At 33.0% G+C, this 144,179-nt stretch overlaps 1 protein-coding gene across 1 annotated transcript; it reads left to right on the top strand.

Moving 5' to 3' along the window:
- The first annotated feature begins 43,741 nt into the window (after positions 1-43,741).
- On the top strand, positions 43,742-102,558 carry LOC127736941 (QRFP-like peptide receptor). Its single transcript, XM_052247504.1, has 3 exons — positions 43,742-44,139; positions 98,393-98,783; positions 101,665-102,558. The coding sequence occupies exons 1-3, from the start codon at positions 43,742-43,744 to the stop codon at positions 102,373-102,375; spliced, it is 1,500 nt and encodes a 499-aa protein (XP_052103464.1). The 3' UTR covers positions 102,376-102,558.
- The last annotated feature ends 41,621 nt before the right edge of the window (positions 102,559-144,179 follow it).

Here is a 144,179-nt window from a genome sequence, read left to right as displayed (position 1 = left end):
TTAAAAGTGTTTATTGTTTATCTATGATTCTTGTATAAATATTTTGATTTTTTTTTTATTCTTTTGCATATATACATGTATTATGGGGCGCAGCGCCAATATTATGTTGATTACAATTGCTTTTTCACTTTCTTCTGATACAGGAAATGTACTTCGAAATTCAACAACCAAAATTTAATCTCGCGTAGTCCCACTAGATGGGATGACGATAGTTTCAATTATTCCGTTTTTGTTTTCGTACTAAAAATCGTTTACACAAAGTCATGTTACTTTTAGATAGATTGGTTGATATTTCTGTAAAGCCTTTTGTGATCTGTCCATGGAATGTATTTTTGAGAAATTTCTTTGCAAAAAGATGTTACAATTTTGACATCATTTTGCTATTGTAGATTAACAAAAAAGTGATCTCAACAAAACAATTTGTTTTTGTATTTGTAAGAGTCGAGTTTTTTGTAAAACCTTGAAGCAACAGATGAGAAAATCAGATATGAAACATATTTCTATCACGCTAACAATTGAATTGATTATCTCCTCTCCAGTATAACCAAATTTTGTTGATTGCATCCCATTTATATATAAAATACTCCCAAGTTGTGGACATCAAATCACGTACAGCTTCCTTTACAATTATTGTATATTATCCACATATTGCTTTTAAAACAGGAGCTCTTTCTAAATATTTATTTCTAGTATCTTAAATTCTCTAAAGATTGTATATGTTAGTTTCTCAATCAATTGTGCGAATTAAAAATGACTAGACAATTCGTTTTTCAAGTTTCTGACAATGTCCATTAAAATATCAATTTTTTAGATTTTTTTTACATAATTACCTTTTACTCACAACTGTAATAAATTGCATTATTGGTCGTCATTTCTTTTTTTTTTTCTTTTTAACAGTTGAGTTGGATTTTAGGGTTTAAAACACAATTGAAATAGATACAAATTTTGCAGACAACGAACAAACGTTAATATCAAAACCAAATTATATGAAAAGATTTTTTTTTTTAAATATGATGTAAATTTCTAATAAAAGCGTTTATTTTTGGATTTTTCCTCAATTAATTTTATATATTAAAAAAAAAGCAATTTAAAGAAATTTTACATTCATTATTACTTGTTTGACACTTTTATTATTGAATATCATGAGATTTGATGCTTCTACAGATGACGGGATGACATTAGTTTTAGTCCACTAAACAGTTCCACCTAGTAAGTTGTGTTTTAATTTTCTAAAAATAAAACCAATGTAGTACCGATAAAAATCTTACTCAGGAATTTAAATGATATACTTTCAGAATAAACTAATAGTATTCATAGAATGCTTATAGTTACTGAAGGCAAGCTCAAAGAACTCAACCTGTTGATATAAGAAATCGGGGCGTCCTTCACTCTATACAATATGTCAAGCTCTGGGCCGTCCTACACTCTATACAATATGTCAGGCTCTGGGCCAACCTACACTCTATACAATATGTCAGGCTCTGGGCCATCCTACACTCTATACAATATGTCAGGCTCTGGGCCGTCCTACACTCTATACAATATGTCAAGCTGTGGGCCGTCCTACACTCTATACAATATGGCAAGCTCTGGGCCGACCTACACTCTATACAATATGTCAAGCTCTGGGCCGTCCTACACTCTATACAATATGTCAAGCTCTGGGCCGTCCTACACTCTATACAATATGTCAAGCTCTGGGCCGACCTACACTCTATACAATATGTCAAGCTCTGGGCCGTCCTACACTCTATACAATATGTCAAGCTCTGGGCCGTCCTACACTCTATACAATACGTCAAGCTCTGGGCCGTCCTACACTCTATACAATATGTCAAGCTCTGGGCCGACCTACACTCTATACAATATGTCAAGCTCTGGGCCGTCCTACACTCTATACAATATGTCAAGCTCTGGGCCGTCCTACACTCTATACAATACGTCAAGCTCTGGGCCGTCCTACACTCTATACAATATGTCAAGCTCTGGGCCGTCCTACACTCTATACAATATGTCAAGCTCTGGGCCGTCCTACACTCTATACAATATGTCAAGCTCTAAATCGTCCCTTGTCCGTGTCTAAAAATATGACGTAGTATGTTAAATAGAGAATATTTACAATCAAATCAAATTGTGTGGTTGGTTTTATTCGTGTTAACAGGGTTCCCACTCTTTTTGTAGCAAAAAGAATTACTGATTTTCTCAAAGACATTCATCTATTTTCTAGAGTGAAATCAGAAGACATAGATAAAGAAACTTTAAGCATCTCAGTTACTTTTGATTTTAAAACTTTTGGACGAGTCTCTCTACACAGATATTATTACGCAGTACAGATTGATTGAACCTTGAGCTAGTGGTGAGTTTGGAACCGTCGTCAAGCAACTAACTAACAAATTGTCTGCTTTATTTATATATTGCGTATCTCTAAAAGAGCACCCTAGCAACACCTGTCCGGGAAGGGAGTCTCAATGCATAGTGGCCAAGGATAAAGGGATGATTTTTAATTAATGTGCCGTTAATGCTGTGTTCTAATGGTTAATGCATAATGAATTCAAATAAATCATTGAATTACAAATATTAACCTATGCATAAACTGTATTTTTGTCACAATCAATCCCCCCCCCCTCCAACAATGAGCAAAACCCATATCATACAGTAAGCTATAAAAGGCTCCGAAATGACAAAATGTTTCTTACAAATACTTTATTAATAATAAATGATAATTAATAATACATTTATTTATCAAAGTGTCACATATTGATTGTCATAAAACATCTGCAACATTTGTAATATTTACACATAAAACAATCAATATACAGTCATAAAAATCTGACTTATGAGACAGTATAAAACTTTATAAAATAATTATCTAAGTTAAAACAGCTAAACATTGCTTCTTATATCTGTAAAATTGTAAAAAAAAAGAAAGTTATAAAAAAAATCCAAATATATAAAAAAAAAAATTGATTATGGTTGACATATTGAAATAGACGTATAACAAGCTTTTAAATTATTGTCTGTAAATAAAAATTTCTCCTGACAAAAATATTTGCGTTTAATAACAATTATAGATTCTAAATAAAATATATACTATGAAAATAACTTTCTGCAAATAAAAAAATTATATAAATATGTTGGATATTTGAAAAGTTCATGATTTTTATAAATTTTTCATCCATATTAACTTAAAGGTTGTTAAAGTGATCAATATATTTAGAACATTCGGAAAATAAATTATAACGTAAGTCACCATAAAGTTCGCATTCAAGAAGGACAATTTTTAATGTTTTTCATTTTCTACATAACCAAGGTTGCAAAAAACACAGTCTTTCTTCTACCGGGATAGGCGGCCTGGAGTACCTGCCAATCTCTTAGGCCAAGGGTACTGCACCGGACCGAAACAGAGACATAGTACGTCTTTCAGGCCTGGTCATATTTATGCGAACATACGGTTCAGTTTTTTCATTATCTTTAAACATGTGAAACAGTCTATATGTGCGTTTCTTATTTCCATTGTATATATTGCGCCGATCATTAAAAGTTCTCTGTGCCATTCTGTATTGTCGAGTTCTACCAATTTTCAATAACAGTTTTTGTGGAAAACGACATGTCGTATACAATATCTTAGAAAGTTTAAACTATTCACAATTTTGTCAACTTCAAAAGCCCCAACTTTGTTCCTCCTAGATGTCCATTTTAATATTCTATAAGATATTATATTTGTACCACTTTCATTAAACTACCCAGAGCACGGCTAGCTGCATCAGCTAATTCATTTGCGTTTTTCGTAAATGTTAAATGTTCAACCATCCAAACACCAACAGTCTCTGTCGAAATTATTACAATAACAAATCATCTTAGACTGAAACTATTTTTGCATATACAAATAAATTAATAATCTTTATTTCAAGAGTGTATTTATTAGCCAATAGTAACCTTCCTGTGGAAATGTACTAGTAATTTATTTGTGAACACCTCACTTAAATTTACTTATCATCAAAAGTCAGTTATAGTTCATTTTTGTGATATGTTTTACATTCTGTTTCCCAGGAAAGATACGGACGAGGTAAAATAACAAGATTGATTAAAACATAATGTTTATTATCATTATAGAACAATTGATCTACTTTTTCAATATTTTGATTTAAACATTAGCTGACATAAGAAAAAAATCTGTAGTCGGTATACTGTCTTACTTACACTAGTACGATATAATTTTGACGAAAGACCAAATTGCTGTTACACCTATAGTTAGACAAAGACGCATGTCTTCATTAAATACACTCTTGTTCATTAAACAAACAACCATCCTTCAATATTGATAATGGGATATTAAATGCACCATGAATCCTTCTTGGTGTGGGTCACAAATAATTCAACACAGAAGTTAACGACGTTTTTATATGTCTGGAACAATTTATAAGGTGTAATAATTTTATTTAATGTTAGTAACATCTATAGAATAGATACTTGAACCCTTGTCCAGAACACTTGAATATCTTTAAACTGTAATACAGTATAAAATCGTGGAAAACAAATCGCTGGTTGAGCAATTAAAAGTTGTAGCCTCAAATAAATAATATGTTAATTTCATCATGAAAATAAAAGTTATATAGAACAAAGGATTACATTCGCTTCTCGTTATATTACATATAGCTAACGAAGGCATCCAACTGATCTGACGGTAAGTTATTTCAGTATTCATAATTTCATTTAAAAATGTCTTGGGTGTTTTTTTAATTTTTGTTCATATATATGTTTCGGAGTTAAGCGTTGCATCCATTTTCGTTGAACTAGCATACATTATTGTTTATGGGCCAGCTGAAGCCCGCCTCCGTGTTTTCGCTGTGTTGAAGACCCATTGCTGGCCTTGGTCTGTTTTCTGCGCTTTGGTCGGGTTGTTGTCTGTTTGACACATTCCTCGTTTCCATTCTCAATTTTATCGACAATATTGTTATAGTTTTCTTATAGTCTCATTTGTATATTGTTATTGTATTAATTAATGGGTGTTTTCATAATGGCCATGTTATATGTCCAAGGTGTGTTATAAGTGTCGAGGATGTCTGTAATAGCACGAGGCAACGCCGAGGGACATTACAGCCTCCGAGGCCATTATAAATGACCGCGGACAAATAACAGTGTCAATTTGAAAACACTCATTTCTTAAATCTTTAATAAACCAAACCGTCAATGTGTAATATTTAACCAAGACAAATCAGGTTTTTTTTGGATGAATTGTATTATATAATAATACCAAATGCAACATCAAAAAGAAACTTTTAAAGTGATGTGATGGAATAACATGTAAATGTAAATATAGTTTTATTGTTGTCCTATTCAAGTCAATTAATGGCATACAAAATATAAGATTTCATTCTGGATTTTTAAACTCAAAATTGAATAAATTGATAGACATCATGGAATGTATTATGTAATTATTCACTTGACAACTGGGTCAAATAAGATAAGTCGGGATTCTTGGGAACTTTCAATTTCTTGATGTTTCTTTTCCCCAGAAATACAAATGTATATTTGATAACAACTGTAAATCCGTAATAGCCCTGATTATTCATAATGGCCCTGATTATTCATAATAACCCTGTTTTTTCATAATGGCCCTGTTTTTGCATAATGACCCTGTTTATTCACAATAGCCCTGTTTATTCATAATGACCCTTTTATAGTCTGTAGTGGACCAGTTTTGCTTTTATTAATAAAGGGGCAGTTTGATACATAATGCACTAAACTGGTTAAATAAAGTTACATTAAAACGTTAATACGTTAAAACGTTAATCGTGTTACTCCGTTTTTAGTTTTCTATATTGTGTTTTGTATACTGTTGTTGTCTTTTTGTTTTCTTCTTTTTTTGCCATGACGTTGTCAGTTTATTTTCGACTTGTGCGTTTGAATGTCCCTTTTGTATCTTTCGCCTCTCTATTAATCCCTCAAATTTGGTAAACGAGTTTATTTTGACTTGTTGGTGTTTTACATCGTTCAAATAGCAATGATCATACTGGAAATGATTTCTGCCAGTAAAACCAAGATCAGGGTTCTCGTTATTCAGCATTAAGAGATTAACAGTAAACTTATGCTGAAATGGTCAAAAGCTTTTACTGGTAACATAAGACAATACGTAAATCTTGTTTATTGACATAAATGATGTGGACATTCGCGTTCTTTGATGTAGTTAAAGTGTATTGAAAGCAAACATTCCTATAGATTCTCTACAATATTACTAAAAATCATTAGCAAATTAATTTGACAGGTGTTTGCAACCATTCAAAAGGGAAGAACGTTTTTAACAACCAAGTTTAACAATTTATAAGTTTTGTTTTGTATTTCGATGACCCAGACCGATCACCCAAAAAAAGTCTCCAAGGACAAACTTTGTCTGAGAAAGTTTCAACCATAGTTTCAGTGCAACCATGCTTATGATGCTACAAAACGTTTGAATTATACATTTTTATACATTTTTATACATTTTTCTCCCAAACGTTTGGTCTCTAGCTTATTTATACTTTGCCTATATGTACTGAGAATTTAAACGATTCAATTAATTCAGGCCCATTTCGACTATAAAAAAAACACTGGTTCTCCGAGCTCTTAAAGTCGCAAAAAGCACCCGTTTAAAAAAAGTCCTTTCATCAAATCATTATACCACCATATTATGTAATACATGTGAGTACATTTGTTTATTTAAATAAAGGTAACAGTAGTATACCGCTATTCGAAATTCATAAATCGATTGAGAAAAAAACAAATCCCGGTTACAAACTAAAACTGAGAGAAACACATCAAATATAAGAGGAGAACAACGACACAACAGAAACACAACACTAAAATGCAACACACACAGAAACGAACTATAATATAACAATGGCCATTTTCCTGACTTGGTACAAGACATTTTAAGAAAAAATGGTGGGTTGAACCTGGTTTTGTGGCTAGCCAAACCTCCCGCTTTTATGGCAATGTTAAATATAACATTAAAATGACAAGATTTATTTACATGACAGGAATACAATACAAATAAAGGGAGAACATACAGGACAGAGACACACACAAATAATAGCTATCAAAAGGTACCAGGCTTATAATTTAATACGCCAGACGCGCGTTTCGTCTACATAAGACCCATCAGTGACGCTCAGATAAAAAAAGTTCGAAAGCCAAAACAAGTACAAAGTTGAAGAGCATTGAGGACATAAAAGTTCCAAAAAGTTGTGCCAAATACGGCTTAGGTTATATGCCTGGATAAGAAAATCCTTAGTATTTAGAATAATTCATACTTTTGCAAACATTAAATTTATAAAAATGACTATATAATAGATATACATGTTAACACCGAAGTTACTGATATAACATGTATCAATAACAATGAAAATTACAATACTTATTAATTATATACAATTGTGGAAGTAATTAGATAATTAATTGTATTATTAAGCTATGTCGGTATTTCTTCTAAATCAAACTGTAAACCAAATACATCGTATAAATTTAGTTGACCCAAATTAAAATCTTATAAATGAACTGGGTGATTAATTATCTTTACCGTAACACTCTAATAGAATAGAAAAAAAATAAGATTTACAACTACAAACGATAAGACATTTGACAAAATCCGATGAGAATAACAAATATAACATCAAAACTAAATACATGGATTTGTATGGAACGCCATAGCTGTCTTATGTGTCTTTTTTTTTTGCTTTTCTATTACACGAAGGTGCTTTTCTATTATACGATGGTGGTTTTCTATTATACGAAGGTGCTTTTCTATTATACGAAGGTGCTTTTCTATTATACGATGGTGGTTTTCTATTATACGAAGGTGCTTTTCTATTATACGATGGTGGTTTTCTATTATACGAAGGTGCTTTTCTATTATACGAAGGTGCTTTTCTATTATACGAAGGTGATTTTCTATTATACGATGGTGGTTTTCTATTATACGAAGGTGGTTTTCTATTAAAAGATGGTGCTTTTCTATTATACGATGGTGCTTTTGTATTATACGAAGGTGGTTTTCTATTATACGATGGTGCTTTTTTATTACAATAAGGTGCTTTTTTATTATGTGATGGTGGTTCCCGTGATTAACCGGAAGTGTGGAGTTTATTTGAAAAAAGGGACGGACCAATTGCTAATGAAATATGAAAAAAAAATTAAATCATGAAAATCAATTAAGTCTTTAAAAGATTTTAGGGATTATTATATTTGAAATAAAAAAAATAATTAAACATAAATGATTTATATAAGTGAATTTATCAATATACCGGAATTCTACCACCTACTAAACCGGCATTGTTTTAGACGATATATACTGAAAAATGGCGGGATCTACGAGCATGAGAAAATATTAGAATAGTTAAAGTTACAGAACTTGAACGAAACGTTTGAATTGGAGAGAATTGAGATTGACATTTTTTTTAGTCTGACAGAGCAGCAGCTGATTAGGTTGGGTGTAACCACTATTGGGGATAGGATAAGACTGGAAGAAAAGGTGAAACAAGTACAAAGAAGTAATATTAATGAGAACGAACCAACTGTAGAAACTCTAGCAAGTGACATAAGATCACAAAGAAACATCCTCTTCGGAAGAAACGGAGGTGACCGTGGTCGTGGTCGAAAAAGGTCCAGAACTCCAAACAATATAAATGATAACAAACGCGAAAAAGGTTCGAGAACTTGGACCGTTACTGTTGTCCGTATGCCTGACAAAGATGCAACCAATGCCCCAACCCTGAGACTACGTGTTATAGTAGTCTCAGCCCAACCACACACCAAAAAGAGGTCAACTTTAAAGCAGGTTTGGGTGAAAAAAGAATCTGCTTTTCACTGGATGACAATTAACGAATCTACAGTTATGGATAAAATATCATCAGACATTGTTCCTGCAAGTACAAGTGACAATGCCAATGGAAAGACATATTTAGGTTTTCCTCAATTAAAAACTTCTGGAGGTTTCCATGGTTTCTCATTTCCATGGAGATTATTTGGCCCCGCTCCTAAGTCATGGTCTATTGACTTAAACTTTTGCTTAGTTTTCATGCATTAGTTTGTGATTAGGTTGGTTTATCGGGAACCACTAGTGGTAGGTCAATGATATTTGGTATGCAGTTGTCATAACATTTGTACACCTCATTACCACAAAGATTATTTGACCTTGCCCCCTCAGTTATGGTTTATTGACTTTGAAATTTTGCTTAGTTTACATGTAGTAGTTTGTGTTTAAGTTTGTTTAAAGGGAATTATGATAAGTCAATGGTATTTGGTATTAGCATTGGCACATCTCATTTCCATGGAGATTGTTTAGCCATGTACCTTCAGTCATGGTTCATTGACTTTGAATATTTGCAAAACTTGCATGTTAAAGTCTTGCTATTTTAATTTCAACATATGCATTATAAAAATTACCAAAAAGGGAGACATATCTCTATGATAACAGTTTATTTACTTTAGTAAACCTGACTGGAGGAATTTCAGTAGAAAAAAATCTATTTAATTTGAATTTTCTGTGTTTGATATCTTCATACCATGACTCTAAGTTTAAAAAGGTATCTGCGGGGGGGGGGGGACATGCCCTCCAGACCCTCTTAGAAAATTTCTCGCAAAATTTAGCTCAAGTTCAAGATAGGTGATACTCCTATATAGCCAAATTTAATCACTGGAAAGCATTTTCGCAAATATTAGCATTGATTTCATTACATTAAAAATGCTTTTAATCCAAGTCCAATAGTAAAAAAAGTACATTCAGCTACATACTAGTACCTCGGACAGTTTCGAAAAGTACATGTTCGCTAAAGCTTGCCGACACATTTTTTTAAAATCAATGGACTTGTGTACTCCCGCAATACTTGTGACACAGTAAAACCTGTCTAAACCGAACCGATTACAGTTAGTTGAAGTAGAGACATATAAAACAAGAGATTGGAAACTCTGAATATTATACAATAGAAAATTGAAGAGGTTTCGGTCTGGAACATTTTATGACAAAATGAAGTTTTCATATTATCATGACAATATTTTGAAACTTACTAAATAACAAAGTATTGAGTGGCATGTGTGTATTTTTGATACTTCTTTTACAACTTCTGTGATCGGTATATTTAGATATCTTGTTAAGTTTTTGAAAAATTAAGGAATATTTCTGAAAACTTAACTACTTTCTTTCTTTATATATATGACTCTTATACATGTTATATTCTTATCAAAGCATGTGGCTGCGATATTTCTCGAGATTTCACAAAGTTGCTTATCTCTAGTATTATATGTCTCTGGTTGAAGTACTTTTTAATTTGGCAAATTGTAAGACCAATGACGTAATATTCAGGACACAATTAATGATTTTCAGTTCAAACACAAACATTTAAATATAAATTTTGTTCATTATCCGCCAAACTCTTTTAATGCATGTAAAAGTCACAGTTACATAAGTTTTCATTTAAAGCATTACCGAAGAATTTCATTTAGCTGAACAATGTAGCCAACCTTTATATATAAAAAATAAAGATAAAACAGGGAATGGCAATAATTCGATATAAAACATCAAACAGCACCAACATCACCAATCAAGCCATCAAAATAGAGACATACAGCGACAACACAAAAAGGAAAATGTACAGAAGGTAGAGAGAAGTCCCGACTTGGTACAGGCACTCTTGCAAAACTTGGCAGAGTGGTGGGGTTGGACCATGTTTATGGGTACACTAACCTTGCCCCTCAATCTACTCGACTTCCTATCAAGATTCGAAAGACGCGCAGCAAAAAGACTTGCACAATACAATTGCCAACTCAGCGTCCATATAAGTTAGAAAAATTGGTTATAATAAATACTAAAATACATGTAGTTAGAGGATATACAAATCTGTACATTGTACATGTACTACCTCTACACAAAATGATACAGTTACATATAACCAATATACCACTTTAAAGCTTGAAGTTGTTGAAAAGTCATGGGGTTTTATAAGATTAAGTATATAAAGAAGTTATGCAGTTATCCATTTACGTTCAAGATATGAAGGCAATTTAGTAAATTACAAATAAGTTTTAATAACCAGTTTAGTTATTTCTTTCAATGACTTCCAAACATTCAAGATAATAATCTATTCCAAAGTTAGTACTGCTTCTTATCAATTGTCGAGTTAAATCCAGCCTGCATTGATCACTTATCATGTGTGCAAGGGGTCCAAATATTGGTCTCTCGCCCTCTTCTACATCATTTTGATCCACATAGCCTTCAATTCCACAATTTTGCAAATTTGCTTCTCCTTCGGTAATTCCTACGGCATTTTGAAGTTGACCTGAAGTCCACAAGCTAAATGGAGATGACTTAACAGTGCGTAGTCTATGAACAGCCCATGCCTCTGCCCAAAATTGCAGCTTCCTGTTTATTTCGTCCTTGAAAGCAAAGTGGAGAGCAGCTAAGTTTGTCAGTTTTAGTGGGTCTAGATAACCTTCATCTTCCATGAAATAAAATAAGTTGTAAAAGTAACTAAGCACACCTTCATACACATCTCTCCATAGTCTCAATCCGTTGATTATGAGTGCTTTTTCCCGTTACCATACTGTTTGGGCCTTTTTGAATCAACATGTAGTTTGCCACAGAAACATTTTCCAATCCTTTGTCAGACCTAACTTTATTGGGTATCCCATACTTTGCAACCCCGGAGAAGAAACAATCTAAAACTGTTCTTGATGTGTTGTTGTCGGTACATTTTAAAAATGTTATCAATCGACTAAACTCGTCAATGCCACCTACAATAACAAATCTCCACCGGACAAATTTATGATTTGTATCTATGTGCCAGAGGTGATTTGGATCCATTACATTGTAAACACGCCTATGAAGCCTACCAGTACGTCTCGCCTGTACACCGGCGGTATCTAATCGATGCATACACTCCCTCAGTCTCCATCTCTGTACTCTTATGCCTTTTAATAGAAGCATCTGTTGCAATAGCGTTTCGCCACACAATGGAAACTCTTTCATTATTTGTCCAAGTGTCAAGTCTAAATCACTGTCATCAATTTGAGTAAAATTCATTTTGCTTAATCCGAACTGTGACATTCTTCGGTAAATGGTGCTTTCAGACACGGACAACAATTTAGAAATGTCGGATATTTTAAATCCATTTTCCAGAACATTTTTTAGAACAGAATTTGGGATATCAAATTTCGGAGGGCCGCATTCAGAGTTTATTTTATTAGGGGCAGACGTTCCATATTTTACACATTCAGTTCTTAACTTCATCATATCTGCCCTACTAGATACACCTAATATTTCCATTTCATTTTCATGTCTGGAGTGATTTTCTCTCTCTCAAAGTTTGGAAATGCTTACTGCAAGTTTAATTTCTGTAAAACGTTTAACATTTTAGTATTCACAGCCATGGCCGACATGTTGGTTCGGTGAAATTCAAATACACGCCACGCTTCCGGTTAATCACGGGAACCACCATCACATAATAAAAAAGCACCTTATTATAATAAAAAAACACCATCGTATTATAGAAAAGCACCTTCGTATAATACAAAAGCACCATCGTATAATAGAAAAGCACCATCGTATAATAGAAAAGCACCTTCGTATAATAGAAAACCACCTTCGTATAATAGAAAACCACCATCGTATAATAGAAACGCACCTTCGTATAATAGAAAAGCACATTCGTATAATAGAAAAGCACCTTCGTATGATAGAAAACCACCATCGTATAATAGAAAAGCACCTTCGTATAATAGAAAACCACCATCGTATAATAGAAAAACACCTCCGTATAATAGAAAACCACCATCGTATAATAGAAAACCACCATCGTATAATAGAAAAGCACCTTCGTATAATAGAAAAGCAATAAAAAAGACACATAAGACAGCTATGGCGTTCCATAGATTTGGGATAGAAAAATACCGTGACACGTCTTATAGCAATGCGAATTCACACTCAGCAAAACAGTCACAATCGGGAATAAGTCATCAGACGACGTAATGGCAAACCACAATCTAACACGTGGTAAAAATGTCCTTTGTTAGTTTGGACAAAGACACATCGTATGAATCAACCAAACTTATCATTTGAGATGACTGTTAAAATCATATGCAATGAGTTTCTTGAAATTATAATATTAAAGAAATTTATTGAACCAATGCATGTATATATACTAAAATAAGTCCTGTATACACGATTTATTACATTTATTACGAATCCATAATATATAATCGACAAAAAATATTTCATTCAGTGAAAACTTACCCTACCAATAAACTTTCGTGTTGTTTTGACGAAGTTTACCGATTGTGACCGCAATAAACAATCAACACAGAACCATGGAGCACGTGAAAAATAAGTGAGATGATAGACATGCAATAGAGCGACGTTTATTTTTTATTTGTTATATTTTCCAAGCGTTTCTATTTGTTAATTAAACTGTGTCATAACAGTTGTTAAATGATTTGGATTTGTTTTGTGTTTTCGTTCAGAGTCAATCAAAACTATCTAACTTCCATGTTTGTTTACCTTTTCTTTCATCATGGTTTTCATATGAACTTGCGCTGTGCGGTTGCCGAAATACCAACGAAAGGTTTCGTGGCTAAGGTCACTACATGTGGAAAAACTATCGGCGAATTAGAGTACGGGAAGACAATATTTCAGTAGCAGATAAAGGATTTTTTTAAAGATAGTCCATGTACACGTATTTTATAGTAAAACTTAGCCTTTCCAGTATATAAAACATATTCAACATTTGTTATGTAATACTTGAAGTATCATATAACCTTAAGTCTATTTATTATTCAAGTTACACCAAACTTTTGTTTCTTCATATAAGCAACCCGTTCCGAATATGCATGAAAAATTGCCATTGGACGTTAAGCAAGCAACAATCCCCTAGTTATTTAAAAACATATTCATTCAAGTTTTCTTAAGAGATGAGAACATTTCTCTTCCGCATTTTGACATCATGACAAGAACATCATAAAGCAATTTAAAGGTAATGGTAGATTACGATGAAAAATAATGCATTTGAACTGAAATCGTATTTATTAAGACGTATGTAGCTTATAGGAAATAATTCTTTCATTAAGCTTATGCTTTTACTAAAACATAAACAAGTTCTATCAGGATATTGGCATATTCTCGTCTTTAAATGTTTCATGTTTCATGTCTTAAAAGCCAGACATAATATAATATTTTTAGTTTAAACAAATGGACATATTGACACTGTTTGACCACAATCACTTGAAAGTAGTAACATAATTTTACCAAAGTTATAGTTTGCAATAAAACGGATGAACGTCGTCATACGGAATAAATTTTATAATTGATTGAACTATTTTACCATATTTAATGTATATTGTAAATTAAAAAGCAAATTATCCTATATTTTACTATTTCATTTACACCCAAATGATAATTTACTTTTTCATTTCCACCCAAACGATCACAGATGTCATATTTGTTAACCTTGGTATGTATCAACGTCTAATATCTTATTGTTTTTCTCTCATTTATTGGTTTTATTTTGAACACTACCGACGCTTTGTTAATTGGCTTTTCGGGTTGATGCATTAACTAGAATGATTTTATATAAAGGATAAATATTGAAATCCTATAAATCTGGTAAATAAATATCGATAAAAACCTTATAAATCACATAGTGATACCAGAAAATGTAGGATAAAAAAATAAACAACACGCATGCACCAGTTCTATAACTTAGTTCAAGACCTACTGAAGACAGAAAGTGTTAACCTATACATAGAATCGGAATCTATTCTGATAATTTAAACCTGGTTAACAACATACAATGTGTAAACCATTTTCATCATTCTAAAAGTGCTTCGGTACTGGTTTGAAAATACGGATACTATTTTATTGAAATTTGTAGTGATAAATCTTTCGAAATTGTTTGCAATAAAGGAAAGTACCCCTTCATACATACATGTATCTCTATAACCTTGTTCATTTTTCAATTCGATAGTATACTTTTGGTCCTATTCGATTATATCAGCTCTTTAACCTTTGTATTAGATTTTAGATTTCCAAATCATTTTGCATCGAGCATCACCAGAGAGACATTATTTGTCGACATTCGCATTTAGTGAAGTAAAATTGGAGTCGTTCAATATTTTTGTAATTATCACTGTTTAGAGCGGCTATTACCATTTTTCAGCTTGTATGTGTATGTACGTATTATTACGTAGAGAGCTCATCGACACCGCACATGTGTAAATTAGTTATACTTTGTATATATAGCTAGAGCAATTTATGATAGTACGTATTCCTTCATATACTTCATTTACTTATATACAGGTTGCCTATAATTGCTTACATCCACTTCATTTAAACTTTGGTGGATAGTTGTCTCATTGGCAATCATACCACATCTCCTCATTTTTACAATATTTTTTCTAATCTACCGTTTTAAATAGCCTTATTTCAAATCCTGATTGCACATTTTAGAATGTGAAATCAAATCTATTTGTTATTCTAGAATAAGTAGTCTTACTGAAGATGTTGCTTTCCTCCAGCAGTGGTATTTTTATAAATGGAATAGAGAAATCTTACTTTAATTTTAACCTCTTGGCACAGCAATTAAAAACCTACGAATTCTTTATATAAATTGTTAGATGTTAGGTAGATAAGTCTTATACTTGAAAATAAAAAAAAGTTGTTTAAACTATGATCGTCTATCATTGCCTAGAAATGCTAGAATCTGAACAAGATTATTTGATTTTGTTTTATTATTTGACTATCAGCATTCATTTTAGGATAAATCTGTCAGTTTTCTTTTAATGCGAAAATTGTCCAAAAAGAATCAGATTAAAAGGAATGAAATGATTGGGAAAATAAATTGATTAATATCTTCTACAAGAGGACAAACGTCTGCAGGTGTTTTTACACATTAATTGTTTGTTCATATTGAAGGACAATAAATTACACCAGAATTTGAGTTTCAAACATGTAAACACGCTCTGTATTTTTCGCACAATTTTTGCAATTAAAGATTTAAAAAACGTATGACATGATGTCTTTTTTTTTAATTAAACTTTTTTTACTCGCTTGAGACTACGGGGGTGTTTAACGAACTTGACTACAAATGAAAGTATCGCATGGTCGGTGAAATTGAACGTTTAAAACTATTTAAGAGCAAACGAAGAAACAGTGTCTACAAGAAAAATCCCAAGGTCAACTTTGCAGGAGGCAGTTGCAACCTTAGTTTATAGAATAACACATTTTTATGATCTAGACATCTGCTAATACCGAGGCACCAACTAATTTGATGAGACCTAGCATATGGAACTAACTTTACCATTTTATGAAATAAAGCATCTCTAAAATGCATGGCATTCGATAAATCATTTAAAACGGAAATTGAGTTTCTTCATTATCAATCTATGTCACTCTGAAAAAACGAACTCGATTCGTACTAAAATCATATCTATGATACTAGTACTCTTTATTTAATTTACTTAATGTACAATGTTTAAACAAACATAAAATATGTATGTGCTAAAATGCTTCAGCTATTTTGAAAGCATTTATGTACACTTCAGAGTTAGAATTTTCGTACTAAATAAATGAAACAAACACAATGTTAGGCACCAAATAGCGCAGTGACCACCGAAAAATGTATTATGAAGGATTTGGATAGTAATACAAATCCTTGGTATTATCAAATAAAAATATCTCCTCTGCCTCGAAGTCAATCAAACTAAAACATATCAAGACAAAAGACACTGCATGTCAGCTCGAAGTCAATCAAACTAAAACATATCAAGACAAAAGACACTGCATGTCAGCTCGAAGTCAATCAAACTAAAACATATCAAGACAAAAGACACCATGCATGTCAGCTCGAAGTCAATCAAACTAAAACATATCAAGACAAAAGACACTGCATGTCAGCTCGAAGTCAATCAAACTAAAACATATCAAGACAAAAGACACTGCATGTCAGCTCGAAGTCAATCAAACTAAAACATATCAAGACAAAAGACACTGCATGCCAGCTCGAAGTCAATCAAACTAAAACATATCAAGACAAAAGACACCATGCATGTCAGCTCGAAGTCAATCAAACTAAAACATATCAAGACAAAAGACACTGCATGCCAGCTCGAAGTCAATCAAACTAAAACATATCAAGACAAAAGACACTGCATGTCAGCTCGAAGTCAATCAAACTAAAACATATCAAGACAAAAGACACTGCATGTCAGCTCGAAGTCAATCAAACTAAAACATATCAAGACAAAAGACACCATGCATGTCAGCTCGAAGTCAATCAAACTAAAACATATCAAGACAAAAGACACTGCATGTCAGCTCGAAGTCAATCAAACTAAAACATATCAAGACAAAAGACACCATGCATGTCAGCTCGAAGTCAATCAAACTAAAACATATCAAGACAAAAGACACCATGCATGTCAGAATCTGGCACATGTTCTGTAAAAAACATAATCTACAAAATAAATTGAACACGTTTAAGATACGACATGAAAAACAAAAATACAACACATTTTTGTAAAAAAAAAAAAGAAAGAAAGAAAGAAAAAACAAACCTTTAAATTTTCAACTACAAAAAGTGCCTGTTGTAATCACTATCCTATACTATTTAACTTCAAACCCGAATAACAACAATTGTTAAACCCCCCATAATGAAATCACTGCGAAATTCCACAAACTCATTCTGCATACCTTACATAAGTTTATGTATCCTTTCTAGACTCGGGCTGATTTAAAGTATGACATATATATTGTGTAGACACATATCTTGTGTTTAATACCGTATTTTGACATTTTACAGTTTGTTCTTATATTGTGCTCTTACACTATTGTCCCGGTTAAAACAAAAAGGGAGGGTTGAGTGCTCAAAAATATATTAACATTGGGCCCTGTTATATATGGCTTACTTCACAATATTGATTTTGCTCATTGTTGTAGGAAGTGAATTAGCTATAGTTTTTTTTATATCATCGTCATTTTTCCCGGTGGATAGTTCTCTCATTGGCAATCATACCACATATCCTTATTTTTATGCTCCAGATGTGTTTAGATTTTATGATATTTATATCTTGTATTCAATACATTGTTGGCGTGGTGAATATTTAAAACATCTATGGAAAAAAATAGTTGACGTTCAAAAAATCTTCGTAATGACTGATTGTCTGATATTTCACTATCACTGTCAGAATATTTATCCAAAAACAGTTAGGATCTAAATTAAAAAGATCTTTAGCAATTCCGAAAGCGGCTGGTATTCTAAAAGGTTAAACATTGAAATGTTCTAATATTGTGTAGGACATAAAATGTAGATCAAGTAGAGGGATGCAAGGGATCTATTCTTAAAGAGGCGAAAGTTTGTTTCTTAAGTACTTGTAAACTTATTTTATCTTTTATTAAAATGCGCGTCTTTTTAAGAAGACAAATATCCTGATGTCTCAACCACTTTATGAAAACCAAATTTATGGACTCCGAAGTCAAGTTAATATGCAATCATACAAACAGTGGTGGCAATGATAAATAAGCTTGATTTTATATATTATTTCATATTAAACAGTTCAGGTCAGTTGTTTTAAAATTTACGGTTTCTTAATTGCAAAGCTATTTAAACCTTGGCACTTGACGTCAACGCTTTTATCATCCACCACTCACCCAATCTCAAAAAACGATGTCGTATAGTGATCTGTATTCATATATTATGGAACGCCACAGCTGTCTTATGTGGAACTCTGATATTACTTTATGTTGTTTTATTATTACTTGATGATATTTTGTCTTTACTTAATATGGTTTTGACATTACGTAATGATGTTTTGATATAACTCAATATGGAATAGTCATTACTTAATGATATTTCGATATTACACGATATGGTTTCGTATTGACTTGATATAGTTTTGTCATTACTCAATATGGTTTTGTCATTACTCTATGCGGTTTCACCATTATTTAATGTGGCTGTGTCATTAGTCAATGTGGTTTTAACATTACTTGATGCGAATGTGACTTAACGTTATGTAGTTGTTTCATTACATGATGTGGTTTTGTTATTTTGTAATGATGATTTGCCTATTCTTTATATGGTTTTAACATTACGTAATGATGTTTCAAAATTTGACGATTTTACACTACATGATGTGTTTGTTTCATTATTTGATGTGGTCCTGTCATTCTTTGATGTGGTTATCCCATTACTTGATGAGGTAAAATCACGTGACCAATTCGGAAAAAAATATGTTCTATTTTTAAACAGATTTCAATATATCATTTGTTTAATGTACTTTGGATGGGTATCGCTATCCATTGAGTTAAAGTTCAAATTAAAGTTCGAGTGGTTGTTCAGAGTTATTTGGTATGAAAAAGGGGAACGGCAGACAATAATAAGAAAAAAAGTATTAAAAAGTTTACAGTATTTCGTACATAATTGGGATATACCTAACCACTTGGTCTTATTGTTTTTATCCTAAGTTCTCAAACGGAAGCAGTATTTAGTAATAAATTTGTAAAATATTCCACGGAACCCTGTGTCTCGCCTGATATTGCTGCTGTAAGTGTAAAAGCGTCATGTCGATCGGCTGTACATTTATCTATACATTTATCGGTAAAAACAAAATTAAAAAAAAAATGTTTTTCTGTAGATGCTTTTTCTTGAAATTGAGGAATAACTCCTATACAAGTTTTAAAACACTTCGTGGAGGTTTACAAATTTATCATGTCAAAACAGTTTAATTCGGTTTTATTTAACTAAAACAAAACTGTATGGTTTTCAACAATAAGCAAAACCTATACCATATAGTAAGCTATAAAAGGTCCCGAAATGAAAAATGTAAAAAACTAGAAACCTAACGATCTATAGATAGAAAGATAAATAGATACTTTATTCTCTAAAATCTAATTACAAGTTTACAGAGAAACATACAATATAAATACAGATACAATAGTTGAGGTAAACAAATACAGTATGATATTCTAAAAGTACAAAATTATGATGGCATACATGTTTAGTAACATGTATAATGAAAGGTTAAAATCAACAGAAATTAAAAAAAATGGAGATTGAGACGCCGACGCCGACGCAACTATCGACGACGAAATATAGGTGTGTTGTGTCTCACTGCCGCTACATTGATGTCGCAGGCTCGACACAAATTCAAAGACTTGAACTTTATTGTTAACAAATGAAACACTTCAAATCAACTCACACTAAAGTTACAGGGAAACGGGGGGAGGGGGCTCGGATTTAGCGACAAAACATAAATACTATAAAATAAGAATTCTCCGAATTTTGTTTTAGCGAACTTATATGGATATCAATCTTTTATTTGTAATCAATTGAAATCCCTGATCTACCTCGCACTAATTGAAAAATAAACTTTTTGGAATATCTGTTTCACATGTGACGACGGACATGTTCCAGTGGTCGTAACCATAATACCGTTATCTTTTCCTTGAATGTGAACTACCAAATAAAACCAAATCACTGGGTTTGTACTTTCTCGAATAACACGACGGGTGCCTTTCTGGAGCATCCGAGATCACCCCGATGGATTTATATTACCCAGCCATACCGATCTATTGAGTCAGCCAAATGAAACTGTTTTGTATGCCACCACAACTGAAAGTTGGGGGCATATTGTGTTACTCTTGTCCGTCCGTCCGTCTGTCCGTCCCATTATGGATATATAGTTATTCCGCATAACTCCTCCTACAGTTTGAATCCTAGGAAGTTTTCTCTTTACTGTCTGTTTGTACATATATTGAAGGTGTGCATGTGGTCAGGGTTTAATGTTTATTAATATTATTAGCTCTTTTGGGAGATAGTTGAACTTTTTTTTTGTAATTTTTTGGGAAATTTACTAGCATAAGAAGAGCGTTTCCAGATTACTCCTCCTACAGTTTGAATGCTAGGAAGTTTTCACTCTGCTGGCTGTTTGTACAATTATTGAAGGTGTGCATGTGGTCAGGGTTTTTATTTTTATTATCTTTTGCTCTTTTGGGAGATAACTGAACTTTTTTTGTCATTTTTGGGGTATAAGCGGTTACTTTAAATGAGTTGAGTGCGGGGGCATCACTTTGTCTAGTTTACATTTTTTTCTCGTTTTGTGCTGTTACACAACTGTAACAGTCCGATGTAAGGTTAGGATTTAGCGCTCACATACATGTTAAACTCCACCACGTGCACTTTCTTTATGTACCTGCCCCAAGTCAGGAGCATGAAGTTCAATTGTTGTCATTGTATAAATGTGTGCCATTTTTTTTTGTAGATTGTTTAAATATAAATAAGACCGTTTGTTTTGTCGTTTGAATTTTTTCACATGGTGCATGGTGGCCTTTTGTAGCTGACTATACGGTGTGTTTTAGGCTGTACGGTTGCCTATATATGATTTCTTACACCCACTGCATTTAAACTCTGGTGGATAGTTGTCTCATTGTCAATCACACCACATCTAACTTTATTTCAACTTTTATGTTGCGTTTGTATACTGTAACATTGTTTATCTTTTGTACGCATACAAAGGAGCCCTCTTTTCGGAAGCCCGAGCAAAGTCCTTGTTCCGCGATAGAAAAATTTAATTACGAACTCATATAAGATAGCTCGAATTTCAACTCAAAATCTTAATTAATCTAAATGAGACTTAAATTCGAATCTTACTCAAACTCAAAAAGTGATTCAAATTTAATGTTGTAACTAGAACTCTTTAAATGTGACTCAAACTCGAAGTCCAACTCGAAACTCAATGCTAACTAAAACTTTAATTCTAATAATGACATGAATTCGAAATCGAAGACTAACTCAAAGTATAACTCAAACAGTAACCCGAACTTTAATTTGAACTCTAATTCGATGGATGGCCACACTCATCCAAGGCACATACAACATGGAAATCTATCTAAAAATAGAACAGGTTTTTCCGAATTGGTCACGTGATTTTACCTCATCAAGTAATGGGATAACCACATCAAAGAATGACAGGACCACATCAAATAATGAAACAAACACATCATGTAGTGTAAAATCGTCAAATTTTGAAACATCATTACGTAATGTTAAAACCATATAAAAAATAGGCAAATCATCATTACAAAATAACAAAACCACATCATGTAATGAAACAACTACATAACGTTAAGTCACATTCACATCAAGTAATGTTAAAACCACATTGACTAATGACACAATCACATCAAATAATGGTGAAACCACATCGAGTAATGACAAAACCATATTGAGTAATGACAAAACTATATCAAGTCAATACGAAACCATATCGTGTAATATCGAAATATCATTAAGTAATGACTATTCCATATTGAGTTATATCAAAACATCATTACGTAATGTCAAAACCATATTAAGTTAAGACAAAATATCATCAAGTAATAATAAAACAACATAAAGTAAAATCAGAGTTCCACATAAGACAGCTGTGGCGTTCCATAATATATATCTATTTCACTGCGCATGCACAGGTCACTGTTCCGTTCTAAATTTAAAAATCCTTGAGCAGATCAATTGAGTAAGGATACAACTTATTCTCCAACATTATAAAATCTTTCTTTTTCTTCTAAAAACTGAAAATAATAAAACTTTTATATTGGATGTCAGATAGATACGTGTATTTCTTTTTATAGACATCCAGCAGAGACTCATGCAATCATCTGTTAAATGAAACATATGGCCCAACTTTGGAGGTTATTTACTACACATCTAAAACGCTTAAAATTTCTGCTGAAAAATGAGAATTGAATAATGTTAAGACAGGAGATATAAATTTGTAATAATGCTATCAAAATGAGGATTGTTGTTGAAAGTTAGTTTGTATTTTCTCTCTGAAATAAACATTATTATTATAAACAATAGGTGTATTCTTTGCTTATTATCTCATTATTTAGTTAAACAAAGTCTGTGTGGGATCTAACTACTCAGTATAAGCAAACTTGATAATATCATTTCATTGAAAGAAAAGTCACATGTGCATCAGGAATTAAGGGTTTCGGTTATGAACTATTATCCGCAAGACGTTCTACATTCATTTTGGATTAATAGTATTTTTTAAAAATTATATCAATTATGATTGGAAAAGACAAAGCTGTTTGGAAATCAAGATATCTAACTTATAGGAAGGAGTATGTATTATCGGTACTAGGCTATGAATTCCAATTGCGAGTTTCTCTAAAATATAGGAATGTGAAATTGAGTCTTTTATGGTATTTATATTGGATGCCAAGATCTTTACAATTTTAAGGAATGAAACATAGCATATACAACTTGTATACATATTAAGTACAGATTCAAATATTTGAAACGCCATTGATAAGCTTTGGTTGATGTCAATCTATTCACAATTTAACAAAAATAATTTCTTGGTAAAAAGAAAGAAGGAATTGTGGGTATGTTCCGTACCATATGAGTATTTGGACCATATGCGTATATTCATATGCTCCGACTATACTAGTACCATACGAGTATTATACTCGTTTAGTTATTAACGGGCCGGACCATATGGGTATTAAGACCATATAGGTATTTTTGTCCTCCGCGTAACGAGTTGCGGGGGCATGGAAATACCGGGCGTCCGTCTGTCCGGTCTTATTAGCGCTCTCACATGTACAATTCTTGCAAGATTTTTATAAAACTTATACTATAGGTTAATATCAGCAATATTTGTTTAAATTTATTTCAGAAACAATTATATTTCTTCTAATTTCAACTTATTTTCATTTAACTATCGTGTTCTTTCTCCTTTTCATGCGATATTTCTGTCATTGTAGGATCGTATACATAGAAGTAAGAACACATTAAATAACGACAAACAATTTGAAATATTTAAGAAATTTTAATTTAATAAAAACACCAAAATAAATTTTAAGAAAGAAAAGAAAGAGGGTTCAATGACCAAAATTCCTGTGAGTTAAGCAATTGACTTCTCGTTTAACAGTTCATTCATATATTTCTTGAAGTTATTTTCATAAGTAGACATATTGCGTTTCGTACAAACGTAAGGACAAATCAATAATGACCATATAAAAATGGTTTTACTATAATTCTTACTTGTAATTAAATTCACTTTATTTCATTAATCATGTAACAATGGTTACAATTTGATTGAATAAGTAAAATGTTTAGAAACTCTAAATTTATAGGACACCTTTTAACGTCCATCGTGTTAATTACCGGACCATACGCGTATGGTCGGACCATATGAGTATACACGCCTATGGTCCGGACCATATGAGTATTTGGACCATACGCGTATGGTCATGACCATATTCGTATATACTCATGTGGTCCAGGTATTTAATACGATGAACGTTGACTTAGGTATGACCCTTCAAGGTGTCATCAATTAAAAGTTTCTACTTGTGACTTATTCAATCAAAAGGCAGACATTGTTAAATGACTGATGAAATAAAATGAATTTTAAAAACAAATTAAAATTTAAGTTCATTTTCAATTTTTCCTTACGAAACACAATATGACGATTTCGACTTTGGAATAAATTCAAGATATATTTCAACGAACCGTTAAACAAGCATTCATTTGTTTAACTCACAGGATCGTGGGGCATTGCACTCTCTTTTTGTCCCTAGCGCACGCTTTTGCGGGGGACATAGGAATACCGGGCGTCCGTCCGTCCGTGTGTCCGTCCGTCCGTCCAGTCTTGTTATCGCTCTCACAGGTACAATTCTTGCAAGATTGTTATAAAACTTATACTATAGGTTAATATCAGCCGTATCAATTATTTTTAAAAGAGTTATGGTCCTTGGAAATATTAGTTATATGGAAAACTGCATTGTTAGCGCTCTCACGTGTACAATGCTTACCAGATTTTTATGAAACTTATATCATAGGTTTACATGTATATCAGCAATATCTTGGACAATTTCACAAATCAGTGCGTATCTATTATTTTTAAAAGAGTTATGCCCCTTGGAAACATTAATTATATTTGCTCTCAAGCCTTCATTTCTCCAAGAAATTTTAAAAAAATATTTTTTTAAGTTATTGCCCTTGGACAGATAAAATATGTGCAACGCGGGGGACATTGGAACTCTGTTCTTTTATTTCCTTTATTTTGATGTTTTGTTTTCAGTAAATAAAATCTCATAGTTTTTTAATGTGTTCATGCTTGTATTCATACAATTTTACAATCACAGTACTGTAGTTTATACGCACTGTCCTAATTTTTTATAAATAAACTACTGTTATTGTAAGATCGTATGAATTGGAGCAAACACACATACTAGGTACTATTAGGTGGTTTCACTAATGGACAAAAAAGTCGACAGGATAAAAGCGCTTTAATTTGACTCTAGCGAAGGCAAGACAAAAGATACATTAAGATTTAGGCAACATGTCAAAGATATAGGATTTCAGTAAGAAACTTGACCGAATTTGGTTCAGAGAACGAGCTGTGTGTTCCTGCGAAGGAAATTAAATGTTATTCGAAACATACCTATATGGTCTAAATACTCATGAGGTCCGGCTTGTTAATATCCAAACGAGTATATACTCATATGGCCATGACCATACGAGTCTCGTCCAAATACTTATATGGTCCAGAACATTTATACAGTAAGAAACGATACACAGACAAAAAGAACTGTATCGCTGAACCTTTCACTTTACAAGTAACTACTTCTCAACGTACAACAGCAATTATATATAACCACCTCCAATTATTGGGCAGTTTGAAGACACTCATAGGAACATGTATTTTAGAACTAATTTGTTTTGATTATTCAAATGTTCAAATATTATTGCGTTAAATAGCTGATTTTACAAACAAACACACACCACTGGATTGGTGACCAATGAATTACAGTCCTTTTATCAATTTTTTGTTATATGTGAAAGTTAGTTGGAAATTTTCTGATTGCCTACATCATAAATGCATTTTGAGAAACAAAAATCAACATTGTACTTTTAAGTTGTTGTAGAAGATCTATTTAAACGATTTTGCAAACTTTATATGCAAATTAGTCGCAACAAAAGCTTTCTAACATACGGCGCAATGAAGTAAAATTATCACGGAGAATTAAAACCAAGTCATACGCATCATAGTTTTGTCATTTCGAATATAATATTTGATTGATTAAAATAAGCAAATTTAGATTTGTTGTAAAGTTAAAATATAGAATAAATAATTGGTATCCTGTATGTTTCTTCCGACTATTTTAAACTACAACACTCCTTTTTTGTACTATTTGAGCTCGAACATTTCATAGATGCACTTTAATAATTATTGGAAAACAACCTTCTTCTTTAATATTTTGTAGTACGTACGTCATTTGACTGTCCATGGCGTTAAAAATAGAAAGCAACCCACGCCGTTTAGTTATGTGTTCCATATTTGAGATCCCGACAGTAAACAAAACTGCGTCTGAAAAACATCGCCGTACATACATGTATAACCGCTTATATGAAAACATGTATTGAAACTTCTTTCGAAGTGTTTCCAAATACAGATTTTATTGATTGATTATTTTTTATTTCCACCTTTAGGGTGGTTGACTTTAGTATAGCAATTTGGTCATCACATTCATGTGCATGTGAAACCCATGTCAAAGAGGATCGTTCGTTTGGCTGTACATGATGTATAAATACACAGTCACGTTACTCGTTAGGTCGGAATGGGAACGTTAAATACGATGCCTTGTGTAGGAAAAGTACGATACACTGTTCACATTAAAGAACCCTTGAATCAAATCGTTGAGGGCCTCATAGGTGACCTGTTATTTTTTTATTGTACTGTCCAATAGTTTTGGTAATGTATTTATGTATTTTAAACAACAACAACAACAAAATGATTACTAGTAAACAAATTATAACATTCATCTTTAAACTGTCTAAACGATTTGCTATCGTTTTCTCATTTCAAATTATTCCCTTTTTGTGCATCAGACTAAATTGACGTTTTCTTCATTGCAATGGCTTTTTGCTTACGATTTGGAACAGGTACATATCTTAATTTGTCTTCAGATCTAAATAAAAAGAGACCTAGCAGACTTACAATTTAGTATGCGAGATACAAGTTTCACTTTTGATACTCATAACAGTGTGAAGGTCAAATCAAATTCTAAGTTGAAGAGTATTTAAAACAAAAATTCTTAGGACTTACAGTACTAGCCATAAGCATTACGAGTACGATCATCGTACTAAGACACTGAACTCAACCAATCAAAATACTGGATTAATAGTTTTGAGCACAAATTTTGTACTCCGAGTTCTGTGTAAAGTTTTATGACTGAAAGACTAGCTTTACCTGGTACATTAACAAAAAATGACCGTATATGCTGAATATTTAGCTGGTAAAAAGTAAAGTAACAGAAATACAGAACTCCAAGGAAAATTCAAACCGGAAAGTCCTTTATCAAATGGCTTTTTATAGCTGACTATGTGGTATGGGTTTTGCTCATTGTTGAAGGCTGTACGGTGACCTATAGTTGTTAATTTCTGTGTCATTTGGTCTCTTGTGGAGAGTTGTTTCGTTGGCTATTATACCATATCTTGTTATTTTTTATATATAATAGCAATTTTTACTTTTTCATTGTGTACTGCCTTTACATGAACAGAAATTATACACATGTTTGGTATTGTAAGTCAAAGATTAGAAGTACAGAAATATATATGTGCTATCCAATAATTGAACTGAGGACCTTTTTATTAGATTTTCTCATTCTCATATGTAGAATTCAGAATTCGATGTTTTATCAAAGTCTCATCTCTCAACAAGTACAATCGATATTTATACATTGTAAAACAATACTAAATAAAATAAGAGCCATTCTATACAGAATTATAAGAGACTATTAGACATTTGCAGAAACTAGGTCTATACCTAGGATTACACTAACACTTAGACTTACGATTACAGTAGACAAAAAACAAGGGGTCATCTCCAAATATATAAAAACAACAACATTGGAGATACATAGTAAAACCAAATTATTTTTTTATCATGTAAATAGGTTTTTTCGACAACATCCTTATGCAGCGCATATGATCATAACAGATTTGAATCGTTGTCTTGGATGCCGCCACAAAGTCTCCATTACTTTGTTTGTTTTTTTTTTTAATTTTCCGATGGCGTATTTTTAAAACCACTATTCTAAAGTATTCAATAAGTCTATTTAATTTTCTACACTTTCTCTACGTAGCTAGGGATTTTCAGACAATCTGTTGTCTTGTTTAAGGGCATAAGATATAGGAAGAAAGATAAGAAGTTAGCAATATCCTTTAACTCTACGTTCCGCTATATAGATGATGTTCTCTCACTAAATAATACAAAATTTGGTGACTCTGTTGAACGAATCTATCCCATCGAACTAGAGATAAAGGATACTACAGATACAGTTAAGTCTGCCTCATATCTTGACTTACATCTAGAAATTGACAATGAGGGTCGGTTGAAAACAAAACTTTACGACAAAAGAGATGATTTCAGCTTCCCAATTGTGAACTTTCCATTTCTATGTAGCAACATTCCAGCAGCGCCTGCATACGGAGTATATATCTCCCAATTGATACGATATTCCCGGGCTTGTCTTTCCTATCATGATTTCCTTGATAGAGGATTGCTGCTCACAAGGAAGCTATTAAACCAAGAGTTCCAAATGGTGAAGTTGAAATCATCCCTTCGTAAATTTTACGGACGCCATCACGAGTTGGTTGACCGTTATGGAATAACCGTTTCACAGATGATATCGGATATGTTCCTTATGTCGTAACTACAATACCCTTCCCTTTTCACGAATGTGACTTACCGAATTAGACTATTTACCGGATTTGTAATAACATAAGCAATACGACGGGTGCCACATGTGGAGCAGGATCTGCTTACCCTTCCGGAACACCTGAGATCACCCCCAGTTTTTGGTGGGGTTCGTGTTGCTTAGTCTTTAGTTTTCTATGTTGTGTCATCTGTACTATTATTTGTCTGTTTGTCTTTTTATTTTTGGCCATGGCGTTGTCAGTTTGTTTTCGATCTATGAGTTTGACTGTGCCTCTGGTATCTTTCGTCCCTCTTTTATACAGCTTTGATCCCACGGTGATTTTTTGATGGAAATTTGCATATAAGCTTATTTTCTCCTAGTTAAGTGAAATATAAAATAAAAAAAATATATCTTCTTTTAGAGATAAATGGGGTCGAAATTTTAGACGTTTACTCAAAATTTCAGTTTCTTGGACTTTTCTATTCTTTGAACAGACATACCTAACTTTTTTGTTTCAAAAGACAAACATAAGCGGATTTTTGTAAAAACATTTGAACATCTTTTTTCATGTTTTAATTATGTAACAAGTCTTTTGAAAATTGGATTATTTCATAAAAAATTGGTACACATATTCTTCATACATAATCAAGCCAAATGAAAAAGAGGGGTCTATGTTCTCGTTTTCAAGCTACTGAAAAAAAATCAGTCGAAAAATGCATTTTCCCCGATATTTTACAGTTTGACGCAGCGAAAAATAACATTTTACGTTAGCGACGTCATTATCTCCCTAGTAACTGTATCGTATGCCCTTAAGGTGTCAATACTTGATGTCTGTTTTGATGTATTTTGTTGCCCAGCAAAAACAGTAGAGCTTTTCTTTAGAAACAGAGTACTTCATTTTATGTTATGGTCCTAAACATGTGTCTTATCCTATTTTAGTATAGCAAAATCAGCAAAAAAATCGTTCAGAGTATACTCTATACAAACGGTGCACTTCAAAATCACGGGGAAATATAACAAGCAAGTTACACACTATAATTATTTATCCAGTTCATTGCGTTTGAAATATTTATTTCGGATGTCGTCTTCCTTTTACACGAGTACTTTTTTGCATCCACATCTGTACTCAAACCGACTGAATCAAAATATAGTGTGTTACCTTTTAACAATTTTCGCCTGATTTAGCTTTCCAACTTTTATCCCTTTTTAATAGACGGAAAAATTTTGCAGATTCACTTTTGTTGACATAGGCATCGTCATAAGTGCACTCTATTGTAAAATTGTACCGGTCTCGGATCATGAGTATAACTACTCATGCTTCACCAGACTCACCCATGTTTATTGGAGAGAATTATCGACACCGTGAAAGAAAATGTCCATACTCAAATGATTTACAAGATCTCTATAAAAATTGCACACACAAAAATAACTTATAACCCAATTTGTCTTTTTTTTTTAATTTGAAACGATAGATAATAAAATTCCAACTATTTCAGTACACCTATTCTTATATTTCAACAGAGTCTGGCGAGTAGTTTAAATTATATATACGACATGAAGATGTTCATTGATAACCGCGTTGTGTTTTTTTTTTGTTTATTTTAGATTTTTTATATTGATACCAAAAACGAAGACAAAGATGGTTGCCTAGTCAAAACAAAAACATTATAAAAATATATCGAACGGCAAATAAAAATGCCACGAAGAACAAATAGTTCTTAAACACACGCATGCTGTATCTCCTCGATCATTTACTTAAAAAAGAATGGAAAATGTATGTCTTCGCATAAACATTACATATTGTCAACAAGCTCCTTAGTCGATCGACCCTTTCATAGCACTAAGTCTTGTTGGATAACACCATGTACAATAATTAATATGTACATATTACTACATATATTTCTTAACTAAAGCCCTGTTGTTCCACTGTAGAAAAACATCACAGGAGTTAGCCTTTGTTTTGGAACGACAGTTTATTATTGCAGCAAGACTCTTTGAGACGACCCATGATTTAAATGCTACCTGTAAGTGTAATTGTAATCCTAATCGTAGGTGTATGACAGTTTCCGCAAATGTCTAATAAAATGCATAGATATAATACATTAACAGTACGTATACCAATTTTAACGATAAACTTTTCCTTTCCTGTAATCAACTTGTTCTTTCCTTGAGGGTGATGTGTTGACTTTATTGAGTGTACCTTACTCAGTTGGTTCGATATGTGCAATTTTAAGCAATACTAAATGTTTTTTTTTCCTGTATCGATTGTTCTGGGCATTGCACAAAGTCGTGTTAATGACTTTATGTTGTATGAAATCTTCTCTGAAGAACAAGAACCGATATTGGAGTGTAAGAAATTGTTTCACATGTTGTCATCAGTATATAAGTACTTTGAGCTTGCGTTCAGCAAGTACAAGAATTGTTTAATACGACATGATATTGTTAATTGTGTTGTGTGTGTGTTTTTTTTTTATTTTTTGGTATTATACCATTACCTTAGAATTTTCCTGTACTGACTTGTAATGTATGTTCTTTTATGCCATTTTGCTAGTTTATTGATAAGGATTTTAAAAAGTAGATCTCAAAAACTTATTACACCCAGCCACATATTCATGTGCGTGTCCGAGGTTAGGATCATCGTCAGTGGTTGCCTTATATCATATCTTAATGATTCTTTTCTTCTTTCTTTTGAAGAATTTGTTGCTTCTTGTAGATATTTGATTGTTTCTGTTTAATTCGTTGATAAGTTTTATAGATTTTGGACGGTTTAAAGCTTGAAAAGTTGTATATACACCTTTTCATTGTTGAAAATTGTAAGTAGATATAAGAAGATGAGTATGAGTGCCAATGAGACAACTCTCAATCCAAGTCACAATTTGTAAAAGTAAACCATTATAGGTCAAAGTACGGCCTTCAACACAGAGCCTTGGCTCACACCGAACAGCAAGCTATAAAGGGCCCCAAAAATTACTAGTGTAAAACCATTCAAACAGGAAAACCAACGGTATAATCTATATAAAAAAACGATAAACGAGAAACACTTGTGAACCATATCAACAAACGATAACCACTGAACATCAGGTTCCTGACTTAGGACAGGTGCAAACAAATGCAGCGGGTTTAAACGTTTTAATAGGCGCCAACCTTCACCCTACCTGAAACAATAGTGTAACACCACAACATAGAAAGACACACTATAAAATATCAATAGAAATAGCTTAAGATAATCAAAAGACATATTAACAAAAACAAGTCAACATACACTGAACGAATAAATTTGATCTATGACACAATGTTAATACAAAATTAATAAAACAAGGGGGTTAGTCTTAGATGTAAACAATATCAGAAAGACAACCATAACCTAGGACAAAATGCCGCAAAATAAAATAACGTACACAGGTAAATAAAAATAATTTTGTTGTAAGGTATACATGGAGTACGGAAATAATTTTTACAAAATAAATAATTTTGTTGTTCCTAGTACGAGAACAAAAGTGAAGATTTATGGTCATACTAAACACTTATCAAAAGTGGTATATATCAAAAATAGTGAGACTAGATATAACACTGAATAAGTAAACATTAAATAACAAAAATACATCAAATTGTATCAACAGGTCAAATTAACACGAAAGTACGATTTGAGAGTACTCGCAGATACTGAAAGCTAGTTAAAAGCCAAAGACAATTAATAATAAAACATCATGCATCAGAGACTAAAATCAACTAAAACACATCCCAGGGATTTAGTGTTTTAACGTCATGGACAGTCAAAGAAGACATGACGTGTGCAATGCCAAAATAAAAGTATCGGCAAGCAGTAGGATAGTTAGGAGTTAACCTGTTAAATAGTGTTTGGTTATATTGTCATTTAATTGCCGTCTCATTGACGTATAACACATCTCTTTCAACCATATTCATTACTATTTTCTAATTTATGTTGCATAGTCTTGTGGGACATTTACTCATTGAATTTAAACAACTCAGGCCAGGGAAATATCCCCTGTATGTCTTCAATTATTATTGCAGCGCGTTAATTGAAAAATACGCAATATCACCCTCGATAGTTATTATTTTTGAGAAACTATGAATAAAGATGGAATCAATTTAGATGCACCGACACTGACAAAACCTTAGAATACATAATTGTCATATCTAGCACAGTTGTGATTATTAATTTAAAGCGCTCTTTTATTTTCTTATAAACCACTTTAAGACAATACGTTGGAAACAGCAATAAAATGAAATGCCTTTTATGCATCTGGTATTTAACAGATGATGGAAATTAAAACACGAGATAACTGCAAGAAAGGAAATAATGGCAGATGCCAAAAAACTTTTTAAAGTACCATGATACTAAAAAATCAATGAAGCACCACTCATTTTAAATTAGTATTTAACTTAGTTTCAATTTTCTTAATACTATTAGGTAAGCTTAGCATTCTAAATGAATTCGAAGTGTCTTTGTCGTAAAACAATTATCAAAAACACCCCTGGTCTTTAGTTTGGATTGAAATACTGTATCAAAAGGAGGAGAAGATAACATGGGGCAATCCAAACCCATAAGTGGGAGAAAGACGAACAATATCTTGGCCATTAGAAAAATTAATACACAAACACAAGTGAACAAAACACTACAAAGCAACTACAGATTTAGTAATGCAAACATAATTATTATCGCGAGTTCGTTTATTTCTTTTTTGAAATATTAGAGAAATTACCGTTATACGATCTGATTGTTTTCCCAAATTATCATTGTTGGTAAGTCCCGTGTGATTTAAAAAAAAAGATGATGTTTTATGTCAATACACTGTAAATTTCTAGGTTTCACAACGAGGTAGATTGTATATCGCTTGATATCAAGTCGAATTATGATAAAATAAAATTGCATTTTCAATTTTGATAGCATTATTTGTAAGCAGCCTTTTCTGAAATCGCAATAATAAATCTCGCATTTTTGTTCATTGATTACCATGCGGAATAATAAATGAACGCTAAAATTTCTGAATTAACAGTAACAACAAGAATGTGTCCAAAGTACACGGATGCCCCACTCGCACTATCATTTTCTATGTTCAGTGGACCGTGAAATTGGGGTCAAAACTCTAATTTGGCATTAAAATTAGAAAGATCATATCATAAGGAATATGTGTACTAAGTTTCAAGTTGTGATTACGTCGATAAAATTTTCAATTATGGATTCTAGCTTACAATGAATTTTTAACTATGGATTATAGCTTACAATCAATTACAAACATTAATGGAATTATGGTACTACTGAGTGATCTCGAACTTCCAACACTTCAAGAACGGTTTTATTCCCCACATTACCGAATAAAAAACGAACAAACAAAGGACGTATAAGGAAAACAGCTACATTACAAGAATTTACAGTGAAAACAAAAACAATTCAAGAGAGGCGGAAGATGCCAAAGGGACATTTAAACTCATGAGTCGAAAATAAACTGACAACGCCATTGAAAAAAAGGATACAGACCAAAGTGCCTCAAGACTATATTGTGAATTTGCAAAAACTCATTCTTCCCGAGAACTACAGAATATTTAATATAGAGTAGAATCAGATGGAAGAACACATGTTACGGCTTAAAACCCACAGGCCTTTAGATTTTCCCCTCAAAAACAGTAGGGCTATACATGCACTGTCATTTCGGTTGTTTATTTACAAGAATATGTGACCTACAACTTAATTTTCACAGATGCAGAATTGATTAGACTATTTCAGTCCAATGCGATAATTGTAAAGACATCGATCATGGCTCAATTAGCTATAGGTTTATTCAAGAGATTGTTTCTTGGTCAGGCAAAATTAGACTTAGTTTATATATATATATATATATCATCTTTTGTGGTTCATTGATTATTTCTGGTACTTTCAAGTGTACTATTATACAAATAGAAGTTTTCTACCAAATTTGTATTTAATTGCCGTTGAATATGCCGTGTTATCATTTATTATTATTTTAATTTTTGGTCGTTCTTACTTTCTTTACAATAGCGTTTATGTCTTGAACATTTTGCTAATAAAAAGTAAAGGATTGCATAATCCTTCGGGTTATTTTTATATTTTAGAACCAAGTTTGTTTTGTGTTTCCGAATCAAAGGTTTAAAGAAAAGTCACTGATAATTTGTTTTTCTCTTGTTTTAATACAAAGCAGCATGTTCGACATTTTCCTGCAAAAACATTGACAAATTATTTCAGTTCGATAGTTTTTGTCACGCTGCGTTTATGATTTATAGCCTTGGAAGATGTTAGTTTGTTTACTAGCGTTATCTCAACTGACAAAACTGACTATAAAGGTAGGACGCATAATTAAAGTCGAGGAAGTAATACGGATTTATTTGACAAATCTCATAGTGTATATCAGGCTTGAATCACCACATAATTGGTGTAAGGATCATGGTGCTTGCGCACTTCTGGTGCTCGTGCAAGTGTAGGATTTTAATTCTAACCAAAAGAATTGAAACATTATACTTACAGATTATCTATGGAAATATTTAAATTTGATAAACGATTTTCCGAGCTTATCGTTACTTGCGATATGGGGTATTCGTCAATGATGCAACAACCCAGGAAAACAGTGAATTAACAAATAAAAGACGTCTAGCGAAAAACAAACAGACTTCCACAATAGACAAGTGTCTGTATAATATGTCAAACTCAAAATTTTCTCGCATGTAATATATAAATTGAGCAAAATTTACCACATATATACCACCAGTATATATATGTTTTCTACAGAAAAAAAACATTAGGATATGACACGAGACAACCACTAAGGAGGTTCTTGACTTTGGACACCCATATGAACATGTGGCGGGGTTAGATTTTTTTCTTCAGATCTAAATTCTTAATACTGATAATAAGAATAGATCAAAAAGTATTTAAGGATGTTTGCTTCTCTGTTTCAAAATAACAAGCTTTTTAAAAGACTGTTATCAATTGATAGTATATAAATAAAGGAACCAAAAAAGCAGAAAAAAATGAAGGGTCTGTGTGCTTGTTTTGGAGATATAAGCCATTGAAAATTTGGCGGGAAATAATTCACTCCAGATTTTTCATACATTTAACATTGGCCTCTGTTTTCTTTCAAAAGCTATGAAAAAATAACAAGGATTTTTTAAGATTTTCAAATATGGTTTTTCAAACTATATATAATAAAATAATGAAAAGAAAAGTAGGGTTTATCAGGTAAAACATTTTAATGGTACTACATGGATAAAACCAGAGGATTCCGAATAACTGGCAAAAATTCAAAAACAAGTGGAGCGAACATCGTTAACTATAAGATAAGTCAACGTTAAAACTGATTGCAAAACCACAAGAAAAAAAAACCCAAACACAAAAACAAACTATACAATATTATACCGTATCAACGAATGCTCGCAGCTACAGAAAAAAAAAACTTCGAAATACTTGACATGTACTTTAATAATACAACGACTTCTTACACAGTACAATGCACAATACTTTGCAATGCCTAGAACACTATGCAGAATATCAATGAAGAAAAACAAAACAACATTTTTAGTATTGCTTCAAACTACAAATAAGCGAACTAAGGAAAGAGTTCCATATGGCACCCCCACGGAATAAACTGTAATACATTATTATGTTCTTTTAGTATGGTGGGGGTGCCATATGGAACTCTTACCCGAACTAATTTTTATTCAGGATGTACAATTACAGTGATTGAACAACAGAAGTAATACCACCATTGGTTTCCACCCTACTAGTCTTTGTTAAATTGGCATTTTTCTAAAAAAAATTGTGCAGAATTTATCTTTGTTTCAGATAAAGAAATACTTTGAATAAGTAAAGTTTTATCCTGTCCAGTACTACAGTGAAATTTTACATAACGTTTCATTGAATATAATATAATAACCATCACCGGAAGTAAACCAATCAAATGTTCATCCTTTTATTTTCCTTTTAACAAGCTTTGTAGCCATGTCACCTCAAGTTTCCAAAATATCTTATAGAAACACCAAATTAAAAAAAAATGGTACTTTGAAACACCCAAGATATATGTTGAGGACTCAGATTTGTTTTCTTGAATGAAATGCAGGGTTATCTTTCTACAACTGTTACATTCATGGGAATATTCATTTTCGACCCTTTTTCGGATGAAACCGGATGTGACGTACTATGATTGTTGGTATTACACCAACAACAGTGTGACTATAATATATGTCAATATGTTTAATATCCAAAGAAAAAGTATTTTTAATATACTACGGGTTTTTATGCAGTTGTGCTTTTGTCGTAAATGGTATCAAAATTACTGAGTTAATAGATTTATGTATATATTTGTAGCATTTTTCGTCTATTATGTTCTTCTACAGATATAGTAGGAGTTAGACACATCTGTTTAAACCTTAACATACTCATAGCCTGTTCTAAGACTAAACTCGTCAGTTTATGTCTTTCTAACATGATTGTTATCCACTCACGGAACTGTTGTGCGGATTGCACTCCTTTTTTCTTCTCTGTTGAATGCAACCACAACTTACTTAAAACTCGTAAATATCTATTCTGGTAAATCTATTTACTAAAGTAATTCACAAAGAAACCTCAACACAACATGACCGAAGATTCATCTCAATTGACAATACAAGGATGTAAATCCTCACGATGCTTACATCTACTCCTACGTATATCTCAAATGGTAAAACACCGAGAGACCAGGTAAGATAGAATTACCCTGCTTGTAAAGGATAAGATCCAGGAGACGGATACATAGCCTTGAAAATACATTCGATTAAGAACTGTCAGAAAATATTATGCTAAAAATACTATCGGATGATGAAGATCACTGTGGAGTCAACAGGTTTTAAACGCGAAGATACGGTAGAAAAAATTGATAGCCTTCGGCCTTCGGCTGTTTTCTGCTCTTTGGTCGGGTTGTTGTCTCTTTGACACATGACATATTTCCATTTTCAATTTTTTATATTTAGAGGGTGTACTGACAAACAATTTACGTTTCTAAGGTTTCTTTCAGATACAAAAACGTAACTGTTTAGCTATTTATTTTCGAGGTAAACTCACAAATTAATACCACGAGCTTTGCATTTCGGATAACAAAAAAACAGGAGGTGTACGATGTGGTTATAAAGATTCTGAATAGTAGATACAAGTGCGGACTGTAAATGTACTGTATTGTGTTGATATGACAAAGTCCATATTTGGTCTAAGTAGACACTAGCCACTCGATCAACACTGATCGGTTGTGAGTTCGAACCCCGCACGTGGCAGGTGCGTCGACTTTATTGACTATGATAATCAGTTTTCCTGCCGAAGGTCGATTATTCTCTCTGGCTTCCTCTACCAATAAAAACTGAAGTCAATGGTGCTGAAAGTTTCGTCAAACACCAATCAATCAATCAAGTCCAAATACACAAAACAAAAATCATTTAGATGAAACAATGAAAAAGGGTGCGAAAAAGTACATCTCCATAGTAAGATTCTGTGAAAATGTTGCACATAATTCTGTTAAGTGGCTCAGGAGCAGTAGCGGATACGAAAATGGACAGAAGCGTGAACGGACGGATATTACAAATATGGGATTTTTCAACTTTGATTGTCATTAGTATTTAGGCTTGCAGTGTTCTTAATAAGGCTTATTGCGTATTAAACGCCCTTAAATAGATATAAGAAGATGCGGTATGAGTGCCAATGAGACAACTCTCCATCCAAGTCAAAATTTATAAAAGTAAACCATTATAGGTCAAAGTACGGTCTTCAACACGGAGCCTTGGCTCACATAGAACAGCAAGCTATAGTATAAAGGGCCCCAAAAGTTACTAGTGTAAAACCATCCAAACGGGAAAACAAACGGTCTAATCTACATAAAAAACGAGAAACGAGAAACACTTATGAACCATATCAACAAACGACAACTACTGAACATCAGATTCCTGACTTAGGACAGGTGCACACAATTGCAGCGGGTTTAAACGTTTTAATAGTACCAAACCTTCACCCTTATCTGAAACAATAGTGTAACATCACAACATAGAAAGACACACTATAAAATATCAATTGAAATGGTTTAACTCAATCAAAAGACATATTAACACCAGCCAACATACACTGAACAAATAAATTTGATCTATGATACAATGTAAATACAAAATAAATAAACTAAGGGAAGAATAATTAAAGTAACATGCTATACCGCTGTGAAATGTTAAACAATTTAAGAAAAACAATATGCTTGAACAAAAATATCAGCCATTTGCAATTACTTTAAACACAGGTAAATGAAAATAATTTTGTTGTTAGGTATACGTGTACAGTTCAAATGGAGAAAGGAAATAGTTTTACAAAATAAATAATTTTGATGTTCATAGTACGAAGAAGTGAAAATTTATAGTAAAACCAAACACTTATCAAAGCTGGTTTATAGACCAGATATAACCCTGAATAACATTAAATAACAAAAAAGCATTACAATTAGTATCAACAGGTCAAATAAACAAGAAAGTACGATTTGAGAGTACTGGCAGTTACTGACAGCTAGTTAAAAGCCAAAAACAATTAATAATAAAAAATCATGCATCAGAGACTAAAATCAACAAAAGCACATCCCAGGGATTTAGTATTTTAACGTCATGTACAATCAAAGAAGACATGACTTGTGCAATGCCAAAAATAAATGTATCGACAGGCAGTAGGATAGTTAACCTCTTTATAGATCAAAATGAACGTAGGTGTGTCTTTATACATCCCATTTGAAAAGAATACAAATTTAGTTATGTTTTGATTTGCTGATGACAAAATCGATATTAGTGCCAATGTAAACTATATTCAAAGATCTAATTACAACATTGGTAAGATAACCTTTACTAATAAGTTTGTTAAAGGTTCGATGAGTTCACACAGATCACAAAGTGATTTCTGCGCTTTAAGTACAATATTACCGTAAAATTTAGGATGTGAAATACCGTTTTTAATCAGTTTTCTACAGGTACAGCCAAATTTACTAATCAAATCTTTGTATCTATGAAAGAATTTAGTAAAAGTTTTACGTAATTTATGTAATTTAAACTCTGAATTTGACTTAAATGAAATAGAACAGGGTCGATATAACCGCCTATTGACTGTTTATCCACGAGGATATAACTCAGTCCGCAGTCATATGAGGGGTGGCAAATGGTTGCATTGTAGCTCTCCATTTATTTATTCCATGGCCACTGACCTCAATTAAGAATCTGAGAAAAGCTCATTTAATTACTCGCACTAAGTATACCTTCTGGAAAAGTTTACCTAGATCCCTTTGGGTTCCTTTTACTTGTATGCATTGCTTTCCATAAATTTATTACCCTTTTGCCGTCCCAAGTTTGACTCTGAGCGAAACTGGTTACGGGTTTTCTCTAATATTGCATCGAAGGCGGCAAAATATAAAATACTCTTTACGCTGAGTGGTTACAACTGTGTTGAAAATACTACTGGTGAATGTGCAAGTTCTCGGAATATTTTCCCAGAGATCAACTTTTCAGCATTATTTTTCATTTATTTTGTAAATCTAACAGAAAAAAGGTTTAGCTCCATCATGGCAAGTTGACTTTTGCAAAGTTTTTACAATTCTTTTAGACCCTCTTTTTTTATATAAGTTTGACCCTCATGGGTAGTCAAGGTCGTTAAAAACCACCCTCATCACCAAACGTAAGGTATTCCTGATGAAGGTTAATGATATAATTGAAATTGTGACACTTTGTCGATATCACTGCTTATGGGCTGTGTGTCCTCAGGGTTGCATTCGCCACGTAGTTTATGTTTTCGATAGTACTAATCAAGTGAATTTGTAAACGTTATTATTAATTCATAGTGCAAAAATGTGTAAATTTAACAACAACAAATGAAAGTTGCAACTCATACAGGCAATGTTTACCTGGAATGGTTAGGACTAAACCTTAATGGTTATTTGTCTTGCCCATCTTTGGGGCTCTAAGGGTTCCCTATAAATGTAATCAGTAAAACACACTGAGTACATCACAAACTAGACAAGCTGTGACCTCAGTTAAAAAATATTTACCTCCACTTCCTCATATGTATATATAATTCCAATTTCGTGGATTCTCTAGGGAAAACAATCAGATTAAAAAAATCAAAGTTGTACAATGTGAACATAGTTACTGATACATGTACTTATATAACTGTTTCTTTGAAATCCAATGAGTGGTTGAAGAGAAAAGGTACGGATACATAGTTCTTGTCCCTTTTGTAGATATGGCAGTCAATTTTTGCTATCGGAGGTAAAAAAAAATATAGTAAGACACAAAAAATGAAATACCAGTTCAACAATGATAACAAATTCTTGGAACGTTTTATATTAATTCAGTAAATTAATTATAAATTAAAAGTAATTGCTTGAAAATTAAGCAAACAGCAATCAAGCAAACGTCAAAATCAGTTGCCCAATTTAAAAATTCTTATTACAACCGAACTCCAAATCAAATTGAACAGCATTCTTTCACACGAATATTTTTTAGTTCCATAGTCTTATAAAAATGAAAAGATGAGGTATAATTACAAGTACCGGTATGATTACAAGTACCAATGGGACAACTATCTATTTAGACCTTGTACGACTTTGCCCCTAACAGAGCTATAGAAAAACAGTACAATAAGTATTAGATACAATACAAAGGTAACAAAGAAACAGGCCGGTAACAACCGTTGCCGGATAGTTTTTCTGCACGAGTAGTCAGTCCTTGACCTGACTACAAGTGCAGAAGAACAATACGGCAGTTTGTTTCAGGCCGGTTTTTTGTTACCTTTGTTTTGTATCTGACTTGTACGACGTTTCAAGAAAGAAGTAGTATATTTTGCATTTAGAAGAGGTAGCAAAATTAAACAGATTAGAAACTTAAATGGCCATATACCAGTTAATGTAAGTTACAGTTTAAACAATTTTTTTTTTTCACTTCCCTTCGGCCGAGTTTTTTTTTTCTCAAGAAATTCAAGAATCTTATAATTTTATAAAAAAGAACCCTGTCAAGTAAAAGATGAATGTCGTACACATTTGAGACTTTTTAAAATGCAACTTCGCAAGTAAGTAATGTATGAAAAACATTTCAGAGGTAAGCAAGCTAACATTTGGGGAAAAACGGAAAGGGGGGGGGGGGGGTTAAAATAAATTTAAAATAAACAGGCTTGATCCTTTTTTTTATTGAAAAAATGCAGGATGTGCCATTTCATTCCCCCATTCCCCCTTAAAAAATAATAAAAATCGTACGTTTGCTCCCTCCGTGTAACAACTAAAAAGTGTCCGTGTATCATCTAAAAAGTGTTCGTATAACACCCGTTAATGTACTGTTTTTCTATAGCTTTGCTGGGTGCAAAGTCGTACAACGGGTGTTACACGGACACTTTTTATGAATAGATTCACTCGTGCATTCAGTGAGTTCATAGGCACTTTATCGTACACCTAGTGACCTAATTACCTTGTTTTTATAAATATAATTATATGCAAAGTGTTCATTAAAATTATATTTATAAAAAAGCTAACTATGTCCCAAAATGCTGAAATTAAGTAAAGTGTCTACGAAGTTACTGACTGCAAGAGTAACTGCAACCATAAAATGAATCCATGTACAAACTTCTCGTGGGTTTGCTTCAGATCGTCTAAATCGAACTATACGAACGATTTCCCCTTTTCTCTTCATGTTTAAGAAGTTGCTTAAGTCGAATTGTGATAGCACAAAATTGGCCTCAACGTCAAATAAACTACCACTCATTTTGGTAGAATAACATATTGTTACGTGATCATTACTTGGGTCAACTCGAAAATAACATTACTGTAATGAGCATGAAATTAAACCACAAAAAAAAAATCATTTCCAAAATAAGTGGATAAAAACTTTAGAAGGATAAGCAGTGTGGACACCATGCTCAACTTGGTTAACTCGTTGTACATAATTCTAAAGATAACATACAGTGAAAAGATCGGTGTTCAAATTGTGTGGGGGTTTATATCACTTTTCAAAATTAAAAGAATATAAAAAAGACATTCTCTGGAAAATCATTCAATATAATGTCTTTATTTCTTTTTTCTTATTATTTTTACTGTGATTAATTGTCAAATGGAAGTTACAAAAAACGCAATCAAGTCTATAGTTATCCACTGTGAGATTAAGATAACTTGGTAAATTATTGGAAGTCTATTCATACATTTGTACAACACTCAATCATTCCCGGAAATGTATATCTACATACGATTCAACTTAAGACTCAAAGCTGCAATAATAATTCATTTTCGGTTGCATTGCAAATAATATAAGAAATTTGCATAATTTTTATTAGTATTGAAAATAAAGACGTCAAACAAATTGAAGGTACATCAATAAGAAACTTGTCTCGTTCCAAATGAAGATGGATCACAAATTACCGTTTGTAGAAATGGTATTTCGGATGTAAACTTGGTAGGGAAAAATGACATACAATCAAGTTTAGATTAAACGGATTTTATTTTTATTAAGGAACTATTTTCTGGTTATCCGGTTGCATTAGTTAATGATTGTTTGGCACGATTTGTGTATTTGTCAATTACATAGGAAAGCGACAGTCTGATTTGCTGATAGTTTTCTATGGGCAGCAGTGAGGTTTGACGGTAACTATTTAAATCAATATTAACATTTCTTAGAAAAGCATCATGATTGTCCAATTATCACAGTTTTCTTTGTTTTATTAACTGCAACGTGCTAATAAGTTCTCATTTATTTCAGGTACTTCATCTATGAAACCTTTTCTTTGAGAGAAAGGGTGTTCTCATGTTAAATATTCCTATCAAAATGATTCCACCAACAATGTTTCACAGAAGGAATTCTACTTTTGTTTGGTTCAACATACAGTATAAGTCTGAACTTTTTTAATATATGTGATCAAAACTAATGGAAATAATATCTGGACAGCATCATAAAGCCGTCAATGTAAACGGGACAGTTAATATGTTGGGAAATCATAGTCACTTCAAAAATAATTCTATGGAATTTAATGGAACTGTAGATGAATATGATGAATATGGTTGTCCTATTATGGGCTATCCGCATGCCGATTTTACACAGATAACTTCTGTTTACAGTGTACTTATTGTAGTTTATGTATTAATTATGATGATGGCAATCTTTGGCAATATTCTTGTAATATGGACAGTTTGGAGAAATGCGCACATGCACACTGTAACAAATTATTACATTGTTAATTTAGCAATTTCTGACTTTTTGGTGGCGTCCATCGATATGCCGCTCAAATTGTTGGAGTATACCTCACCATGTCAATGGCGCATCTTTAACAGTGACAATCTGTGTGCTTTTTTGTCTTACACATTGCCAATATTCGTGTTTGCAAGTGTTTTAACATTGGTTGCCATATCTCTAGAGAGGTGAGTTTACTTTTTTCATACTATCGGCAACATTTCAAATGAATCTGTATGTATCTGAATTTCGACAATCAATTTCCATCAAGCAATTTTTTCCATTAAAGACGATTAACTATATTTTTTTCAAGTTTACAAATAAGCTTGTTTTAAGGACGACATTTTGATAATTAGACCAGTGAATTGAAAAAAATCAGGGGACGGTTATCATAAAGAAAAAGATAAGATTAAAAAAAAAAACTAAAAGTAAAAAAAAAACCCAAATAATCAAAGGCTCAAATTAAAAAAAAAGTTCAGAGTGGGCTTTGGATGAGAAGTTTCTGTAATGTGACAACCATGATAGATTAGTTGAAAGATGTTTGGCTTTGAGCGTTCCTGATGAAGGTAAATCCAGAAAAGCGCTTCGGACGCATGAAATTATTAAACGTGTTGTTTTCAATTCTTTACATCACTGGGTCGATACCTCTGCTGGTGGACTATCAGTCCCCGAGGGTATCATCAGCTCAGTAGTCCGTACTTCGGAACTGGCATGATTTATAACAAACCTTTCTAAAATTGTCCGTTTATAAATTTTGAAATTATAAAGAAACTAAGGTTTTAACTCCCTCAGGCATATTTGACCTTAAGTTAGATGAATTTGGCTATTTGTTTTATGTATTTTTGTCATATAGCTCTTCAACTGTTTCGGTACTTATACATCCCTCGGATTTCAAATGTTTGGCTTTGAGCGTTCCTGATGAAGGTAAATCCAGAAAAGCGCTTCGGACGCATGAAATTATTAAACGTGTTGTTTTCAATTTTTTACTTACGATAAAAGTGCATTATAGAATGGATGGTTTCGGCGCTTGACATATGGAAAAGATCCAGGTCATCTATAACACTGACACTATATAGGGACATTTGATGATATTTTGAATAAAAAAATACTTCACCATAAAGTTTTGTTAAAAAAACACTAGCATGTATACTAAATTCACTTTATAACCATTGTATCATTATGTAAACGTTTCTTATGGATTTAAATGATGCAAGTTTATGATACACAATTGTAGAGCAGTTTTTTTTAATAAAATAGCATAAACAAAGTATACGGACGAAAATACCCCTACTGTCTCCCAAAAACAAAGTTTTAAAACAGAACGTCAGATACAATGAAAATATCTGCCAACAGTTGCCAATCATGGTTTATTTATCCATAATATATTTAAAGAAGATTCTCCTAGTAAACATTTAGATTTGAATTGTTTTTTTTCTCTCTTCAAAGTCGACTTATAATAATACGAAATAGGAAATCCTCTTGCATGTTACTGTTGTATATGTTATGTTGCCGTCTCATTGGCCTTTAACTAGCATCACATTTTATTCATGTAATAGATCACTGACCAGGCAGTCGATAGGTTGGATCTATTATTGTGCATTATATTCACAAATTTGTTTTTATTCTCATTACTCGAAAGATTTGTTCATACTTTGTTACACTAATAATGTGCAACCTGTTTTTATTTTTTAATTATATATCTGATATATTACATCCACCTCGACCACCCATTCGTCAATCCGTAATTTTCGTTACATATTACTTAGCTTCTGTATGAGTTTTTTTTCTTCTTCTGTTTGATGGTTCCTTAAATGTTTATCTGACCACTACGCCTAGAATTTTTCGTTGGATATGTCTCAGCTTCTGTATAATGGAATATGACATTTCGTCTTAAATTTTATATTGATGCTTTGTATATCGTGCCAGGTACATTTTTTGTACATGTAGTCATTTACTGTTAAATGATAATTTCAATTTTATAAAGCCCACTGAACAAGGAACTTATTCTATCAATGTCATATAACGAGTGGGTTATTTTTTCCTTGACTTCGTGGCAACTTCCTGTTTTATGCCCTATCGTACGGCAGGTAAAATATTTTCCGGTCTGTTTACCATCTCGTTTCAGGTTTTAGGTCCAAGGTAGTTTACCATATACTTGTGGTCACATCACATTGTAAATATGAGGTGAATTTTAAAAATACATACCAAATCAGGGTTTTTTACGCAGATTTCTCGGTTCACTAAGTAGGTTATCGTTATGGTGACAGGTAATTCATCTTGAATTCATGTCCCTTATACAGAAATAGAGAGGTCAAATTGGCAACTAGGCCAAAATCACTATTTTCTTACCAATATTTTTTATTTTCGTGGCACATATTGAATATGGCGGGGTTAAACATTTTTGTGACCTCTGAACCACTCTTATCTTGGACAGGTGTGTTACAGCACAACATAAAAACAAAATGTAAAAATCAGTTGGAAATTGATTGACTAATCAGATTGGCACAAAGAGAAAAAAAAAACAACTAACATAAAGACAAAAGACACAGAGAACTCGAAGTTAATGAAAGCTAGATCAAAGCCAATAACAACAAATAAATAAAACATGTTATCCACGACTAAAGTTTCAATCAGTACAAATACAACGGATTAAGAAGGAAAACGTAATAAAAAGTCGGAGAAATGAATGACATTGTTTGTTTTTGCTTCTTTGTGAAATTTTCATTATAAGACATTCCTATGGCGCTTATAAAGTTACTTATATATCAAGTAGGTGTTTTGAGGGCTTCAATCATCCCACGAAACCATTCACTACATGATGGTTGTAACTATTTATTAAACTTTGATAATGGCAGTATGTAAAATAAAATTTATTGTTAGGGTTTAACAATTCAGAAAGAAGTAATTTTCGGAAGAGAAATTAAAGCATTTCTCATCATAAATATCCCACAGTAAAATGCTGACAATTCAAACTTTACTTGACAACTTCTAACTTTCTTATTTCATACGGGGGCATCGGTGGCCGAGTGGTCTAAGTAGAATCACTAGCTAGTCAGCACTGAGGTTGTGAGTTCGAATCCCGCACGGGGCAGGTGCAATCGACTCCAATCTTAATTGACTAGGATTGTTAGCTTTCCTACCGAAGGTCGGTGGTTCTCTCCGGGCACTCCGTCTTCCTCCACCAATAAAAACTGACCGCCACGAAATAGCACAATAGTGTTGAAAGTGGCGTTAAACACCAATCAATCAATCAATCTTATTTCATACTAGGTCATATAAAATGAATTCCATTCTTTTCGCTGGAAGGTTTGTTTTTTTTTTGCATTGAACATTAATTGAAGCCTCTATTCTTTTCATATTTTTTTTAAATAGACAAGCACATTAAACTTGATAAATAGAATTTTATGTTAGTGTTTTGCACATTAGTCCAATATTCACCAAGATTAGTTGTTAAGTGGATATGGCCCTTACCACAATTGCTCACTAGGACTTTTAAAAAAAATGTACAATAGGAATATCGTTGTACAGCAGTATTTTTTTTTAATTTTACAAGTACATTTACAGTATTTTTTGCATTCACCATACTTCTCCGTTTGTATTTTGGGATAGCATTTAAAAGGTTGTAAATCGAATTTCTTTTCTATTCTATTTGTTTTTGTGTAATTTTCACAAATTTTAGTTGAATTTATTTACTTTCATGTTTGAGTGGGATGTGGGGTATAATGGAAGATAACCACGTTTTTTCAACCCCCCTTTAAACCAACAAAATAAAAGCAAAAAACATCCTGCTTCTTGCTGATAGCAATAGATATAAGTGCATATAAACTGAGAGTTTAATTTCGATTTAATAGAATTTGATCTTTTCTCAATTAACATTGACAGTGACAAAGCAAGAGTTATGATCCTACATGTATATGTACACAAATCACTAGGTGTGAAAGAAATAAATATAGAAAAAATATATAAAGAAAATATGTTTGTGAAAATTGCGCTAAATAACAATGACGCTCTCTTACTGGGGCTACTATATAGGTCACCGTCAAAACCTGCACTCAGCAACAATAATTTAAATCTATTAAAATTAATCACTGAGTCAACAAGAAAGAATTTTTCACATATACTAATAATGGGAGATATAAACTACCCTAATATTGACTGGGAAACACATAGCTGTAAGTGTGATAACATAGAGTCACACTTGATGCGTTCAAGATAATTATTTGTTTCGACATGTAACAAAACCAACTAGATGGAGGGGATCAGACACACCACATATATTAGACATAATATCCACAAATGAAGAAAACATGGTAAGCGATATTGAGTACCTGAGTCCACTGGGGAAAAGTGATCACTGAGTGATACAATTTCAATATAATTGTTGCACAAAATTAAAAATTGACAATAGAACAAAAATATACCACGATAGAGGTAACTATACAGACTTTAATAAAGAAATATCGGAGACAAATTGGGAAGTGCTACTGAACCAAAGTGACCATAAAGATAAAAATTGGGCTAAATTTCATGAGAAACTATTAGAGATGGAAAAGCGTTATATCTCTGTCAAGAAAATAAAAAACTTCAACTAAAAGAAAGAGGGAATTTTATATAGACAAAAAAACATTAGAGAAAATTAAGAAAAAAAACTTTCTCTGTAGGAAATCAATAGCCACTAAAGATCCAAGTATAAGATTGGACTACAATAAAGTACGCAATCAAGTAAAGACGATGACAAATAAACTGAAAAGGGAACATGAAAAGAAACTTTCAACAAATGCTAAGAAAAGTCCAAAAGCAATTTGGAAATACATTAAGTCAAAGTCTAAAACAGAATAATGGAAACATTGGAACGTGAACACATTGTCAAACATAAGAAAAACAAGAAGTTCTTTACAGATCGTCAATATGGATTTATATCAGGCAGTTCGACATTTCTTCAATTATTAACTGTCCTAGACAAATGGCTAGAAGCACTTGATAATGGTAAATCTATCGATGTTATCTTCATGGACTACATGAAAGCATTCGACAATGTTCCACGTAAATGACTAATGAACAAAATGAGAGCATACGGCACAGAACATTCAGTACTTAAATGGGTAGATAGTTTTCTAAGTGACAGGATACAACACGTTTCGATAAACAACAAAACTTCATCATGGTCAAAAGTACCTCAGGTATACCGCCAAGGATCTGTGTTTGGGCCTCTACTTTTTATATTTTTGATAAACGACTTACCAAACCTTGTCGATTCCGACGTATACCTCTCTGCAGATGATACTAAAATTCTTAACACAATTAGTCAAAAAGATGATAAAACTCAACTACAAAGTGACTTAAATAAACTATCGCAATGGAGTGATTCCTGGCTATTAAAATTTCACCCTGACAAGTGCAAACATATGCATATAGCTAAACCGGGACCTGATCCAGACTCAAAGTGTACACTGAAGTCTACAATACTACATAAAGCTACTGAAGAAAAAGACATTGGAGTAATCATTGACTCTGAACTAAATTTCGAAAAACATATCAGCGAAAAGGTGAATAAGGCAAATTCCATGTTTGCACTACTGAGAAGGACATTCCAATATTTAGATACAGATACCTTTGTACCACTATACAAGACACTTGTAAGAACATATTTAGAGTTTACAAACTCGGTATGGCATCCATATAAAATAAAATATATTGAAATGATTGAGAATGTGCAGCGTCGGGCAACAAAACAACTACCAGGATTAAAGAACTTAACATACTCAGAAAGATTACAGAAATTAAAATTGCCATCCCTTAATTTTAGAAGGGTCCGAGGTGACATGATCGAACTATACAAAATACTAAACGGAAAATATGACAGAGAGGCGGCACAGTTTGTAAAATTATGGAAGGATATGACAACAAGAACAGGGGTACGAGGCAATAGTCTGAAAATATTTCCAGAGAGCCGGAAGATAATTAAGAAGGAATGCCTTTGCTCTACGAGTGGTAAAACATGGAACACACTACCAGTTAATAAAGTGACATCACCAACCACTAATACATTTAAACATAGACTTGATAAATATTGGATGGACCAAACAATGAGGTATGAAGACTACAAAGCAACCATCACCGGAAACGGAAATGGAGAAGAATTAGATGAAGAAACTGATGAAGAGGAACCCAGTTCCTGTATCAGTAACAGAACTTAAATAAACCTAAGTAATAGATGTTTGATATTCATTAACATCATAAGCTGTTGAGTTGACCAAATGCACACGGGCGAATTTTTAAGACTGTCTGTACCGATAGTAAAGTTGATTTTTACATGGCCTTATCTACAGTACTCTACAAATGCACAGATTTTGATACGACGAATTGAAGTTTATCATTGATCATTATAAGGCTTGGCTTTGAGCAATCCTGGTGGGGTTTTGCTTTTAATGATCCAACACTACCATATCTACTATGGCGTTTGCAATAAATTAATTCAGATTGAAAAAATGAAAATCTTCTTGATCTTGGCGAATTGACAAAGTGAGAAACCGGTGACTGTTTCATTTTCGCTGGTGTCTCACAGAAAAATTCCGTGGAGTGTTTCAATTTATAAAAAGATTAAGCATGTTACTCGTACCACCCAGTATACATTAATTCCAATCACATAATTTGCATTTTACCAATTTTTAGTCAGCTAACTCGTTTTAACGACTTAAAAATAAACCTACACCCCGACACAAACCGGCTTCCGTAGTATACTGAACAAGTCATCTATCAAATTTAAGTAGCACGTTGATCATTTTGTTTTGAAATTCAACAAAATGCATTATTAATTTCAATACACATTTATTTTAAACCTATTAGAATTGAAAGAAGGTTCGGTTAACCGGTTAGCGTTTTTGGTATTCGATATTCGGTCCTTCCAACGGTTAATATTAACCGGTTAATCGTTGACAACACTATATAAAACAAATTTCAAAACTTGAATGTAGCCGCTTACTTAATGTTTCCTATACATGACTAACCACTTTTAATTGTAATTGGGGCACAAGGTTAGATGAATATTATAAAGATTTTGAACCTTCGTCGTGGCTGTGAAAATATAAATAAAATAATATTAAAGAACTAGAATACAGCTGTCTCTTGAAGAAAGGTACTTTAAATAACTGTTGTTATTGGCAGACCTGTTAGAACTCAGTCTGAATGAAATATTAAAAGCTTGATGTAAAATAAGGAGATTGATAAGGTATGATTGCCAATGAGACAACTATCGATAAGAGACCAAATGACGTATGTCGTCGTAAGGCCTTCAACAATGAACATAACCAATATCGCATAGCAATCAATACAAGGCTCTTACATAACAAAATGTAAAACAATTCAAATGAGATAACCAACAGCCTGATTTGATGTATTGTATCGACTCTATTCTATGACTGATAACGGTACATGTTACCCTCTGGATATTAACTCGGAACAATTTAAAACTTGGTGTATGGTATCGCCTTTATTTTATACATAAGGAAATGCCTGTACCAAGTCAGGAATATGACAGTTGTTTTCCATTCGTTTGATGTGTTTGAGCTTTTGATTAAGCCATTTGATAAGGGACTTTCCGTTTTGAATTTTCCTTAGAGTTCGGTATTTCATGACTGACGACGGTATATGTTACCCTCTGGATATTAACTGGGAACAATTTAGAGCATGTGTATGGTATCGCCTTTATTCTATGACTGAATACGGTATGTTATCCTCTGGAATTTTATTCTATGACTGACGACGGTATAGGTTACCCTCTGGGTGTGAAGTTGGAACGATAAATGTTTCTGTCTGGATGTTAATTCGGAAACATTTAGAATACACTCATCATAGATACCAGGATTGAAATTTTGTATTTGCGCCAGACGCGCGTTTCGTCTACAAAAGACTCATCAGTGACTTAATGTTATATAGTATCGATTTTATTCTCTGACTGGCGACGGTATATGTTACACTCTGGATGTTTACTCTGGCCAATTAAAATAGCTTGGTGTATGATACCGCCTTTTTTCTTTGACTGACGACGGTATGTGACCCTCTGGATGTTAACTCGGAACAATTTAGAGTTTGGTGTATGGTATCGCCTTTATTCTATGACTGACGACGGTTTATGTTACCCTCTGGGTGTTCAGTTGGAACAGTTTAAAGCTTGATGTATGGTATCGCCTTTATTCTATGACTGACTACAGTATTAAACCCTCAGGAACTTTATTCTATGACGACGGTATATGTTACTGTCTAGATGTTTACTTGGAACAGTTTCAAGCTCGATGCAATGCATGGTATCGCCTTTATTCTATGACTGACGACGGTATATTACCCTCTGGATGTTAACTCGGAACAATTTAGAGTTTGGTGAATAAAAAAAAATACTATTGACAAAAATACCGACTCCAAGGTAAATTAAAAAAAGGATGAAGTCCATAAAACCTGACAAAACCAAACGTTAGACTATATCAGCCAACGGGACGAATGGTGTCGACTTTATGACTGACGACGGTGTATTCCCTCTAATTTTGTTATTGTATTTTATTAAAGGTATCTGTCATAATTAGGTATAAGTAATATCACTTTTTTTTTTTTTTTATACTTGTTCGGTGAAATGACACAATATATAAAGTAAATGTTAAGTTCAAATGGTATTACTTACATATAATGTAGATTTTATGTAAGTATGATAAACGAGCATTTGTCCTATCTATAAAACATGAAATCCCATCACCCCGTGCGATCATATGGCTTTTTGCCACAATGCAACGTTACTCGAACATCAATCAACCGACATCTTTATTTTTAAGCGAAGGCCCTGCAGTCTACCTAAAATGAATAAAAGAACATATCGGCTAACAGAAGTGTTAAGCTTACTCCAATAAGGATACCGATGGCCATTGACCACCGAACAAATATATTGATAATCAAAACATCAAGTAGCTTGATGATGTGAGTTTCAGTGATAATTTTTCCCTCTATAGTCAGAGAGGAAACTTTACAGAGTGAGATTCGTTAAAGTTTGCGGTGAGGGAAATTATGAACTAATCATACGTGCACTTAATGGCAATCTGTATTTCGATAGACATCATATCGAAGTTCATGCATCGATGTGAAAGAAGGCTCCTCTAACAATGATGATGTTTATTAGGATTTTCTGCTTCCACTGCTTGACTCCATCATTAACGATTTAGTTAGACTAGGAAGTTCTATTAAATATAACCTCTAACTAAAGTTTAAAGTGGACTTTTATCAATTACTAGATGGAATGAAAGGGGAAAAGGTGGACTATAACATCTACTTGATGGAATGAAAGGGGAAAAGGTGGACTATAACATCTACTAGATGGAATGAAAGGGAAAAAGGTGGACTATAACATCTACTTGATGGAATGAAAGGAAACTATAACATTTAGTAGATAGAATTAAAGGGGAATAGTGGACTATAACATTTACTAGATGGAACGAAAGGGGGAAAGGGGACTATAAAATTTACTAGATATAATAAAGGGGGAATGGGGGCTATAACACTTACTAGATGGAATTAAAGTTGACTTTATTAAGATTTACTTGGTGGAATGAAAAGGACTATAACATTTACTAGATGGAATGAAAGGGAATAAAGTACTATAATTTGTTAGACCACGAACGCAAAACTTTACAAAATGTATTAAATTCTGTGTGGAGAAGGAATTAGAGCTATAATGAAAAGCCACTCAAAATATTGATAAGCGAATAGCTTCTGTAATTGTTTGATTAAAGAATTTTTATTCAAAAAGAGATACAATTATTTTTTCTCTATTGTAGCTAAAAGAAAATCAAACATGTCATTGAATTAGACATAGAGAATAAGTTTTTATCGTAAATATGAAGCTTTTGATCGACTTTCACAGAGTAATGAACTTCGTGTTATTTAAACTCCACTACCACAGCCACATGGGTTCTTATTTTAAACCGAACATCCAACCAACTCATTGTCGTAATGTCAATAGAGACATGTGATGCTTAGATGCACAATGTATTTTTAAAACTCTTCCTTGTACATTTTGCAAAGTCACTTTCTTTGATTCATCCGGTTTGTCACAGCAGAATGATGGATATTATAGTTAAAATTTGATTAAATAGGATTAACACGTTTAAAACAAGTAATAAAAAAGAAAAAGAAAACAAATAATTAAAACAAAAGGATAACGGGAATTACCGAAATTATTTGATAGTACAACATGGCATACCAACCACCAACACCCGACTTATATAAAAACAGACGATAGTATAACATATCATACCAACCACCAACACCCGACTCCTAGAAATGCAGACGATAGTACAACATATCATACCAACCACCAATACCCGGCTCCTGAAAAAAAACCAGACGATAGTACAACATGTCATACCTACCACCAACACCCGACTACTACATAAACAGACGACAGTACAACATACCATACCAACACCAACACCAGATTCCTATAAAAAACAGACGATAGTATAACATGTCGTACCAACCACCAACACCCGACTACTGAAAAAAACAGACAATAGTACAACATATCATACCAACCACCAACACCCGACTCCTAGAAAAACAAACGATAGTACAACATGTCGTACCAACCACCAACACCCGACTCCTAGAAAAACAGACGATAGCACAACATGTCATACCAACCACCAACACCAGACTCCTAGAAATACAGACGATAGCACAACATTTCATACCAACCACCAACACCCGACTCCTAGAAATACAGACGATAGTACAACATAGTATACCAACCACCAACACCCGACTTATTGAAAAACAGACGATAGTACAATATGTCGTACCAACCACAAACACCCGACTCCTGAAAAAAACAGACGATAGTTCAACATATCATACCAACCACCAACACCCAACTCCTAGAAATACAGACGATAGTACAACATAGTATACCAACCACCAACACCAGACTTATTGAAAAACAGACGATAGTACAATATGTCGTACCAACCACCAACACCCACCTCCTAGAAAAACAGACGATAGTACAATATGTCGTACCAACCACCAACACCCGACTCCTAGAAAAACAGAAGAAAGTACAACATGTTATACCAACCACCAACACCCGATTCCTAGAAAAACAGACGATAGCACAACATGTCATACCAACCACAAACACCCGACTCCTAGAAATACAGACGATAGCACAACATGTCATACCAACCACCAACACCCGACTCCTAGAAATACAGACGATAGCACAACATGTCATACCAACCACCAACACCCGACTCCTAGAAATACAGACGATAGCACAACATTTCATACCAACCACCAACACCCGACTCCTAGAAATACAGACGATAGTACAACATAGTATACCAACCACCAACACCCGACTTATTGAAAAACAGACGATAGTACAATATGTCGTACCAACCACCAACACCCGACTCCTAGAAAAACAGACGATAGTACAATATGTCGTACCAACCACCAACACCCGACTCCTAGGAAAACAGAAGATAGTACAACATGTTATACCAACCACCAACACCCGATTCCTAGAAAAACAGACGATAGCACAACATGTCATACCAACCACCAACACCCGACTCCTAGAAATACAGACGATAGCACAACATGTCATACCAACCACCAACACCCGACTCCTAGAAATACAGACGATAGAACAACATTTCATACCAACCACCAACACCCGACTCCTAGAAATACAGACGATAGTACAACATAGTATACCAACCACCAACACCCGACTTATTGAAAAACAGACGATAGTACAATATGTCGTACCAACCACAAACACCCGACTCCTGAAAAAAACAGACGATAGTTCAACATATCATACCAAACACCAACACCCAACTCCTAGAAATACAGACGATAGTACACCATAGTATACCAACCACCAACACCCGACTCCTAGAAAAACAGACGATAGTACAATATGTCGTACCAACCACCAACACCCGACTCCTAGAAAAAACAGACGATAGTACAATATGTCGTACCAACCACCAACACCCGACTCCTAGAAAAACAGAAGATAGTACAACATGTTATACCAACCACCAACACCCGATTCCTAGAAAAACAGACGATAGCACAACATGTCATACCAACCACCAACACCCGACTCCTAGAAATACAGACGATAGTTCAACATGTCATACCAACCACCAACACCCGACTCCTAGAAATACAGACGATAGCACACCATGTCATACCAACCACCAACACCCGACTCCTAGAAATACAGACGATAGCACAACATTTCATACCAACCACCAACACCCGACTCCTAGAAATACAGACGATAGCACAACATCTCATACCAACCACCAACACCCGACTCTTAGAAATACAGACGATAGTACAACATGTTATACCAACCACCAACACCCGACTCCTAGAAATGCAGACGATAGTACAACATAACATACCAACCACCAACACCCGACTCCTGAAACAAACCAGACGATAGTACAACATGTCATACCTACCACCAACACCCGACTACTAGATAAACAGACGACAGTACAACATATCATACCAACACCAACATCAGATTCCTATAATAAACAGACGATAGTATAACATGTCGTACCAACCACCAACACCCGACTACTGAAAAAAACAGACAATAGTACAACACATCATACCAACCACAAACACCCGACTCCTAGAAAAACAAACGATAGTACAACATGTCGTACCAACCACCAACACCCGACTCCTAGAAAAACAGACGATAGCACAACATGGCATACCAACCACCAACACCCAACTCCTAGAAATACAGACGATAGTACAACCTAGTATACCAACCACCAACACCCGACTTATTGAAAAACAGACGATAGTACAACATGTCGTACCAACCACAAACACCCGACTCCTGAAAAAAACCAGACGATAGTTCAACATATCATACCAACCACCAACACCCAACTCCTAGAAATACAGACGATAGTACAACATGGTATACCAACCACCAACACCCGACTTATTGAAAAACAGACGATAGTACAATATGTCGTACCAACCACCAACACCCGACTCCTAGAAAAACAGACGATAGCACAACATGTCATACCAACCACCAACACCCGACTCCTAGAAATACAGACGATAGCACAACATGTCATACCAACCACCAACACCCGACTCCTAGAAATCCAGACGATAGCACAACATGTCATACCAACCACCAACACCCGACTCCTAGAAATACAGACGATAGCACAACATTCCATACCAACCACCAACACCCGACTCCTAGAAATACAGACGATAGCACAACATGTCATACCAACCACCAACACCCGACTCCTAGAAATACAGACGATAGTACAACATGTTATACCAACCACCAACACCCGACTCTTAGAAATACAGACGATAGTACAACATGTCATATCAACCACCAACACCCGACTCTTAGAAATACAGACGATAGCACAACATGTCATACCAACCACCAACACCCGACTCTTAGAACTACAGACGATAGTACAACATGTTATACCAACCACCAACACCCGACTCCTAGAAATACAGACGATAGCACAACATGTCATACCAACCACCAACACCCGACTCCTAGAAATACAGACGATAGCACAACATGTCATACCAACCACCAACACCCGACTTATATAAAAACAGACGATAGTACAATATGTCGCACCAACCACCAACACCCGACTCCTAGAAATACAGACGATAGCACAACATGTCATACCAATCACCAACACCCGACTTATATAAAAACAGACGATAGTACAACATATCATACCAACCACCAACACCCGACTCCTAGAAATACAGAAAATAGTACAACATGTCATACCAACCACCAACACCCGACTCCTAGAAATACAGACGACAGCACAACATTTCATACCAACCACCAACACCCGACTCCTAGAAATACAGACGATAGTACAACATGTCATACCAACCACCAACACCCGACTCCTAGAAATACAGACGATAGTATAACATAGTATACCAACCACCAACACCCGACTTATTGAAAAACAGACGATAGTACAATATGTCATACCAACCACCAACACCCGACTCCTAGAAATACAGACGAAAGCACAACATTTCATACCAACCACCAACACCCGACTCCTAGAAATACAGACGATAGTACAACCTAGTATACCAACCACTTACACCCGACTTATTGAAAAACAGACGATAGTACAATATGTCGTACCAACCACAAACACCCGACTCCTGAAAAAAACAAACGATAGTTCAACATATCATACCAACCACCAACACCCGACTCCTAGAAATACAGACGATAGTACAACATAGTATACCAACCACCAACACCCGACTTATTGAAAAACAGACGATAGTACAATATGTCGTACCAACCACCAACACCCGACTCCTAGAAAAACAGACGATAGTACAATATGTCGTACCAACCACCAACACCCGACTCCTAGAAAAACAGAAGATAGTACAACATGCTATACCAACCACCAACACCCGATTCCTAGAAAAACAGACGATAGCACAACATGTCATACCAACCACCAACACTCGACTCCTAGAAATACAGACGATAGCACAACATTTCATACCAACCACCAACACCCGACTCCTAGAAATACAGACGATAGCACAACATGTCATACCAACCACCAACACCCGACTCCTAGAAATACAGACGATAGCACAACATTTCATACCAACCACCAACACCCGACTCCTAAAAATACAGACGATAGCACAACATGTCATACCAACCACCAACACCCGACTCTTAGAAATACAGACGATAGTACAACATGTTATACCAACCACCAACACCCGACTCCTAGAAATGCAGACGATAGTACAACATAACATACTAACCACCAACACCCGACTCCTGAAGAAAAACCAGACGATAGTACAACATGTCATACTTCCTACCACCAACACCCGACTTCTACATAAACAGACGACAGTACAACATATCATACCAACACCAACACCAACACCAGATTCCTATAAAAAACAGACGATAGTATAACATGTCGTACCAACCACCAACACCCGTTTACTGAAAAAAACAGACAATAGTACAACATATCATACCAACCACCAACACCCGACTCCTAGAAAAACAAACGATAGTACAACATGTCGTACCAACCACCAACACTCGACTCCTATAAAAACAGACGATAGCACAACATGTCATACCAACCACCAACACCCAACTCCTAGAAATACAGACGATAGTACAACATAGTATACCAACCACCAACACCCGACTTATTGAAAAACAGACGATAGTACAACATATCATACCAACCACCAACACCCGACTCCTAGAAATACAGACGATAGCACAACATGTCATACCAACCACCAACACCCGACTCCTAGAAATACAGACGATAGCACAACATTTCATACCAACCACCAACATCCGACTCCTAAAAATACAGACGATAGCACAACATGTCATACCAACCACCAACACCCGACTCTTAGAAATACAGACGATAGTACAACATGTCATACCAACCACCAACACCCGACTCTTAGAAAAACAGACGATAGCACAACATGTCATACCAACCACCAACACCCGACTCTTAGAAATACAGACGAGAGTACAACATGTTATACCAACCACCAACACCCGACTCCTAGAAATACAGACGAAAGCACAACATGTCATACCATCCACCAACACCCGACTCCTAGAAATACAGACGATAGCACAACATGTCATACCAACCACCAAAACCCGACTTATATAAAAACAGACGATAGTATAACATATCATACCAACCACCAACACCCGACTCCTAGAAATACAGACGATAGTACAACATGTCATACCAACCACCAACACCCGACTCCTAGAAATACAGACGATAGTACAACATTTCATACCAACCACCAACACCCGACTCCTAGAAATACAGACGATAGTATAATATATCATATTAACCACCAACACCCGACTTAAAGAAAAACAGACGATAGTACAGCATATCATACCAAACATTAACACTCGACTCCTAGAAAAACAGACGATAGTATAACATATCATACCAACCACCAACACCCGACTCCTAGAAATACAGACGATAGCACAACATTTCATACCAACCACCAACACCCGACTCCTAGAAATACAGACGATAGTACAACATATCATATTAACCACCAACACCCGACTCCTAGCAAAAAAGAGACGATAGCACAATATATCATACCAACCACCAACACCCGACTCCTAGAAATACAGACGATAGCACAACATATCATATTAACCACCAACACCCGACTCCTAGCAAAAAAGAGACGATAGTACAATATATATCATACCAACCACCAACACCCGACTTAAAGAAAAACAGACGATAGTACAGCATATCATACCAACCATTAACACTCGACTCCTAAAAAAACAGACGATAGTATAACATATCATACCAACCACCAACACCCGACTCCTGAAAATAAAGACGATAGTACAACATAACATACCAAAAACCCAACACCAGACTCCTAGAAAAACAGACGATAGTACAACATGTCATACCAACCACCAACACCCGACTCCCGAAAATAAAGACGATAGTACAACATGTCATACCAAAAACCCAACACCAGACTCCTAGAAAAACAGACGATAGTACAACATGTCATACCAACCACCAATACCCGATTCCTAGAAATACAGACGAAAGCACAACATTTCATACCAACCACCAACACCCGACTTTAAGAAAAACAGACGATAGTACAGCATATCATACCAACCATTAACACTCGACTCCTAGAAAAACAGACGATAGTATAACATATCATACCAACCACCAACACCCGACTCCTGAAAATAAAGACGATAGTACAACATAACATACCAAAAACCCAACACCAGACTCCTAGAAAAACAGACGATAGTACAACATGTCATACCAACCACCAACACCCGACTCCAAAAAATAAAGACGATAGTACAACATGTCATACCAAAAACCCAACACCCGATTCCTAGAAAAACAGACGATAGTACAACATGTCATACCAACCACCAACACCCGACTCCTAGAAAAACATACGTGCAAACAAAGACAACGAACACCACCTGTATTGTCTAAATAGACTAACTTGGTCTAGTTAATGTTTAATTATTCAAGTGGCATTGAAGTCTAAATTTTGGAAAGACAAAAACTGAAGTAAATTTGTAGTATTAAACCATCTAGAACTAACAACAGGCATACAAAAAACAACAAAACCTATATTACAAAAAAAAAATGTGTCATTGTGTTGCCCTCATTCAAGTAATTAGTAAACCAAAAATCTCCATTTGTTCATATAAAAATTATAAGATTCAATGTATATGTGTTCTTGAAAAAGAAAATTTTCCCTCCTATAGAAAGGTGAAAAAAGTTTTAATTTTAATTTTTAGTGAAATCATTAAAAGATTGACTTGCGTAATATTGCTAGAGAATTTTCATTTCATTTGTACTGTCTGGGAAAACATAATATATGAACATACCGAGAAACAATCTGCTGCTTTCAATTTTTTCTGAATCAGGTGCTCTACGTTAGTGTAAGTGTTACATAATGGCTCTCCCTTTTGAAAAACTCATGTATTATACAGAGTATGCATGTTTTGGTTTAATGACCTCATGGTATTTGTAATTATGTTATTTTACATAAAAAAATGGTAATATCTAACAAATTAAGTGTTACGATACATTTCTGACAATTAATACCACTTAATTTTATTAAGCGTTTTATACAGCCATATGTGTTTACAACTGGGAGAAGATACTTCATATGCAGGCGCTGCTGGAATGTTGCTACATAGAAATGAAAATAATTGCAAAGCTGAAATCATCTCTTTTGTCGTAAAGTTTAGTTCTCAGTCGACCGTTATTGTCAATTTCTGGTAGTAAGTCAAGATATAAAGCAGACTTACATGTATTCTTTATTTCGAGTTCAATAGGATATATGCGTTCAACACAATCACCAAACTTTGAATTATTTAGTGAGATAACCTCATCTATATAGCGGAACGTAAAGCTAATTAAAAGGATAATGCTAGCAAATATAGAAAAAAACAATGAGTGGCTGAACACACATTAACTCACGAATGTACATAGCGCATGGGTGAATTATAACTGCTGATCGGTCACGATTTGTATTAGAGACAATACAAAGGTAACAAAAAAACAGGCCGGTAACAACCGTTGTCAGGTAGTTTTTCTGCACGAGTAGTCAGGTGAAGGTCCGTGGCGATATCCGAGGACCTTTACCTGGCTACAAGTGTAGAAAAAACTAGACGGCAATTTGTTTCCGGGCTGTTTTTTTGTTACCTTTGTTTTGTATCTGACTTGTACGACGTTTCAAGAAAGAAGTAGTACACATTTTGCATTTAGAAGAAGTAGCAAAACTAAACAGATTAAAAACTTAAATGGCCATATACCAGAAAATGTAAGTTACAGTTTAAACAAACTTTTTTTTCACTTCCATTCAGCCGAGAGTTTTTTTTCAAGAAATTGAAGAGTCTACTAATTTTATAAAAAAAGAACCATGTCAAGTAAAAGATGAATGTCGTACACATTTGAGACTTTTTTAAAATGCAACTTCGTAAGTAAGTAATGTATGAAAAAGATTTCAGGTAAGCAAGCTAACATTTGATTTTTATTTGGGGAAAAACGGAAAGGGGGGGGGGGGGTAAAATAAATTTAAAATAATCAGGATTGATCCTTTTTTTGTTGAAAAAATGCAGGATGTGCCATTCCATTCCCCATTCCCCCTTAAAAAATAATAAAAATCGTACGTTTGCTCCCAAATATATAAATTCAATATATATGAATTCAATATATATGAATTCAATATATATAAATTCAATATATATGAATTCAATAACAATATAAATATATAAAAAGACTGAATTTTCTATTTTATTAGTGAATGAAATGTTATGAAAAAATGGATTTTGTCTTGTTATTAGTTATATATAGGCATATATTTTGGATTTTAAAAAAAATTTCATGCTTATAGGTTTTTATATGTCTCTTACACTGTTGATCAGAATTAAACATGTGTCACAATATAATCCAATCACAGATTATCGTTCAAAAAATGGTGACATAAGTTGAATGATCTTCTTCAAGATTTGCTGCTTATTTGAACATGTATAACACGGACACTTTTTATTTATAGGATCAATCGTGCATTGGTGAGTTGATAGGGATGATTTGATTTATTTTACATATATTTCCTGTCTTTCTTATTGAAATATAAACGTCGGTACCAGCATTTCTTCACTTTCAGCATTGTCCAGAATACTATCTAAATCCATATATTGGAAGATAAAAAAAAACATTTAAGGACCGACCATTTAGCTTCAGAAGGGGGTATGTTTTTTTCTGAGTAAGAAAATTATTTAGTTTTTCAACGCTATCACCAAAATATTTTTTTTTCCAAATTAGCACTATTATATACGTTATTCGGAAAATCAGGAATCAGAACATTATTTTGTCATCTGCTTGACCACAATATATTTTTTCTCATTAAATTGCGGGTCAGAATATTTTTTTAGGTAAAAACCATAACCCCCCTTTTGAAGATAAATGGTCAATCTTTTAGTGTACTGATATGAATAGTAATATACTGGAATTGTTTGAAAAAAATAAATTTATTGATGGCCACGTAAATATTTTAATAAAAAAGACAGGAAATATGTCGGTGAAACAAAAAGTTCAAATCTAATTGAAATTTAAAGTGCCCATGAACTCACTGATCATGCACGAGTGATTCTATTCATAAAAAGTGTCCGTGTATCTTCTAAAAAGTGTCCGTGTAACACCCGTATAATAATAAAATGTACTGTTTTTCTATAGCTCTACTGGTATCAAAGTCGTACACGAATACGTTTTCTATATTTCAATGCATGGATAAGTAATTCTTTTCATTACATTGGCTTTTACGGTAAATAAAGTAAAATGCAACGAACTATATCTTTTTCTATGCGTTCTCTCATCGATTTGAAGCAACACCATAGACGTCTCGGTACCACCTTTTGTTGTACACATGACGTTAAAGGTCAAACTAAAATTATGAAATTACAGGATTTATTTTACATTTGAAATTATCGGTTCTATTTGACTTGGAAATCCTAGTATTTCTTCACCAAAAGAAATAAAAGGTATTGTCTTACATGATAATGGTAATACATTTGCTGTGTTGTCTTGGATAAAACACGCGATATTCAATGTCAAGAATACATGTCACCTTTTTCTGTGTGCTGAAAGAATTGACTATAATACTTTGTTTTTTCATATAATACAACTAAACATATAAAAAACCAGGAAATCGTCAGTTAAGATGTTTGATTTATTTTGAAGACTAGACAATAAGTGATGTAAGATCTGTCTTCTTTTTTGCAATTGATAAATGAATGGATAATTGAAAAAGCGTATTTGCTTTCACCTTTCATTTGCGATTTGTTCGTGCAAATAAGCGAGACGATAATTAATTCAGCAGACAGGAAAACATATAAGCGTATATCCAACAACAGAAACGAAGATACAATAATAATTCATTATATTAATGCTATATGCACAAAACAATAATCTTACTTTTATACGGAGCTTTATGAGTGGTTCAACTGTTTAACTGTTTGAAAAATCACCCTCTGCACATGATTAAAAAACAAGAATTTGTTAATTGTTTGAGTTTGATAATGATTTCAAAGAAGAGCAATACTTAATGTTTATTTTAATTAAAAGTACAGAAAGAACATTTCAAAGATAAAACAAGATATGCTCCTGGAAAAAGCTTCACATTTTTATGATGTGTTGTATATACCAAGAAAAATTGTATTCGGCAATACAGTCAGGAGCTAGCAATGAATATTGCAAAATGTAAAGGCATGGACTAACATTCGTGGGTATGGCAAAATATTTAATATCAAAATTCTTAAAACAAATTTTTTAGATACCATTTTTTTCTATTTTTCAAATATTGCAGATTACACATAAAAACTAATTAACAGGGTTATTTATATATGGTATGGGCTTTTCTCGTTGTGGTAGGCCGTAAGCTTGCCTAAAACTGCTTACGTCCACTTCATTTGAACTTTGGTGGATAGTTGTCTCATTGGCAATCATAACACATTTCCTTGTGTTTACTTTGATTTTTTTGTTATTTTCTTCGGTACAACTTCAATTTTCTCAAGTTTCTTTGTATTTTTCTCCTGCTTATTATTATGCCATGATATGTGGTTAATATGTGCAGAGTGATAAAATTAATACATGCAACCTGCTCCATTTATAACAGCTGCTTCCCTTGAAATATGAAATAAGATAAAACAAATGGTTGCGTTATTTCGCAAAGGTTTGCGCTATTTCGGAAAGGTTTGCGATATCACGCAAAAGGTCTACGTTATATCGCAAAAAATATATCGCAAAGTTTTGCGTTATTACGCAAAGGTTTACATTATTTCGCAAAGGTTTGCGCTATAATGCAAACATAGGAAGAAATATAATTTTTTTTTAACTGAAACGCTTCCGTAACATTGCACATTCATTAGATGATATTTTAAAATTTAATATTTCATATAATTATTTTTTTATATTCTAAAAAATTTGAAAATCTAAGTATTACCTTTAAACTGAATAAAATATTTCAATTTCTTATAAAATATCACATATTCATATTATACTCTAAATGTTTTGTGGTATTGGCTTCATTGAGGGAGATGACAGCTATCAATTATATATCAAGTATACAATCACTAGTGCAATGTGTAAATGAAATTTACAGTTTGGAAAACACAAACAAAATATATAAATGTTTTAAATCAGCTTAATTCAGAATCTGACGACACCGTGCATTTCATGGAGGGGGATGTTTAATTGTTGGAATAGTCATGGATAAGACAAATACAAAAGCACTTCATAATAATTCATGTCGCGACAGGTTCAGTAAAACTAATAAAACCAGCGGATTTTCAATAAACCCAGTTGGCATATTATTCATCTAAATCTCACAATCCCTTGAAACAGAATATTATAGACAAGTATCAATCAGTTTTAACAGAAGTTGATACATTTTGTCTTATGATCCTGTGAAAATCTAGATTATATCAATTAATGAATCTTTTATGAGAAAACTTAATGCAAAATATATCGATATCTAAACAATGTTAATTATTAAGACTGCTTGCATTTCTGTATGTCATATTTGTTTTTTCATGTATTGTTTTGTACATAAATCAGTTCATTAGTTTCTACTTGAAGATTTTTACATTTGTCATTTCGGGGCCGTTTATAGACTGCTATGCGGTATGGGGTTTGCTCATTGTTGAAGGCTGTATGGTGACCTATAATTGCTAACTTCTACGTCATTTTATAGTATTGTCTCATTGGCAATCATACTACATCTTCTTATTCTTATATAATAGAATTTATATTCGTCAGACAGCTGGTATGAAGGTACTGTTTAGCAATTGTAAATTCAGCACACTATATACTATAAGTAACAGATGTAAATTCCAATTGTTTAAAGAACTGTGTGAAGGTTTCACCGGTATAGAGACAGTCGTCATTTAAAACTTTTCAGACCTTTAGATGGTTTTAATTGTTTTTAAAACATATCAAATGATCGATATAATTTTCTATTGATGTCTTTACAGTATGTCTTGTGGTGGCCAAAGTCTAAAGAAGAACGTCAAAAAATAAAAGACTTTTAATTATTGATGTTTAAGGCCCCCGCAGTATATCAAGGAGATACATTTTGTAGCTAGGAAATGAAAATAAATTAGGAAAGGGTGGCACGACATGTACTGAGGTACGAGTAATTTTTACTGTCACAAAAATATATGGAGAGTTGAGTACTAGCAACCATCCCATATTAGTCTTCTCTAAACGAATGATGCTATCGAATTTTTACATTATATACATATATTTTACGTATCTAACATTTAATACAAGTATTTAATCAAAGTCAGGGACAACTGCTGTATTTTGTAATGACATACAAGGTATATGGCCGACCACTGTTTGGCGGGGTCATTATAAAATTTAGTTGTGTGTTTTCTATAGAAAACACGAGTCGCCTGCCTTTCAAGTTCAAATATGAGAGTCTGAAAATTAAATTGTACTAAAAAATCAAAACAAAAACTATCTATCTTCTATCTGGAGGTCTGTAGGTTTGGCTGGTTTCTGTCAAACAATAGTAGTCTTCATTTTCTGTACAAGAGTCTGCCAATTTAGGCAATTTCTAGATTGGTTTATAGAGTATGGGGGTCCGGATTGACGAAGTATGTCTCTTGAATAATATTAAAAATCATTATAGGAAAAGAGAAAGCGAAATTGTAGAAGCACAACTTAACTTTTTTTATAGTCTGCATGGTAAACCTGTGAAAGAGAAGTTGTTTATTACAGAAGTGTGAAGGATCAAAGAAACATCGTCGTCCAAAAATGAAAATTAACAAAAGGGAACGCAAAATCTCCTCTTTTGACTTAAATGTAAGTATATGGAGAACAAACGTGAACCTGAAATATCCAAATCAAGAAAAAGACGGAAAATTTGGATCTTGGGTTGTCTTACAGTGATTCATATCTTAATTTATCTGGTCAATCTACAGTCCTACATTTAGTTCATAAAAAGTTTGAAACTGTGCTTGAAATAAAATTGGTTAAAATACATATATTAGTCAACAAAAGTAACGATACACAAGTTTGAACTCCAATTAATCATAAAAAATAATAAATAGGAAAAACTGTTCATTTATCCAATGAAAAGAATCTGACCAAATTGAAAAGTGAGAAAATACCGTGTTATTGAACACAGGGGTCAAATTTATTTTGCGGAAAATGATGACAAAAGTCGGCACATAATTTCGAAGATTAGAATTAAGTATTCAAATATCTGCAAAGGCAATCAAAATTTTAAGCAGACCATGTTTAAGTTTTAAGTTCTAATATCGATTTTTTAAATTTTTTTGGTGAAAATACGATTTTTGAAATAACAAAAATTGCAAAAAAAAAAAAATCGCGTATTTGCTTTAAATCATTGGTTTTGATAAGAAAATAACACTCTGTAAATATTTAATTTAGACCAATTGGGCAATTATTTACCTTGGTACAGTGTACCCAATTTCATTATATATGGAAAATACATTGCCTTGTATCGTTTCTTTTGTTAACAAGCATATTAAATTCTTAATTTTGTCAGATTAACTTTAAAAAAATATTGCCTCTAGGGGTTTTAGTAATAAGTAGTTTTCTTCTTTGAAACTACACGCTCAATCTTTTTTTTTTTGCAAAACTAAAAATTGTAATTTAAGATCTTCTTAAAAACTTCAAGTATTGAGACAATCGAAACCAAGTATCGCAGAATTTTACCGAATTACATGCATTTGTTTGAATATAAAACGGATATTGAACATTTGAGAAACGATAAAAACCTTTTGAATTTCGAGCAAACACTAAAGTATATTAAAAAAAAGATTTTATTGCAAGAGAAGAAGAATTGGTTGTTGACTCTACTCAATCAGTCTTTGGATATGATATATTAAATTATACGTCATTACGTGGGCGTTAAATCAGTAATTGATTTCTGAAAACTAAACTGAAGTCTTTTAAAAGCATATGTGATCGAATATAGGAAGTCTCTATCACCTAGTCACTGTTAGTGCATGTTAAATGAATTTGTATTAAAATCTTAATATGAAGTAACCAAGTAACAATTGAAAAAAGTTTTATAGCTGTCAAGATTCCTTTCACGTATTTCATAACGCCTTTCAACTCTTACATAAAGCGCATTAGCTGATCTTGTTTTTGATGGGTTTTCAAGCGTTTTGTGTTTTTCCACAGCACTCCTATTTCAGGAAGTATTATAGATTGAAATTAAATACAGGACACGATTTCCAAGGAATGAAATGACAATAATCTGGAAACACGCAATTTTCTTAGAAATATTGTCGTCCGATGAGAAAATTACAAATCACAAAAATAATAATCTCAGACAAATATAAAGAGTATATTGAACAGTTTCATTCTGAAATATATAACATCACTTTGCATGTATACGTAAACCAATGTTTTAGATTGCTTTTATTTCAACCTTGAGTAAATATTCTATAGAACTTAAGTAGTCATGTTTCTCAAGTTTGTATTTGAGTTATATGCATTTAAAATGATTGTATGACATAGACATACACATGAACAAAAGGGGATGTCAAGTAAAGTTACGTCAATAACCCAACATGCAACGACACAAAAAATACAAACATTTTTTTCTTTATTTTTATGTCCCCTTGGTCAACCAAGTCATATAGTTCGTAAATTATTTGTACATCCCTGGCTTCCATTGTTTTTGGGTTTTATCGTTCTTGATGAAGATAAATACACAAAAGCGTTTCGGACGTACCAAAGCTACATGTGTATAAAGTGTTATTTGCATACCAATACCAGATGACAGATCATACAATAATGCGCTGAGTAAAATGCTTTTGATATTATACTTCAGACATGAGAATTAAAAACTAGATATATTCGTCTTTTCCAGTATACAGCTATATGTGTTGCATTTCAAAGCATTTGTAGACTTACATTTTAAATGAGGTAAACATTAGATTCTAACCATACATATGTTCTATTTTTGTTAATTTCTACTTATTAACTTCCACTTGTTTTTTAGACAGAAAAAAAACTTTTGTGAAAATTTTTAGCACGATCAGTATTTTCGGATGTATTTTACCTGTAATTAATTGCTTACATGTACACCTTTAATATTTTTTTGTTTGTCAACAATTCTGTGATTAATCGACTTTTTCTGTTATAATATCGGTTATAAGCTCTGACTGACTAAGTTATTGTGCATTCTCAAGAAAGATCGGAAATTGAGTCGCCAACTCTAATACTACAAATACTGCGGTGACAATTAGACAAAAAGTAGTCTAAATTTTTAGATTAATCTCCCCATATAACACACGCCTAAAAATGGTTTAAATCAAAACAGACATATGTCTACTTTATTTTCCACCCTGTCGTAAGAAATTCGTATGGTCACATTCCCCCCCCCCCACCACCCAAAAAAAAAATCGTCGTTCTGAATTATATAGACTTTTTTTGTAGTTTTGTAGTCAATTTATTTCAAAATGTTTATTTGGACTGGTAAGCTAACATTTTCTCCAAGAAAATTTTATTTTTGGAATAACCATCTTTCATAATTGTTTGGTTTTGTATTGGCATTTAATCTATAAAATTTAACAATTTCAAGTTGTTTAAAAAAATCGCATTTTATCGTAAAAAAATAGACATATTAATCTTAATTTGGATGTCCATAAAAGTACACATGTTAAGCTAATTGTGTAATAAACCTCTTAAGCATCCTTAGATTTATTCATGATAAACATGTCTTAGAGCAGGTATAGAAAATTCTAAAGTTATTGAAGATATTAAATTAAAAAAAACCCTGCAATTTTGATACGGAACTTGATCCGTCTTCTCACGGTCATTATTTTTTAATAAGCACTCAAGTACTACTTCAATTTACTACTTGAATGCTATTATGTTTGATGTTTTTCAGTTCAATGTTGTTATATATATAAACAAATTTGCTATTATATGTTTATTTTCTGGTATTTTTGATTGTTGTGTCAAAGAAAAGGTCTTATTATACATGTATAAAAGCAAAATCCCCGACTGACATTTCGAGTGAAAATTCCGCACTGATGCGTCCAGACCATTGACTAATTGCGCTTCGCTGTATTTAATGGCGACATCTTACGTTAAACTATCTATCAAAAGATGACCCGGAATATGAAAAAGATCAACCTTTTGACCAGATGTGGTCCAAGTTTCTGATTAATCAAGGGTTTTTTTTCCAAATAGATTTGTTATTGGGGAAAAAGTAGTATAATTTTACATTTTCCCGGATTAAGTTTGGCCTTTTGTCCTTTTGTGTACCCAAGGCAGGTGAAGGAAGTCAACTTAGGAGCGCTGTGATTGGATGTAAGGGTACAATATATATATATTTTTTATCTATCTATGAATAACTGCAGTGTGTATATCTACAATATAACTTTTGAAACCCATTGGAATATTTTCTTGAGATTTATTCGAAAAGACTTCCAAATTTTCATAAATTTGATGTAAAATGACGGTGGGCATCGATACCATAAACAAGCTCCGTTCGAATAATGTCATGATACTATTTTACTTCAATTTCTAAAACAGAATAATAAAGTACTAATGCCACATTTAACTAACTGTTTTGTCCAGGTTTTTATCATAAAAAGTGGTAAATTTAGAAAATGTTAGTATTGTCGCCTATGTCAGAATAAATGCTACCGTTTTCCCTTTATCTTGCAACGAGAATAATGAATTATTGCTTCAGATTCTTGAGAATTATATTATATATCACAGCCAAAAAATCCTAATGCACTATTAGATATTAGAGAACTTACTTTTATGGCAAATTGTTTTTATATTCATTCCATTTTCAAGATATCTTATAAAGTTAAACAGATATCTTGTTACGTAATTGAATTACCTTATAAATTAAATAAGATATCTTATATATTAAATACGATATCTTAAATATTAAATAAGATATCTTATTAAACAGTCTATAAAGATATCTTATTTAGGTTATAAGATATCTTATTTAGTTAAAAAGATATCTTGTTTATTTCAAAAGATATCTTATAAACTATATAATCTATCTTATATATATTTTTTTTATAGATATCTTATAAACAAAATAAGATATCTTTTTAATCAAATAAAATATATTTTTAAAATAATCAAGATATCTAATAAACTAAATAATATATCGTATAAACTAAATAGTCTAAGATATCTTATAAAGTATATAACATATCTTATTTACTTCATAAGATATCTTATAAAGTAAATAAGATATCTTATAAAGTAAATAAGATATCTTATATACTTTTAAAGAAAATCTTATCAAACTATACAAGATATCTTATAAAGTATTTGTTTTAAAAGATATCTTTAAAAAGATTTGAGATATCTTATAAACTATATAAGATATCTTATTTAGTTTAAAAGATATCTTTTTAAGTTAATATGATATCTTATAAAGTATATAAGATGTCTTGTTAACTTCAAATCAAATAAGATGTCTCATATAGAATACAAGATATCTTATATACGTAATAAGATATCTTATTTACTTTCAAAGATATTTTGAAATTGAATAAATATAAAAACGGCTTGCCATATACTCTAGCTATATTTTTACCTATCTCAAATTGTAAAACTGTGCAAGGTGTCATTAGCTGCATCTACAGTACCCATGACGGGGCGGAGGCTTATATTTTGCAAACTGTCCATGACGATAGACAGTTTGTATGTTATCACTATTGCGGACAGAACTGGTGGTGAGTGGTCTCATTGGCATTTATAGCACATCTCTTTATTTTCATATTAAAATCTCTTGACATGGACGTTTTAATTCTATCTTCTTATTTTATCCCTAAAAAGTACAGATGATCAGTGGTTTTAAATATATAATAATATATAATAATTTAAAATATATTATGAAGGGAAATACGCTTGCAATACTTGTAAGTCTCCGAGAGTATCACCAGCCCTTTGGGACTGGCATGATAATACTGATATTGTTAGATTGAATTTTCTGTTTAAAATTTGTTATAAATCATTTTAAATTAGGGAATATATCTCCCTCATGCTAAGCTCTGATACCTTGTCCGGATTTAGCTATAATTTAGGTTCTTTTTGTTTTGATCAGCTCTACCAACGTTTTTATTGGGTTGGATTTTCAAAAATTTCGGCCTCAAGCATCACTGAAGAGACATTAATTGCCAAAAGGCGCATCTGGTGCATACATATTTGTAACTACTACCACCTCTGCTGGTGGACTGTTAGTCCCCGAGGGTATCACCAGCCCAGTAACCAGTACTTTGAGGCTGGCATGACAATACTGATATTGCTAGCTTGAAATTTGCTGTTTTAAAATCTTTGAAATCCTTTTAAATCAAGGAATACTCTGAGTATATATCCCTCATGATTCCTTGTCCGGATTAGGCTATACTTTAGGTTTTGTTTTGATCAGCTAGCTCTTCCAACGTTTTTATTAGATTTTGGATTTTCAAATATTACACCAGTTGTTAAATGAAGTTTTTCGTGTACATATTTAAAACAATTTTTATTTCAGTTTAAGCTTTTGGTTAGACAACATTCGTATGTTTTTAAAACAGTAATAATAGCTCGAGGAAAACATGAAATTTCATTATTTACCTTGATGCAGTGACTTCGCATACATACAACAACATGAACGATACATTTTTGTGCATAAAATATGTACATAAATTTATTTTTCAATGTGATATAATGACCCCCTCAGCTTGTTGTTTTTTCGTCCCTTCAGAACGCACACTAAGTTCCCGACATGAACTGTTTTGCGATTATACCCCGTGATTATGATACATGGTATTTCTTTTTTTAATAGAGATGTAGGGTGTATGTCAATATATATATGCCAGTCAGCAGGGTATAAGAACATCCGTTGTTCGACCTGCTAGTCAAATGCGTTTTGTTAAAATATACTTTTTCACTTTTTTTTTTTTTTTTGGAAAATGTTGTTTGTGCTGTATTTAGACCCATCTACCAAGAAATTTGTTCTACATGCACACGTATAAAAATTGCGGTTTTTATCCAACGCAATCATAGGTTTGAACGTTGTTTTCAATTTAGACTTGTTTATATTTTTTCGTTTGGGCTTGTATTATAGTTGCCTTCGGGTTTATATGAGCCGTTCATCCTATTTCGACTCTTCAAAATTCAAGAGTCTATCCTAAATTGAGGTAAATTATATGGCCTTCCAAATACCGTTTCGATTTCTAACATCACTGAAGAGACATTAATTGTCGAAATCCGGATATGGTGTACTAATTTTAGCACCTTTTGTTTGCGGTATACCATCTTTTCCGCAAGTTTATTGTTTTCTGTTTGGTATTAAAATAATAGTTTAGATCCATTTTGTTACATCTGGTGATCCGTTTGTTTGGCAATCGCCAATGGCTTTCAGCAGGGTTTAGGAACATCCGTTGTTCGACCTGCTAGTCAAATGCGTTTTGTTAAAATATACTTATCCACTTGTTTGGTCTTTTGGAAAATGTTGTTTGTGCTGTATTTAGACATCTCTACCAAGAAATTTGTTTTGCATGCACACGTATAAAAATTGCGGTTTTTATCCAACGCAATCATAGGTTTGAACGTTGTTTTCAATTTAAACTTGAATATATATATATATAAATTAAAAAAAGATAATAAAGGTTTCAATTCATCATTTTGACGATTGACCATATACAATGGAAATATTTTAAATCGTCCATTAGAACAATTATGGAAATGGTCGTTAGCCCTGTGACTGTAGATAGACAGCAAACCAACCATGAAGATTTAACAATTATCAAGGCTAACGACCATTTCCATCGTTGTTCTAATGGACGATTTAAAATATTCCCATTGTATATGGTCAACCGTCATAACGAATTTCTCCGGATAAAGAAAGAAGAATTTTTCATAAACATTCTCAACCCGGGATTAAATGATAAATGAATCAGTAACGACTCTACAACAGATTTTTATTATTGTAGAGCCTAGGTGGTCGAGTGGTCTAGCGCGTCGGGCACAGTGCAAGGCGATTTGGTGCCACGATATCTCAGTAGCATGAGTTCGAATTCCGGCCAGGGAAGAACAAAAAATTTGCTAACGCAAATTTACAGATCTAACTTTGGGCTGTTATTTAGACGAATTATATATACAGAATGTGTTTTCAGCCATGTATCACCATCACTGGTGATCCGATGGATAAAATCTGTTGTAGAGTCGTCACTGGTTCAGACGTACTTATAATATAATTATTTCTGTGACTGCATCTTACATTAATTTGTAGGGTCCTTTACAATAGATAATTCAGCTGATCTGTAACAATTACATCTTCATGCCTTATATATCATGTACTGTGTTACGAAGCTAGATTAAAACTGACGAGGAAAGGTAACACCCGGCCACCGAAAGCTTTATTACTGTAGAGCCTAGGTGGTCGAGTGGTCTAGCGCGTCAGGCACAGTGCACGGCGATTTGGTGCCACGATATCTCAGTAGCATGAGTTCGAATCCCGGCCAGGGAAGAACAACAAATTTATATGTGGTTGTGAATTGTTATGCTTTTGCATAATCTATAGATATAATCTTTTAGGTTAACTATATAAGGACAATTTTATATGTTACTTACAAAATTATGCATTGTCTTCTGCTAGTCAAATTATTATTACATGCAAACAGCAAAATATTTCAAATTAATTGACATTCCAATGTTTGAGAGAAAAATAGTTTCGAACAACTAAAAATGATCACTCTAAGCTGTTTTGAAGATGTGAGGTATTAATTTAAAACTAAATGATTAAAAGTACAATAATATGTCCTTACCAGGAAAATTGAGAATAATTAAAATTAAAGTGGGTTCAAATGAGAAAAGTTAGAAATGTCAGAGAGTGTCAGTTTCGTTCTGACTTGTTTACCATGGGCAATTCTCATTTAATAAAAAAAACATTATAATCTTTCATAAAATGTACAATATGTTAAGACAACAAAAAGTTCAATTTTGGCTAGAAGTTTGATCTCTACTTTATTTTCATTTACAACAGCCACTCTCATTGCTTGATAACATTGCAATATTTACCGTTGTTATCAAACTCTAACTAAATGAACTTATTCACAAAAATCTTGATAAAGTTGTATTGCCATCTTACAGTGATACACACGTTAAATGTCATACTATGCAAAGGCCTGATATGATGAAGTCGAACAAGTCCTATATATTCTTGTAGTAATCGGTGCTAGTGCATTTGAGCTTTAAGTATGATATCTTGAAAAGATTATGGTGTGATTTTGTCAAGATCTACGCACTATTTTACTATTAACTAGAATGCATTCTATTATTAAGTCTCCCAAACGAAGTTTGTGAAGACTTATTGTTTTTGCTCAGTTCTTATTATTTTTCTTCTTCTTCTTCTTCTTCCGCCGAACTTGTCCGCACCCGTTCTCCAAAACCACTTTTCAGATTAACTTAGGGTTTCACAATATGTTAGACTAACATGTCTAGTGGTGCAATCAGGGTTTTGTTTGTGCAATGGGGTTTATAAAGGGGTATTTTGAGGGGCATAAAGGAAGGAGGGGTTTACTATAGAACCCAATGGGATTTTATTTTTTTTAATTTTCAAATGATTTTAACTTGAAAACGGTAAGGGATAGACACAATATTTATAATTGAAAATGTTCTAAATGATAAAGCACATTAAATGAAATAAAAGCTTAGTCCCCAGGGGTTACCCCCACCCGCTGCCATTAGAGAAAGTTTTAATATCTTGGAAGTGGTCAAGATCCCCACCCCTAAACCATATATATTTTGGTTTGTCATGATAAAGCACATCAAATGAAACAGAGGGTTAGTCCCCAGGGGTCATCCCCACCCCCTGCCATTTGAGAAAGTTCTAATATCTTGGAAGTAGTCATGATCCCCACCCCTAAACCATATATATTCTGGTTTGTCATGCCGAGATGATTTGAATGATAAACAGGGTTAGTCCCCAGGGGTCGTCCCGACGCCCTGCCATTTGAGAAAGTTCAAATATCTTGTAAGTGGTCAAGATCCCCACCCCTAAACCATATATATTCTGGTTTGTCATGCCGAGAAGATTTGAATGATAAACAGGGTTAGTCCCCAGGGGTCTACCCGACCCCCTGCCATTTAAGAAAGTTTTAATATCTTGGAAGTGGTCAAGATCCCCACCCCTAAACCATATATATTTTGGTTTGTCATGATAAAGCACATCAAATGAAATACAGGGTTAGTCCCCAGGGGTCATCCCCACCCCCTGTCATTTGAGAAAGTTCTAATATCTTGGAAGTGGTCGAGATCCCCACCCCTAAACCATATATATTCTGGTTTGTCATGCCGAGACGATTTGAATGATAAACAGGGTTAGTCCCCAGGGGTCGTCCCGACCCCCTGCCATTTGAGAAAGTTCTAATATCTTGTAAGTGGTCAAGATCCCCACCCCTAAACCATATATATTCTGGTTTGTCATGCCGAGAAGATTTGAATGATAAACAGGGTTAGTCCCCAGGGGTCTACCCGACCCCCTGCCATTTGATAAAGTTCTAATATCTTGTAAGTGGTCAAGATCCCCACCCCTAAACCATTTATATTCTGGTTTGTCATGAAAAGATGATTTGAATGATTAACAGAGTTAGTCCCTTTACTGGACCAAACCAATTTGTTCTGGACTTTGCTCAATGTCAGGCGACCATAGGAATGACGAATTATGGGAGCTTCGTTTGGGAGACTTCGTAACAGCATCCTGTTACAATCATTTCTTGTTATTTATTTGTTTTCCATAGTCAATTTGTTATACAAAGTTAATATATTTTGTTTTATATCTGCATTGAATTTCACTGTTATTGCCTAGACTGTGTGATTATATTATCAAGTTAGTTTGTGTCCGTTAATTACTTCCGATTTCAGCAATGTTGTATAATGAATGTACGACTTAATTTTAATATTGATACCTCCATTGTGTCATGGATATTATTCATAATATATACAACAGAAGGTATGTAATGAAACATTGTGGCACTCCAGCTAAAATCAATCTAGTACTTTAAAACTTACCATTTATAACAACCTTTCGAGATAGATATGGAAAATTAAACTTGCTACAAATGACAATTCTATCTCACATACAATTTTGTTAAAGCTTAAATAGTAAGCCGCCTTGGCAGACTTTGTCAAATACTTTTTGATATGTCTAATATATACAACACAAACATCATCGCTATCATCAATTGGTTTAAACATCATGTAGAAGTGTCTACCAATAAATTAAGGTGGAATCAGTTTGTTTAAAACGATGGATTAACGGTAAAAAAGAAATTTCCTATGCAGTTTATGTATAGTTTTTCAAAGGCAATATTCTCAAGCCATTTCCGAAATAAAAGACAAAAGTGCGCTGGAACTTAAATATAAACAATATTGCGTGTTATCAACTTCAATCCCGGTATCGAGACATTTTATGTTTTCACAAACATTGAAAGATATTAGGACTGAAAGAAAGCCTCCGTAATTTAGTGAAAAATCTGTGCAATGAGAGGGGACTTCTATTTTATATTGTATTATTTAAACTGGAACAAAGTGGTGACTTAACAGTAGGAACTTCAGGAGCTCAATTCTTCGTCATGTTTCAAATCACATGTAGCATGAAAATTAGATATTTCACGGATCTAACTTCATGTACTTTGAACAACACACATAGTCTTTCAAATAGTTAACCTTTATGATGACCGTCCGACACATTTCTGTATTACCCAATAACGGGTTAAGGACCCCAGAACTCGTTTACATAATAACCAGAATTCCTTAAACGTGGATAAACACCTTACTTCTGAAATTTTCTTTATAACATTTCATAGCATTGGTTTTAACTTTATCATGTTTATTAGCTTCACGTTGTGAATTTGGTATTTAAGTTTATTTTCATCAGACGAAAATTTGCTTTATCGCTTAAATTCACGGTTTCTAAGTTTGAAACATGTCTTGCTTCGACCGACATCCATGGCGTGTGCCATTTAAGCAGCAACGTCTGATTAAACAAGAATTTACTCAAATTATCGTAAGTCTTTCAAAAATAATAACAGTAACTGTAATCATATATAAAGTTCAAATCCATTAAAATATAACGACATGGGATTTAACACAAACCTTTTATTATGACTACGTTAGAAATTCAGCTCAATATCTTAAAAAAACATAAGAGAAAGTATAAATAAAAATAATCACTTAGAACCAAAAGCCCTTAGGTCGACTTAAGATGCATGTGGGCAGTTAATATATCCTTTTAGATAAAAATATATTAAAGGAGATCTGGTGCATACGTCAATGAGACAACAACACAACGTCAAAATAATCAAGACGGCAACATACACACTTCAACAATAGGCGGATGTCTATACAATATGTCAAAATAATCAAGACGGCAACATACACACTTCAACAATAGACGGATGTCTATACAATATGCCAAGCTCTCAATCATCCATAGATTATAAATGTTGTGAATAACTATTAAAGATAAAATCAAACCCACACCAAATTCTCCGCGAAGCACACTAAGAGATGACATACGACAACAACTGACGATGTTACTCACATTGGACAAGCGCTTGAAAGTTTAGCAGGGTTAATGTTTATTTTAACGATAACTAGGACCCTTTCTCTTTATAATCTTGACCTGCATACAGACTACTAAAACGTTCATAAAAACACAATAAAAACTAGTTTAGGTAACTCTTAAAAACTAAAATAATGGTATGATAGGTAACAAAAATTATTCCGCTTTATAGAATTCTGGTCGTTAATGAAAGCAAGTTCAAAATACTAGCCTGCTACCAACAAAGCATGCCGTCTTGCAATAATATCGGTTGCTGTTCTGCGTAGAAGATTCAATGCAGTGACGCCATAAACAGTTTAGGAAGACATGTCATTGATATTGTGCAATGCCCAAGGCAAACCATATACTAGAAAGATAAAAGAAACATTTTATTGTTGGTTCAAACTATAAACACGAGACAAGTTATTTAACAAGTATAACTTTCATCAATAAGTATATTTTAAAAGTCAAGTTGACATATTGCGGACAATTCCTAAATTTGATACTTTATAAACAATACTACTTTAAAAATCTAGATACAAAATGCCAAATATCTATTTAATCCCTACATGCAGAATAATGTTTCCGGTGTAAATCGCTATATATTTATGATAAGATTTAGTAAAAGTTTTGACTAATTTATTATATCGATATTTTGCTGTATTTTTTTTTAGTATAAGACACAAATATATATACAAGTCTAAATTGAAAACAACGTTCAAACCTAAGTATGATTGCGTTGGATAAAACCCGCAATTTTTATACGTGTGCATGCAAAACAAATTTCTTAATAGAAGGGTCTAAATACAGCACAAACAACATTTTCCAAAAGACCAAAAAAGTGAAAAAGAATATTTTAACAAATATATATATATATATATATATATATATACCAACAGTAGTTCCTATGCACATGTTAACTTAACGTGTCACTGACCACAATCAAACATGAATGTGGCTATATGCAAACACAATTAATTGGTGTTTGTTGTGCTCCGCAGCGGCGGTGACGTCAGGCAAACACCAATCAATCAATCAATTGTATTTGCATACAGTCAAATTAGTACAAGATTCAAGAATCAATATTTTATTAGAGTCTCATCACTTGTAATACATGTAATACAATCATCATAATATATTCATTGAATAAAACAGTAATTTCATAAATTAAAATACAAGTGCCATTCTATAAAGAATTATGAGGGACTATAGAAATCAATATAAATTATTACTATATATTTATCATGTCTATAAAAACATTTCCGTTATGTAAAACCATATAACTAAATTTATCAAGTCTATGAAATATATCAGGTCTGTAAAAACATAACTATCAATCAAGCATATAAAAAACTATTTCTTCTACTTAAAATATTAAAGCAGGTCTTGGCAACCACATCAAAACAATCATTACTTTTAAAAAGATATATAAACTTATCATCATCAGATAAAATATTAAAATCAACATTACTTCTTTTAATTTCATAAAATAAACTTTCACGTAAATCTGCATATAATGGATAGTCTAATATAACATGTTTCTCATCTTCAATTTTATCATTGCATACAAAGCAAACTCTTTCATTTACGGTTTTGTTTTCATAGTGACCTGTTTCTATTCGCAAGGGGGCAACGCCACACCTAAATTTAGCAAATGCACTTCTGTATCGTATTGAAATGTTCTTCCTCAAATACATCTCTGTTTCAAAAATATCTTTAAACAATTTATAAGTACGTAATTTTTTTCCAACATTTTGTGAAAATATTCTGTTATGCCAATTTATCGTATAATTTTTAAATAAAAAATTTTCTAACTGTGTAATAACATTTTTATGCAACACATTATCTAAATTAGTGTATAAATCTACATTACATTCTCTTTTTGTAATAATTCTATAACACCAGTTTTTCTTTTTATTAATGGCATTTCTAAATGCCCATTGAAATACTTTATAATTCACCCTCTCTGTTGACATAACTGACTACATCTAGCCAAATGTCTAAAACCACAACTCCACTGCTTCACACACGGGGGGTTCCAACCCATATCCCCATTAATGGCATCACTAGGTGTATATTTACCAAGACCCATAAAAAACCGGATAGCTCTGTGCTGAACAGCATTAATACAAGAAAAATCTCTTGAGCCCGAGATGGCTGCACCATAACTTATGACTGACCAGACTAAGCTATCAAAAAGTTTGGTATATGTATTAAAGTGGAAACCTCCATGTGGTTTACTCTTTACAATCAGTAAACTTAATGCTCTCCCTGCTGACCTGGCTACAGATTTTACCATTTCATTATAATCAAGAAATTCAGTCAATAATAAGCCAAGATATTGATGTTTTGATACAATACACAATTGTTTTTCACCAAGTAAAAATATTACATTTGTTGGCTGTACAGAGGGATTTCTAAAATGCACAATCTTTGTCTTTTCAAAGTTAACATTCAATAATTTATCTTTACACCATGTATTAAGAATATCTAGCATTAATTGTACATCATTTTCATTTTCAGCAATTAATACAATAACATCTGCATATAATAAAATACCAATTTTTTCACCATCGATATCAATACCGATGTCTAGACCTTTTATGTCTGTGACTAAACTATTTATAAAAATATTAAATAATATAGGTGATAAAACACACCCTTGTTTTAAACCTGAGTTAACACTGAACCACTCAGTTAAGTTTCCATTCAATTTAATTGCACATTCAACCTGAGAGTAAATCGTTTTAATAGTATTCAAAAATTTTGAACTGATTCCAAGATCATTTAAATCTTTAAACATTAATCTCCTGTTAACTGTATCATAAGCTTTCTTGAAATCTGCAAAGACGGCAAAAGTTGACATTTTTTTCAATTTCCTTGTCTCAATAATTGACGTAGTTGTGCTTAAATGATCAATAGTACTTCGACTTTTACGAAACCCATTTTGTTCATCATGTAACATATCTCTATGATCTTACCAATTTATTAACCTATTGTTTAGAATACTACAATATAATTTATAGGCACACGGTGCCAAAGTTATTCCTCGATAAGACAAAGGATCCCTGGGATCCGATGTAGAACACTTTGGGATAGGTGTGATTATCCCTTTACACCATACAGACGGAATTTTACCAAATACATGTTTGATTATGGTCAGTATGCAAACACAAAGAAATCATTAATTTACCGTGACCGAATTTTATTAAACAGCAAAAACGAAAATTGTCAGAAATATTACTTGCGAATTCGATTGTGAAGACTTTTTTTCGACTAAATATAATGTAAGTCGTCGTTCTAATTGTTATGATATTACGCAATTTTCTTTAAAACAAATTACATGTATACAGAACACTATTTGTGAATAAAAAAATATATTTTATTTCCATGAGAAGAAGAAGACAATATGAAACCCACGTAAGCTCATTTACTTCATGCAGCTTTTAATAATTTAAAACCGATTATTGTCAAAATAATTTAAATACATTCGAAGATTCGAAAGAAAAACTTATCAATATGTTATTAGTGACATCTTATCAATCAGACAATCTGCTGTGAATGTTATTTTGCTTTGGACTACAGATGCTTTGGGAAACATTTGAAACTGTTTGCAGATTGATTGATTGATGCTTCAGATATATCGGGTGCATGAATCAGGTCTGTATACCATATATCCTTCTGTTTCTGTCAAAAACTCCCTATTTCATTGGATTAGAAACATAACTATAGCTATATAACGCTAAGTTCTTAGAGAGTTGAAATAGATTGACAAATATATGATAAATTTATGACAGTGGTTTTAATAGCATCTTTGACTTGAAAATACTTGCATCTGATTATCGCAAATTCTCGTCCTGACCATATATTATGAAGCTTGAAATACTCACCACTTTCAAAATATTCTTATATTACAGAGAGTAACTTCGGGGGAAATTCGGGTTTATGGCGACCAAAAACTCATCAGCAGGATAGCTCTGATGGGTAAAAGTAAATATAGATCAACGGGGTCTATGAAAAAAAATTGTTATAAACTTGTTTGGCGCATTGCCAAATTAATTTTTATTGACATCATAAACACCCTGCTAATTATATTCATTTTATTAAAATTTGGAACAAAATGTCTGCATGTAAAAAATGTAATACACACTTGATAAACAACACTGTCATCAATACGTTGAAGTCGATAGTAAACGACTAAAGAACACAAATGTATCTGGCCCAAATCAGACCTCGCCTGTTATCTTTATTTATGGTGTAAAACCACCAATTCGAACCCTGTCAGACACAACATACCAGATACTAGTGCATATTCAAAACAAAATAATTCCTACACATAAGTGAAACTATCAAAATATGTAGAATATTTTGGCATCAAATGAAAGCTGAATGACTGGTGATCATTGTATCATAATTTTGAAAAATAAAAAAAGGAGGGTAAAATAAGTCTGTTTCCCAGATCTGAAGTACCTGTTTTTGTACTTACTAAGAAGCGGTATCAAGTACGCTCTTATATGCAATTAAAGGTATGTTGATTTTTTCAGCACAATGCAAACTAAGGTAGTGCTTTTACATGAAATAGTTGTCATTTTATTTGAACGTAAGACAAAAGAGCTACGTATGCTTGAAACTGAAGGATTTAACATATAGAAAGCAATAGGCCAAGAATAAGTGGTGTGCCTCCTTATAGATCCGTTTTGTCCAATTTATGGACAGTCTCATACTATACATATATCTTTGGTAGTGTCTATTTAACTTATTAAGACTTATCAGAGCCAAACATGGTTTAGACACTTCTCCGAAGAGGACCATGTATTGACCTCTAGATGTTTTGTATGGTTTAATTGTTTTCTTTTTGAATTCTGTTGACGTTTACCCATATACTCTTTATATCATATAAATTGTTTGAATATCCCTTTGGTATCTTTCGCCTTTCATTGAATTTATTTGCCGTCATCAACTATCATCCCTTACACTAAGTATATACAGAATTAGAAAACTGCATAATACATTTCATAAAAACCAAATATCTCAAATGATTGCCAATTGCTTCCAAATCCTTCATTTAATCTAAGAGCTAATAATGAAATATAGACTACTTCAATTTGAAATGTTGTGACTAAATAGATATATGCAATCCGTAGAATGAACTAAATCACTGCTACACCTTCACAGAAGAAAATATAAACAAGTTCACTAGCAAAAAAAGTACATTTGATTGATTTTAAGATTTTTAATCAACTGAGTTACAGAAAAGAAGGAACACACTCAGAATAAGCAAAGGCCATAGTTTAAATTTTAAGCATTGTTTTTAAGTAAAACGCGTCTTATAGACAACAAGTCAAAGTAAAAAATTTCAATCAAATAGAAGCAGCGGTTGCTTTTTTTCAACTGACAATATAATTAAGTAGTAAATTTCTCATTAATTAAACTATTTCTCCCAGATACTATCTAATTGAAAAATCAGAACTGTCAGTACGTAGGATGTAAATATTAAAAACTGAGTTTTTTTTATCTCCCGATACATTAATTACATTGTGAAAAGCCTAAAGGTATTTGTTGTTTACCATTATCTTACTGAATAATCCGTCAGGAAGTGACGTGATGGGATTTCTCTCTCTTGCTTATTTTAATAGCAGTGACAAGTAAAACGCACATGTACGATGTTGTAAATATTTGAAAATAGCGATAAATATAATTGAAACCTGTCAGCAACGAAAAGTTACGTCTTACTCTAGAGGCCTATAGCGATTATTGTTTTGCATCTCAAAAGACGAAACGTAAATGTTGTATGGCATAAAAAAGGATATTGGCCAACTTCTCCGCGGTTTATTTGTAACAGAAAGTATTAAAATTGTTCAAAATATTTTATGACGAAAATGTGCATATTATGAGAAAATCATAATCTATGAAATATTTTCCAATTCTTTGATATTTCTGATTCTAAATGGTATTTATTTCTTATTTATATAGGGATGGATTTGTTATTCCCTTTTTGACCGTCCTTATTTTAGCGATTAAATTGGCCTTTTGATCATGCTACTCTGACGTATGAATTTGGAAACTCTGGACATCTCATATTCATAAAATATAAAAATATACAAAACGAATATCTTGCTAATTGCAAATTTCCGGGTAAAAAAAAATCAATTACTGCACATATACATGTACCTTAGTTACAAGATTTTGAATAAGACGTCCACCTCAACTGCGGAAGACGGAAAGCGCCGAAACTGATGACTAGGGTTGTTTGCTTTTATTAAATTATTCTGCCATCTATGGTAAAAAAAAACATAAACAATGAGGAATATTACGTTAAACTATATCAGAAAAACACTAAATTAGACGAAGATGTATCTCTATAATTAATAAAGTCGGACAAGACAAATTGGCAAAGAAAACGTTTTCTGAAACATTGTGATTATGCTAGATTAGAAATTGTATATATGCACGTAGTTGTGTTAAGATATCACGTATCAAATATTCATGCGTATTCAGGATGATAATACGTTTACAAAAATCATTGATAGAGATCTTATGAACGGCGCATTGCCGCGGAAAAACGGTATAGAAGTGTACAAGGTCAAGGTTCTTCTTTACAAAAGACCAATCTAAGGATTTGGAGCACGGATTATTTAAAGTACGAAGAGTTTTACATTCTTTGATATCATGAATATATTCCATAGATTTATCGTCTTCAAACAGATAAATTAGATATGATGTTGCTTTATTGCTGTTCGTCATCTTAAATTCGCTTGAACATTTTAAGAAATTAATTACACTGTATGGAGCAGACATTTCGACCACAATTGGTTCATTCCATTTCAATGTATAAAGATCGCGCTCTGCTATTCGGACATTTTTTTACATACTTTCTCAAAGAGCACTTTGAACAATTAGTCCTGCATTTTTCTCCGATTTTCAGTGTATTTCAATTTTATGATGTTTAAATGAGGCATCATTGTTAGATAGATAAATATACAAGTTTCAACGATTTAAAGTAAAACGGTGGTTCAAAAAAGTGTGTTCGACAAGAACCTAATATGGTCCCTATTTCTACCGGTAGCTGAAATCTCATATCAGGATTTATTGGCCAAAATCACAATGAATCGTAGCTAATGCAATGATAATGAAGGAAATAAGTCTGGAAATTTTGTTGAAAATACACGTAATAGCTTTCTTTTCATGGCATCAAAAATAGCACAAATTATCATTTCCTGCAAAATTCAAAGAAAATAGGTTGACTCCTTTGTTTTTTTAAAAGGCTTTTCATCTTGAAACAATTGTTAAATTTTCGGAGTCAAATGGGACCCTTACTGCACTAACTCCTTTGTCCATCTTCAAGAATTTCATTAGCAAACTTTAGTATAGAAATGAAAGCATCTTAAATTGGTGCAAACATTCATATGTAATCGTTTTGTCTTAAGTCTTTCATTCAACATCTTTATATTAGTCATTTGCATTGTCCATGGAGGTAACTTTTTGAGAGAAGTTTGAAAAAAGAAACTGTGAGGCAAAATGTCGAAAAATTGCAAATTTAAACGATTTTTGTAATATGATTGTCTATATTTACGTGGGATTTTGACAACAAAGGGACGTAAAACTATATGCTGTAATAAAGAGAAACATTTCAATTCATTTTTATAAAGTTCACCTCTTAAGACATTAAACACAGGGTATAATTAAAAAAAATAATTACGGAACTTTAAAAAAGAGAGAACAAGGAAGCCTTTATAGTTTATGTTTTGTATATGAACTGAATTTAAAGTCATATTTCTATAAAATGAGGTAAAATTCAAAATTTATGTTAACCATTTTTTTTGGTAATTAGGGTTTTGACTTTTTTTTTGAATACTTGTCGCTGGATTTTGTTTTTCATTAGTAATATGATGGGTGCATTACTGGAAGACATTACGTATTTTTCTGGGGCACATGAGACCATCCTCAGTTTTTGTGGACTGCTGTTTGTCTGTTGGTGTTGTCTGTCTACGGGGTCTTCGCCTGATGTCCTCTCGGTATCTTCTATCTTTGTAAGTGAACAGTTCGGCATTGTTTACACAATTATTTATTTAGATCTTATCTGAATAGTTTAAAAATAAGAATATATCTTGATAATTACTGTGAGGTACCCAATTATCTTTGATATAAATGAAGCTATGAATACATCGAAGAATCCAAGATATTTAATATCGTTTGAAAAAGGGAGCACTTCGTAATACCTTTGGTGTTTTGATATCGTTCAAGATTGTCCCATGTTCCGGTAATAAAATAGAACCGAGACTTTCGAAAAAAAGTTAGATCTTTGTTAAAGATTTTTTAATTCACCAACAGTAACAATCATCTGCGAAATTCAGTTAGTAATACGATTATCTTGGAGAAATCATAAATTTCAGTTACTAGCATTATAATGTATTCAAGGATTGAGGTTTTCGTTGAAATTCTACAGTGTAAATATTCAAATCATGACCCATAAGCAAGCAATCAAATTATCTCTTAGTTGGCTGCAACAAAAAATAAAGAGAAATTAGAATCGTCGTTTAAACGATTTCTATCTTGAGATATTCTTATTACTAATAATACTCGCCGTTGCCGTAATTTCCATCTTGAGATCTTCGTAACTAATCTATATACTAGTCGTTTCGGCACTATCTTGTGTAATGCTCATAACTAAAGTTACGCGTAGGCGCTTTCGTTGAAAAGTATTGGAAGGCCACAAGACAATTGTTTTCGGATAAGAGAGGTTTAGACCTTTTACCAATTTAAGGCATACCAGAGCTGTTAATCAGTTAAATTCATCCGTGCCAAAACCAATTAAATCACAGATTGTGTTGTAAATTTCTTCTCGATCACTTCATACTTCGTCTTCTCTCTGGTAGATCAAAACTTTGTATTTTATTTGGAATCAATATTTATAAAGCATGATACTTTATCATATAGTCATTTTAAAATTGATTGCGTCATAAAAAATATTAGTTGGTTTATATATCTCTAATCAGATTAACTTTTCTTTACAAATATACGGAATTCAAATAAAGCTAACAAACTATATAGATAGCGTCTGTATACAATTACTGAAGCCATAAGGGTTTATCCAAGATAGATCAAAGAAATTGGACGTGTTTAGCGTGATTTCTTTGAATATTTGCTGATTACTAGTTGGGATTGACCTTGTATAAATAAAATACGTGTATTTATCAATGAAAAATTACAGTTACTTATGTTTCATCATTGTGTAAACTTCTCATGGGGATGTTACTGTTCCCTAGTGTACAACTACTCAACATAAAACTAGAGGCAACTTGTAATCGCCTACTTTTATTGAACATCTACTCAAAGATATCTGCTATTTTAGGGTTGTTGTATTATTTGCATTTACATTTATCTACCTCACTTTTTGTCATATAAACTAATGGAATGCATACATCTGGTCGGATGTATTACAAGTCCAAACAGAACTTATTCATATAGATGATTTACAAACTAAAAAATAATAATGCTCCTATTTTGAAGGATTCATATACTATTTATTGTTCTTCGAATTGAGAAATACCAGTTAAGTATTCGAGAGTTGTAAAAACTTGTTTACCAATATACCCCCCTTTTCCAATGACAGTCCAAATTTCTCCGACCTTCATCCCGGACGGCCTTTATATTGTATTTATTGTAAATTTATTCTCGTCCTGAACATGCATCAAATATTTGCCACTTGACGTTAAGCAACCATCAATCAATCATAATTGAAAAGTGCATAAATACGCATTTCATTGTAAACATTAAGAATAGGGAAAATGTACTAGCCATCAATAAACATTAAACATTACTATATGATCATATTTAAACAAAATTATCAAGCGGTTGGGGAGAGTATAACAAGAAACTTTCATACATTTTGGTATATGGAATCATGGATACTTGAGAACGTTTGATCATCCTTTATTGATATGTACATTCAAACATTCTATAATACAATACCATTTACTTTCAACAAACAACAACAAACAAATGAAGAGAGATTTAATGGTTTTAAGCCTACACATATGTTTGTTTCCAATATGCGTTTTGTGTAAGTAATGTTATTCCACAGGGATGGTTTGTCAATTATATTTTCTGTAAATAATTCGTTTTGTAGCTTCAATCTTTATCGATAACAATTCTAATAAGCGTTTGCTGCTAACTGTAAATAGGCTGATTTAATTCCGTAGCCAGAATAATTTCAAATTGTAAATTGCCTCCATCATCACACGACATTTCACATTATGTCACTTTTCTAGACGAGAAAAAGAGAAAAAACTAATGGACTTTTTACAGTGAATTGATAATTAAATGCTTTATGATGATGCTATGCAAGTTGACCGTTTGGATTTAAAATAAAATCACTATGCTTAACATGGAATATTTGAGTCCTATTGATAAACAAAAGCCCTAGACTCTTATCTTAATAGTGATGAAATGATATCAAAATTGAGGACATTTTGACGGTTTTTGTAGTTTAAATGCAAGAAGTTTGAAGACATCAGGCAAACTTGTAAAACCAAATTCTAAGTATATGCAACTGATATATAACAAACTAATAGAATGATCTCATTTGATAGTGCTATAAAATTTTCTAATTTCAAAATTCAACGAGCAAATTAAGTGGCATTATTATACCTTTTCCGTGGGAGGTACATCTTGATTTGAATGCAAATTGTATATAATTGGGACAATGCAATAAGAGCTTCACACATTTTTTAGACATCTGTTTAATTTTGAAGACTGTATGTTGCCCTGTAGATGTCTTTTGGTTATTTTATGTTGTCGGGTTGCTGTACAATCGACTTACATGACTTTTGTGTTTGCCCCACATCTCCCTTTTTCATACGTTAAATAAGAAAATTTTCAAAACTATTGTTATTGCTCAATAGTTTTCCCTGTGTTGTATCCTCTAACGATAGAATAAAGAACATTTAATTGCATGTAGTATTGTTGGCAATATTGTTAGAAATAAAAACGAATGTTTGATTGTAAAAACTTGTTACTTTACACGGTAGTGTCCGCATTTGTTTTATTACGTTTGTATTATTAATTTTGTACCAACGAATAGTGGTAATTATAAAATATCAAGGAAAAGCACGAATAAACATATACATATTAGGTAAAGTTAAGTGAAATAACAGAAGTTTTGTATCTGTGTGAGAGAAAGATTTTGTTATCTTTAATATCATCTCTTGAGATCAGATACTTCACCGAGTAAATAGAAGTAGAGGACACTTATGATTGACATACGAATTACAAATTTCGTGACCAGAATGCAAAAGTAGACAAATATAAATCTGCAAACTTTTCCTTCTGCCAACATAAGGTTTATACATTTATATCGTTCGCTTGTTATATCCCGTGTTTCACATGTCCTTCCATAATGTAGAAAAATATACTTATCGATGGCATTTGCATATTGCCATTAATATTATGCAGCGGTTTATTTGACGGTTACTTTTAGAGAGCACGTGAAACATAGCCTGGCAAATTTAAAAGTCGTGTCTAACATTTATATACGCCCATCGAAGACGGGACGTATTATGGACCGTCTGTTCTTCCGTCGTTAACATTTCAAACAATAACTCAAAAACGCTTTCACCAATTTTCATGAAACTTTGGTTAATGATTTATATCTATTGACTTAAGCTCCCTTTCGATTTTTGTAAATTTTAGATTTTTACGTTTCCGAGTTAAGAAATTTTAATCATATTAAAGGGGGGATTTTCCAGTTTTCAGACAGTAACTCAAAAATGCTTTGATGATTTTTCCATGAAACTATGGTGACTTGTTTATATCTATTGAAACAAGCTCCCGTTTTTTTTTTTTATAAATTTCTGATATGACATTGCGGAGTTATGGAAATTTATTCGTTGAAAAATTAAAACTAAAAGGGCGACGGGCGTGTCATGCTCTTTATTATTATTAGTGAACCCCATATATGTAAGTCAAGATTCGAGGTTTGATATCAAATATTTAAAGTTTGCAATTCAAAATTCGAAATTCGACATCATGATATTTTTCTTTATTATACTTGGTTTGTATATACTTGTATATCCTAGATATGTTATTCTACACAAACATTAAATTCAATTACATTTATAAATTTCGTGGCCAAAGTAACCAAAACAGACCATTTATCATCCATATTTCTTACTTTACTTGACTGCATTGAACCATTAATTACAATATTCCATAGCTTGATTTCTTTTCTTGCGTGAACACATTCAACCCAATTAAATGATATTTATTTTGTGAAACATACGTTAATGAAGAAAGTCAACATGAAATTAATTATATCTCGAAAAGTTATATAACCACTAAACTAAACTGAATAAGATTGTGTGCGTAAATCCCGGCGAGAATGTAGCAGCATAGTTCATTTAATTATGATTCATTCGGATGAATTATCTGTTCACTGATATAGGCATCATTGACAAACTAAGTTAATGTGTTTAGTATAACCATGTAGTAAATGCGGTTTTACATTTTATGTGTAGAGCAAACATTGCGTTTACTTGAATTCACGCTGCTTTTACATTTTGCGTCCATTAACATATATAGCTTGGTCAGAATTCGTCTAAGTTGTTGTAGTTATATTATGCAATATGGCATAAATGAAATTAAATGCTGCTTGAAGGTGTTTCCAATTTTTAAAGGATCAAACAAACTAGTATTCTATACATTGTTTGAGGAGTTTGGTTAAAATTAACTTAGCATTTTCAGAGGTGAGTCTTAGATACATGATTTCTTTTATTAGTGTTATTGGCTTTGAGCTAGTAAGTTGTCAGTAACTGTGAGTATTCTCAGTTCTGTACTTTGTGTCTTTTTTTGTTGTTAGGGATGTGTAAATACCCTTTCTACGTCCAGTCTGTGTTTTTGTTAGATGTTTTTCTGCTTTGTATCGATCTGATGAGTTAAGCCATTTTCAACTGATTTTTATAGTTTGTTCTTATTTTGTGCTGCAACACCACTGTTCTAGGTTAGGGGATAGCTGAGCGCTCACAAACATGTTTAAGCCAGCCACATTCTTTATGTGCATGTCCCAAGTCAGGAGCCTGTAGTTAAGTGGTTGTCGCTGGTTCATGTCTGTCATATTTGTTTTTTTTCGTAAATTGTTTTGTTATTAATTATGCCGAAAGTTTTTCTCAAGTGGATTGTTTCATATTTTTCATGTCGAGACCTTTTAAAGCCAACTATACGGTATTGGTTTTTCTCATTGTTGGAAGGCCGTACGGTTGCCTATAATTGCTTACATCCACTTCATTCGAACTTTGGTGGATAGTTGTGTAATTGGCAATCATACCACATCTCCTTATTTTTATAGCTATATGTAAAGCAAACATCGCGTTTAGTTGATTTAACGCTGCTTTACATTTTGCGTCCATTAACATATATAGCTTAGCCTGCATTCGTCTAAATATATAACTATTTGTTGTGGTAGTTTTCATTAGCAATATGGCATAAATGAATTAAATGCTATATGTAGGAGTTTCCATTGTTTTAAAGGATCAAACAGTCTAGTTCATGTATTCCTGACAATTGGACAAACAAAAGTAAAATATCATTATGAATTGGTTTCAGGGATGAACCTGAAACCAACAGAAAAATCAAGTAAGATTTTGGTATTGTCGACATTGCAAACTAGAGGCTTCTAAAAGCCTGAATCAATTACCTGGCAAACAATCTCCTTAATTGCCGAGAGAATATAAGTTCTGACAAGTTATCTTAGATCGATGGCTATGTTTCACCATCCCCCTCAGTTTTAAAACATTTCGTCTTGTAGTTTTAGATGAGAATATATTTGAAATTTGGTCAGTCTGCTATTGTTAATCCTACCAGGTAAGATCAATAGGATACGACTTTCAACACATAATAACTGCCAAGTTTGGTAAGTATAGGGAAAGAAAACTAATTGTTATCAATGCAGCCATGTTTGGTGCAGATCGAGATTAAGTGAGGACATCTTGTAGTTGAGGAGAATACTTTTGAAAATTGGCCGATCAGAATAAGAGGGTGCCTTTGGAAGATGTATTTTTCATCCGATTGGAGCTGAAGGAGTGTGTAGACGATACTCTATACTTTGGTAAAAAAAATGTACGTAAATTACGTAAGATTAAAAATTTATTAGCTTAGCAGAGATGAGATGAAATTGTGATTTCCAGAGGGTTCTATTGGAGTTGTGTGCCACCAATATCAGGATGTTTATAAGTAAGATTGTTAAAAGTGTGTCCTATAATTACCATTAAGTTTCAAAACATGTCGTTTTAAAGTTTCAGAGCAGATCAGAATGAAATAAGAAATGTTTTTGAAGAAATGTCCCAGAGGAGATTATGAACATGCAGGTTATTTAACGACGGACGCGCGACAAACGCAGAGCATATTGATTGCGTTCGATGAAGGTTATGAAGGTTTTTTTTTAGTGGGGGGGGGGGGGGGGGGGGGAGGGGCTTCAACACTTAACAAAATATACCTATTGTGTTTAATGGTAATTTGTTTTCGTCTTGAAAACGCATGCAATATTTGCCACTGGACGTAAGGGTTAAACACAATCAATCAATCATCTATTACTGTTCATGTTATACTGCATGTAAAAAAATAAGGAGATGTGGTTTGGTTGCCAATGAGACAACTGTCCTCCAGAGTTCAAAAGAAGTGGATGTAAGCAAATATAGGCAACCGGGCTACCTTCCACAATGAGAAAATTCAATCCGTTTAGTAGGCTATGAAATGCTTCGACCTGAAAAACGTGACACATTTCTATAGAGAAAATTAACGGCCTAATTTATAACAAACAAAAAAAACAAAAAGTAAATATGACAGACACGAACCAATGACAACAACTGAACAACAGGCTCCTGACTTGGGACAGGCACATAAAGAATGTTGCGGTGTTAAACATGTTTGTGAACTTTCAACAACATGTGACAGTGTTGCAATTTGTTAAACTCAAAAGATCTGTACAAGGCACAAAACCACTAACATAAAAACATCAGACATAAAGCTACGAAATATGAGTACTCGCAGTTACTGAAAGCTAGCTCAAAGCCAATTACAACTAATAAATAAATAAAGTTCTCCAAGACTAAGGAATGTTAATGTGTTTTCCATTTGGATTTTCTGTTTTACCTATAATTCCGTGGTATTTTTGTTTCATATGGTGATAATCGAATTCTCCGAACCTTCTCAACAAGCACCCTCTAACAACAGCACAAACATGTTTTTCAAACGTATTTTGAACTGTTTTGGAGACCATAATGAATTCAAATTCATAAATGAATAAATGCATTTTGTATCAGTTTGCATATTGTATTTAAAATTGCAAAGAGAAGACTAGAGGACATATAATAAAATTACACTAAATCAGACTTACGTTGTAGAAACTACCCTCGTGAAACGCTTAATATCTAATAACATACATTGGTTTTCATGTTGTTCTATGATTCTGGCATTGAAATTCTATTATCTGAAGAACAAACCAAACAAATGCAGAAAACTAATATTCACGAAATAGAAATTAAATGGAAGGAAAGTTGTAAAAATAATCCTACATGCAGTTGTGCTCTAAACACTGTCAAGTAAGCAGTATTGGTGATTGATAGCAGTTCTAAACTGATTTCGTCTATAATTAAATTTAGGTAATGTTTCTATATAAATTTGATTGATTCCAGTGTTACGTTTAAATTCAAACGTGTATCATGTTACAATTTCATTAACAGACTCAAACAAGCATCTATAACCATGTCAGGTGTCGTGTCTACAAAATAAATGTATATCATACAATGTCAATTATGCTTCAAGAATAATACCTCCTCTATTGGCTAGGGAGCCGCATTCTGTGCGCACTAAAGAACCTTTGCAAACACTCTTTGATGGATCTTAACGTTGGTCTGTATGAAGACAAAATATTTGTCAATATCCAACATAACTATTTTTTCCTGCGAGAGTTTAAACTTCCAGTCTTTCATTTCGGTCGACCCACTTTGCAGACCCTACCTTTTAGATTTTTTATTTGTTTTCATCTTGAATATGCAATATTTGACACTGGACGTTAAGCAACCAACAGTCAATAAAATTATTAATCTACCGTATGCTAGATGTATTCTTCTTAGACATAACGATCTACATCTTCAATCAGAAGTGATCTCAAGGGAGTTCGGGGTACGGGGTACAGAATAATGATATGCACAGGTCTGATCGAGGTTGTTTGTTTGGAAGTACAGAATGTATAAATACTTAGCCTCGTCTGTTTGGAAAGAGGAGTAACAAACTAATGCTCCGTTTTGAGAGGGTGTCTTGAACTCCTCACAATAAATAGCCCTTTTACCAACTCTTTGACACGTTCGCAACTGATCGGTAGAAAGATGAGATTTCTGTCCTTTTTCAAAACACAATCTTATTTATGCAAATTTAAATTTTTCTACCTTAATCTAGGTCGATTTGCTGCAGAATCTACGTACTTGTATTTACTTCTTTGTTTAACGTCCAGTGGCAAATTAAATGCATATTAAGGACGAGAACATGTTATTGCAATATGAATATGAACCCTGCTTTGTGCTAGATCATTGCGCTGAGTCGGATTTGTATAGTGCTAGTTCACACGGTAATAGTTCGCAGGAAGACATATGTCACCCTACCCGGACACAATATTCTTACGCCGAGCTGACCAGTCTGCTCATACTCCTTAACACCTTGTGCTTCAAGGAAAAGACTTTGACTAGGTCGGGGATAAAATACACGACTTTCCGCACTCGAGGCAAGCACGCTACTTCTAGACCATCGAGGTAGTCTTAAGCTTAAGAACTATTTATATTAGAATTTTAATAAGAAACAATTAACCGATCAAACGAACATTTAGGATAAATCGACTGTAGTTAACTAACAGCATACCATATCATGAAACCAATTTATTGTCAAGCATGCCATATTTGCCATATGATCATTTAAATGTAGGATTTGATGTTGTTGTGAAAAATTGATCGCTCCTTTAATTGAGATATCACAATTTCACAAATAGTCCCAGACATGAATGATGTTATCATTCTTCAGTATACCAGAGAACATTTCGCATGTGAAGCATGCTTTTACATTAAGCCATATTAAAGGGTATAATTCAGCCTTAAATTGCTCATTCCCCCGGAAACTTAATATTATATATATGCTATCTTGGTATAAACCTAGAAATTATATATTAATACAGTGTCTGTATTTTCTGAATTTTCTAAGCGGTTTTCGTGATATTTTACTTCAGCAATTGTCACACATTCAGTACAAACCATTGCTTATATCCAGTTAGGTAGAGTTATAGTTATAAAACTTTTGGTTAAACGTCAACATGACGGCTAACTAACATTATGAGGAGAATTCAATTCATTCAACAACCGTATTACATATCATCACAAGCTCTAAGTAAGTCATGATGAAACACCAACAGACGACAATGATCTAAGATCCATGCACGTAAAGTAACTTAAAGATTTGAAATATCGGATTAAAATACATCAAGTAACATATATTACAAAAATGGCATTATATCATGTGGGATCAGACGAAAAAGAAATTTTTCTGACAGACTTGATATCCAATAGATGATAGGATCAAATATCTTCAGACAAATATCAACAGTAATGAAACTGAAATTGAAATCATAAAAATATGACTGTGTAATAGAAAGCAATGCCACATATTAGTAACAAAGACAGCTATTTCAAAACAGATTTAAAGCAAATATAAAACACGCATCGACGTTCTTATTTGTTCAAATCCATCGTTTAGAATCTTTTTAATCAATTGTCCATTAATATTTCATAAATATGAAGAAATTCATATAAATTAGATTCCTTTTGTTATTTGTAAAGTTGTGGTTATCATGGTTTCAGCAAATAAATTTTACACGTTTTGATGATACATTAGTTTAAATGTCATTTGTGCGCTGAATTTATTGACTAACTTTTCCAGACACGTCACCGTGGAATTCATTTATTAACCTGTCTAGACCCGTCACCGCTGAATTATTTATTAACTTGTCTAGATCAGTCACCACTTAATTTTATTTACCAAGTTGTCTTGATCCGTCACCGCTGAATTTATTTATGAACTTGTCTAGACCCGTCACCGCTAAATTTATTTACCAACTTGTTTAGATCCTTCACCGCTGAATTTATTCACACCTTAGGTTGACCAATAACCGCTGAATTTATTCACCACTTATTGTTACTCGGGTCATTTTAGGTCTTTTTTCATAAGGTGTAGACTTTTCATTGTTGAAGTATTAGTGGTTACATCTAAATATTTTTCGGATAACATAATTAAGTTGTTGGGTTACTTTTTGTCATCTCGTTTTTCATAAAAATAACAATCAAGTTGATTATCAAATTAATGGCATCACAATCTAGTTAGTAGACTTAATAACTATATCGTGCCTTATATATTTTCAGACTAAATGACTTTTTGTACATATCGGTATTTAAAATAATGAAGTGGTGCATATATATAGTAATTACCTTTTATTTAACAAGACATTTGGCGTCTTAAGATGAAAGGTCTAAGGATCGGTAATGCCAACATTTTGTTAATGTAAGCCAAGTCTTATCAGGGAGCATTATTAAATAGTTCTTGAAGACAAAACGATAATTTAAAAAAAAATATCAAATAAAAGGCGATGTCTTATCATTACCAATGAGACAACTATTCACCAGAGACCTAAGGACGATGCTGTTAACAACTACTCTGCTCAATAGGGCTTTCAGCAATGAGCAAAACCCATACCGCGTAGTAATAAGATATAAAAGGCCCGGCTTGACAAAATATGAACAATTAGACACCGATTCAACGGCCTGATTTACACTAAAAACAATAAACGGTAAACAGACATGGCAGAAAGCAAACAACGACAACCACTGGGTACAAGCTCCAAACTTGGGACAGGTACATAATGAGCGGAATGGGTTAAACATGTGTGTGAACGCTCGACCCTCCCCTTACCTGGGATAGTGATGTAACAGCAAAACACAAGGTTATGTCAAAATCAGTTAGAATTAGTATGAATCAGATTATTAAAAATACATTTGGTAAATATTTTTGTTTATGTAAAATCTATGAAAAGTTAATGAGAATTATAAGATATTAATTTTTATTTTCCAGATATTATGCCATTGTGCACCCATTATCCGCCATGAAGGTTAATAGTAAGTCAAGAACAAAGAAAATTATTGCAGTTACTTGGGTCATTCCAATAGTAGTGGCATCACCTTATCTTTATTGTAAAAATTATGTATTTACAATTTATAGTGATTATGGCATGATTTCACGCCAGATATGCTCAGATAGGTTTGATGAACTAGACGGCAATACGGGAACATTTAGGAGAGTTTTCTTTATTCTTTTATTCGTCATTATGTATTTCCTACCCATGATGATAATCATTGGAACTTGTACAAAAATAGCCATGTGCTTGCTTCGACCGATTGTGATTGAGAATACCCATCTTCGAAGACGTGATTCAAAACGGAGAAACGAAGTAAATAAACGCAAGGTGAGATACTGTTAAATTTGGTATTGTTTACTAGATAGAATCATGTGCAAAACAGTGTAGCCGAGACCATTGATTGGCGCGCTAAAATATCCCATTGACTGGGTCAGATTCGGTGAACGTTCGTCTGTAACGCCCACAACTCACGACGTATTTATTATAAACATTTAAACTGTGGGGTCACCAAAGGGTCTCAACGCCTAAATAAAATAATTCGAAAAATTAATCAGGAATAACCTTTGTGTTTTGATTTATGTTGAATACTTTAACGTTCTTTACTTGTGTTTTTGTTATGTTTTGATAATGAATTTTTATGATATCGGACGTTCTTTCAGCAAAAAAGGATTTAACTGGCTTTAAAAGTTACAATGGATGTGTTGATTATTATCTTTTTTTCGGACGTCAAAGCGATTTAACAATTGCGGTTTTTCCAATTATGTCATCTTTTAACTTTTATCTGGTCAAAATTTTATTTTAGAACGAATGCATGATCAACTTTAAAAAGTGTGCAAACACAAAACATATAGACAAATATACTTCTTTCCTGTCTTTTTCGTACTTGCAAGTTATTGGACAGTAAAAAGGCTATTTGGATCAAGCCTTGTGAAATTTGCATTTACGTTTTTGAATAGGTAAAATGTATAGTTTGGTGATCTTTTCTGCTAACTACTATACTTGTGAAAAACCCTTGGCAACAGAAACATATTCAGCTTTTTTTTTAATCGACCCAATTTACATAGTAATGGACGACTTCGTACATTTTATGATCGCAAATAAAATATGTATATAATATACTGTGCACTGTAGTTCGTATATATACTGAGACCCTTTGGCAACCCCACAGTTTAAATGTTTATAATAAATACGTCGTGAGTTGTGGGCGTTACAGAGGAACGTTCACCTAATCTGACCCAGTCAATGGGATATTTTAGCGCGCCAATCAATGGTCTCGGCTACACTGTTTTGCACATGATTCTATAAGGGTTTCAGACTGTACAATCATGATGTTATACATGACAGACGAACACGTGGAATTAAACTTTTTAAGAACGAAAAATTACTTCCTTGTTTGCACAATTTATTCCTTGATAAACATGTTTAACTGTATCCTTAAAGCGTATAGTTAAGAGTTGTCTGATTATAAAAACACTTCTACGCAGACCTTTGAGACTGTTATAAAATGGTCATTAAGTGAATTAATTGATTGCTCAAGTTTACTTCCTTGACTGTTCTTAGTTCAGTGTTCTTTGTTAGAAGGCTTACTGTACTTTTACGTAAAAACCCAAAGAATGCATAAAGATCTTTACAAGCGAGACAAACTTAGATTGCAAATAGAGAACACATTAAACGAACGAAAAAGATTTGGCAATATGAACTCATCAAAACCGGAAGTGATCTGAGCAGCTCTGAGAGGATAAGCACATCCTTGCGCCTTTAATAAAACATTCATCTAATAATACGTAACACTGAATAACTTGTATGTTTTCAGAGATGTTGTAATACATGTGTATATTTATTACATAATATAAAGATCACACTTCAGGTTTATAGGCAAACCTACAAAGTAACCGAAGTTGTTTGCCTTAAGCAGCAAATAATACCAATCGGTGCTATTTGACAAAATGAAACATTTCAAATACAATTATTTTTGATTGAACAAGATATTTCAAAAAGCAAACTGATCTTTTACACAAATTCATCACCAGGTTAGTTTTCTTGAAGTTATTATTTTTTTCAGACTATCTGTGCACATTAACGTTGAAAACAGGAGATCTGCAATTCATATTCATTATTACAATTATATGTATATTGAAATTTATTTGAAGCACCTGAGATATAAAATAAATACACATGACGGCCACCCTCTCAACCTTATTGGAGAACAAAAGAATAAATCTAGGTCTTTATAAAAAATATATGATAATTCGGGAGAAAAAAAAAACTTTTATTTGTACAAAGCCCAAGTGACAATTTTAGTTAAAATTCATTTCGATTACTCCTTATTTTTTTTTATCATTTCTTAAAATCGCACAGGACTGAATCAATAATTTAAAAATGTTTGTTTTCCGTATAGAGAACATGCATTTTTTGACGAATATATAACCATGCGAGTGTGTCATTTCTTTTTAACTTGGGAATTATTTATTAAAAAAGCAATATTCCAAAATAAAGTAAGTATTTCGTGAAGTACGAACAAATTAATTGTCTCAGCGACAATAATAAGGAACAATTGTATTTTATTCGGCTCGTGAGTAAACATTGCCTTGATTGAATTGTCATTCTTCGCTGTCAACGCTATTCACTTTTACATATATTTACAAGTTATGTATTTACGAGAGCAATTTTCTCGATTGCATGAGTCAAGTGCTATTGAGGTGGACGTTTAAGTAGGCTATTCGTGGCAGAGTATTTAACTAAACAAGATAAATGGTAGACATAGAAGCCAGATAAATGTTAAATAATTCACTGTCTTTCTACTTTATGACGTTTTGGCATTACACACCCGGCTAATATTTAGTCCGTATTAGTATTAGAAACGATCAAAAGTAAGTGCGTTATTTGCTGAAACAATTGTTCCTTATTAGCCTGTATCTTCCGATTTATTTTACTACAAACACTTTTATATCTACCGTAATGATAGCCGGTAAAATTTTCAAAAAACCAAAAGAAGAATATAAAAAGTACCCTTCTATGATTGTACGATTGTCATAATCATAAAAGGGTACTTTTTGATATTCTTCTTTTGTTTTTTTGACAATTTCAAAAATAAAATTGAGAATGGAAACGGGGAATGTGTCAAAGAGACAACAACCCGACGAAAGAGCAGAAAACTAATTAACTGTTGGTTGTTTTTTTTTCATTCAAATTATACCTTTGATTACAGGTAGCAAGAATGGTAATTGTAGTTGCAGTAGCATTTATCGTAGCTTGGTCACCACAATATTTTGTTAGCATTATAAGTCAGCTTCAAGAATCAAGTTTCTTACGGGAGGAGCAGTTTCTTTTTACAATGCTGATGACACATCTGTTCGGATTCATCAACAGTTGTGTCAATCCATTCATTTATACGGCTATGAGTGAAAAGTTTAGGAAAAGTTTCCGGCGAACTCTTGGAAAAGTATTCTGCAACTATTATTGCAGACAGCGACTGTTTTATAGAGGAAGTATGTCCCAAAGGCGTTCAACAGCTATCACTACTCACGCGTCGTCATTTACGGATCCCGAAGCAGAACCGTTGCGATCCGATTCAAATTTTCCTCGTTACAAACTTCAAGTTAAGGCTACACCTTCACGTAGTAGTAGCAGTGATGGAAATTCAAGTTGTCGATCAAACAGTCGATTGACTAAAAACGCAACAGGAAATTCAAAAGAAGCATGTAACGGAGATGAAAATATTGTAGTAAATCCTAAACAATGTCATGTCAGGTTTAAACCTAATCATATCGACATTCCAGATTCAGATTCTATGTCCGGCATTAAAACATTCTCGACAGATGACAATCCTACCATGTTACAAAAATGCTCTAGGAAATCACCAATTACTACAAATGGATGTGCGTATCATGGTAAAGACTCTGTTGATTCATTTTCATGATTAAATCCATTTCATAACGTGTAATTGGTCCCTGGAATTAATCTGTGATAGAATATTCTGGATTGTAGATAGATTATTTATAGTTAAAAAAAACATATCAAATTTATAACTTAACAGGAACGTCCGTATTATTTGTTTTATGTACAGATTGTTGTATTCAATCATAAAGTATTATTTATTAAAGCAGGGATGAGACTTGGTTAGATCCGCCTTTTAATATCAACATAATACATGTTTGGTCTGATTGTACAATGAAATTCAGGATAAAGAACCTATCTGAAAACTTTAACAGTATTACCAATTACGGTACTGATTTGTTTAAGTCGCAAGAATTAAATTAAAAAAGCATCCCTTTATAGCTATACCTTCATTCTCACTGCGCGTGCTAACTTTACTCTCGTCCTAATTATACATGATATATATATGTCGACATTTTGGTCCGTTAAGGCTTCCTATAGCAAAGACATCAAAATTCACTTCACCTTTTCAAATTCACTTTTCCAACCAAGCTGCAAATTTATTTTGAATAAGAGTACACACGCTGAAATGTCTCGGCTGCTTTACTTATCATGATTGAAACTATGTTGAAAGTCTGTAATATGATGGTTTAACTACAAGTATCACATAAACTTAACATGATCAATGCTCCATGTAAATGAGGTCAAGGTCAGAGAAACCCCAGCAGACAGACATGTACACCTTACAATCATAACATACACGAAATATAGTAAGCCTATATATATATCGCTTATGGCATTTGAGAACAAACCTAATTACGAAAATTCACTATTGACCAATGAACCATAAAAATGAGTTCAAGGTCAAACATGTACACCTTACAATCATTCCATACTAAAAATATAGTTAAATTATTACTTATAGTATCTTATAAACTGACAAAGCCATTGATTAACATTGACCAATTAACAACGAAAATGAGGTTAAGGTCATATGAAACCTGTAATACACCGACATGTACACATGTACAATCATACCATACACCAAATACGGCTTACCTTTTACTTATAATAGTTGAGAAACCGACCAAACCACACAAACTTAACATTGATCCGTGAAATAATGTCGAGATCAGGTGAAACTCTGACTAACGGATATGTTAACCTTGCAAGGATCCCATATACTAAATATGTAGTTATCCTAATACTCATAGTAAGTAAGAAACTATATTTTTTTTAAAAACAGCAACCAAAGCCGGGCTTCAAAGTTATTGTGAATCTACCTATTCTAGTGATGGCGTGAATCAGATGTGGATACTAAAAAAATCCAAAGATCTTTTAGAGTACATACAATCTAAGACTCGTTCATCTTGCAATAGTATTAAACATTTGACTTTTCTACACTTTACACAAGTATTCCCCATTCCAAACTAAAAGACAAATTGAAAGATTTGGTCTTGCTTTGTTTCATAATAAAGAACGACCAACGTAGATACAAGTATCTTGCTTAGGGAGGGATAATCGTACTTTGTAAATAATCACTCTGATTCAAACAAAAAAACCTCTGAAACTGACATTATCAAGATGCTTGATTTCTTGATTGATAACATATTTGTTACGTTTGGAGGACGTGTTTTTCAACAAACGATCGGCATTCCCATGGAAACCAACTCTCTTCTTGCCGACTTGTCCCTTTACCCCCAACCTCATGACAGTGGTTACAAAGCTGCTTGTCAGTTTCAACTTTATTTTGAATTAGGATTAAACAATCTGATTATGTAGTAGCCCCTTTTGTAGTTTATACAACATTGTCATTTATTCGTTGAATGCAATCGATATGAACCTAGGAAGTCTAATATTATAGGACTAGGGGTGTAGTGATTTTTTTTTTATAAAACAATAAAAAAGATACATAATTGAGTTTGAATCAAGTTGAAATGAAAGCAAATTTCTACATAGATAATATCTTTGTTCAAATGATACATACATTGTTCCTCGAACCCTTAAATCGTCATTTCTCTGCCGACCCTACATTGTTTAAGTCGGTGCGACTTTATCCACCAGCAACATATGTCCACAAAACAAAACTCCTGGTACACAAGGAGACCTTCTTGCTTTAAGACGGTTCACATGTTCTTTATTGAGAGCTAGAGCTAGTTTCGAACTTGGCGTCTTATTTTTAAAATTACTTCGTTGATGAACTTATCAGTACAAAGTACTTGCAAAATCTTCGTTACCGTGAAAACTAAGAGTTGTTTAAATTTCAAATTTCATCAAGGTCTCTTTTGTGAAGCTGTCTGACGGGCTTCATAGTCGACAGAATAAGAGGTCAATGTATTCAGGTTAATTTAAGTTCTGTGGAACAATGGGTAAATGTCTGGTTAAAATATATCTTATCTTTGATGTGCCGCATTAGCATCCCTATAAAGTAAGACAGTCTGTGCGTGACCCATGACATACGATATTGTATGCATTTCATTGGCTATTTTCTAGCAAAATCCAGACTATACTATATCAATTAACGTGAAATTAAGTTTGATTTTAATCTCTGAAAATTTGAATAAACTGAGCTCTTGGACAGATCTTTTCGGGACGTCGGGTTGGGCTTATATTTTTGTGTGAATTCGGGATTTACACTTATTGGGACTCGGGAATCAATGATTAATTTTTCGGGATTCGGCATAAAATGCTTTATTCTTTCGGGATTTCGGTATTCAGCTTTTGTTTTTTTTTCCGAAAACTCGGGATGACACCCCTCCTACCTTCTCTCACTCTCTTCAACAGGCAATGTTGAGGAAAAAAGGAAAATCATCTTGTATGAGAATTTGAATTAAATTGTTAAATATTTTTATATTCTTATAAAATCACAAAAACAGCAGATTTTTTGTATTTCTTTATATGGAATGACTACAAAAATGGGGTGTATAAGACTTCCCAAACTTAATCTACAATTCCTGTTCGTTACACTTTTAATACCGAAACAGTTAGAGATATCAATATATATATATTTTTTTCAAATATCGATTACTGGTTCCCAACTAAATGTCTAAATATATCTGGAATATTTCCCCTCATATTGACAGCTATCTGAAGTCGGCCCACTGCTCGACAGGATCGGGTCAGGACGCCAGGCTAAGTTCATAGGACCTCAGTTTAATATAGGCGTGGCAATTCATCACTTTTATCCAATCAACTGTCTTTTATGATAAAGATTGGCGTGCAATTGTAGTCGAAACAATGTAATTTATATAATGACATTGTAAAAGTTTTAGGACACAGTTTCAACAACATCAATAGGTAATGCACTTTATTGTGGAAGCTGTGGACTACTGGTTCAAAATAAAATTGATTTCGAAAAGTTGCTTTGGAACCACTGTCATGATGTTGGGTGTATTTATACATGTATGGGACTGACTTCATACAGGAACTTCTTAGGAAGAAAGAAAAGAAGTTAGCAGTATCCTTTAACCTCTATATAGATGATGTTTCCCCACTAAATAATTCAAAATTTGCTGACTATGTTGAACGCATCTATCCAATCGAACTTGAGATACACGAAACAACAGATACAATTAAGTCTGCCTCATATCTTGACTTAAATCTAGAAACTGACAATGAGGGTCGGTTGAAAACAAAACTTTAAGACAAAAGAGATTATTTCAGCTTCCCAATTGTGAACTTTCCATTTCTATGTAGCAACATTCCAGCAGCGCCTGCATACGGAGTATATATCACTCAGTTGATACGATATTCCAGGGCTTGTATTTCCTATCATGATTTTCTTGATAGAGGTTTGCTGCTCACAAGGAAGCTACTAAACCAAGAGTTCCAAGTGGTGAAGTTGAAGTCATTCCTTCGTAAATTTTAGTGGAGTAGGATCTGCTTACCCTTCCGGAGCACCTGAGATCACCCCCAGTTTTTGGTGGGGTTCGTGTTGCTCAGTCTTTAGTTTTCTATCTTGTGTTTTGTGTACTGTTGTTTGTCTGTTTGTCTTTTTCTTTTTATAGCCATGGCTATGTCAGTTTATTTTCGACTTGAGTTTGAATGTTCCATTGGTATCTTTTGCCTCTCTTTTTTCAAGAAATCGCTTAACCATGAAAATGAGGTCAAGGACAATGGACATATGACAGACGAAAACGTCGTAACATGATGCATCTGCATACAAGGTATGAAGCATCCATGTCTCATACCTTCTGGAGTATAAAGCTTTATACAAATAGTTTATGATGTCACCGCCGCCTGGTAGTAGTCCATATGTCTCGCATTCTGCAACTTTTGTCGCAGGTGAGACATTAAAAAGAAGCTATTTATTGGATGGATTTTAAAAGTCCAACTAGTGACACACTCATAGCAAATTCGCTTACAATGCAGTCGGGTTTTGTCCATTTCAAGGTTCATGCAATTCTCATTTGGAAATTAGAAATATCTTGAATATACAAATATGAAGACGTGGTACCATTGCCAATGAGACAACTTTCCACCCGACACCAAATGACGTAATAGTTCAACAATGAGCACACCCCATACCGAAAAGAAAGCTATAAATGGCCTCGACGTGACAAAAGTAAAACAATACAATTGAGAAAACTAACTCCCTGAATTATGTAAAAAACAACAAACGAAAAACAAATATGATATACAACAACTGACACTGACTTGGGACAGACACTTACAGAATGTTGCAGGATTTAACATGCTTGCGGACACTCAAACCGCTCCCTAACCTGGGACAGTGGCTGAACAGCACAACGTAGTTACAAAATATAACAATTAAAAGATGTGCATGTTTCTTTTAGGCAAGGATGAAAAATTTGTTTGTTTTTTTTAGGATCTTTCTTTGATTTCACATAGCAATTGTTTTTGGTTATTTTTCTTATTACATGTATATTATTATAATTATTATCATCATTGTATGACAAAGCCTATAGCACATCCTGGTTTAAAGGCTTTTATGTCAGTTACGAAACGTGAACGTTAGAGAATGACGTCAATCACATACATTGTAATCGTTAATATTCGATATAATCAACAGAAAGATGCTTATTATAGTGTTTTTATTGTAAATCTCGAAATAATTCAATTGTCAATCGATGTTCTTTAATAAAATGTTGAATTAATCCTATATTCTCATACATTCATAAAGAAAACGCATATGAAGATAAAAAAAGACATCGGCGTCATGTGGACTCTGGTTGGTAGTTGTCTCGTTGACAATCATACATGTACCACATTTCCTTATTCTTATATAGAACATGATCATATTACTAAGGTGGTTTGTTTTAGTATAAAGTAGGTTCAGTTTTACATACATTTAAAACAAATATACAATTTTACAAAAGGGGTAATAAAAAAAAAGAGAAACCGACAAATCCATGGCAATAAAAACGAAAATCAACGAAAAGAAAAGTCTACGAAACAATACATAGAAAACAAGAGTTAGCAACACAAACCCCAGTTGGGTGTGATCCCAGATGCTCCGAATAAGAAAACGAATCCTGCTCCACATGTGACATCCGTTGTGTTGCTCATGGTAAGTACAAATTCATTGATGTCACATTGGAGGAAAAGAGGAGGAAAGTGACGACTAAAATGTTGCTAGCGATATCTTCAGGTGATCAAATGAACTAGTTCCATATCCCACATAATTTTTTTCCTAGTTACAACAAAAGAACGTAATTTTTCAATATCTTATGATTGCTTATGTAAAACAAATATTTCAAGGACCGCGTTTACTTCTTGAAATAATAATTGCACTATTTTGTTCATTACCACATAGTAAATGATCATGATATCTATAATGGTTTCCAAAAATAAAGCAATCACTTATTACAGTACGAAGGACACTCAAAATGGTTTTAAAAAACAGTATTCAAAAGTGGACCGTAATGTTATATGAATTCAATATATTTTGCACAATTCCTCAAAAAATTACAGTATAAATGGATTTCAATTCTAAAAATTCATTTAAGTAGAAAATGCATACCAAAATAATACCTTGAAATCTATAAGATTCAATATTAACGTATTGCCATTCATTTGATTTAGATCTACGCACTTTAATTATTGTCTTCCTATAAGCGCCAGTTATTTAATACACGACATTCTAATTTCGATTTTATGTATGAACTACTCCTGTTGACCTGGGGTCATTTGAGGGAAATGCGTCATAAGACATTGTGACGTCAAATTTTTCCTGGAAAAAACACCAATTGGAAGATCATGAATACATATTAATAAGAAAATGGGATAAAAATTTCACTAATAAAAAGTACAGGAGCCTGTAATTCAGTGGTTGTCGTTTGTTTATGTGTTACATATTTGTTATTCGTTCATTTTTTGTACATAAATTAGGCCGTTAGTTTTCTCGTTTGAATTGTTTTACATTGTCATTTCGGGGCCTTTTATAGCTGACTATGTGGCATGGGCTTTGGTCATTGCTGAAGGCTGTACGGTGACCTATAGTTGTTAATTTCTGTGGCATTTGGTTTCTTGTGGCAATCATACCACATCTTCTTTTTTTTATATTTAATCCTCATCATATAAGGATCATCCATTCTCTAAGATTGATCCAATATGGCCTGTAGTTCTTAATGAGAAGATTTTCAAAGCTTTTTCCATTGGAGCCTATGTTAAACTTTAGACCGCTAATAATCGAGCCTAATGGGTCCCCTGATCTTCACCTATCACCGAAGGAACTTGTGTCTCGAACTCGAAGTGGTATGCGAGCGATTGCTATCGTTTGTTGTCCGTCGTCGTCTGTCGTAAACGTGTTTTAAAAATCTCCTTTGAAACTACTGTACAAAATTCTTTAAAAGTTAGTTTAATTTTTCCTTGTTAAATGTTTCCTTCACAAAAGGCGTGCTGTGATTTTTGACTCCTTAAAAACACAGCCGCTGTTATTAACTTGAAAATATAGGACATAATGGTCACACATTAGTTTTTTGATAATGTCTCGAATATCGTTACATTTATCTCAAATCTGTTGAGGGTTCATCATGACAAAATGGACCTATGCCGAAAATTTCAGAAAGATCAGTTTGACCCATATCTAAGTTGTGTCCTCTAAAACATTTTTTGGGGATAGCTACATGTATTGTCATCACTTGAAGTCCGTCGATTTCCGGTGTTCAAAGGTCATAAATCGATTGAGAGAAAACATATCCGGGTTACAAACTAAAACCGAGGGAAACATATCAACTGTAAGAGGAAAATAAACGAACAACAGGAACACTAAAGTGAACAAAAATAAACCCTTAACATACATAGAAAGAACTATTTGATAACAACTGTCATATTCCTGAATTGGCACATGCCACTTTAAGAACAAATGGTGGGTTGAACTTGGTTTAATGGTTAGCCAAACCTCCTGCTTTATGACAATGCTAAACATGGCGCTGAAATGATAACACTGCGTGACAGAAATACAGATCAAACACACGCAAGACCATATATCACAGAGAAACGCACAAACATATAATATACTACAGTGTAGTAATAGTCGCAAAACATGTAAACTGCAGAACAACAGCGAACATATTTCATCAACGACAAACACCACAGGATATAAAAAACAGTTAGGGGCTTACGTAACTCACATGCAATCTCGAACTGTATGCAATTATTTCCACAATACTATACAAAAAGACCACATAGCGAAATAGCAGATTTTTAACTCGCCTGCGACGAACGTCATAAATAGCGAAACTTTAGGAATTGATTTTGCGGCGACGGCGGCTAAACTTTTATCAACATTTTGTGATTTTTGTAATCTTTAATAAAGATTTAACGGTAAATACAGACGACGACGGACGACAAGCGATTGCAATAACACACATAATCCTTCTGGTACTTAACACATCTTCTTGATGTGATCTACATATTAAATGCCAAATATAAATATAGAGGCTCCAACAAGCCTGAATCATTCACCATTTCAATGGGTCCCATTAGATTTGATTATGAAATAAAGTTCTATTATGTGCAGACATATAGCGTAACTAACTTTAATATTAATTAAGCTTGATTAAATTCAGTGTTTATTATTCTCAAAAATGAATATGTTTACGATAGGGTTTTGATACAAACTTTGCCCTCACTGGCGGCCATTTTTAACTTCGGATCAGCTCAAAACGTAAAAACTCTTTTTAAGGACCTGGATACTATTTACACATTGTATATTTATACTAAGTTTAAGCTCAGTCATTTCAGCGATCTTGAGAAGCAGATTTTGAACATTGGCGGTCATGTGTTTTAACCAATGTGTAACTAAGTAATAACACTTGCATAGGACCTTATAGTGCACACGTATATCAAGTTTGATTCAATTCTGATAAGTAGTTCTTAAAATAAAGATGAAAATGTTGTTTCCCATAGTGTTTCGATGCTCACTAAGTAGCAATGTGAAGGTTGTTGTTATAGATGATATAGATGATATAGATGATATGTCGTAATTACGATATAGCAATGTCGTTATTTCCACATAATATGTCGTTATAACGACATAGCGATGTCGTTATTTCCACATAATATGTCGTTATTACGACATAGCGATGTCGTTATTGCCACATAATATGTCGTACTATGTCGTAATTACGACATATTTTTTTTTGAATGACCCTTATCGGCTTCCGTAAGATGTCGCTACAAGATTTTGCATATTTAGGTTTGACCGACAGGAGAAAAATAATGGAATTAAGAACAGCGTGTGTTCATTTCAGCAGCAATATTTTGACTAAGACTAATAACAAGTTTTTCATTCCCAAAGAAGCACTAAAGTCCCTGATTGAAATCGATTTAACTGCTAAAGAAATTAGTGAGATGTTTAGTGTATCGGAGAGTACAATTTATCGAAATATGAAAATGTATAATTTAGTAAACTTGAATTTTCTAACATTTCTGACGAGGATTTAGATGTTGTTGTTGCAAAACAGGTAGTGGAATTTGCTTGCTGTGTAAGGAGTCTTCTAAAGCAGATATTAGCCCAACAAAACATTAAGGTTTGCACCACACGTTCCAAAAACCCAGTCCTAAATTAAATATATTTATACACTAGTATATTTCTGATCCATTCCCCGGCTTGACGATGTAGATATGATCATTCCAGACTTTTACAATAGAACTGAAAATCACGATATCTGAGACGATTGACATTGATTTAACCGAAATTTTTGACAGTATCAAAATATTAAAATCAAATAAAGCATTTGGTACAGGTATTATAAGCCATAGAATGCTTAAAATATGTTCTGAAAAAAAGAAAGAAATACCGCTTCAAATACTGATTGACTTATGGGATTGTTTAGCAGATTAAAATCATTAAAAGATTAACCCTACTTGGATAATCCCAGGTCATATTTTTCGTCTCCTTGGATAATATTTGGTCTAAAATTTCACATGACCTGAATAATTTCAGGTAGGGGTTTGAAATTTTAAGTCCCCCCTCCTCATATTTTGATAGGTAGATCTCTCTTTGCCGCCGGTGTGTGGGGTCGTACTACAACATAATTAAGATACGGGACGTGCGGAAAATTCGGATCAGGGGTTTTCCCAAAATGCATAAATTTCGGGTCCACGTCACATCTTATTTTCTGGAGATTCTGTCACATTTTGTCTGTGTTGAACATAACTCGAATAATTCAAGCCCTTTCTGTGTCCGATTTTCTCCCACACGAGGTTAATGTAAGCCTTCGTAGATCAGCGGAATATAACGACTGAATTATTCGGGTTATGTTGAACAATGCAAGTTTTATCAGACTGGAAACTAGGTAATGTGATATCAGTGTTAAAGGGTGTCATATTGCCGACCAATGAGTTGCGTTGGTAAGATTATGGAAAGGGTTGTATATACATGTACATGTATTGTAATCATGAATACTACCACCTTTTTCACATTTTCTTATACAGTGAAACCTGTCTAAACCGGTTTATATTTTAGGTTCAAAATACACTTCAGCTTATATAAATGAACTGGTTTTGACGGGTTTCTGTGTGTATGAATATCAACAGGATTCTTAACTAAATATTCTACTGTGCACCAACTTCTGAAAATAGGTAACTGTAATTCGTTGGAGAAGAAAGAAATCAACTGTTTTGTATTTTGTGCATTACTTTTCGATAGCAATAGACTAAGTTTGGCTTAATGGACTTCTGGAAAGTCAGTATGTCGGGAATCGAATCTGGGCTGTGCTGGGACGGTTTCCGGCATCATAATATGTATTTAATGTCTTTTCAATTTTCGGGCGTCAATATACCTGTGCTTGACAACCATCACCTACGGTACTGCTGTGGGTTTTTTTACGGTTTTGACTATTCTTACGGATCTCGCACGAACTCCCCTTACGGGGATTCTGTTAGTATTTTAGATAGTAGATGGGGGTAGCAAAGCCCAACCTTCGGGATACCTGTCCGAAGAACTCAGTCAGAGTATGTCCTACTAGCGGCTGGGCTGCTCTGTTGACGCTCTGGCCTACTCCCAGACCCCACGCTGGTCCGCGTGTCCCCACTCTTACAATTTGGGAGTACGTCAACGTTTAAAGTGTTTCACCTACGGTAATCCAGCCGGTCATAAATACCAGTGAAATGCACACGTCACCATTACGGTATACTTTTTATCTGATTTTGCAAACATTCAGTAAATTCTTAGTTTAGACACCTTATTAAATTGCTTTCTGAAAGGTGTTGGTAAACATGGACTTCCTTCTAGAGTCCGTTCAGATATTGGTAGAGAGAACATTTTAATTGCAGATTACATGATCAAAATCAGAGGTTCAAGTAGAAGTAGCATGATAACGGGAACAAGTGTTTATAACCAGCGCATAGAGCGTCTCTGGCGAGATGTGTATGCTGGAGTTTTGTCATACTATTATGATTTATTTTATTATATGGAAGACATCGGAGTATTAGATCATTTAGACGAACTTTATATATATGCACTGCACCATGTTTATTTGCACAAAGTAAACGAAAAACTTGGAATTTGGCAAACTGCTTGGGCAAACCATCGTATTAGAACTGTCCGTAAAACGCCTATGCAGATGTTTCCGTAAAACGCCTATGCAGATGTTTACCACAAGTGTGATGAACAATATTGTAGATGAATCACAGCCCCTCCCTGACAGTAATGAATTACTAACTGACGATAACCCCGATGAAGACGAAAATGGCCAGGGTACGCAAGGGGTAGAATTTGTGCCTTCTTCAGTTTCTGTAACTAACGATAAACTTCAAACATTACGCCAGAACTGTCCATTAAACTGGAGGTCACAAGATCATAGTATTGATATATATCTGAAGGCGTATGCAATCCTTAAGTCGTAATTGTGAAATGGTATACTATTGTATTTGCTGTATAAAAATAAATGACTCATTGATGATCTATGTTAAGGTCTTAAGAACACAAAATAAAATGGAGTGTTGTCAGAGCTGACTCAAGATCTATGTTTTGATCTGGTTGGAAAACACTATGTCAAAACTACAATTATAATTATAAGCATACTACTTAGTATTTAGAAAAATAAAATTAAGCAAACAGCCTTGTAAACCTTACTTCCAGGTTAAATAATGATAAATGAAAACTGTTTCTGAAGGTAATACATAATGTACTGCAAATAATAATGAATCTACTGAACATAATGTCGAAAGAACTGAACATAATAAAAAATGCACTGAATATAACGTCAGAAGTACCGAACATAATTTAAATACCACTGCATATAATAATGAAACTACTGAACATAATTACCAAAGCACCGAATATAATGTAAAAACTACTAAACATAATGTCAAAACTACTGAACATAATGCATAAAGCACCGAACATATTAAACAATCAACATCAGAAGACAGTCATGGCAATCCATATTAACCCTTACATAATTTGACTAACATTCATTGTTGTTTTACGTCACAATGACATTATACCTCCATAAGTCTGGAAATGTAATTGCTGGTCACATAGATGTACACTAATTTACACTATATATAGGTTTTGTTCATTGTCGAAGGCCGTAGGGTAACCTATAATTGCCGAAATCAACGTCATTTGGTAGATGTCAAATTGGCAACCATACCACATCTCCTTATTTTATATTTATCTAACTTCGTATTCATAGAATAAAGTACATGATTTTTACATGGTTTTATTTTAAACCATCAGCTATATGAATTTATCCATTGGTTGTATAATATGCACATGAAAAGTAAGGAAAAATAATTAAATGTTTTATTAATGTTCTCTAACTTTGTTGTTGCTAATAACCCTTGCATCATTATTACAGGAAATGTCTTTGATTCAGGATGTAAAAATTGTTAAAATTCAAACCGGTAGTTGCTGTAAGCTAACAGAACGAGTTGTTAAAATGTATCTCAAGTTATTCAACAGATTTTTAGCCGCTTGGTATTAAATAATTGGAATAAAACTATTATGTGATTATAATTGCTTCCTACAAACTCTTCGTCGTTACAAATGAGGCTATGTAAATAAATATATGTCAAAACATTAACGATAAAAAGGGAAAAAATATTCGAACCTTTTTTTTAACAAATTTGTAAAAAAAATAAATTGTGCATAACTAGTTATAACAAAACTATTTACCAGAGGCAACAGGACAAGCAAAAAGAATTGCTCAAATTCTCTATAATTATGGCAATTGATGATGGGAAGGAAGGCCACTAGTTTTATATGCAATTTAGATATTACTACCGTATAATGGTCTGTCAAATGCATACAGGATAAGCGACTTATTAATATATAAAAATTACCTAACAATGTAATTTAAACCCATTATTTAGTATAAAAATATTAAAATGTAAAAATATATTTACTTTGCAATAAAAAAAATAACGGTGTTTTACGTTTCCGCAAATTGGCATTACTTTTCCGGGAAAAAAAGATGACGTTTCCGCAAATAAAAGTCTACGTTTCCGTAAGTAAATACCTTACTTTTCCGAGAAAATAGTAACGATTCCGGAAAAAATAAATTATTACTTTTTCGAGAAAATAATTAAGGAGTACCTTGAACTTTGTCCTAAATGAAACCTGCAACAACTGATTGTAGCAGCATGAAGCATCAAACAGTAGTATGCATTGCACATTCAAAGTCAATATATGATCTATCTCGGGCTGGAGAGTTAGTCTTCGGGTAGTGCACACATCAATAAGCAGATCCCACATTTTGATAAAAAGTGGAAGTAACGCAAACACAAGAGGAATGTAGTTACCATTTTACACCCATGTATCGAATAATTAACTATGCCATCTATAAAAATATCAGTTATTCCATTACATAGACGATCATAGACATTTCAAGTTGGTGAAACATAAAAATATAACGATTCGGACATCATCATCGTTCACTAAGATGAAACTTTCATTTTTTTTATATCTAGTATATTGTAGATATAAGATCAGAACCTTTTTTGTATAAAAATATGAAATAAATAATTTATCTAACATATATTCAAATATTAATAATTTACTACCAGGTAAATTTCCGGAAAAGTAATAAATTCAATTTCTGGAAACGTATACTTTATGTTTCCGGAAACGTAGTATTGGAACTTTGAAAAATTAGCGGAAATGCAATTCACCCAAAAATAAAATTAAACACAATATTTCGCTAGACAAACTAGCTTCATCAGGCGTGCATACATCCAGGTGAAATCGGATGTAGATAAGACATTTTTGCTGCTCATTGTTCATATAATTTTGCTGATTTATTAATAAATTGGATGCAGTTCAACATTATTTATTTGATTAATTTTACGAAATCTGTAGTTGAAGTAAGGTATGGTTTCAACGTCCATTGACTATATTATAGAGATATTAAGGACGATGTCACAAAATAAACTTATTCTTTATCTTTCCTGTACCTTTTAGGCGATACGGAGTGACATTTTGCAAAAAGATTCTTTGTTAAGGACTTTAATGCACCCGCCTAACACACGGTTATATTATATATCAGTCGAAAGCTTATTATCTGTACGTTCTGTTTGCCCGGTCGTAAAAAAATCGTACGATTCAATTCCCGTTAAAAGGTCAAAGGCCAAGAATAAACATTCCAAAATTTTGATAGAATTAAACAAAATGCCATTTTCTGCTTCTTGTTTGATACGATTTTTCAAAATATCCCATAAAACTTATAGAAAATGATACCATTATTATAAACAAATAAAAACTAAGAAGTTAGATGTGCAATAATTATTGAAAATATTCTTAATTATTAAAAAATCCTCCGAAAATTAAAAAAATGCCCTAAGAGTAAAATATATCTTAGGTGATCGATATTCATATGACCAAACTTAAAATATGTATGGTTTTTAGGTCAAGAAATTTGTCCTCTCGTAATTTTAGAATACAACTTATGTATATTGTTCTTGAAACAGCCTTATATTGATGGTTTACAGTTGCCCAAAAAACCGCCATCTACGAAAACCGATCATTTTGCACTTCTGTGTTAAGATAGCACATTGATCATTGTCAATATCACGAAGACAATACTTTTCCATAACTGTAGAAGAGGTAAATAAATTTCGAAAAGAAATATATGAGCTAAACACAGTATACATATGTTTTTAGAAGTCAAACTTATCTACCTTTTGAAGTCATATGGAAATGCCAACATGACCTTCTTCCAAAATCGGTGGCATGATTGAAATCAGTTATCTGCGTTTAGAAGCATTTCGTTATATTTTGCATGATATCAACGAACTAGAAATAACGTTGCCGCCTTTGAATTAAAGAAAATGTTAGACATGTTAAACGTGATCAGAAGTTAAATCTTGTTAAATATGACTTCAAATTACTTGTAATATAGTAAATAAATGAATAGGTTTTAAAACGGAAATGTTTTAATGCTCAGGATTAACATTAACGGAACCAAACATATTGCACCAAATGCAATGCATTTTGACAATTTATGTCTCTTCGGTGATACTCGAGACTAAGAATAAGAAAGTCCAAAACATAATACAAACTTTGAACTAAGTGCCGACAAAACCATAAAAGGGCAAAAAGTAAAGCCAAACTAGGACAAGGATTCGGAGCTATGTACGAAGGGTATTCAATTTGTTACTATATTGATTTGAAGTCATATCTAATAAAACAACTTACATACCATTTACCTGCATTTGTGTTTTAAAAGCTTATAGTGTAAGCAGTATTCATACAAATATTGAAACAGGTAGTGTTCGCTTTTACATTTCGCCGTAGAGTTTTGTGGACTGCTGTTTGTCTGTTTGATTGTTTTGTTTTGGTCATGGTAATATCCTAATTTCTTCGATTCATTGTTTGATATTGTTCGCATAGCTTTCTTTTTACTTTAAAGACATGTATTGCAGTTACGAAAACAAAAGTAAATTTACATCTACCATGTGATTTTAAGGCGAAACCATAGCAAACTAACGCTCAGACCAAAGCAACAACATTGGATTTTTATTAATATAAGAAGTTGTAGTAAGACTGCCAATGAGACAACTATCACCACAGACCAAATGACGTAAAAATTAGAAACTATGGTCACTGTACGGCCTGCAACAATGAAAACCCATACCACATAATGTAGTAAACTTTAAAAGGCAATAACCAATGTAAAACAATTCAAAAGAGAAAATTAACGGCCTGATTTATGTACAAAACAATAAATGAAAAACATATAAGATATACAACAACAAATGACAGCCACTGAATTGAAGGCTTCTGACTTGGGATAGGCACATAAACAATGTGGCGGTGTTAAACATGTTAGCGGGCGCTCAGTCCTCCCCTGACCATAGACAATGGTGCAACAGCACAACACAAGAACAAATTGTACAAAACATAAAAATAAAATAAATATAACGTTTAACAGCAGCATAACCACTGAATAACAGACCCTCTTTGAATAAATTATTATTATTATTATTATTATTATTATTATTATTATTATTATTATTATTATTATTATTATTATTATTATTATTAATTTGTACAGGCTAATATAGAATTTAGTGGAGTTAAACGTGTTTGCTGGCGCCCAATCCTCCTGCCAACCTTGGACAGTGGTGTAACAGCACAACATAAGAAAAAACTTTACAAATCAGTTGAAAAGGGATTAACTCATTAGATCGGTACAAAGCACAAAAACAACTAACAAGTAGACACAAAAACACAAAGTATAGATCTGAGAGTACTCGAAGTTACTGAAAGCTAGTTCAAAGCCTACTTGGATACGTTGGGAGCTATATGACAAAAGGAACGACAAATACATTAACTTTGTTTTAGAGAGTTGGGACCTTAGTCTCATGATAATTTCTCAATTTACCAATAGAGAATTTGAGAAAGTTAAGCTGCTGTGGAATGACAGTCAATGTCAATTATTCTATCAGATTATTGAAAATTAAGTATTCCTACAAGGTTTCTTACTTCGAACAGGCCGAGTGATCTTTACAATGTCTAGTATATGATAGTTTTTACATCTTTATCTATCATCGATGAATTTATCGGTTTAAATGATGAACACGGCATAATGCAGCTGAAGCGGTCAAGAAGACAAGTTTTCTAATTGTATAAAACAAAAGTCACCAAAGATAAGAGAATTCTTCTAAAATTTTACTTTTCATTAATTGATTTTTAATTTATTTGCGTTTACATTTTTATTCCTTTTTATGGTAAACTTTATATAAATAAAGTCTTTTAATTTCATTTCACATCACTCAATGTTGATTATGAAATTACAAATCAAATATTAAGTAAAATCGAAAGAGTCTTTTCTTTCAGACAAGCAATTATAATCCATATTGAAATATCAAATTTTAAGTTTCGTCCCCTTAAATTACCTTAAAAAGCACGATACCCGCGTGTATTATTTACTTAAAATATGTTTTCGCAGATGGCGGTATTTTGGGCAACTGTATATGAGTTGTTATAATTGGCTGTTCAATTAGCATGAAGCGTGATTGGTTCATTCCTCCTATTCCCACTTTTTATAAATCTGGTAAGAAAAGTTAAAATTGCATGTGGGAATAGGAAGAAAACTTGTGCAAACAAAGGATTAAACTGTATAAACATTGTTTAATCAGGTTTACTCCTGGTTTGCCCACTTTTAATTATACCAATTATCTATTAGTAAAGAAAACAAAAAAGACAAAAGGTTTAATGAACATACAATTGTATAGTCTGTTCCAACTTAGGAATATAGTTTATTAGTGTTTTCTATATATTCAGGTATTTTTTATTTTGTACTTCCATTTTCATTCGTATAGAAAAATAATAATTAAATTAAACATTTTTTTCTCAATAATTTAATATCAATTCAATGGATTCATTTAACTTACATGTACAACTATTGACAAAACAATGACATTCAGTAATAAAAGTGTCTTAATAATTGATTAGTTTCTGAATGATTTTCATGATATAAATACACCAACATATATAATATGAATCAAGTTTATAAATGCATTGCATATTAAGGTAATTATAAAGCACATGTCAAAATAAGTAGTATGGGGCACTATATGTATAATGATCGGAAATACAATATTTTATATATATGTATCAAAAGTCACAAAACATTAAATTTACAAAGTCAAAAATTACAATATTTCACTAAGTTGTTCAGTTTAAATTGAGAAGGTGGGATGTTGCGTCAGAGTAGTTGATGAGTCCTTGTTGGTATCTGTTTTTCAGTAGTTGGAGTCTATCACTCTGTATCTTCGTCTTTTTGGTGGGCGGGCTCCTCCTGCTGCATACTGGATAATATTACATTCTGTTAGTGCATGGGTCTTCTTCAGTAACTCAATGATCTCATAGATGTAAGGGTGGGCATGTTGGAGTCTCTTCTTGATTTTGTTGTGCCATCCTTCCAGGTGATGCGTGGTCCTTCTGTGTAGTAGTGGTTCCATAGAAAGTGGTATTCTTCAACCCAGAACTCTGTCACGTAATCAGTAAATGATGTTGTTACGGGTATGTTGTCAGCTTCAACTATGTATTCTAAAGTTGTTAGCCAAACATCCTCAACTAGGTGGGGTGGAAATTATAAGAGTTAATACTGTTCAAATGGTGTCATATACAAAGCTTGGCTACTGAACAGTTGCATTTTATATTCTATTTTGTTAGAATTGATAGGATATTTATTATATTAAATTTCAGAACAGTGTATTTATCAAAATTTAAAAAAAGAATAAGTTGAATAAATAAAAAGAAATTCAAATGACATTTATTCTAATCTTTTCTTAGTTTCATTATTTTACTTTAAAAAAATTTCAGAATGTACCAATAATTAAAACTATTTGTTGACAAATGCTAAAATTTAATTCACATTTTTGTACACATTTTTAGATATTTTTTTTTGTCAAATTCAATATATTTTCCTGCTAAAAATTATATCAAATATAAAATATTTTGCACATTTTCCTTGCTTTAATAGCAGAATATAATATCTTTCATAAAATTTTACAGGTAAAATAATAGGCAAAAAATATGACTATAATTCAGAAATAAACTATAATTGTTAAAACAACAATCCCCCCTATGTTTACATATGCATGTAATTAAAAGTGGGCAAACCAGGATGACACCCTTTTAATTGACAAGGTTTTTTTTTATAGGTAATAGGTTATTTTTGTATGTGTATGAATTCTGTGTTTTTAATTTAAATAAATATGCAAGAAATGGAAACAAATATAAGTAAATTATTTTATTTCTTTTATAACATAAATTCAACAGTAGATTCAAGCAAGTATTATAATATGAAACAAACTATACAAATTAACAAGATTCAAGATTCTTTATTCCTCAAACACCATATAGTTACAATGGTACAAAGAAGTTCATCAAAAGTTATAACATAACATGAACACACATGACAGGATGAGATGCAAAAAAAAATAATAAAATAAACAGTAGTGGGGAAGAGCGGTGATTAACCAGGAAGACTTACTTGAAAAGTTGTAAGACTTTTTAGCTAATTTTACAACTTAACTACTTTAAATTGTATCCCAGTTAAGAGCTACATCAAGTTGTAACTGAAATATGTTATTAAAAATTACTTGACATAGTTATGTCACTTATAATCAGCCCCTCTTAACTTAATTTGAATAAAACCCCATATAATTTACAGGTATAAAAGATTTAAATTCTGCATGCCGAAACAACAACGAAAAAAAAAAAAAAAAAAAAAAAACCAGCAGCCACATACTTAACTATGTGAATTACATTTTTACTTTATTCTTCATATTGGTCTTTTGATGTTGTCCATAAAAACTTAAGTCTTACGCTGAATCTATACATTTTGCTTTGAGCATGTTGAGACCAAAATATTTTCAAAAAATTATTAAAACAGAACTTGAGTTTTCAGAATAAGAAAGGGTCTAGGAACGCCCAGAAAGCACGATTTTGCATCATTTGTTCTATAGTTTCTTTGGGCCTTCAGCGGCTTCAAAACACTTCAAATTTTTTTGCCTCGCTCCGCTCGGTGTAAATATATTTGGCAATACTTTTAAAAGAGGCTAGTCACAGCCCAACTCTAATACCGTGTATGTATGCAATACATGTATATGCAGTTTGGAAATCAGAAGATTCATTTCCGCAGAGGATGATGATTATTTCTGATTAAATGGTACATTAATGACTTGACTGTACATGTATTATTTATAATAAAAAACGATTTTAAAAATTGTATGTTTTCAAATATTATTAATATAGTTATGAAAATAAATAATCAGTCCCTTGTTTTAATGAAAATGAAAAATCTTGCTTCAACAGTGCAGAAAATAAATAATCTGTCCTCTTAGTTTACAAAAATAAATAACCGATCCAAAACAAATCCTCCTGGCCCCCCTCCCCCCAGAATATCAAAATGGTCGTCCCCTAAAACTGGTAGGTTCTTCTTGCGTTTGTTGTACATGGTAATCTTGCAAGATGGGAAAGTTTGTTTTAATATTAACTATCATCAGTTTATGTGGTCGGATGCCAATTTGTTAGGTTTACAAATTCAATAATTTTTTAATCTTACTTCTATTTATCTGACTTATTATTATTTATTTTAAGGTAATTCTTTGAAGAAGAAAAAACATATTCAAACAAACAGTGTATTAATTTTTTTTTAAATAATATACTTAAACAGTGTAAGAAATGGGTTTTCTTTTTTAAAAAATACAGGTAAATCTTAGGTGAATTCTTAATTAACCTTGATTGTTATAAAAACAAATTATTTATCAAAACATCTATTGTTATTTGCATGTGGGAATAGAAGGAATAGTGATTTTTAAAAAGTGGGAATAGGAGGAAGACACCGCGTGATTGTAGTAAATTGATGTTTTAAAACACTTCTTTATCACTAAATTAAGGATCTTATTCGGTTTTAGGTGATTACTAGTTGAATCACCACAATTGTATGGGGGTTTTCACTCAGTTTTATCGTTTTTATTGGAATTTCTGGGAAAAGGTGCTGTCTATGAAAAATCTCTCTTCTTAAAGTTTTCCTTATTTGCATATATTATTTCAATATAGAAAAGACAGAATCTACAATAATGCTGACATCTTGAAAAATATGAAAGTGTTCGTCCTTCACCTTCGGTCTTGATTTCACAGAAATTGCACTGTACGAATTTTTTACGACCGGACAAAACAGAAAGTACAAATGATCAGCTTTTGAATGATATATAATTGAGCCGTGTGTTAGGTGGGCGCATTAAAAATTAAATTTTATGGTTAATGCCACTCCACTATTTTCTCGTCTTTTTTATTTAGACCATCAGGTTCTAAAGTATGGAGCTGGTGGATCCAAAAGTTTTCTCTTCTCCTTATCGCCGTGGTGTCCCACTCAGTTCATTTCTATAATTTGAAATGTAACATTATCAAACGAGCGAAGATGTCTTGTGAGGGGACAGTTTTTGACAGTGATAAATTAAATACATATAATCATTTATGACGAGGAGAAGCAACAAATACCAATTATCAAGTCTAAAGCTTGAACCGGCAGGTGTTCGAACCCACGACCTCCTGCACTGGAGACGAGCACCGTACCACGAGACCACCGAAGCATTCAAAATGTGCAAAGATCATATGAACATATCAGAGTAAGGTACATCAGATGTACCGTATATATATATATATATATATATATATATATATATATATATATAAGTCTAAATTGAAAACAACGTTTAAACCTATGATTGCGTTGGATAAAAACCGCAATTTTTATACGTGTGCATGCAAAACAAATTTCTTGGTAGAGTGGTCTAAATACAACACAAACAACATTTTCCAAAAGACCAAAAAAGTGAAAAAGTATATTTTAACAAAACGCATTTGACTAACAGGTCGAACAACAAATGTTCTTAAACCCTGCTGACTGCCATTGGCGATTGCCAAATAAACGGATCACCGATGTAATAAATGGATCTTAATTTTAAATTTAATACTAAACAGAAAACAATAAACTTGCGGAAAAGATGATATACCGCAAACAAAAGGTGCAAAGGATTTTGTACACCATATCCGGATTTCGACAATTAATGTCTCTTCAGTGATGTTAGGAATCGAAACGGTATTTGGAAGGCCATATATATATATACAAGTCTAAATTGAAAACAACGTTCAAACCTATGATTGCGTTGGATAAAAACCGCAATTTTTATACGTGTGCATGCAAAACAAATTTCTTGGTAGAGTGGTCTAAATACAGCACAAACAACATTTTTCAAAAGACCAAAAAAGTGAAAAAGTATATTTTAACAAAACGCATTTGACTAGCAGGTCGAACAACGGATGTTCTTAAACCCTGCTGCTTGCCATGGCGATTGCCAAATAAACAGATCACCAGATGTAAAAATGGATCTTAATTTATTAATTAAATACCAAACAGAAAAACAATAAACTTGCGGAAAAGATGTTATACCGCAAACATGAGGTGCAAAAATTTGTACACCATATCCGGATTTCGACAATAAATGTCTCTTCAGTGATGTTAGGAATCGAAATGGTATTTGGAAGGCCATATAATTTACCTCAATTTGGGATTGACTCTTGAATTTTGAAGAGTCAAAATAGGATGAACGCATCTATATATATATATATATATATATATCATCCGTGATCAAAGGGGGGTAACCATATTATTCCACTTGATCATATAAAATTTAAAGTTTTTCTGTTTGCATAAAAAGTACAAGTTGGACTAATTTTCAGTTTCTATTATAAAGGGGTGTTTGAGATATGTACTGATTGTTCGTTCAAATAACAAGGTTGATATATATTCAGACTCTTCAGTGGCGTAGCTTGGTGGCTATTTTAAGTGAGGCAAACTTTGTGACAACTGATCCGGGCCGCTAAAGACATTCGCCCACCTATGTTAGTTGTTCACAGAGGCGAAGTCTACCCAGCTCAATGTAAACATTGATATAAAATTGATTTTATACATCAACAAAACTATTTTCACAAAACAAATAACAATTATTTGGCTATTTTCAGGTCCTTTTTGGGTGAAATAGTTCTTCAACTTTTTAGGTTCTTATACATCCTTGGCTTTCAAATATTCGACTTTGAGCGTTCCTGATGAAGGTAAATCCGGAAAAGCTCGTCGGGCACATGAAACTGATAACGTGTAGTTTTATCTTTTATAGCTGCATAGCACACCCATCAGAAATTTCACTGTATGAGTGATCTAATTTACCGATTTATGTGAATAATCAATCAAGCAATAACCCAAATTTTAGTTAAAAATTACTGACCAGTTAAGTTTAAATTAAAAATTTTAAAGTTTCAATACGACGATTTTTAAGTGTGGCAAATTTGTCTAAAATTTTCTCTCTGGAAATATCAATGTCTCTGTGGATAAACATAAGTGACAGACCAAATAATCTCTCCTCATTAATTGTGATTCTATTCCAGTGTTTCAGTCGTCTCATGACGGAAAATGACCTTTCACAAGCAACAGAACCAACTGGCATAGTACGAAGGACACGAAAAGGTCATGGTCTGCACATGCAATAGCAGTACCCAACGACTCTTTTCAGAGCCGCTATTTTGCAAATCCACACAAACAACTTTCCACCACTCTAGCTCTGTATTGAACCTTATAATGTCTGGTAAATCATTGTGAAATCTAGCTTGTATAGATGCTATTTTGTAATGTCGTTAATCGTACTAGGTAGTAACTTGAATGCCAAGAACAAACACCCTTTTTAACCCATAAATGACACTTGAACCATCATATTCTCGCCCTCTCGGGTACCTTATATTCAAAGTAATATTCGTCAATCATTTTTAGAATCTCTAGATCTGCACTTATAGTGGCAGCATCAACTTTATCTAGCGGTACAAATCCAATAAACTCCTCATTTATAACATTATTTTCAACAAAAAAACCTGATACTAACAGCCATCTTTTCTAGATTGGCATCATCAGTGCATTCATCTACCACAACAGAAAATCGTTTGGCACTCCTTGCCCGAAATAGTATTCAATATTTCATGATCAACCAACACAATAAGTTCATTTTGAATGTCGGGGCTTAAACATTTTGCATTGCATGCTGCTGTAGCAAGATGATATTGGAGAATATGTTTATCTTCATCGCGCCAATGTACGAAAAAATCGTAATTTCCATTTCCGCGTTTAGTGTACTTATCCCATTCGTGGCCCCTAAATGGAATGTTGACCATGAACAATAACTACCATCTATGATATTTAAAATGATATTTCTGTTTTTTGTTAATGCTTTAGAAATACTGCTTGTTATACTTTTCTCCTCCGCCAGACTGTACTCTAATGAAATGTGATGCTTTAATGAGAGAACCTCTGCGAGCACTAGACTCCTGATGTATATGAAGTGAACCTCTGTGAGCACTAGACTCCTGATGTATATGAAGTGAACCTTGTTTGCACCCTATAGTGTTCTTCCAATCTCTCAAGCCAGTTGTTCCAAGTTTGTCCAATGTCATTCTCACTGACTGCTTTGGACCAAATGCAATACATGGTGCACAAAATGCAGCGTGTGATGAAGTGGGATACTTAAGTCAATGAAATTTTTCTTCCAAACTAACATTATATCGTCTTCCATTAGTAACTGGTAATTAATATTGTTCCTTTTCTGGGACTTTTGATGAACGATTTTCCAACATAATTGATAAGATCAACACTTATTTCAGTTTCCAAATTGAAACTCAAAGATTGCTCTTTATCTGTCATGAAATTTTGTGACGTGCATGATTCGAATTTGTCATCAAGTACGCCAGAATTAGAGGTCTGATCTGTAAATTGAAATACACAGATATTGAGGAACAAGAGAAAGCCGTTGTGAATAAAAGTAGATGTGTTGCTTACGTCAATGAGACAGCAAGCCAACGACAAAAAACAAAAACTATCTAGAGAGATAACATACGATGGAGAGGGGTACACAGTATGCCAAGCTCTTAACCTTCTCAATGTCTACTAAAATTGTGAATAAATCAAACAGACACAACCAAGGATCTGCCATTCTCATCAAACTCCCTATACCCTCTTCTCAAAAAAAAAAAAAAAAAAGAAGAAAAAAAAAAAAAACACGGACGAGATTCCTGGCTTGGGTACGGCATTGCATATATGTGGCGGGGGTTTAACTAGTTTTTGAGTTCTCAACGCTCCCCTTTTTAAATCTCGATAAGAACATACACATACAGCATTTTTTTCTCGAAAATTATAAAAATGAGTTATCTAGTTTTACTGAGCTTGGGGGTTAATTTATGATTTGCATTGCACAAAAAAAAATATCACAAAAACTCCAGTTTAAAAAAAAAAATTCTCCCGTCTATAACTTTTACAGCCTTTATCTAATTTCATATTTCTAAACGATGAAGATGCATAAAATTGACCATTGTGTCGTAATTGTAAGGCAAGAGAAACAGTGCAGTATATCAGAGCTAGTTAATGCGCACCACAAATGTGTATTATCCAGATTATAGCACAATAATTACCTACAGGTATGTCAAGTGTTAATATATAGACAATAAAGATGAGGTTAATATGTAGAACATTTTTTACAACTAGAAACAAACAAAATAGACAATACTGTTCAGTATTTTTCATATTTGAGGTCATAAGTCAAATTAATCTCGATGATTTGATCAATTACATTATCAATGTATAATGCATTCATTCAGGACAGTAAATTAGGAATCTGGTCCAAAGCTGGCGGCGCAAAATTCAGAAATTCTAATCATAAGATAAAAGACTTTGAGTTGGGAAAATAATAGTTATCATTAAATGAAAGCTGTTAGATTAAAACACTCAAATATATGTTGGTACATTTATATCAAAACTATATGCATCCTGATATATTCATAAAACTTGCCTGTGTTAACCTGTAGAACAAATGCGCGCAAATGTGGGGATTTTAAGTAATGTACCGCAATAATAATTATCACTATACTAATTTTTACTTTTGTGTTGACATAAAATATCATTGATATGTAACAGTTAATTTTTCTGTTAATTTACTGTTCATGAAATATAAAATTATTCGAAATACCAATATTTTTCTATCCTAGGTATAGATTACCTTACCCTTATTTGGCACAACTTTTTAGAATTATAGGTTTTAAATGTCTACCCTAGGTATAGATTACCTTACCCTTATTTGGCACAACGTTTTAGAATTATACGTTTTGAATGTCTACCCTAGGTACAGATTACCTTACTCTTATTTGGCACAACTTTTTAGAATTATAGGTTTAAAATGTCTACCCTAGGTATAGATTACCTTACCCTTATTTGGCACAACTTTTTAGAATTATAGGTTTTAAATGTCTACCCAAGGTATAGATTACCTTGCCCTTATTTGGCACAACTTTTTAGAATTATAGGTTTTAAATGTCTACCCTAGGTATAGATTACCTTGCCCTTATTTGGAACAACTTTTTAGAATTATAGGTTTTAAATGTCTTCCCTAGGTATAGATTACCTTGCCCTTATTTGGCACAACTTTTTAGAATTATAGGTTTTGAATGTCTACCCTAGGTATAGATTACCTTACCCTTATTTGGCACAACTTTTTAGAATTATAGGTTTTAAATGTCTACCCTAGGTATAGATTACCTTGCCCTTATTTGGAACAACTTTTTAGAATTATAGGTTTTAAATGTCTACCCTAGGTATAGATTACCTTACCCTTATTTGGCACAACTTTTTAGAATTATAGGTTTTAAATGTCTACCCTAGGTATAGATTACCTTACCCTTATTTGGCACAACTTTTTAGAATTATAGGTTTTAAATGTCTACCCTAGGTATAGATTACCTTACCCTTATTTGGCACAACTTTTTAGAATTATAGGTTTTAAATGTCTACCCTAGGTATAGATTACCTTACCCTTATTTGGCACAATTTATTAGAATTATAGGTTTTAAATGTCTACCCTAGGTATAGATTACCTTACCCTTATTTGGCACAACTTTTTAGAATTATACGTTTTGAATGTCTACCCTAGGTACAGATTACCTTACTCTTATTTGGCACAACTTTTTAGAATTATAGGTTTAAAATGTCTACCCTAGGTATAGATTACCTTACCCTTATTTGGCACAACTTTTTAGAATTATAGGTTTTAAATGTCTACCCTAGGTATAGATTACCTTGCCCTTATTTGGCACAACTTTTTAGAATTATAGGTTTTAAATGTCTACCCTAGGTATAGATTACCTTACCCTTATTTGGCTCCACTTTTTAGAATTAAAGGTTTTAAATGTCTACCCTAGGTATAGATTACCTTACCCTTATTTGGCTCCACTTTTTAGAATTATAGGTTTTAAATGTCTACCCTAGGTTAAGATTACCATACCCTTATTTGGCACCACTTTTAGAATTATAGGTTTTAAATGTCTACCCTGGGTATAGATTACCTTACCCTTATTTGGCACCACTTTTTAGAATTATAGGTTTTAAATGTCTACCCTAGGTATAGATTACCTTACCCTTATTTGGCACCACTTTTTAGAATTATAGGTTTTAAATGTCTACCCTAGGTATAGATTACCTTACCCTTATTTGGCACAACTTTTTAGAATTATAGGTTTTAAATGTCTACCCTATGTATAGATTACCTTACCCTTATTTGGCACCACTTTTTAGAATTATAGGTTTTAAATGTCTACCCTAGGTATAGATTACCTTACCCTTATTTGGCACAACTTTTTAGAATTATAGGTTTTAAATGTCTACCCTATGTATAGATTACCTTACCCTTATTTGGCACAACTTTTTAGAATTATAGGTTTTAAATGTCTACCCTAGGTATAGATTACCTTACCCTTATTTGGCACAACTTTTTAGAATTATAGGTTTTAAATGTCTACCCTAGGTATAGATTACCTTACCCTTATTTGGCACAGCTTTTTAGAATTATAGGTTTTAAATGTCTACCCTAGGTATAGATTACCTTACCCTTATTTGGCACAACTTTTTAGAATTATAGGTTTTAAATGCACTTCAACTTCGTATTTGATTTGGCCTTCTAACTGTTTTAATTCGAGTTTCTGTGAAGAGTCTTATGTAGACGAAAGTCGCGTCTGGCCTTCAAGTTATAATAGAAAAACAAAGGATATGGGGTATCTATCCATGACACAATATCAATACATGCACAGCAAAAAAAAAAACACAAAAAGCAGAGGAACAGCGCTTTTATTGCTGTTCTTCATCTCAAAGTCACAGTGGGGCCTTCAACACGGAGCCATAATAAACTCTCACCTTACTGCAAGTTTAAGACGGCCCCTAGCACCGGCTTGAGCTGAATTCTTTGCAAAAATTTGGATAGACTTTGTAAGACGTAACACCACCAAATCGGGCCCGGTCAAAAAAGAACATACTGGAAAGTAGTACATATTTAAAACAAAATAGTTCATGCGCATAAATGTAAATATAAAACTATGTAGAATATATTTTAGTAATTAAAGTATCAGATGAAAGGCGAAGAACTGGTGATCCTTGTAGAACACATACAGACTAATAATTTTGAATCGTGAATACAAAATTGTATGAATGAATTATAAAATTGGGGGCATATTTTACCTGTTTCTCAGATATGAAGTACCTGGTTTGGTGTATCCAAAATTCCCGTAACCAATACGGTCTGGTGTATAAATAACGGTATATTGATCCCGCCCCATAAAATATTTGGAAGTGAAAAATTTAACTTGGATAGGAATGAGAGCCAAGAATATGTGGTTCTTGTCTGGTATCTTTGCTGAGTTGTTTCTTTCATGCATGCATTTTTGTAAATACATTATCATTATACTGGTCCATTTATATCGGATATCATAAGGAATAGTAACACTAGTACATGTTTACTTACAAAAAGTATGCATGCATCTATAGAGACAAAATATTGAATCAATTGAGTTGTATTATTGTTGAAGACTGCATGATGCCTTCTCTGCCTTTTTGGGTGATTTTTGTCGTAGGGCTTCTGTCTGTTTGACGTTTACCCGACATTTCCTTTAATCCATATGTATTTATTTTCAGTTTTGTTTCTTCTTTTCTTTAGACCTCAATATTTTGACAATGAAACAATTAAAGGAGACTGCAAATTACATTTATGGATTATCTTACTATACATGCTATGTGCAAAAGTTCTTCAGTTTCTCAGATTCAAATGATTGTCTTTCTTTGCTTGGTTCTGCTGTATAATAAACATGTAGAAGACATAATTTTTACATGTATATGAATTAAAATTATATGATACTATCTGGCATCAGTAACATATCTATACCAATTTTCTCATTAATCATGTTTTACGACTAAGTTCGACACAGCCACCTGAATCTTCTAGAACGAATAGTAATTGGAATTAAATGTTCAAGATAAGAGCTAGAATGATCTTTTTAGAATTCTTTTGAGATATTATTATTGAAACAATCGCTTACAAAGACAAATACGAAGACTGTCACGTAGCAAACATTCATTTTGTCATTTTGGTTCTACAATAAACAATGCACTATTTTGAAAATTTGACTTTTGAAATAAAAAAGAAATCTAATTCAAACTTGAGTACTACATTGAAAACAGGAGTGAACCCTATTAATTTAATGATATAATTTGATACTATTTCCCAGTCATTCAACCCTTAGGATTCTAAGCTAATAATACAGATGAAACTAAAGAAATAATTGAATATTCTTCCTATGTCTTCAAGAAAATAATGATTTGAGATATAACTAAGGCAAATTAATTTCCTTAACGAATAATCCCAAATTAATAAAACATGTAAAAATAATTACGTTTGTTAATGAAATGCCTCAAGACTAATAGTGTCCCCTGCAGAATCTATGTAACTGGCGTACTTTTTCACCATCGTACTGATAATTATTTGAGATGACAGAAACTACTTAATCATAATCCTCTCTAAACTTATGTCAGCATTCTTATATGATTTTTTTTTTTATTTCAAAGCGACAGCAAGGATATTTTTAATTGAGGGATTAGTAGGATTAGGATTTGAAACGATGAATTGAGAGACAAAACAAATAGTCATCTTGGTATAAAATAGGAAAATGTGGTATGATTACCAATGAGAACCTTTCCACAAGAGACAAAATGACGTAAAACTTAGTAACTATAGATCACTGTACGGTCTTAAACATTAAGCAAACCCCATATTGTAAAGTAAGCTATAAAAGCTCCGACAAAAAAGATTGTAAAATAATCCAAACGAGAAAACCAACGACCTGATTTATGCATATTCAAAACAATAAAAGAAAAAACAAATATGATAGACATCGACCAACGAAAACCACTGAATTGCAGGCTTTTTACTTGGAACAGACAGACAGAAGGTCCAAGGACACAGTTATCGTCCTTTTACGAATATAGTCCCTAGTGTGAACAGTGTATAACTTGCATTTTTTTTTGATACACTTTCCCAATTTATTTCTTGATATTTTATGCATGAAATATTAAGTAAGGGGATGAAATTGCATGTTAAAAAAATTTGGGTGCTGAATCTTTATGTTAAGTAGTGATTTGGTCCAGTTAAAAAAGGTCAAAAATTAGAATGTCTGAAGCTGTCAAACTGAATTTTAGCCCCCCCCTTAACACAGAATTGTCAATATTTTGAGTTAGAGCTGGTAGAAGTTTCTATAATTTTGATATTATTTGTATCAATAGTAGTACACTACACTGTAAAAATCTTTTTGAGATCGAGCAGGTGCGATTTTTTTAATTTGAATTTATTGTCTAAAAGAAATGCACTACGAAATAACTGGGTTCTCGGGCCAGAAGGACAGACAGATAGACAGACACGTACAGAATGTGGCAGGTTAAACATGTTTGCGAGAACTCAACACTCCCTTTAACATGGGACAAATTCTTTATAATATACGTTAAATTCATAAAGAAAAACACAGCTTTATATAATCACTTTAATTTCATTGTTGCCAAGCTCTTCGGAACGCACCCCTTTCTTCTTTTATATGTTTGATCTTGCATCATTCACCTCAAGGATTGACTGGGATATAGAAATATATCATCTCTTGCTTGGTCTTCTTCCGACCGACATAAAAACCCTTGCCAAAGTGGGGTCTCCGTCTGTGCGGGATGTAAAAGTACCGATTCTCAGGTTGTTTGCATATTAAAATTTTACAATATCAATATGCAGACAACCAGATAACCGATTTATCGGGTCGTATTTGCGTAATTTGCATGATAGAAACAAGTGTTTCTTTGTTTCACCAGCAAACCGGAAGATAACTTGATAAGTTCGGCCCAAACTTATGAACGTCAATTAGACGTCGCTGGTATGTCCGGGTCAAAGTTATTAATGCTGGGTCAACGTATTTGACGTCACAAAGCCGTAATATGCAATTGTATTAAGAGCTGATCAAAATGTTAAAGCCGTAATATGCAATTGTATTAAGAGCTGATCAAAATGTTACAGACGGTTGGACGACCGATAAAATCAAAGCCACGTTTGGTCTGAATAGGAACGTTGATGCCTCTTGTAGAGAGAACTATGTACTCTCTGCACGTCAAGAACCGTTGCAAAAACTCTTTGAAGGGTGTGTAGGTGGCCTTTGCAACGCTAAATTTCTGTCCCTATCCAATGTACCCTCATTTTCCAGTTGCATTCCAAATTTCCCAGTCGATCCTCTATTGCATGAACCATACCAACTGTTTATTTTGATTATTTGTTCAACCCCTTAACATGCATGAGATATCTATCACTGGGCGTTAAGCAAACAACAATTAATAAATTTTGCATCACTCTGGAGATCAAGCGATAGTATCTCCATATCTTGAATAGCTTTCCATGTGACAGACATTTACATATAACTTAAGTCTTTCATTCTGATCAGCATCATAAAAAACCTACTTCAGTGAGAATTTATGAGATATGTACATCACCTATACACAATAGTTCTAGCACAATGTACAGGGTGGCTTAAAAAACGAGCAGAGCAAAATAAAAAATGGTCTTATTTAGGGCTGTCCTTTCAATTTCTTATCGTTATTTTTTGGTTAAAGAATTGGTATAAAAATTACAATTTTTTAATTATGGATACGGCTTATATATCTAAAAAGTAATGCAATAAATACCTCATATTCAGATTATTTTGGCTTTTTTCGCAGTTTTAAATGTGACTTGAAAAAAAATATAAATCTTAAAAGAAAAGATTTAAGGCAAAATAAAAAAAAATGAAATCTGTGGTATTTCACTTGTTAAATTTGTCATTAGTATTGTTGAAACGAGTTTGTTGACCTCAAGATGTATTGATCCAGAGATATCTTCATCTCGTATACACTCCAATTAAGCATGATTTATTTTTACTCTCACCTTTTTACTTGATTAACTTCCTGCCCTTAAGAATATGTCAGCTGCTTCAATAATACAATTACTAAATCAAGAACAACATTTTCTGCACTATTTACTTATAGAAATTCATTCAGCTTAAATGCAGCAGATGGAGATCTGAGTGCTTGTTGAAATTTATTAACTGAATTCATATCCCAAATATATTTAACTATTTAACTGATCTTAAAAAGATATTGTACCCTCAACACTATCAAAACACTATAATGTGCTAACCATGGTACACCACTGTCCTAGGCTAGGGGAGGGTTGAACCCGTACATACATGTTGAACCCCACCACAAACATTATGCGCCTGTCCAAACCAGTATCCTGTAGTTCAGTGGTTGTCGATGGTTGCCGTCTGCTTAACTGTTATTGATTTAATACAGGTTCTCTATGTATTTTTGTTTCACAAATTGTTATTCGGGATTTTTTTATCAATTTATACCGTATATGTTTTGCTCATTATTGAAAGCTATACGATTACCTGTCTTTTGGTGGAAAGTGGTCTTATTGGCAAGCATACAATATCTCCTTATTTATATTTATTCTAAATCACTTAAACATCACTGTCGTTCCCCGATTAGCTGTGTGTAATGTTGATGAAAGATATCCACTTTCCACTATCATATTTCAATTTAGGTTTCAAAATCTAGGATTCTAGTTCTATTATTTAGCCGTATCTGGTGTCTGAAATCTTTGTATTTTCCTCCTTTCATGCCAGTTTCATGTGCTTAGAAGTCGGCCCACTTGGTAAAACATTCATTTTTTGAAGTTGTTGGACAGTCCTTCACCTTTTGATGGAACATTATAATTCGGTTTTTGTTTCTGTTCATTTTGATGATTAGTTTGTACAATACGCTGCATATTGTTAGCAAAATTTAAAGGCCTACATATATTCCGCTTTGTGTTTCTACAGGTACTTCCATTACAATGAGATTCTTGAATAGACAAATGCGCGTTTAATGGCAACTTCATATCTTCTCATAAAAGAGCTCTTAAAACCGATATTGGTACTTCAAAGTCCGCTGGCGCAACATTAAAAGTCAACTACAAAAGACATTTAGATGTCACAATGAGGCATTCCGAAATTGGACAAGCGCAGCCTAAAACGCAAATGCACAAGCTGTAAGTAAATTCAACATTGACGACCAAATACCTCAGATCAACACAAAGGTTCTATACTGAACAAAACATGTTACTAGGAATAAACAACCACTGACAGTATTGCTTATTTGGGACAAGTGCATAATTATACACATTGGTTTAAACTAGTTTAATCAGAAATCAATTCTTCTTTTATCGCCACCAGTGGATAAACGAAATATATCTCCCAAACGTACTTCTACGTCATTTTGGATCATACCACATCTTCTTATTTTTTATACAAAACGGTTGAAAGATTATTTTTATAAGATTCGTTTCATTCAACGATATCGGTATATATAATACTAAAACACATTCTTATATTTTCAGGAGACTCTGGCCTTTGTTGGTCTTGTATCATTTTTAATTTTAATTTCTTGTGTATAATTTGGAGTTTAGTATGACGTCCATTATCACTAAACTAGTATACATATTTGTTTAGGGGTCAGCTGAAGGACGCCTCCGGGTGCGGGAGTTTCTCGCTGCATTGAAGACCCATTTGTGGCGCTCGGCTGTTGTCTGCTCTATGGTCGGGTTGTTGTCTCTTTGACACATTCCCCATTTTCATTCTCAATTTTATTATAAAATGTAGTTTGTAATAGCAATTGCGTTCCCAGAGGCCAGATGTGTTTTCGATGATGATGATGATGATGATGATGATGATGATGATATGATGACGATGATGATATGATGACGATGACGACGACGACGATGTTGATGATGACGACAAGACGACGACGATGATGAAGACGATGACTACGACCATGATGACGACGATGACAATGACGATGATGACGACGACGACGACGACGACGACGATGATGATGATAATTATTATGATGACGACGACGACGAAGATGACGATGACGATGATGATGATGTCCCTTAAGTGTCTAAATATTGTCGACAGTCTTTAGGAATGCAAAACTTCCAACTTACAAATAAACAGAGCTTTAACAATTTCCTTCATCAACGAATCATTTTTTTAATTGATATGCAAATCCTGGTAAACTCCACATGATGCAATTTTAATAATGTAAATGAAAATGATACTAATTGGGGTAATGGTGTGCATTAACTGTTATTATACCCCAACTCTAGGATTGGGGGCAATATTGCAATCAACATTTCCGCTCGTATAACAAAATATTTTCCTCACAATTTTTCTCATGTACTGTATGGCTTCATATCTGGTCTGCAGCTTGACAGTGATGACTTGTAACGTGTTAGCACTTTTCTGATCTTGTTTTCTTAAATTCTAAATTACGAGTGGCAGTAAACGGACAATTCGTGCAACTTCTTGTTTTATATCATCAGAATTTTTTTTAAGAAAATGATATGACGATGTCTCAGAAAAAAATATATCTATGTTCCTTAACCTAACTTTCAGGTATAGAGATGTGATTTTTTTCTGAGACAAGTGCTTGTGACCATTCACCAGAACTTGCGGTCATCCGATGTTCAGTATTTCAGTACTTTGATTTTTAACATATTATGATAGTGGCATACACAAACTTTTTTCTATTTTCACACATGTATATTTCACAATGAAATCCATTGTACACATCTTAATAACATAATATTTGCATCTGATCTTCAAACATGTCTTCCATAAACCAGATCAACGGATTCATACTACTCATATCAACGGACTCAGTTTATTAACCCATACAAATGACGGATTCCTTGATAAACTAAATGACACTCTTGAATTTAAAAAAAAACCAACAAACTCATTATAAAGTAACTATAACGCAATATGAAAAGTTTAATTTAATACATGGAAATCGTTATTAACATCAAGTAAAATAAAATATTGTATAACTTCGGGGTGTACCCATTATTCAGAGAACTTAACAAAGCGCAAGATGGAGAAGTAATGCAAAAGTCATCTCCCAGAAGTACTTCGAAGTATTTCATGTTCAATTTCGATCAATTCTGGCGGATGATGAATTCATAGCAAGACCTTTTCAACGCACCGGTCATGCTATGTTTGTAGTTCACTTGATTCACTCGGGTGTCCTTTCTTTTATTCCAAAGAGATTTACTAGCTTTGGACATGCTAAATTATCATTGTATATTAGCTTTTGTTTTATTTCCATTTTTAAGGATTCTGCTCCAACTGTTGGATAAAATAGTAAACAACTCTAATGCCTGTCATCTTAAATGATAACAAACGACTCGGGCATTGCCAAATAATGTGAAATTTGTGTTGGAATAATTGATTGCTATGTTCTGATTCTCAAATAAATATTCGTCGAGATTTTAAAATTGAATAGTCTTGACACATGTAAATAAGTGGAAACATATCGAACGCAGAAACCAAGTAGATATTTACGGAAAACTTTTTGTTCGTTTACACACATTTGAACATTGAGGTAAATTATCTTATAAATAGATAAAGGTACCGGGTATAAGTCAATCCGACAGTAAACCACAACACAATACCGACATGATATCAAGAGTTCAAAATTATATACAGGTGTCTATACAATACGACAAGCGCTAAGTCACTAGAGTCGAACACGTTGTTAGTTAAAATTCAACAGAAGTTATCGTTTAGGTCTCCCGTGTGCACTCGTTTGTAAGTCCGAAAATCATTTGAAAATCGACAAAAGTTTATTTGTTTTCTAAAAACGCTTCAAAATGGTCCATTAATACGTTACTTTATTTATTGTGCTATCAAGGTTTTTGTATTCTTCCTCCAAAAAGTAAAATAACAAAAATACCGAACACCAAGGAAAATTCAAAACAGAAAGTCCCTTATCAAATGACAAAATCAAAAGCTCAAACACATCAAACGAATGGAAAACAACTGTCATATTCTTGCAACATACTCAATCACATGTTTTGGTGAAAAATAAGACCATGCACTAGGTTCATTACCGCACCATGCCCTATTGATCTATGCTGTATCTTGTTTTATTTTGCAGCTTACAAATATGCGTATTTTGTATCCTAAACAAATATTATCAAGATTGAGATGATCAAAACATGTGATGGTCTTACTTTCGTATAAATCACTGTTGTTACTTGAGTTGTTATTCTCCGGCGTTATTACAAAATGTTTCAATGAGAGAAATTCAAACAAGGTGTCTTTTTATAAATATTTTGTGTCTTGTTTATGATTCAATTGATGTTATTGATATGAATTACTGGACATGTAAACATTTTGAGTTAATTGACTACAAATTGTTATCAGTAATTATGGTCGTGATTACATATATACATGATTTCTAGACATTTTAACTCCAAAAATAATGAACTGCCGAAAAGCCATAAATACTATCAAGTCACTCCAAGAATACTGACAGGTACCACATATATCAAATACATATTCGGATATATCTAGGGAAGTTTCATGTAATAAGAAGCAAGTATAAGAAATTTTATTGTTAGTTAAGAGAAATAGTAATCTATTTTATTCAGTATTTTTCTTTTAGCGGATAAAAATTGCGTAACATTTTGATTAATCGTAAAATGATGACAAGAAAATGTCATTTTCTGCTTGGTACCAGGAAGGCATCTTACTAGTAAGATAATAATGTATAGTAGTATTGCTGTTATTCTTGTAACATTACCGGTGTACACTAATTAGATATGGGATCGGTTATAATTTTGATATCAATAACATATTAAAATTTTCTTTCTTTTTAAACTTTCCTTTGATATCTACTGATCAAAACTAATTCATTATTGCCTTTGCGACATCAAAGATAAAACAGAGTTGCATTCTTTAAAAAAAGAAAAGCAATACGTGAACCCAAGACCGCTGACTGGTCACCAAAAAATTGTTGCAGAATTTTTGTTTGCTTTTGAATTGAAATAATTGACTATGAATAGAATAATTTAATGATAATGTTAAAACACCTTTATCAAAAATATGTAATTGTGTGTAGATTCTTGCACAAGTCAGTTGAAAGCAATGTTGGATAGCTGCGAATAGAAAAGTGTATATATACAGCTACTATTTGAATATACATTTTAAAACTCGACTATTTTATTTGTTACTTGGGAATGGACATCATTTTTTATAACCCTTTTGCAAATCCCAGTTTCTACAAACCGGATGTCTAATGCAAATTGCACAAACCAATCGCAATATAATTTTAATCACTCAGTTTGCTTTATAATCTGGATGCATTCATTTTTATCTATCATATCTTCATATTTTGTTTCCTGCATGGATGCTTTCAATCATTCTCAACTCGTTATTGAAGCTATCTGTACTCATGGTAGATGTTGTATAGATAAATTTAAAGTCCAATTTCCATGTGAAGTGAAACCCTGTGGCATGCAACTTATAAGAAGGTTTCGTATATTTATCTTGAGAGTAACACACTAGCTTCATTGGGACCTCTTATATAGAGACTTATTTTGGTCTCATAAAACATCTCAAATTTTAAGGATTTCCTGATTTTACTTAAATCAATCCAATTATTCTACAGGAAAACTTGGTTTTGAAGAATATCCTATTCTCAGAAGTTTTATGAATACCTGAACATTCTCTGAAAAGAACCAATTTATATAAAAAGATTTGTAGATATAAAAAGATACCAGGATTAAAATGTTGTACGCTAGAAGCGAGTTAAGTCCACAAAGAATCAGCAGTGACGCTTGAATGAAGTTAAAAAGACCAAATAAAGTACGAATTTAAGTAATCTATTCCTTAGGTAGAAAGTCCCTAGCATTTCGCAAATGTCAAAGTTTATAATAGGACTGTGACGCAAAAAAGAAAACAAAAGAGAAACAGCTAGAGGTCAGAATACCATAAGTAATGATAACCGTGCTTGAAAGTCACATGTCAAGCTCTTACTGCCGTCTCCTGAATTTAGATAAGAAATGCGAAAATTCGCATTCACGAGTGAAATCAATTTTTACGCATGCACGTGGTATTTTTCTATAGTAAATAGAAAGCATACGCACTGATACTCTGGATAAGAATATGCATTTGAGTCATCGCATATATTAATCTAATAGTTGAATTCGGAGGTCAAAATACATGTACCTTTTTTTAAAGTCTAACTGAACATTACACTATAAATATAAATTGCTATTAAGCAGAGACTTATAAATCCATAATAACACAGTATAAAAAAATTAACATTATGATAGTAATTAAATTTTGTTATGATTATTGTAAAATATCAATTACGTTTTTTTGTGAGATGAAAGGATTTAAAATCCCTGAAAATTGAAGCCATGCAAGTATTTTTTATTCACGACCGTTTAAAATTTATATATTTAGCTAACTTTGGGTGCAGGTGGATAAAAGGTCCGCTGATGTAGGACCTCAGGTAATAGCTACCCCAGGTAACCGGGGGAATTTGTCATCGATTAATTCGCACGAAAATATAGTTCCCTATTTGGATCGATCTTAATACCAAATTTTAATGTGACTAAATACCAAAGATGTCAACCAACTTGCCAGGTGATTTAATCATTTTCATACCTAAGGCACCGATCATTCATCTTATGTGTGCGTGTTGACTAGGGGTGGATGGTCAAATTAAATCTGATTTTCAGGAAAAATAAAATTGTTAAAATGACCTGACCGTTTAGGTTATGCAGTGGTGACATGAGGTAACCTGACCATGTACAGTAATAGAGTGGTGACAGTGGCGGATCCAGAACTTTTTATAAGGAGGGGGCACTGACTGTCATGCTTCAGTGATTCCCTATATAATCAATCATTTTTTTCCCACGAAAGGGGGGGACGGGCCACCCTAGATCCGCCTATGGGTGACCTGAGGTAACCTGACCATGCACAGTAATACAATGGTGACCTGAGGTAACCTGACCATGCACCATAATACAATGCTGACCTGAGGTAACCTGAAAATATTTGTGTTAAGTAAAGCTGACCTTGTGTATAATGACTATGTACAGTAATACAGTGGTGACCTGAGGTAACCTGACCATGTACAGTAATGCAATGGTGACATGAGGTAACCTGAATATATATGTGTTTTTGTCAAGCTGACCTGGGGCACATGACCATGTACAGTATTGTAGTGGTGACCTGAGGTAACCTGACCATGTACAGTAATGCAATGGTGACCTGAGTTAACCTGATCATGCACCGTAATACAATGCTGACCTGAGGTAACCTGAAAATATTTGTGTTAAGTATAGCTGACCTGGTGTATAATGACTATGTACAGTAATACAGTGGTGACCTGAGGTAACCTGACCATGTACAGTAATACTGTGGTGACCTGAGGTAACCTGAAATTATTTGTGTTTTGTAAAGCCGACCTGGGGTCACATGACCATGTTCAGTATTGTAGTGGTGACCTGACAGTTGAACGGCAAACGCCTGAATCTGACAGATAGAGGTCAATTTGTCGACAAAAAAAGTACCCGTATGTAAAATGTTTACGCCCACAAACAGCGCCACCTATAATTTTTTCTACGGCGTCTTTGAGATCGATGTTCCGTTCTGTAGTAAATTAAAACATTAAATTAAGTAAAACATAGAAAAGTAAGTGTATAAAACTAATTAAAAGATATATTTGCACATGACTGGTTATGCATGATACGCTGGCAATGTGCGCAATGTCCTTTAATCCAAGATTCAAAATTAGTTTGTTTCCTATGTCAAAATGGCGGATTCCAATGTTTACATTTTTCCATCGATTTGAGAGCTGACACAAATTCGTATCCAATCATTAATTTGCATATTATGTACTGTGTAGGGTAGCTTATCCAATGGGATTTACTGTTATAAAGTGGCTATACGTTACCATCCATCGTTACAAAAGTGCCATGTGTTTTGTGTGTATAGCTCAGGAATGATGTGTATTCAATATTTACGGTAAATAATCAATGTTATGTTCATTATATTTCCATGCATACACAAGTCATAACAGCAAATGCATTTTTTATAGAACTTATTAGGTAAACAGACATGTTTAACTGTCTGCTTTAGCAAAAATTCGTGTAAATAAACCCGATGGGTCGTTTTGAATATTCAAGCACAGCAGACAAACACGAGGTAGATTATTGATGTTTGTTTACCTAAATTGCACGCTGTTGTTACTCAATACTTAGAAATAACCATTATCGTGTTATTATTGTTTAACAGCAGATAAAATTAATTTTACAATTGCATTTTACTACTTTTAAGAGTTATATAATACACCTTGCCTAAGAAATAGGTCTAGCTAGGTCCAGGGACCTCCTTTACTAGGTCCTTAAAAAATGAGGCTGTAATAATGTACATGATGTAAATTACCATATTTACATTCCAGCATTTTTTGCATTTGATATATTTCATATACATGTACATGTATGTACATAGAGAACAATAGAGTAAATGAACATACATAGGTTTAATCCCACCCTAGGTATTAATTTTAATACTCATTAGAAGTTGGAGCAAATAGGGCAGATTGCAATTGGCCATAATGTAGTGTCTAAAAATGCTGATTGATGTGGCCAAGTCCTCAACATCCTTTTTTCTAAGTATACAGCAGCTCCTTTAAGGATTAGTAAGGGAACACTTTACATATAGTCCAGTGGCTAAGTCCTGTCTTTTTTGTCTCTATTATTTCCTTATTTATATTATTATATTTCTTATATTCTCTTGTACATGTAGTAAGCTAAAAAGCTATCAATACTCTTTTTCCTCATCTGCCTGATAACAATGAAATGTATTCATTGTTGATGTCTGTAAAATGACTTATAATTTAACTGCTAACAGACATTTGGACTCAGGTGGATAGTTTCTATACTGTTATCTCATTGGCAATCATACCACATCTCTTTATTTTAGTACAGGTATAGTATTTAAAGTAAGAGACTAACAAACATTAAATCATTTGAAAGAAAAATTCTGCAATGATTTCAGTTTACATATATCAACAATAAAATTTGGTTGTATAAATTTTGTCATTATGTTTATAATGACCACTGTAATTGTGAACTGCCATGACTGTCGTGTACAAAATATATTTGAATAAGTTCCCTAATGAATAGTATATAGATGTTTAAAAAAACAAATGTATGTACTAGTTCCAGATCTATCAATTCAAAAAAAATTGATGTTTTTTTTAATTAATTGAATAATAACAACTTATTGCAATAATCATGATAATCATGATATTAATACAAACTAGCATTCTTATATGTGATACATATATAACTTAATGCAGCTTATTCTGAAATTGTAATGTATGTCATAAAAAAGAGACTTTTTGTAAAAGTTACCAAAATTGTCTGTATTTCAACCACATTTAGGCCTAGGAACCTTAAATTTTTAAGTGTAGAGGTTGACAAGCTAAGTCATGACTGTAAATTCAGATATTATCATGAGGTTTTTATTAAAGTAAATAATGCGATTAAATTGATTATCTCAATAAAAAGAACTCGCATTCTGATTTGATACTATGAGATTTTTTCTGATATCAGAAAATTAAATATCTCATTGTTGTCCATTCTTCAAAAAATTTCTGAACATACTGTACATGTATTTAAGTCAGCTTTGTTTTTGTCTAAGACTACTATAACATGGGAAGTGACCAATCTCTATGTTATAGTAGTCTCATGTTTTTGTTTTGTAGTTCAATTAACTATGCATTTTAGAGCAGTTAAATATGAATTTGGATTAAATTTGAAGTTGATTCAGTATATTTTATGACATAAGACTCTTTTATTTAAACAAAGCATTTTCAGACTTTATTTACAGGCCAGCTTAGCTAATCATTCATTATTCAATCAATAATTTAATTAAAGGACTCAACAGTTGTTTGTAGGACTTTTGAATTCAAATATAAGGGAAAAAATCAAAACTTGAAGTAATACATGTAATAGGAATTATGAGAACTGCATGATATCAGATTGCAATACAGCTTTTTGTTCAGTTTTCTTTGTGTTGATTAAATGTTTTAAATCCCT

This window comes from Mytilus californianus, unplaced genomic scaffold (genome assembly GCF_021869535.1).
Source record: "Mytilus californianus isolate M0D057914Y unplaced genomic scaffold, xbMytCali1.0.p SCAF_4, whole genome shotgun sequence".
Taxonomy (NCBI): Eukaryota; Metazoa; Mollusca; class Bivalvia; order Mytilida; family Mytilidae; genus Mytilus; species Mytilus californianus.
Note: the sequence above shows the minus strand (reverse complement) of the source record. Positions and strands in the feature narration are given on the sequence as shown.

Excerpts from the sequence above, each read along its gene's own strand:
- LOC127736941 (XM_052247504.1), top strand. The coding sequence starts at position 43,742 with ATGGAATTTAATGGAACTGTAGATGAATATGATGAATATGGTTGTCCT. Across the intron at positions 44,140-98,392 it reads GTTGCCATATCTCTAGAGAG|ATATTATGCCATTGTGCACC; the intron begins GTGAGTTTACTT and ends TTTATTTTCCAG. Across the intron at positions 98,784-101,664 it reads ACGAAGTAAATAAACGCAAG|GTAGCAAGAATGGTAATTGT; the intron begins GTGAGATACTGT and ends CTTTGATTACAG.